General features: G+C 40.2%; 2 protein-coding genes across 2 annotated transcripts; one reads left to right on the top strand and one right to left on the bottom strand.

Annotated features, from left to right (window-relative positions):
• Nucleotides 1-998: 998 nt before the first annotated feature.
• On the top strand, nt 999-112,722 carry stab1 (stabilin 1; the record flags this gene model as incomplete). The annotated part of the gene is made up of 70 exons (XM_079241976.1): nt 999-1,115; nt 1,781-1,908; nt 2,026-2,141; nt 3,421-3,506; nt 4,121-4,190; nt 4,756-4,851; nt 10,099-10,212; nt 10,455-10,645; nt 10,743-10,879; nt 19,676-19,803; nt 20,356-20,432; nt 21,328-21,450; nt 28,181-28,318; nt 28,944-29,015; nt 29,883-29,996; nt 30,535-30,588; nt 31,999-32,079; nt 32,344-32,502; nt 33,298-33,360; nt 35,050-35,142; nt 35,858-35,944; nt 36,018-36,129; nt 37,413-37,599; nt 39,831-39,924; nt 42,058-42,216; nt 42,441-42,536; nt 43,237-43,332; nt 44,390-44,437; nt 44,690-44,823; nt 45,034-45,145; nt 45,740-45,817; nt 46,113-46,214; nt 46,958-47,062; nt 47,178-47,312; nt 47,645-47,773; nt 50,446-50,499; nt 51,176-51,289; nt 52,364-52,559; nt 53,656-53,751; nt 54,059-54,104; nt 56,177-56,256; nt 56,341-56,466; nt 56,730-56,803; nt 59,684-59,755; nt 59,936-60,055; nt 60,141-60,188; nt 62,960-63,040; nt 63,138-63,284; nt 65,799-65,933; nt 66,017-66,076; nt 67,142-67,318; nt 68,762-68,848; nt 70,382-70,528; nt 71,122-71,178; nt 71,261-71,429; nt 71,557-71,706; nt 75,052-75,153; nt 76,151-76,267; nt 83,704-83,836; nt 83,932-83,992; nt 84,177-84,321; nt 85,094-85,227; nt 86,279-86,444; nt 87,008-87,114; nt 98,672-98,791; nt 99,225-99,359; nt 101,590-101,694; nt 106,815-106,955; nt 107,309-107,413; nt 112,552-112,722. The coding sequence occupies 70 exons, from the start codon at nt 999-1,001 to the stop codon at nt 112,615-112,617; spliced, it is 7,704 nt and encodes a 2,567-aa protein (XP_079098102.1). The 3' UTR covers nt 112,618-112,722.
• Nucleotides 24,351-25,763, bottom strand: LOC306757706 (E3 ubiquitin-protein ligase TRIM35-like; the record flags this gene model as incomplete). The annotated part of the gene is made up of 1 exon (XM_079242832.1): nt 24,351-25,763. One exon carries the CDS (start codon nt 25,761-25,763, stop codon nt 24,351-24,353), a length of 1,413 nt encoding a protein of 470 aa, XP_079098958.1.
• Nucleotides 112,723-144,179: the final 31,457 nt, after the last annotated feature.

Consider the following 144,179-nt stretch of genomic DNA (forward strand, 5'->3'; position numbering starts at 1 on the left):
CCGCTCTGGTTTCAAACACATTTTTCCAAGCTGTCCTTGCTTTCATTTCTTAGGATGGACTGTTGTACTGCACTCTTTACCAGCACCCTACACTCTCAAAAATAGAGGTACAAGATAAGGACATTTCTGTACCTATAGGTACATTTTAAAGAAATATTCTCTCAAAAGTACAATACTGGTCTTTAAGAGACCAGAAGCACACCTTCAGAGTATGAAAAAGGGTTCAAAGTGACATAAAGTACAAATTTGTACCATTTTGACCATAAGGGTACCTGCAGCATTGAAAAATGTAATGTTAATGGTTGTAATGCTACAAACTAGAGCAGAGTTGAGTGATGACAGTAGTACTACTTAACAGTCATTTACTACACCAGACAATGAAGGTCAGATGCTGCAAACTAAGTGTATGTCTGGTCAGTATTTTGAGTTTTTGAAGATTATTTCTAGATTAAAGATAAGATAATATTGCTAAGTGGAATGGACCAGGCCTAATGCTGTGGAAAACATAAAAAACACAACTTGAAAAGGTGAGGTTGAACTTGATAAGGTACAAAAATAGACCAGAACTGAAGGGTACAGAAATGTCTCTCAAAAGAGTACACCCCCAGCGACAAGCATTTGTACCTTTTTAGGTACAAGCTGGTTCCTCTATTTTTGAGTGTGTAATATGTTTACAACTTAGTCAAAGCTTCTCTCTGATCACCAACTTCAAGTCAAATACAGTATTGAATCTAAGGGATGCAGTGCGTTATATTTATAGCCATTATTGTTAGAAATTAAAGCTCCATTTAGTCACATTTAAAATACCAGTAAATATTAACATGAGGCATCCTTGAGGACCCAGAAATTCAGCCACACAAAGCAATGAAGGGCTTAATAGAGTAAGATTTATTAAAAATGGTGGAGGGAGTTTAGCAAGGGGTTCAATAGGAGTCCTGTCCAGCAGGAAGTGGTGGTCGGTGCACCTGAAAAGCTGTTGGAATCCAGAACACGAAGACATGGTAGCTAGGAAGGCATGGGTCACTAGAGGCAGAGTTCAGGCTACTTCTCCAGCTGAAGAAGGCAAGGATCCGCAGCCGTTCAGAACAGGGGTAGAAGTCCAGGCAAAGCACACGGTGAGAAGGATCCGACAAGGACAAGACAAGATTTATCCAGGAAAAATAGACATGGTCAATGACAGGAATCTGGAGACAAGACAGACTGCTAAATCCCAACACAAGAAACTCTGCTGACCATCTGACAGAGAAACAGGAACAGTAGAAGATCTAAGTAGAGCAGGAAGCAGGTGAAAATGATGAACAATCGGGTGGAGTAGATGAGCTTTATGAGATGTTGGAAACTTCAGCAGAGAAGAGATTACGACAGAACATTTAATAGAAGAAAAGGAAATAAGAAGCAGTGTCATAGCAAATAAAATAAGATACTGTTATAAGAATAGTTTCTAGCCGATAAAAACGTTGTAAAGGTGAGAGGTCTCCATTACAGTGAATGAAAGCAATTTTTTTAAAAACTGAAGACTACTCTATTTTTCATTTTTGAATTTGTGTATGCCAGTTTAATTTATTAAAAAAAAAAAAATACATAAATGGTTTTTATTAGACTTTATGACGATAACAGGCCAAGAAGCCTGAAGGTGTCAGACAGGAAACATTATCGTTTTCTTATGAATGTCTCTTTTTTTTCACTTCTTTTCTTCCATTATATTTTACATTGCTTTCAAATAGAAAATGTTCTCCATGATGTGAGCATGTTCAGTCATGCAGCTCTGCTTCTTCTTCAGTATGTTAATGGTGGACGCTGTGATGTCCCAGCAACCAAGACGGTACACACCGCATGCACCTCCGCCGCCGCAGTCACCACAGCCAGCTGTCCTCCCCACTTCTCTAAGCTCCGCACCACCAACTGCAGGTACAAACCGACTCCTCCAAGCACCTGCACATACGATAACCTTAGATCTGTCATTAAGAGTTTCCTTGTTGGGTTGCAGTGAGCCTCATGGTTGCTCTGTTGTTTTCCTGACTGCAGTTACACGGTGCAGATCGGCGGCAGGGAAGTGGAGTTGAATGGACGTCAGCTCATCTGTACCAGGCTTTACATGAATCGTCAGTGCTGTCCGGGATACTGGGGTCCACTGTGTTTACGTGAGATTATGAGCTCAAACACACAAAAGCAGCATGAAAAATGTAGTAGCTGTATTCATTTTAGTGTTGCAGCAGTTTGGATGCAATTCTGGCGACTTTAATCATTAAAAAGTTATTAGAAAATGATCCACTTTTGATGCAACATGCCAACAAAAAACATGTGAAGATGGAGGAAATGGTCCTGAGAGAGATGGAGCTGACAGATTTACTAAGATGACTGGCAGGTAGATGTTCATGTGCTCCAAAAAGGAAAGAAACGGTGACAGTGGTGTTCATTGTAGGATTCTGTTAGTGATGCAGGATGTGCTGATGGTGGAAGAACGGTTGGTTTGGATTTCCATGCCTGGAGCTAACAGAGCTCACAGCATGAAACGACAGGAGCAGGAAGCCTCTTTAGCATGGAGGCTACTCAGCACTGAGTCTTGGGCACAGTAGCATGTCCCAGCTGAATATATTTATTTCAAATCTTTTAATCCCCTGATGCATTAATCGGTATAAAATGATGGCACATTTTTTTCTGTATGCAATGTTTTACTTCTACAGAGACAATTTTATTTGTCTTTAATATTATTTGACTTTTTTATTTAGTTTATTTGATCTATTCTGTAGAAATATTTATTAAATAGTATATTGTTATATTTATGTAATAGAAATATTCTGTAAAAATTGACAGGTATCATCTTCTAGTCCCGAGGAAAAGCTGGTAATTACATGTACATGTATATTTAAAGTTTTATACTATATTTGTTTATTTTTCAGTGAGCCGCCATGTGTCGGGTCACTCTCCTATACCATGGTTACTGATGAATATGTTAGAAAAAATACTTTAAATAGGTGTCCACTGTAGTGGATGCAATGCATCAAAGGGATAAATTCAAATTATTTTGCTTTTGGATGGAGCCTTTACCTACGACATGTTGAAAGCCTGCCTGACACTGAATGGAAAGAAGTGTTGTCAGGTTCAAACTATAAATTTGGTTTTACAGAAAAAACAACCCATGTTTGTGTCATTTGCTTTTCAGATTAGTTTTTCTCTCCCATCACCCAATACAGACACATCAAGGCTCTTAACAACAAAACTAACAACCAATAGCGTTGTCTTTTTTTTCCGATAAAAAAGAATATACGTCTAAAAGCTACTTTTGGACTTAACCACTTGACAATTGTTATCTCTTTCTAGGGGAATTATTATATTATTATATCATTGCCACACCATTCACCTCTCCACAAACACCCATGATTTCTAATCACGTGTCTTCCTTCCTGTTTGTGTGCACAGCCTGTCCCAGGTGGAAAGGGAAGGACTGTAACAACCGCGGCATCTGTATGGAAGGAGACGTTGGCAACGGCACCTGCGTCTGCGATGTCAGTTTACTTTCTCTCTTATTTTTATGCTTTAATCATGGTTGCTCTTCGTTCCTGCAGCTGACATTACTGGAAGTTACAGATGGAGATTTTAAGGAAGTGAAAGAAATCAGATGTTGGTGCAGCAGAAGATCTTGTGTATGATCAAGTGTTGAACCGAGCCGAGACCCACCACATGAACCAACGCCGCATCATGAGATCTTAAGCAAGAAAACTTTCTCATGATTTTCACCTCGGAATAATTAAAACAATATTTTTAACAACTGAGACAGTTAAACTCGTTTAGAAAGAAATGCAATAAAAACAACAATGAGCTGCAGGTGATAATGGGCGCAGCCATCTGTCATCCTGGATCCTGCATCATTATGAGTTTTCCATTCAGACAAATGAGAACAGTCGGTCATATCCTGTAAAAGTTCCTATGCGAAGACAGCTGGATCTCAGAACTAGTCCACCCCCAAGCCCTGTATTGCTGCCTGTATTGAAATGCTTAAAATTACATTTTATAATAAGATAAAAATAGATTTTATTTAAAAAAAAAACAATCACACAGAGAAGCTGCGATGTTACTAGTTTAAATCCCTTGAAAAAAAACATGATTTCTCTTTCTTCAGGAGGGTTTCTCTGGCTTTGCATGTCAGGAGTGTAAGAATCCAAATGTCTATGGATCAAAATGTGAGAAAGGTAGGCTTGATTGACTTTCTGGCCTCTGAGCTGTTACAATGATGTCTTATATGGACAACAGCATCTCTACAACCTGCAGGAGAGCTGAGATATGAAAGCTCTTTTCTCACCTCTACGAACGTTTTCAGTTTCAGTGTGTTACATGGTTTGAATAAAATAACTTTATTAATCACATTCATGCCTAGAATTGTTATTTAATGGATTTAGCATCCAGTTAAAATTGGAAATATGTTCTTTATCTTTAGCACTGTAAATATAAGTCGAGCTGCATCAATATGCACATTTCATTATACATTGATTTGATGCGCTTATCATAGATAAAACACTAGTCTGTGATAATATACCACTGTCGTTGTACACTATCTCAGAATGGACAAAAAGATTACTTCCTTTTAAGCAATTTTTTCACAGCAAATTACAGCTTTACCAACACATTTGTTTCATGTCCTATTTTTCTGTTTCGCATATTTCTTTGTCGGATAAATAAGTCGAACAACAGGAACTAAAGCATGTAACAAACTGAAAGACTATGTTCATAAAGATACCTTCTCTTTGTATGTAACAGTGTGTGACTGTGAGCATGGGGTGTGTGATAAGGGTCCAGATGGATTTGGACAGTGTTTCTGTCAGCCACCGTACACTGGGAAACGATGTGACCAAGGTAAGACCCTGGTATCGCTTTGTGACATAAACCACAATGGGTCCTATCCGGTGAAAAGTGAAGCCTATGCGGAAGTGCATAAAACGGCAGTTCCCCCCTCATCCACTCGGGGCTGGCTCCAGAACAGAGCAAATCCCCATAGACTCCCATGTTAAAAAGACCAACTTCACAGCAGACATAAACATGTTTACATGTTACAGCCTTGTACAAAAATCCCTTTTTAGTTTAAAAGGTCAGGTTTAGCTTCATTATAACTATGAATTTTTTTCTCACTCCTCAATTTAAAAGTAATTTTTTTTTTTAAATTTGGCACATTTAGGGGCATGTCCTTTTGATTGACAAGTAGCCAATCTCTCGCTTCAAAAAGATTAAGTAAGAAAAATGTAGACAAACCGCAGTTTTTAGCCGGTTAACGATCATAGACAGTATATAAAAAGTTGGACGTAGCCTCCGTGACGTCACTCATAGGTTTCTGAAGAGCTGAATTGAAGCTCAGTGGGCGGTTCCTATCATCACCATCTTGGCAGGGGCATGCCTGTTGTCTCACTCAGAACATACAAATATGGTCAAAGAGGTGGAGCTGAGAGGGGGGCTGTGAGCGTCATGGTGGATGATTGACATCGAGCGAACTCTGAGCTGAATAGTAGCTAAGAGCTTACCGAGTGTAACACTCGTCCCATGTAAAGCCTGTTACATACTCCACAAGAAGCGAGAACTTTTTTCTTGTTCTCGAGGCTCCGAGAAGAAAATGACGTCATTTTGTTCTCGCAGACGTGTTTGAGGACAGTTCTTGACACACCGGGCTGGCAGAACTTTTTTCCTGCGGGGCTGCGAGAAGTATTGTGTGATTGGTCGGACATTTGAGGTGGGCGTCATTAACACGAAGAAAGCATGAAGCGGAGTTGCTGCTTCCGTGTGTTTGCTATTTGCAAAATGGATTGTTTTGATAAAACAGCTGATTGAGGTGGTGAGAAAGTACAAACATTTTTACATGTAGCATTAAAACACTCAGACCCAGCCACGTGCACAACCCGCCCTGCCGCGGGCGAAGTTGCTCGTTAAATATGAAACTAGAAAAACACGCAGAGAGCGGAAACCTCCGCCAAGCACAATGTTAAAGAACTCTTTTAAAACATTCCTGGATCCAAACGGTGATCTGGATCACCACCAAAATTTAATCAGTTTTTCGTTCTTACATTTGCAACAACTCTTGAAATTTTTATAAAAATTAACCTTTTAAGTTATCTTGAGCAAAAAGACGCTGGGAAAAACATAACCTTGCGGAGGTAACAACCGGGTTCATTGCACATGAAAGCAGACTTTGCCCCCCCGCAGTGACCCCTCCCCGCTGCAGACGTGCTTCTCGTGTAGTATGTATGGACCTGACGAACAAGACGTTTTTTTCTTGTTCTTGCAGCCTCGAGAACAAGAACTCAGTTCTTGCTTCTTGTGGAGTATGTAACAAGCTTAACTCTTAGCTAAACAGATGTTATGATACTTTGGGCGGGAGCCTGGATTCTTTTTTAGCAAATAACTAGGTATTCTGGGTCCTTTCTTTTTTTTGTCTAGTAACACCTGTGTGCCTTACCAGTTTCAATAAACCAAGTCGGTGCCTCCACTTTAATAAAATGTAGTTAAAACCTGACAAATGCTAACAACTTAAGAAGGATGACACGTTATTAAAAGGTTTACATTAACTTTAGTGAAACAAATAAAAGATCAGGGGTATTTTACTCTCCAACAAAAAAATATTAAAAATGAGAATAAATCACATCTCACAGATGTTGTGTATGTATAGTCCAGTTAGCAAATAAAGTAACACCAGCCTTTAACCTCTTAACAGTCAACCCCCAAAATGCCAAATATGCCTGAAAAAGACATACCCAAATTAAATTAGATGCTGTTCTTGAACCCTTTTGAGTATATTCAAAAGCATGGTCTCTTGATAAAGATAACACTCTAAAGTTTTACCCTGATGTTTCAAATGTATTGTAACTGAAACCAGCATAAAGTTACTGAAGTTGGAACACAAGGAAATTTCAGTTTTTTTCCCTCATCTGAATTTTTCTTCTACTTTGTCAACGTGTTGCTCATGGAGAGATGGAGATATGGACTGGAAAATCAGATGTAGCTGTAGCATGAAGCCTTTCCTAATTTAGTGACAATAGCAGCCACAATTATTATTATATGAGGGCTTTACTGTAAGTATGTTCACGCGCTCCCCAAAGTGGCCATTTGGAGTCTCCAAATGGCCACTTTGGATACTCCAACTTAAATAAGCTATAACTCCAGAACACTTCAACATACAGTCATCAATGAGACCTCTAATGAAAGGTGGTATCAAAAGGCATCTTGTTGTATATTTATATTTACTATCAGTATTATTTAAATTCACCAGGTGATGCACACTAAAAGCTTATTTTTTCTATTGTGCATTATAATAAAAGAGTCAGGATAAGTTTTACGGTCATCATTTATATATACATCTATATATATATCTATATATATATATATAGATATATAGATATATATATATACATATATATATATATATATATATATATATATATATACATATATATATATATATATATACATATATATATATATATATATATATATATACATATATATATATATATATATATATATATATACATATATATATATATATATACATACATATATATATATATACATATATATATATACATATATATATATATATATATGTATATATATATATATATATGTATATATATATATACATATATATAAAAACAATAATAAAAACATCATAACATAATACAATTTACAACTATTGTCAATTTATTGTATTGAACTATTGTCTGATAAAGAGTGTTTGTAAAAGTAAAGTAAAAAAGCAGGAGAGCAGAATATGTAGCTGTTATGATGAGCAGGGGTCCCGGTGGTCTGAAGGACAGGAATGTAGGCTTCCTCTGGAAAGAACTGGTCCTTCTTCTTCTGAAGAGCTTCTGGGTTTCCACTCAGAATCGGATGATAGAATAATGAAGACAAGAAGTTTTTATCCCACATTAGTACTACGACTGTAATTGTATGTTCTAACAGACACGCATCGCTGCACGCATGCGCACACAGAGTACGAAAGCGGCCCACACACACGCAGATAAATCAGCAGCAACGTATTTTTTTCTTTCTATGATTCTGTATTTATGAACAAATATTTACAACTGGAAGGAAATAGAGGTGACGAACCGCTGCGTCACTTTCATCTCTGCTCTTGTTGCTTTCACGCAAACTCGGACTGAACGACACCCACCTAAACGGTTCCCCCGGTCCGGGATCTTACGTTTTAGAGCCGAGACCCCAAGTTTTCTAACAAACCAGGTCTCACGTCTTTAGCAGACCAAACAGAACCACTGAAATGCGGCAACAGTAAGAAACGACGGAAATAAAACAACGAGGGTGCCCCCACCCCCTCCTCCCCCCATCCCGGCGCACAAAGTAAACAAGCACCCCCTCCCCCAGCCCCATAAACAACAGAGTTACTTATCTAAGCAGTTTATAGACACCGTAGCTGCATATAAAGCTTTGTGCTTACTTTTCATGCTCTTTTCCTTCAGGAACCGCATCTTCTTCTGCAGTCAGAGACGTCTTCCTCTGTAAAAATCACCGTCACTCTAAATGACTCCACCATCTCCTCGCGGGTGTATTTCTGTTTTTTTGGCGTGTTTTGTAAAAGTTCATACAGAGAAAAAGCGGACAAAAAAGGCTTCCTCTGCGTTTGCACACGGACGCACACTAGTACGCATGTTGTCACAAATGTTTACTCATGGACCCCCTGAAGCCATTTTACATCCCACACACAGAGGCTGCACTTCGCTGTGACAGGAATTTAATTGGCTTTATGGCGGTGGGGTCAGAACACAGTCTCTGGGAGCTGCGGGCCTCCAGGTGGTGTGCTGTAAGCCGGAACTCGTTTTTTCTATGCCCCACACAAAGTCCAAGGAAAATCTCCTGGGCCTTTCCCTTTGGGAGCATTCAAATATTCTTAGTCAATTTACTTGACCATATTTATATATTTAAATCAAGAGCTCACCACTAGGTGGCTTACATAAATTACAAAAATGCTTCACACATACAATAATACATCGCACTGTGCTAATATGCTAACAGTAAATCAGCTAACCACCTTTAGCTTATACATAATCACTCTGTCCCATGCTAAGAAAGGTCAAAACATCCTGTTCAACATAACCAAGTTAGATTGTGTTCAAACGTCGCACGATTTTCTTATACATAAACAAATTAATGACTGATTTTAACATTGTAAAGATATACAAACTGCAGATAAACATATGAACTGCTGGTAAACTTTGCAAATTAACAATGACGAACAATTTTAGACAACTTAACCTCTTTTTTATTTTTAAAAACTATTTACTAAGTTCTAATATTTTAAACTTACACCCCACCCCACCCCAAGAGCACTGTATCGGGGCTACAAGAGCTAACCTGGAGGTAAGCGGGCTAAAGCTAAGTCACGTTGTTAACCGGCTCAAAACCGCAGTTGTTCTTCGTTCTTCTTACTTGAAGCGGGAGATCGGGTACCTGTCGTTCAAAAGGACACGCCCATAAATATGCAAAATTTGAGATTAAATTACTTTAAAACAAGGAAGTTAGAAAACCAGGCAGTAAACATGTTTATTTATGCTGTGAAATTGGCTGTTTTAACATGGGAGTCGATGGGGATTTGCTCTGTTTTGCAGCCAGCCCATAGCAGATGAGGGGGGAACTGAAGTTTATGCACTGCCGCATAGGCTTCAATTTTAACCGTCGGATGTTGCTGCTTGTTGACAACGCGACGTAACCTTGGCCCACTTACCTCCGTTAGCTGGTCAGCTCCTGTTATCTACAGGTTAGCTCTTAGCTACAGGCAGCTCAGAATTCGCTCAATGTCAATCATCCACCATGATGCTCACAGCCCCCCTTCTCAGCTCCACCTCTTTGCCCATATTTGAATTTTCTTGGCGAGAAGAAGCGCATGCCCCTGCCAAGATGTCGATGGTAGGAACCGCCCACCGAGCTTCAATTCAGCTCTTCAGAAATCTATGGGGGACGTCACAGAGGCTGCGTCCATACAGCCTATGGTCCTATCAGATTATATTACACCTTATTATGAACCAAAATTAAAGAAAAATAATCTATAGCTTCATTAAAGAGGTTTTTGCTGCGCAGATGTGAGCTTCTGTTTGTTTTTGACAGTGAACACCAAGTGCAGAAATTGCGGACCCCACTCATACTGCACGGGTATCACAGAGAAACCTAGTTGTCAATGCCTGCCCGGATTCGCGACGACAAAGTCTGGCATATGTGAAGGTAAACACTGATTTTATTCCATCTACTATTTGTTTTAGCCTGTTTTCACACCTTGAGTTTGGTTGTGTTTGTTGACAGCAAAGGAGTGAAGCTTCATAAGAGAAATACAAATGTTTTGTTATGGAGATATAAGTTACAGAAGTTTGAAATTGGCATAAAACTTTGTGTGTATTCAATTGTGCATCAGTAGGATAGTTAATCTGATCTGAATTCAGGTGTTCTGGGGTTTTTTTTCTCCTCAGATTTTTGCGTAGACAAAGTTCACTGTGACAGAAATGCAAAGTGTGTCCCTCGGGGGTCAACGTACGTTTGCTCCTGTAAGGATGGCTACGAGGGTGATGGGAAGATTTGCGTACCCATAAATCCCTGCTTGAAGGACAATGGAGGATGTCCCTTCAACTCCACAGTTTGTGTCTTTGGAGGGCCCAACATGGTGAGGAGGCCTTCCTGTACCTGGTTAAACACCAAAAGTAAAATTGTAAATGTGTGTAATATTGTTCTGTATTTGTTTGTGTTGGTCTATTTTCCAGTCCAGCTGTAAGTGTATGTCTGGCATGTCACCTATAAGAGCCAGCCCTGAGTTTGGTTGCCAGCTTGTCTCTGCCTGCTCACCTGATACCTGTCACCCCACTGCTACTTGTCACACAGAACTGGATGGGCAGCCGAGGTCTGTAGAGCTGATTGTCTTAATCCCAAGAACTGAAATTTCATTCATGAACATACACACACACACACACACACACACACACACACACACACACACACACAAAACATCCTCCAAACCTCCACACTCCATCCAGACTCAAGCCACGCACCCCAAACCCCTACTCCTCCCTCGCCAACCCCCACACTCCTCCACCCACACAAGGGGATGGAGGTGATCACAGGGGACCATGGGAGTGGAATTCAGCTAATTGATTTTTTGAGCAGACAGATATTGTTTCGGTACTGATGTAATCAAATAAGAGATTTCTGAACTGCTGAATGCACACGTTTTGTTTAGTTTTCCAATTCACAAGGTTAGTTTTTTGCAGTTCATAAGATGGTGTCATCCAGTAGGAACAGTGTTGGGTTTGCAGGAATATTACTTTTAAATCATTTTGAGAGGTCTTTATATACCTGAAGCCAGAATCTCTGGACAGGTTGGCAAAGCGTGAAAGTAGCTGTCTATCGTCTATTCAGTGCAATGTGAACGGATATTTGATTGTGACAGACCCATCCTGAGCATCTTTTGTGCTTTATGAGTTCTATGCAGAATTTTGAATTGCATTGGTTGGATATTTGAATTGATAGCCAGGTGTTTAAACATATGTGTGACCATTCATTTTGATTAATGTTACTGGATAAATCTGCTTCCCATTTTGATGTTGAGAGAGAGATGAAACCTTCTAGCCTTGATAATTATATATATATATATATATATATATATACTATTGATAACAACTCTGGGACATTGAAATTCAAGAATACTGCTATCCTGATAGGTAACTGCAAGTCTAATTGATTAGGGATGTATTTCTTATCTATAACACACATACACACACAGACACACACACACACACACATGCCCCTATATATACATACACTACGTGGCTCCTTCTCTCAATTTTAATTGTACCTAATACACACTTCACAATCATTTATAAGCGGAGGGAGGCAGGGGCGATATGGTCCTCTCATATTGTCGTTCTCCGCAGGGATATGAATCTAGAGTCGGCTTGTGTGGGTGTATGTATGTGTGTACGTGTGTATATATATGTATGTATATGTGTGTGTGTGTATATATATACATACATACATGCACACATACATACACCCACACAAGCCGACTCTAGATTCATATCCCTGCGGAGAACGACAATATGAGAGGACCATATCACCCCTGCCTCCCTCCGCTTATAAATGATTGTGAAGTGTGTATTAGGTACAATTAAAATTGAGAGAAGGAGCCACGTAGTGTTGGGAGAGGGACCACCTAAGCAGCCCCACCCACTGAACACTGCATACCCTTCCCCCTAATCTTGTGAGTTGTCAGTTTTTTGGTGTTTGATGACTTATGTGTAATTAAAACTGGGAGGTTGAGCCGAAGCTCGGTGCAACAACCAAAGACCACCTTGATGGCCTTTCTCACCACCCAACACCAAGTGCACACCTCCCAATACCCTGCCAGTGTGTGATGGAGAGCGGGGAGGAAGAGGGGTCGAGGGATTTAAGTCCGGAGGAAAGTGAATTTTCCACCAGAAGGTGAGCTGTCAGTGGCACTAGGCATGCTCCCCACTCCTGGGGCTTCCCGAGGACCAGGGGCAGCCATCCCCGCAACCAGAGCCTTCGGCGACTCTAACTAGAGAGCCATCACCGAACCCAGAGGGCACCAACTCACCACATGCAAAAGGGGGGCATGAGGACAGAGAAGAGGGGCGGCAAAAGGGGAATCCCAGACCGATGGTCCACCGCCCCCTCACTCACCCCTCCACCCACACACACATTCAGCCCACCCTCAAAACCAACCTCCTGACCCCCTGATCGCATCCAAACCGCCACCACCCCCCCACCCCCACCCCTCCCCATACCCCAACACATCCTCCATCTCCATCCCAGCCCCTCCATCCATTGCATCTACACCCATCCACCAACCCATCACACACATGCACCGCTCACTCCCCCATACATACACCCCTGCCCCCCACACATACACCACCACCACACTCCTTCACACACACACCCACCACCCACACACCACCAGTCCTCGACACACACCCCATACACACACTCCTCCACACACATATGCAGACCAGCAGATAAAAACAACTGGCAAAATAAAAAAAAAAACAAAAAGCCAAAACTTGAAAGACTTTTTTGCAAAAGAGAAAAGATCTTGGTCACTGTTGATCTGTGTTTAATTTTCATAAAATACTGTTCTTCTGTGAGTTCTGTTGTTCTGGCTTACCTATGAGTGGAAAGGTTAAGCTTTTACATGCATTTTATATAAAAAAAAAATCACCAAAAAATAATTAATTAAAGAATGTCTTGAAGTTATTTTTCCCCATTCAAACCAACATCTTTTTGTATGATCTTCAAACTTGGTGTCTGAGTTAAAAACTGTTTTTATTTTATAGCTAAAACAAGCTATTATAACTGGCTGCATGTAGGTTGAGACCATAAACTGTATATAAAAAGATGGACGTAGCCTCCGTGACGTCACCCGTAGGTTTCTGAAGAGCTGAATTGAAGCTTGGTGGGTGGTTCCAACCATCGCCCTCTTGGCAGGGGCATGCGTGTCGTCTCGTCCGGAAAATACAAATATGGGCAGAGAGGTGGAGCAGAGTTGGGGGCTGTGAGCATCATGGTAGATGTTTGACATCGAGCAAACTCCGAGCTTTCTGTAGTTAAGAGCTAATTGAGCTAACCCGGAGATAACAGGAGATAACCAGCTAACAGGGGTAAGCAGGCTAAAGCTAGGTCATGTCGTTACCGGCTAAAAACTGCGGTTGTTCTACGTTCTTCTGACTTGAAGCGGGAGATCGGGTACCTGTCAATCAAAAGGCCCTAAATATGGCGAACTTCAAGATTAAATTCATTTCAAACGGTCGAGTTAGAAAGAAATCACTCCCCCCACAGTTGTCAAGAAGGTAAACATGACCTATTAAACAGAAAAAGGATTTTTGAACCAGGCTGTAAACATGTTTATTTCTGCTGTGAAGTTGGCTTTTTTAACATGAGAGTGTATGGGGATTTGTTCTGGTTTGCAGCCAGCCCCTTGTGGATGAAGGGGGGGAACTGCAGTTTATGCACTTCCGCATCGGCTTCACTTTTAAACGCCGGATGGTCAATCCATCTTTCATACATGGTCTATGGCTGAGACTGAGTTGCAGCTGTTGCCAGGCAACATACAAACAAGTCTTGTAATCTTTGATAGAATCATCTGAAAGCAGGAGAACAATTTGGTGTTGCTTAGCAACAGTCATAGAATGTTCAGTTGAAGGGCGGAGCTTAGTTTGCTTTGATGACTTTAAGATTCTTTGTGACAAGAGCATTCCTATAAATACCCCCTGCTTTTATCAAGTCAGAACACTTTGAGAACACACCTCAGTACGCATCCCGATTTCAGTCTTTGAAGAAAGGAAACAGATCAGTTTGTTTTAACAATGGAAAATAAATGGAAAACTGTGCAAGATATGAAGTTCTTCATTGAAGAACCAAATGCATGTGGATATGAACAGCAAAAGAAACGACGCAAGAAAAAGAAGCGTTCATCTACAGGGCCTGTCTGGGATCTGCACCTAGACTCGATGGGCAAAACCTATGATGACTATCTTGACGAGTTTCCTCAGCTACCAAAACTATCTAAAGGTCCATCAACTCTTCAGGAAAAAGGTGAGTCCAGCTCTGGTGTTTTGCTGAATAATGAAGACTTTCCTGCACTGCCAACAAAAACATCTGAAGCCCATAAGAGAAATACAGACAACACCAAGACTGATGTTTGCAAGGACTCTTGTGCAAACACAAATCAGTCTCTAGCAGAGAAACCTTGTGATATAAAAGAACTGCATATTCCCACCATGAAGGCAAGTGTAAATGAAGACCAAGGTAAAATCCAACAGTACAAGAAAGTCAAGGAACATACATCATTGGTACCTCTCTGTGAGGTGCCGCTTAAAGCCACAGATGAGTCTCTTCTGGGATCAAACTCTGTGGAGAATCCCTCAAAGGTTAAAAACCTGAAGAACCACCCAACAACATTTGGAGGCCCAGAATCCAAAATCCCAGTAGAACCTTTTGCAAATGCAAACCAGCCCCTTTGTCAGGACAACAAACAAACATCTAAACATCCCAAAGAGGAGGTTCAGAGGGACAAGACAGAGGTTTCCAATAAATCTCAACCCCTGAAGAATCCCCAGAAAATAACATTTGGAGGCCCAGGCTCAGAAATCCCTGCTGAACTCCTGACAAACACAAAGCAGCCAAGGAAAGCAGAGGAACATTGTAAGAGCAAAGGACAGCTTAAAAGAGATCAGACAAAAATCAAGCATGGTAAGAAAGATAAGAGACGTAAACCATTGGTACCTATCTTTGAGATACCCTCTCCTCAAGCACCAAACTTTGCTAAAAGTTCATCAGTGAAATCTGGAAACCTGGACCCCCCAATAACATTCGGAAGCCCAGGATGTGAAATTCCAGTGGAACTTCTAGCAGAACCTTTTGTTCTTACAAAACCAAGTTCACATGTTCAGCATGAAGAAACTTCTAGTCATCCATCTTCAGAGACTAAAGGTGCTGATGTTCTGCCTACTCCAGAAAACCCAAATCAGTCCTGTCTTCAGACAGAGAGTCCAATAGACCAGCAACAAAAAGACAACACAAAGGCTGAACTGGACAGTCCTGGGAATGATTTACCTGCACAGCCTTCGGTCCGAGAACCTGATCAATGTCCATCTGTGACTGCAGCTGACAGTATCGTCAGTACATCTGTTGCAAACCACATTCCCCAACCTGCAGCAATCCTTTCTGAACAAGCATTTGCAGAGCAGTCTGTACAGACTACCATTAAACCAACATCAGAAAGTAAAACACCTGGATCACAAGAAGTCAAGCTAATCAAGGAACAAAGTGGAACAGAACATCAAACCAAAAAAAATTGGTGCGAGAAATCCAGGAAAAATAGACCTATGGTGCCTGTCTGGGATCTGCAATTGAAATCCACGGACAAAACCTATGATGACTCTCTTGAGGAATTTCCTCAGTTACCAAAGCTGGTTAAAGATACATCAAATGTCCAGAACAATGGTAAGTCCTACTCTGCTACGTTGTTGAACACTCTCCAGACAAAAAAACGTGAAGATCACAACAACCATGTTCAGAGAGACAACAACATCACTGATGTTTGCAAGGAACCTGGAAACCTGGAGACTTCTTCAGTAACACTTGGATCAGGTATACCAGTGGAAGTCACTGCAGAACCTTTGGTTCTTAGTAAAGCTGAAAAATCCAGTCTTCTATCACCAGAGACTAAAGTTGCTGATGCTCGGCCTAGAAACCTAAATCAGTCCTGTCATCAGGGAGAAAGTCAAAAACCAAAAAATCATATCAGCAGGACTCAGAAAGACCTCTGCAAAATGTCTGAAAAGCCGGAGAATCACCCAATAACATCAGGAAACCCAGGATCATACACCCCTTGTAGTGTCCGCCCAAAGAAACCACGGTCTGAACTGATCCCTTCGTTGTCTGGACCCCCAGCTGCAGAGCCACATCCAATGCTGAAGCTTCTGCAGGCCAACAACTCAAGTCAGCAATCTATCAACATGAACCATGTTTATGAACAGAACATGACTCACAGCCCAGGTCTACTGATGATCCCAGAACAGCTGTTTCATCAAACCTTGGCTGCCAAAGACGAGAAAATCTTGGCACTGCGAAAATATCATGGGGACGAGCTGAATCGGCTGAAGTCACAAGCATCTAAGCAGGTGCAGCGACTAGAGGCAGAACTCTACCAGGAAAGACAGAAAAGAAAATCGGCCGAGACTTCTCTGTCTGAGCTGCAAATTCAGCTCCAGGTTCAACAACAGAATTTCACCAAGGAGAAAATGGCTCCCGTGACTGAGGTAGAGAAGATGAAGCAACAAATAAAATCTCAGAAATCTCTGTTTGATAAGGAGAAAGCCATTCTGTATGCAGAACTGAGGAAGAAAAATTGCATCCAAGCAGACGTCTCTAACAGAGTTATCCAGCTGGAATCAGCTCTAGCCGCTGAGAGGACGAGGGCATCGAGAGCTGAGACCTGCTTAGCCCAGGAGGTGGAGAAAACTTCCAGAATAAAGTCTGCTCTGGAGAAAAGTCGGGAAGACCTCAGGAAGCAGAAGCAACAATGCGAGCAGCATAAGAACCTACTCCCGGTTGAGGAAGAAACTAAAGCCTCCATAGAAATATGTGTGATGGAGTCTGAGAAAGAACCAGAAGATCAGGAGAAGCAAGAGCAAAATGAAGAGTCAGAGCTTCTGCAGGAAATATCCAATCTGATGAAGGCTCGAGAAAAGAATAAAGAAGCGAGTAAAAGATTTAGAGAAGATGTGCTGAGCAGAGTTCAGAATCTCGAAGCTCTGATGTTTATGGAAGAACAAGCCCAAAGTACTTCTGTGATGAAGTCTGAGAAAAAACCAGCAGACCAGGAGAAGCAACAGCAAATAGGAGAACAGTCAGAGCTTGTGGAGAAAATATCCAATCTAAAGAGGGCTCAAGAAAAGAATAAAGAAGAGCGTAAAAGTGTCAGAGAAGATATGCTCAGGAGAGTGCAGAATCTACAAACTCTGATGTACATCAAAGAACAGCCCAAATGACATCTGTGAGACAAAAATCCCACCGCATTTCTTCCTCAAACTAATGTAGAAAGAAAAACATCTGAAGCCCATAAGAGAAATACAGACAACACCAAGACTGATGTTTGCAAGGACTCTTGTGCAAACACAAATCAGTCTCTAGCAGAGAAACATTGTGATATAAAAGAACTGCATATTCCCACCATGAAGACAAGTGTAAATGAAGACCAAGGTAAAATCCAACAGTACAAGAAAGTCAAGGAACATACATCATTGGTACCTCTCTGTGAGGTGCTGCTTAAAAGCCACAGATGAGTCTCTTCTGGGATCAAACTCTGTGGAGAATCCCTCAAAGGTTAAAAACCTGAAGAACCACCCAACAACATTTGGAGGCCCAGAATCCAAAATCCCAGTAGAAGCTTTTGCAAATGCAAACCAGCCCCTTTGTCAGGACAACAAACAAACATCTAAACATCCCAAAGAGGAGGTTCAGAGGGACAAGACAGAGGTTTCCAAGAAATCTCAACCCCTGAAGAATCCCCAGAAAATATCATTTGGAGGCCCAGGCTTGTAAGAATTAAAAGACAGCTTAATGGAGATCAGACAAATGGAAAACTTCAAGTCCACAGTGGACGACCTGAGAAGGTCACAACACCTTCATCTCTGGAGTCTGTCTGGAATGTTAAACGTCTCCAGGAGTCTCCTAGCTCACAAAATGTTGGAGAAAATACAACAAGTCTCCAAAATGAATGCGAGATACCTACTCTGGACATATTGTTAAGTGCTGAAAATTTTCCCACACTGGAGAAAATAACACCTGAACACAAAAGACAACAGAAAGCTAAAATGTGCAAAGTTTCCAAGAAACACACAGCACAGCAAATTTTCTGTTTTGTAATGTCATCCAAAAAACAAACAACAAAAAAAAACAAAAGTACATTTTTAAGACTGGCACCTCAGAACATTCTGGAAATACATAGAAAAAATCTTCCACTTAAAAGCATGTATGAATATTGGACTCTGTAGCTATGGAGGAAGGTCGCGGGGGGTTGGGGGGTTGGTGGGGGGGGGGGGGGGGGGGGGGGGGGGGGGGTCTTTTTTGTCCCAGATTGAAACCTTTTCTTCATTTTTATAAACTAGCTCCTTCCTTTTTGTTTGCATACGATGCACCAGAGCACACTGCAGCACAATACTGTCGATGTAACTCATCTCAGATTATATAAAGACAGTTTGAATGGCATATAACCCATTTTATTTCCTTTTAAATCGGACCCAGGATACTTTTATACACAGTCCTAAATCGAATACATATCAGATCTATGTCGAAGCGACCTCAATCTGAACATCCATGTTGCATTTAATTTGAATTTCATTTGTCACAGAAGTTCAACCAGGCAGTAAAATCATGGCTGATAACAGTGATTCATTCAGTTCAATCATTTATTTGAAAGAGACCATACATACGTGCAGTATTTCCAATAAATATGCCAAGGTTGACAAACAAGGGGAGGCGCTGCAGAAGGAGACCCCATCTCACTCACATCCACTCAGAACCCCCCCCCCCCCCCCCCCCCCCCCCAAGCACACATGCACACACGCACACACACACACACACACACACACACACACACACACATGCACACACACCAACAGAACATATAATACAACAGCTCAATGCAATAAACAAAAAGAAGCAAACAAAAAATTGCTTTTTATTTATATTTATTTACAAAACAATGTCTCTTATAAGACACCTCAGTATTATCTATACTTTCAGCACATCTGTTGTTGAAACAAAAGAGAAGTTTTAGTTTCTTTTGAAAACATTTTCTATTGTTTTCTATTAAGAGAAATCATGGCAACTCACACTTCATTCCATACACCAAAAAACAACGGCTCATCAGCTGATCTTACTTTTCTTTTTGTACCTCAAGCCAAGAAGTTGTTCAGAGATGAAGCTAACTACCTGTGACCTGCTGAGTTAAATGTTTGCGATTTGTTGCCATGCGTACAGTAATGTGTGTGTAGACTGGCCAATCAGACTGATCTCTTGTGCTGACAAATGTGATAAAACATATGCTGATGCATAATGTGTTGTTAGTATAACTGGGTGATTCTTCAGCTGCTCTGCTTATATCCCCTTCTTTTAGTTGTATTTGTGAGGCAGGTCAGATTGGTGATGGCCATCGTTGCTATGGAAACCTGATGGAGCGCCTCATAGAGATGGACTCCAGTGGCAGCCAGAGAGAAAATCTGACCGGAACCGTCGCCCTGTTTGGTACAAACAAACAAAAAACTTGAAAATTGCTGTAGTCTTCAGGGTTTACTCTCGGTTATAGTTCTTAAATTGTGGCACGTGTACCACCAGTCGTACACACAACTTTCAGAATGCACAACACAATAACACACTGCAAATTATCCAAAACGTTATTTTTATAGATTACAAGACATGTGTTTATGTTAGCCTATATGTTATTCATGTGAGTGAAGAACTACGTGTAGCACTAAAATTACATGGTCGTTTGGAAAACTTTTTCTTTTTTTGTCCTCTTCGTTTTGCTCATGCGGCGTATCCCAGATTGCACCTGGAGTGCTTGCTCACCTTTTCCACGGTGAACACCTTGTTTGTTTCACTGGAAAGCAGATTAGGTCAAGTTGGTAGATTTTAATTTGAATTTGTTGACTCAAAACTAATCAGTTTTGAGTCAACAGAAATTCATTTCCTAGCTTTATTTTATTTTGTTTTAAAGAAAAAAGACATGAAATTGTTTTGAATTGGCTGTTTTTGACTAAACTTTAAGATGTGACCTTTGACCTGTGTGTTATACAGAGACGGGCTGTTTACAGCTGCTGAGTCATAACGGACCTTTCACAGCTTTCTTCCCCCTGCTGAAAGCACCTCTGACTGTAAGTTTTCTGAATATTATGATCTTAAGTTTTAATTTTGGATGCAGAAAGCAACTTCTGGTTGTTCATAGCTTTTCAAGCCTGCAGCTTACAACTTTAGTTATTCCGTTTTAATGAAATTATTTGATCTAAATCATCATCAATAGAAGATTCTGACAGCTTGTATTGTTTGTTTTTCTGCTTCTTATGGTTACTTCCTGTTTTACCAGCCCCTATTGTTATTCATGGGTAAAAAGCTTGGGGCAATAAAAGTGAGCACACACTGAGATCCTGGACCAGGTTGGGTCCACTTGGATGAATGCAAATACCACCTTAAGTCTTCATATCCAAGGGCTTCTTGTCTCACCGCGGTGCACACAACCTGTAGGATTTCTGCTCCTTTGATGAGCCACAAAGATCAGTTCATACTGCCCGCACAGCATGATGGAAAACTTTAAGTGGTTTTAGTACTGTGAATTTTTAACATCATGGTACACGTTCACCTAGAAATAAGTAGAGAGGACTAACGTGTCAGACTTACCAGCTGTTGCTGTACAAGGCCAGCTTTTCTTTGCATCACATATTCTAAGTCAGCATGTTGTCTTCTTTAGGTGTATTTAACTCGCTAGAAAGAAACTATTGTTGAAGTTAAAGAGGACATTACTGTTACATAAGTCTTTTTTGTAAGAAGTTATTTGCATTAGTATTAATCCGTTTTTTTGGGCTTTGTTTATTCCAATGCATGTAGTCACATGAGCTACAATTACATGAGCTACAAACAGAACGTAGAGTGGACTTTAAAAGCACAAATTTTCCCGTTTTCCTTGAAGTAAAATGTCAAGAAGAATATTGAGCATCACTAGTGGGATGATCTGGTCTGGTCAGTGAGTGTATTCTGGATTACTGATCTCTGCAGGGTGTCGATAAGGAGTCGGTGTGTAAAAACCACCTGATCCTGGGTCAGCACCTCTATGAAGAGCTGCAGGGACAAGACTTCAACCTCTACGGGGGAGGGAAGCTGAGGGTCAAAACAAACAAGGTAATGCGTCGTGTACAAGCTGTTTACTTAACCAGAAGATAAATAATAGGTTGCAAACCTGGGACTTTCCTCAGGTGTGATTAAGGTTATTCACTCGCTGATTGTTTCCTCGTAGACAAATATGGTGATGATTTAGAAGCTATAAAAGTCCATAAAATCGTCTTAATAAATAGTTTTTCAGTTTTCTGTGTGGCCTTTGTCAGTCCATTGTACCTGATCACGTTTGGAGGAATATGATGGTTACTTGACAGTAATCTAAAACAAATGCACTAACTCAATGGATGAACCGATTGCTGGATTTTATCTGAAGGAGCGTTGACTTTGTGAAATGCAGACGGGGGTCAGGAAGGAAATGCAGCAGCACAGACCCTGTTTTTCTCTGTTGACCTGGTGTCAAAATGGCTAAATTATCTGCTGTGTACAGTTATTGCAGTCGCTTTAATTGGGTTTAAGATTTTTTTGTGTGTGTTTCACAAGAGAGTTAATAAAAAAAATCTTACAAATAAAAAGAAAGAAGGTATCAAAAATCTCCTGCTAAAAACGGGAGAAGAAATTATTAAATCGTCCAGACCACATAAAAAGTTTGGTTTATTTAAACTGTATGGGTAATATCCTAAATTTACTAGTTTTTTTTTTTTTTTGCCATAGTGCGTTTGTGCCAGCCCATTAAATCCCTCAACGTACTCGCTGTCTTCTGTAAAGCTGTGTTTTCAGATGGACAAAAACATTTCCTGGCCCCTATTTGAATTTTGCGTGTTTTCCAGATCACGTGAGTGAAACCCAGCCATGTTGTGTTAAAAAAACAGAACAGATAATTTAGCAAAGAACCAGTTTAAAACTGGGTGTTTATTTTTTACTGGTCTGAAACAACAATTCTTGATCCAAATGGAGCTGTTTGTGAAATACAGCTATAAAACAATCATTTGGGTCGTGAATACTGCTTTGTAAAGATGACACATGCAGTAAAATGTTCTTTATGCTTGAGGTTTATTGTTAGCAAGATCAGAAAAACATCCAAGTAAGAAAATAATTGTAACTTTTCATGCCACTATGTTTTCAAATTGAGCACATTTTCTGCGTTTTTAAGTTCTCATCAGCTACTTTTGCTCTGATCTGTCACAGCTTGCCATATTCTGTTTCCTAAGCCATTTCCATCCCGCACAGACAGTAAAAAGACAACAGTGTATTTAAACATCATTATGGACTTGTAAAAAACCTATTCCTACAAATCGCTGTTTCCTCTTCATCCACCACCTTTCACGTCAACACATCAGTTGTTCTTCATGAAGATTGAAATATAAATTATTGAATGATGTTCATCAGTATTTGTTTTGACCCCAAACCGTCAATGCCACAATTATTCACACCCAGTATTTTACTTATATAAACATGTACAAATAATGCCTTGCTTAATTTTTTTTTTTTTTTTTTAAAATCCCATTTGGCTTTTATTCATTTTTATCTTGTAAACTATATTTTAAATTCTAAAACAATAGTCATATTTATATAGCATGCAAATATTCTATTAAAACACCTTTTTATCACCAAAGCAAACTTGGATATTGCAATTTGTATATACATATGTGTATATATATATATATATATATATATATATATATATATATATATATATATATATATATATATATATATATATATATATATATACATACATATATTTGTAGGCATTTGTATCAAATCCAAACAGTGTGTAGTCGTATGAACATGTTGGTTTTATGTAGACATGAATGGGTGAATGTCATGAGATGTCTCATTCCATGTTGTTAATCAGTTGTTCTCATCATGTGGTGGCTGCATTGTTTTTAACTTTCTCACTGAAGAATATTCAGGTAAACCTTTACATTTTCAGAGTTTCATGCCTCAAGACCACAGTTTCTTTCATTCAACCAGCAGTTTCTAAAAGTGGGTTTATTAAGCACATTTCAGTCTCATTTATTTTAATGTGCAAGTCCAGAATGGCAAGAAATGATCAAGCATTTTTCACAAACCCCTTCATTCATCTTGTGTTGATCCTCTCAAATCAGAGGCTTCAGGAAGGCAGCCTTTGGGAATGACGCATTAAACCTTTTTATTAGCCTGCTTTCTCATTTGGTAGAATCAACTTTCCCCCTCCGTCTTTTTTTTTTTTTAACCTATTGCAGTCCTACTTGTTTGATTTCAGCAGAAAAAGAGGTATAAAGTTACCCAACGTGAAAAACTGGGGGAGAGCACGCCACAGCCAATGAAAACTGTGATTTTAAATTGGGATTATTTTCACCAAAAAACTGATTTCTGAATGTGTTTTGGTCTTAAAACATTTACATGAGCAGGGAATTGATCATGTTTTAATAGAATTTAAATTCCCTGTAATTAAAAGAAACATAATCAGAAGTTTACAGATAATTAAAGCTGTTCAGTTCACCAGTATTATATTATAGAGAAACTGGTCATTTCCAGTGGTGTCTCAGGTTTTTTTTCCATAGCGGTATGTCCAGTCCTTAAGTTTTCTTCCCAGGAGAAAACCTTTTAAGCGACAACAAGAAGACGTTCTGGCATTACACTGTTTCCTGCAATCTGAACCGGGTCACAGAAAAGCTCAGTTTATATCTTTCTGATAAGCAGGACTTCCTGAGATAATTATACATTTGATCCGTAGATGAAAAGAGCCGAGTCTGGCCAGCCATTTTTTAATTTTTTCTCAAGTCAGTACGGAAATGAAGTGAAATGAAAGTTATGTTTCTTCACCATAAACAATAATAAACATTACTGCTTATCTTCACGGTTGGTGTAATCTGGATTTTAAAGACCTTTTTACTGGTAAAAAAAAATGTGTTTTACCACTAAAAACAAGAGGAATATTTCGAAAAGAGCACTTTACCTCTGTTAAATCCTTCTCAGTATTAGTGATGACAACTATTATTCTCCACAGTCACAGAGACCTTTACTGGTAAAATTTTCAGTAGCTGTGGTTTCTCAGTGTACATGTAAGGGTACAGGGTATTAGTGAATTTGTGTTCGAAGGTGTGTATGTGTGTGTTGTCATCATAATCATGGAAAGACAACTTCCCCTCATCAAAGTCCAGATGAACTCTGATCCTCTGGACCGTTGTCGTCAGCTGCAGTTCTTTCTCCGGACCTGAAGCACAGAACGCTGTGAATTTTCCATCGGAGAACAAAATCCTCCACAGCTGAGACTGCAGCCGTCCGTTCACCTCGATGTCCTCTCCCAGTAAGCCCAGCTCCCAGTCGGTGTTGGTACCAACGTCCACGCCCCAGCTATGCGCTCCTGACTTGAAGCCTTTAGAGCCGAGGACAGAGCAGGGGAACTGTGTCCTCTCTGGGTTCTTGGGAAGCAGTCGTTTCCCCCCGGACCTCACGCTGCTCAGATCATCAGACAAGATGAGCTCTGGATCAGCCGTGTTGGGATCCAGAACCACAGGACTGTAGGGCACCATATGTTTTATCATGTTCCAGATGTTGAAGGCCAGGTTGCCCAGATGCTTGACCACATCTATCAGAGCTCCTGAGACTGGTTCTGGACCATCCAGAAGAGGGCGCTGCTGGACTCTCCGCGCTGCAGCCTTGTGGTTGAGCAGGAATGAGATGTCTTCGGCTCTCAGATCCTTCTCTGTGGCTCTGATTGTGTCTGAAAGAGCTGCTATATCTGAGCTCAGAGCCTCAATCTTCTCCTTCAGTATCTGGCTCTTCTGCTCCTCTTCCTTCCTCAGAGCTGCAAGCCTGGCCTTCTCCTCCAGATGCAGGAACAGATGAAGCTTCTTAAACTGCTCATTGATCTGCTTCTCTGTCTCACGGGCCTGGACTTTGATGTACTTTATGGTTTGAACATAGTTATTTTTAACCTGCTCAAAGAGCTTCAGTCGCTCCTGTATGGGCTTCAGGGCTTTCTGCACCTCTTCTCTAAGGTCCTGAGCAGCCTCGTCGACAGGCCTGAATCTGTGGTTGTTGTGTGTTTTCGAGTCTCGACAGATGACACACACTGGCTGCTTATGGTCCAGACAGAAGATTTTTAACTTCTCAGAGTGCAGACTGCAGATGTTCTCAGGCCCTGCTGCAGCTCTCTTCTCCTTCTCCAGTAAGAAGGCCTCAGACAGGTTCTTTAAAGCCAGGTTACGAGGAGGATCGCTCTTTGATGATTTCCTCTTACAGAAGGGACACTCGAATGTTCTCTTCCCCCGCCACCATCTCTGCAGACACGCTTTGCAGAAGCTGTGGCTGCATGACAGGACCACAGGGTCTCTGAAGATGTCTTGACAGACAGGACAACAAAGATCTTCCTCTGATCTTGAGGACATTTTGTCCTTTTGATACTGAATGTATCGCAAGGGAAGCCTGTGAGTCCAGAGAGTTCTTTGACGACTACTTTCACTTTTGATTTTGCAGTTTTTTTCAGATCAGATTGTTGAGTCTTGCTGCAGCTTTAAGGCAGGTATTCCACTATTCAAGCAATCCCAGTCTTCCCAGTGCCCTCACCTTCAGAGTCCTCCTTCAGTGGACGTTGTGTTTTCGGATATGAACCTCTCAGCTGTTCTGAATGCGTGTCTCAAGACGAGAATGAGGAGTGATAATCTGCTTTCTGTTTTTCTGCAACTCAGAGTGGGTGGGGCTTTGTAAAAACATTCCTCCTCACTGTGCATGTTTTACAACACCTGGTGTGCCTGGGTGTGGGAGTTTTGTTTTGTCTTTTGTTGACCCATTTTCTTAATTTGATAAAATAGATCAAATAATTGATTCTAAAGCACAAGATTCAGCAGTTTAATGCTGACAGCTCTGTCACACAACGCCTGTTCTTCTCTCTGTGAGGAACCTGTTCTTTCACAAAACACTGTCTCCTGTTTCGTCTGCAGGACTGAGACGTCTGTTCACAGACTGCAGTACAAACAGAGCTTTGCATTTAATACTGTGCTCTGTTTTAATGTGAAAAAGATAAATAATTCATTTCATATTTAGTTAGAAATTATAAGGTACAGCTTGAATTTAGTGCACTTGTATGAGTTGTAATAGGTTCCTGTTTCTTGCATTTTTTTTAATGATCTGAAAAAAATCCAGAGAAAAGATCAAATGATAATGTGTGTTATCATATAAACCTCTGCATCACAACTGCCTCAAGCCTCCAGCATATGATATACGTGCTGCACAGACTACAGTACATGGGTAATAGCAGATTTGTTTAGAGTTTGATTTCTTATGAAGTCTTGATGTGTGTCAAGTGTGTTGTAGCAAACTCCCAAAACTTGCAGGACTGCAGCTCTCGAGGACTGGAGTTGGCCATGTCTGCTTTTGTCACTTTAGATCAGGGGTGGGGAACCCTAGTCCTCGAGAGGAGCCAAAATCTGCAGGTTTTCCATGTATCCCTGGTTCAGCACATCTGATTCAAAACAAATGGATCCAACAACTCATCAGGATCTGCTCAGTGATTCCCCACCCCAACCCTGCTTTAGAGCCTTTGTTAAGTTCCTCACTTGTAGCAAACCACACACAAAAAAGACACATGATCATAAATCATGTCTTTTGTTGTTTTGTGGTCAAACCATAGACCGTATATGAAAGATGGACGGAGCCTCCGGCGGTAAAAAGTGAAGCCTATGCGGAAATTGCAGTTCCCCCTTCATCCACTAGGGGCTGCAAAACAGAGCAAATCTCCATAGATTCCCATGTTAAAAAGGCCAACTTTACGGCAGAAATAAACATGTTTATAGCCTGGTTCAAAAATCCATTTTTGGTTTATAGGTCAGGTTTACCTTCATGACAACTGTGGGGGGAGTGAATTTTTTTCTAACTCGAACGTTTAAAAGTAATTTAATTTCAAAATTCAGCATATTTAGGGGCGTGTCCTTTTGATTGACAGGTATCAATCAAATCAAGTCAAAACGTAAAACAACCGCGGTTTTTAGCCGGTTAACAACATGACTTAGCTTTAGCCTGTTTGCCTCCGTTAGCTGGTTAACTCCCGCTATCTCCGAGTTAGCTCGGTTAGCTCTTAGCTACAGAAAGCTCGGAGTTCGCTTGATGTCAATCATGGCCACCCTCTCAGTTCCACGTCTTTGCCCAAATATGGTAGGAACCGCCCACCGAGCTTCAATTCAGCTTTTTAGAAACCTATGGGTGACGTCACGGAGGCTTCGTCAATCTCTTTATATACAGTCTATGTGTCAAGATTTTATTCCAGCTCCAAAAAGCTTTGCTTGTGTCTTCTGTGACTCGGTCTTTGTTATCCCTCAACTCTCTTGACTATCTATAGAGGTGTCCATCATCAACATCAGCTGATGGGCTCCTCTGATATTTACCTGTGTAGCACCTGTTAAACATGTTTTACTTTTGCCCACTTCCTCATCGGATGTGACTTCACTAATTCCTTGATGAATTGTGCTGATAACTTCTAGTTTTCACTGAAACTAATGGAGTTTACTTTTAAGACAAAATGAGCATTTCCATGTTCTTCTGTGTTCCGGTTGACTTTACTCTGACACAGTAACACATATGTTGATTCTGACACTTCTGTAGTAGTTGCACGGGTTTCAGCTTTCCTTTCAGATTAGGATTATACATACAGCTCGTGTAGTTGTGAAGGTAGACCTCATTCATTTTGGGCTTGTAATTTTGGACAGTAAGCAGCAACAAAAGGCGTGGTCAAGATGAGTGTTAATAGCAGGAAGTTTGAAACGGGTGTCTGAAATGCACATAAACACACTCATCCTGTTGATATTTACAGAGGTTCATCTTGTTGGACAACCCCAGAAAACTGTACACTGTTATCCAGTCAGACATCCCAGCAGCCAATGGGATCATCCACATCATTGACCAGCCAATCATGATCACGCTCTCTAACAGACCACTTCGTGATGAGCAGGTAAGTCACACGGACCAGTTACACAAAGCAGCTTTAAGTTCAACATTTAAAGCTGAAATTTCTCCAACTGAGGAATTTATTTCAGGATGCAGCAAAAAAAAAAATCTCATTTCATTTTTTCATTCTTGGCGGAACGGTTTTATTTTTGCTAAAGCTTGTTTAGACTGAAATCCGCTGCAGTATTTAACAGAAATGTGAGTTGCAGTCATGAGATCCCTCCCTAACAACTGAGTGGAAAACATAAGGCTACAAAATGCTGAAGAATTGGCTGAAAGGTTAAAGCTGTGAAATCAGTCCCTCTAAAAACAACTGAACAAACAATAAATGGTAAAATTTATGAAAAAAAAAAAAATTGCCGATTGTTCAACTATTGAACTGAATATAAAGAATTTCTTGACTTATAAACTCAAAACAGGGAGAATACATTAAATACTTTTACAAAAATATGTTGATTTTAGTTATTGTAATCTAACAACCTGTTCTTTGTACAACTGGCCTGAGTGTGAAATATAGAAACACAACCTTAAACATCACTACAAACTGACGTTTCCTTCCATCTTTAACTCGGCTCATTTCTTCAGTGCTCTGCAAAATGTCATTTAATCATTTCTTATGTTTTGTCAAGTTTGCTGACAAGACTATCAAGGAGATTCTGACCAAGGATGACAAATACAACCGCTTCCTGTCTTTGATTGATGTGAGTATTTAATCCATAGTGTGCAGAAGTTAGCCGTCAGCCAAAGCAAAGATTCTGCTCTGTCAGTGTATTTATTCCACAACATGTTGAAGCAGTGTGCATGAGAGAAAGTCAACATCCAGACACACAAAAGTGGTGTTTAACAAATAACTTAAAGAGTGTCTGTGCACTATGATGTGCGATGGCAGCGTGAACATAGCTACATTAACTCAGTGCAGTTGTGATGTTATAAGGCTGTTTTTCTCCACTCAAGATGATTTAAGGTAAGAAAATGAGTGTTTTGTGGATTATTTGTTTGATGTAAAACACATCTTGACAATAAATATTTAAAGGCAAGAAGACCTGGTTATTTCCCTTTTATATTTTGTTTTAGTGCCCCATTTACAGGGAAAATGCATTTCAACCAAGAATCAGCGACAGAATCAGCTGTTTGCACTGGGATGGAAGATTTTACAGTTTTTCATTGGTGCAACCCACATAATTACCTCTGCTGCTCACCCTGCAAATCGATTTCCCTGCAAATGTGGCTCCATCTAAAAACAAATAAACAGGCTGATGTATGATTTATTACCATGACTCATTTCTAAGACAAGAAAAAAAAAATCCACCAAACACTAATTTCTTACTTTTCATGCTAAGTTGGATCATTGGTGAAACTGTTTTCGTTTGGTTATCCCTTTTTTTTTTTCCTGCTTTGTTTTTTTAATAGTGAAATGACTTCCTTAAAATTTGACTCGTCCTAACATGCACTTATAGCCAGCGACAGTAATTAATTCAAACATTAGTAAAGTAGACATTTAGAACAAGCTCTAATCAGGTATTAGTATTGAATCAGCCGCTCTAATCAGATGTGCATTACTGTAACAGAACTGTGGGTCGCCGCCTCCCCTTCATGGATTCGGACCCCTTACTGTGTTCATCCCCACCAACGAGGCTGTGGACAGAGGCAGAGATGGCAGCATCCTCTACATGCTGAATGATGTAAGGACACGTGGTCTGTATTCTTTGGGGAAGGTGAAGGGATTGCTTCTGTTTTATGTAGCATTCATGCCGCAGCAGATTCCTTCAGCTCCTCCAAGCCCAGCAGCAGCCTGCAGATTTAACCAGCTGACCTGTAAGGAGAGACTGAGTAGTTTCACATGTTTCAGCTTTCCTTTGTGTAGAGACTTTGTAATGCAAAAAAAAACAAAACAAAAAAGAGACCTGGAAAGGCTCTTGTGTTAAGTCAGCGTCTGTACTTAAATTTCAGATCTTGTGGCCTTGAGTTGACTTAAGTTTTCTGTTTAAAACATGATAAACATGATGAACATAATGAACATCACACGATGCATGATGCTCAGCTTTCTGTGGGTTTTTTTTTTATCATATCTGCTTCAGCTTGTAATGTTATTGGGTTCCTTCAGGACAACACACAGCCTGAAGTTAAAGCACATGTCTTTATTCTGCCTAAAAACTTGACACAAAAACTTCAGGTGAAATATTATTCATGAAATATACGTTTTTTTGTTTTTTTTTACAGGCCAAATATAAACTTCAGGAAATGCTGAGGCACCATGTTTTCTCCCAGGCTGCGGTAAGGCTCCAGGCTCATAAGAGATTCACAGTTTTCTGTCGCTTCCCTTCAATAGTAATATTTCATATTTAATGTCATTTCAACTCATTTCTAAAGCAACACAGCTCAGACCAAAAACTCTGTTTTTCCTGTTTGTTTTGACACCGCGCCAACATTCACTCCAGGAGCTGTTGCTGCCATGCAGCATCCTGAGGCTGACAAGAGACATTTTACAACTTTTTCTCTGTCTCTGTGCTATAAATTTTAGCCGCATCTTGTTTTGCGGCACAATGTCACACACAAGCGAATGGATACCCACACACAGACCATTTTAAACACTAGGGGTGGGAAAATCAAATTGAAAACTAGAAAATCTGGATTTTTTTGTTTCACAATTTTAAAATTTATCTTTTTTGTTAAAAAAAAAAAAATTGTTTTTTTTTTCAATTCAATAAAATTAATCCACTATCAAATTTTTGTCATTTTTATTGGTTTTATTGATCTTTTTACTTGTCTTCTTTAGCATTATAGCAGCAGAATGATAGTCTGGCTTATTGTGTTGTTTTCTCCTAACTGAAATCAAGAAAAATTACTGGGAAAAAGAAGTTTTATAAATTTTATTTAGTTTTAATCTACAAAAATCATCAATATTGAAGAATTTTGAGAATCGCAATTTAAACCGAATCGGCACCCAAAAAAATCGGAATCGGAATCGAACCGGGACAAAAGCATATCTTCACAGCCCTATTAAAAACGCACCATTGCTGATTCAGCAAAAGGAACTTTTGAGGACATTATCGGAGTAAGAAAGAAATTGACAGAGCATGTGAAAAGAGTCAACATCAGACTGGCTTTTACCTGTTGGAGAGAGTTCAGAGAAGACAGGATGAGGTTCTTCTGTCACTTCTATTTAGATTCAAATGGTTTCTTGTAGTGCTGCAGTCTATGATACTGTAGTGAGTAAAACATAGCAACTTACCATCAGAATATAATCCTGCAAAATCTGCACAACCTTCACTGCTGCATATATGTGTAGCTGCAGCCCGAGCCTTAAGTGCCCCCCAATACTTCTGCCTCCCCAACCAATGAGAAAACAGCAACACTGACATAACATTTCCTTTACCAATCCCAGGTTGTAAATTAAGCAGCATAGTTTCCACTACAAGAATGTTTTACACTGTACATAACAAGATATGATAACACAAAACGGTTCATAAAAATTAACAGGACACAAATGTAGAACATAAACAGTATGAAATCCTAAAGAAAAACTAAAGGTAGGCTAGGCTAAACAACACATTTCCAGGGGGCAACATCCCGTTTGCATCCATTCCCACCAGCCTTTTTTCTACTGATGAGTTTCTGGCGGTTTTGTAAAAGACATTTGAAAGATGTGAAATATTTGATCCAGGTGACTTTTCCTGTCTGCAGCTGACAACCGATGAGCTGGCTGTTCTACCTTATATTCGGACAATGGCCAATCAGTTGATCACCATCACTACGTCTGATGATGTAAGTGTCTGTCATTTGTTCTTTAGAGGAGGGATCTTTAATTCTGGGCCTCGACAGCTACCATACTTTTAGTGTTTCCCTGGCACAACACAAATGAAAAGGTTCTCTAACAGCTTGTTGTCGTCTTCTGCATCTGCCTGTTGATGAGTTATTGATTTGAGTCAGGTGTGCTGCAGTGAGGAAACACTAAAACCTGCAGGACAGTAGCTGTTGAGTTAGTGATGCCTGCTTTAGAACTTGCTGTGGCTTGTCTTCATGCTGCAGGGAGAGATCCTTTTGGATAAGAAGGGCATCCGTCTGTCAAGCCCCAACATCGTGGCGTCCAATGGGATCATACATATGATTGACGGGCTGCTGTACCCACCCTCCATCCTTCCCATCCTGCCTCACCGCTGTGATGTCAATCAAAGCGAGATTGTTCAGGTGAAAAGACAAACAGGAGAAGAGTCAAAGTGAAGTTAGGATAAAGAACAAAAAATGAACGAAGATGAAAAAGATTAAAAGCAAAAGTATTTGTAGTTCCTGTTCTTACAACACCAGGCTGTTTTCTTCTAGTAAATCCGTGCCTCCCCCATCCACTTACTGTATGTAGAAGGAACACTGTGCTGTTTCTGGGTAATATTGCCTAAAAATGCAACTTCAGATACTTTTTTTTTGTTTTGTCAAACACCACTTAACCCAGTTCCTGATTTTCTTTCCATCTGTCTATAAATCAATAACCAACAGATCATTAAAAAAAAAAGGTTGAGCTGCTCTATTCACAATAAAATGCATACAAACAAAAATTTAGCCCCTTGTGAGATTAAAAAACCAAAAAAAAAACCAAAAAAAAAAACCCCCCAGAAACATATATATATATATATATATATATATATATATATATATATATATATACACACACACATATATATATATATATATATATATATATATATATATATATATATATATATATATATATATATATATATATATATATATAAATATATATATATATATATATATATATATATATATATATATATATATATATATATATAAATATATATATATATATATATATATATATATATATATATATATATATATATATATATATATATATATATATATATATATATATACACATTTTTTTTTTTTTTTTTTTAAATTTGAATGTGCAACCATTTTGTGACCTCAGCATGTACTGGTAAAAGTATGGATGTTGTGTGTTTTCAGGGGGACTGTGTTCACTGCAACTTTCTCCGTATAACTGACTGTCCAGAAGGCAGCACTGAAATGGTAAAAACTGTTTTTAATGATTCACCTTTATTCTGATGACACATTATGCACATTCATGGTGCAAACCGATGCTCTACGAACCAAGATAACTGTTTTACTTATATTTAAGCCAATGTGATTAAAAAAAGAAAATCATTGTTTCACATAAAACAGAAAATGTCTCACCGCAGCTATACGGAATCTGATCGTTCAATCAATTATTTAAATATAATATCTGTTCTCTGTCCGTCCATCCGTCTGTAGGGGTGAACTATTCTGACCCAGCTTTCCGCCTGCACCTCAATGCAACGTTTAGCGCTAAGCTTTGAGGCTCCTGGAAGCATGAGAAGCGTCTTAAAACCTTTCAAGCAATCGTGAACTGATCTCTCTAATTGCAACTTTTTCTGTGCATATCAGGAGATTTATAAACATGTTTTTAACAATTTATGTACTTCAGAGCCGTTTTGAGCATCCGACTATTAAATCTGTAAGACAAAGGTAAAAAGTTTGTGTAAAAATAAATTTTTATGCTTTTTTTTTTGTTGTCATTTTTGCACAATGTTTTTTTGTGTGTGTCATTCCTAGATATTTATGTGTGCATAAAAAAAACTCAAAATAGCTTACACAGTTTACAAACTTCTTAATCCACATACAACTACCCAAAGTTACAAATTAGTTTACAAAGTTTGCAAATAATTTTTTTACACACATACAATAGTATTGAGTAGATTTTCACTTTGTAAAAAAATAACAAAATCTGTGTGAGTCCGTCACATTCTCTCTCGAACTCTGAGAGGAGAAAATCATATATCACATGCCAGCCTGATACTATTAGCATGTTTTCATATCTGGAATTATTTAAAGTATTTTGATACCAGAACCTGGTGCTAATATGCAAAAAGCAGGGCTGTCAAATTTAATACATTAGTACAAAGAGATTAATCTGTGGAATGAATTTATTTTTGGAATAGATAAATAAAGTCAGTACGCTTGTCATATTTCAAATTTGAATTTAGTCTTATCTCAGTGAGAAAATCTTCATTTGGGCACGTTGGGTCTCTGTTGCTGTGACAAAGTTATGGATGTTATTTTATATAAATAAAATTTAGATCAATGTTGAGCATAGAGGTGTAACATAATGCACCAAAAACTAAATTATCCTCCTTATTGATGAAGTTTCTGACAGTTTAAGCCTTATATTCAGAGGATGGCTTCAGGATGACAGTTAACCACTCAGTCATTGCATCCAACATTCTGGTCGACTCTCCTTACAGATGAACTGTAATGGGATTTTTTAGTACTCATTACATTACTCAATACTGACAACTACTTAAATGCAAGTACTTATTTTTGTGCATATATTTTGGTATCAGTTCATCCCTACAAGTTCGGGCACAGAAATCCATTTCATGCTCCAAGTGATGTGTTTACCGAAACATATGACAAAATATATACACTATCAGTCAGAAGTTTAGACACCCTTTCCCATTAAATCCACTGGTAAAGGGTGTCCAAACATTTGACTGGCAGTGTATATATATATATATATATATATATATATATATATATATATATATATATATATATATATATATATATATATATATATCTTCAGTATTTTTTCTTCTCATTATTTTTGTGGCTCTGTTATTGTGACTAAAAGTAAAATATATGACTTAAAACTGAACAGATGTGTTTGGGTTTCCTCAGGACAGTCATCTGATTGGTTGTGAGTACCATACACGTCCTTTCATGAAAGCGTTCAGTAACGGCTGCGCCAAGCACTGCATCGCCACCAAACAGGTGAGAACAGGAACTTTTACTTTAATTAAAGGGAGACTGTTTAACTTTTGGCTACACAACAACTGTTGCATAATTAAACATCTCCATCCATTATTGTTATAAAATATTAACCCTTAGTTTATGGGACATTATAGCAGCACTGCTTCCTATTGAGCAGCGTATGAAAACCATATTGCTAAATGAAATGAATGAATGAAAAATACTTTATTTTTCATATAATATATATATATAAATATAACATATCGTTAAATCAGGCCAGTTGCTAATTGTTCTGTTACTTCTTTGGGATTTTAAGGAATTATAGGAAACCCATTTACTGTATGCAAACAAGCCCAACTTGTGCAAAATGTTTTGCTCCCTCAAAGTTACAGTGTGTGGTTTGTTATTTTAGCACACCTGTATGAAATAAAGGACTTGTTACCAAGCTGCAAAGAACATGATGAGGAAGTTCCATAATCTGACTCAGAAGTTTTGGAGGAGGAACACGACTAAAACGTGCAGGGCAGTGTTCCTTCAGAACTTAGGAAATGTACATGTGGTTCCAACAATGCTCATAAGGCAATAAATCTTATGATGTTAGAAAGTCTGTTTATTTCCCGTTAAAATGGAGCCACATTTTTAAGGAAAATGCTTTTGTGAGATGAGCAAAGCTAAGCATGTGAGTTGCACTCCTGAAGCTCTTTTGTGTCTCTGATGTATGATGTGTGTTAAACAGGTGGCAAAGTGTTGTGCAGGTTTTTACGGTCCGGACTGTAAACCATGTATTGGAGGTTTCCAACATCCCTGCTACGACAAAGGAACGGTGAGAATTCCTCATGTTGAACAGGACCAATCTACTGCCATGTTTTAAATCGAATCCTTCTTCTTTTGTGCAGTGCTTTGATGGTATCCATGGTAACGGGTCATGCAGTTGTAACCCAGGCTTTAAGGGAATCGCCTGCCACATTTGTTCAGATCCGACGAAGCACGGAGAAAACTGCGATGAGGGTAATGGCTCCTCTTCATCACCACTGAAGGAGCAGCTTAATGTCCGACGCCAACGATACTCTGAACTAAATAATGTCTTATCAGTCCCGTTACTCAAACTCATCCTAAGGGGAAATTTGGATTTTTTTTAAATCTATTTATATGGTAGTTTCTCTATTTCTAGTAAGGATTAAGCTCCCAGGACTATGTTTTTGTCTTAGATGTCTTAGATAAGGGCTACTCAATTAGATATTCAGGTGGGCCAGATTTTCAAATCAAAAATTATCAGAGCCAATAAGTAACGTAAGTGAAAATAAATCTGTAAAAATAAATAAATAAATAAATAAATAATAAAAAGACACATTTTCATTTTGAAAAATAATTAGTTTATTAATTTTTCTATTTTAGATTTAGTCCCACATGACAAGGGCAAATGCACAAAATAAAATAATGAAAATTCCAGTCAGAGCCTGTATTTTTCCTAACTTTTAAAATAAAAAGGTCATATCAAACTAAACTTCTTGATGTGGTGCCTCCTCACATTATAATCTTTACACACCGCCACACACTCATTGCATGTTAAACACATCGGTTTGGTGCTCGAATGTGCGGCAAAATAAACAAATACTTATCAGTCCAGTTGGGGTTAAAACTGCAATTTTTGTTGTTAACTTTGTGTTTTTGGACAGAGAGCCAAATGCTAGCTAGCGCTACTCTTACAACTTCAAAACACAACAACCTGCACTGGGAGGTTGCTAGGCAACCAAGTGTTGTGTTCATGTTCTGCATAGCTGTAGGATTGTAGGCTACTTAATCAGCGTAGGAATGACTGAAGGTTTTTGATTAATATCTTTATTCTTTTACATGAGCTGGGCCACATAGAAGTTGTTTCTGAGCCGCATTTGACCCGTGGGTCGGCATTTGAAGAGGCCTGCTCTAGATACTACCTACTTCCGTTCTCCCCTTGTATGCAATAGTTCTCTCCGGGTTCTCCGGCTTCCTCCCACCATCCAAAGACATGCATGTTACGTAAATTGATTACTTCCCGGGAATGAATTTAAGAGTAAATGGTTGTTCGTCCTTCTGTGTTGGTCCTGTGACTGGCAACCTGTCCAGGGTGTACCCTGCCTCCCGCCCAGTGATTGCTGGGCTAGGCTCCAGCTTCCCATGTGACTCTGAATTGGACTAAGTGGTTAAGAAAACGAATGAATGAAGTTTAACCTTAAAGTACAGAAGAATTACTGAAGTCTAAATTATTTAGTTTCACTAAAATCCTCACATGATGAGTTTGTGTGCATCATCAGAGTGTCACTGCGTCCACGGGGTGTGTGATAACCGTCCAGGCAGCGGTGGTGTGTGTCGGAGAGGTTCTTGTGTGGATGGATACTCTGGAGAAAAATGTGACAAGCAGGCCATGATGTGCAACTCCGATGGCCAGATGGCGCACTGTCACATCCACGCATACTGTACGCAGACGGGACTGGACACCAAGTAAGATATTATCTCTACTGCAACATTTAACAACATAAACCAACTTTTCACAGTAACCTGATTTACGTACTTATGTTTTCATTTAGTTTATCGGCAGGTATCACACATACTGATTACATTGCTGTAAGAATGATAATGGACATAGTTTTATTTTACGTGTATAAATGGGATTTGAAGACACTTACTGTTTATCTCAAGCTACTAAAAGATGTTGCTTTTAGATTGCAGTCATTTAACTCTGCTGCAGGCCCTTTTTTTTTAATTTCATATCAGGTAAGACAGGTGTCATAGGGATTCAGAAAGAACATTAGTCAGATTCGCATTAAAAAGATCGTCCAGAAAATTTCACAAGACTGGTGGTTTGATCCACATTGGCTTCATATGTTGCTATCCAAAGAGAAGATACTTTTGGCTCAAAAATGTTTTGCCCAGAAACATACTTCCTGTTTACCTGTAGGTTCATGGAGGCGGCCGCCTCTGTTGTGAGTGCACTTGTTTACATGCTTGCTTTTTTTAAAAATTTTTTATCATGCTTGTTACCAGATGATTTCACATATTGGAGATTCAAAGAACTGGACAGAGCTGTTGACTTTGTAGGGTGTAAACTCAACTTTGTACAGGGTGACAGTAAAAGAAGTTAGTGTTTGGTTAATTCAGAGGACATGTCAAAAAACCCACACAAACAGCAGCTGGATCATAGATGACACAGTATGTAGTGTCCTTAAACCAAGCATGCCATGATTTGTGCCCATACTGGTTGCTTGCATTTTGCAGTTTGTGAATGCACAGCATTCATTTCTGAGGACGTGCAGAAAAGATGCTTCAAACAACTGCAAACCATGCAACGCAGCCACGATAAACACGTGTGATTAAAGGCAATCATACTTTTGGCCTTAGATGATGATGGCAAAAAATTGACAGTGGAAAATATATATATAATATGTATATAATAATATACATTACTAGTCAAAATTCTGGGAATACTTTCCCACTTGGAATAATGGAAAAATTAGTCCAAATCTTTCATATATAGTCTAAGGTGCTGTATGACGTGTTTATAAATGATTGAATAGTAAAACTAATTGTGCTCTGCAGATCCCCCATCCCATTATGAGGGGCTTTTAATTTCAGCATCTTTTAAGCATTAATAATTATTGGCAAACACAAAATTTCACAGATTGAACCTGAAAACGGGTGCAACACTACGCGTCTATGTAGATCAGGGGTGGCCAACCTGGTCCTCGAGAGCCGCAGTCCTGCATGTGTTAGTAGTTTCAGTGCCACAACACACCTGACTCAAATCAGTGAGTAAATAGCAGATTGCACAAGTCTGCTAATTAAGTCTGATGTGCGTCAGATACGTTGCACCAGGGAAACTCATAAACACGTGCAGGACTGCAGCTCTCGAGGACCGGAGTTGGCCACCCCTGATGTAGATGTTCAATATGGAGCTCAAAGGACTCAGAGCTTATGAATCTGCGATGACCTTCTTAGTGACATGACAGCTGCAGCTCTGCATCAGCAGGTTTCATCTCCTTCATGTCAAGTGCTCCTCATTTCCCTCCTGCATCATCCTCTCTACTTTGAAACCTGCAGAACTATGTGGAACAAATTGTTTCACATGCTATAGCATTATGAAACAGCTACTGATGACTTTATTGCTTTTATCTTTTTGTTTTTTGATTAAATGATCATTTTTGTTGCGTTTTTATCTTTTTTTTTAGTGTTTTATCTTGAGATATTTTTGTGTTTTGTTTCCTGTTTTGTTTCATTTTAGTGGTTTTATTCACTCAATGTTTTCTTGTTTGTAGTTTCTATGGACAATCACTTTTGCATGTGACTGGATTTTATTGTTGGATGTTATGATTTTGTTAGAACCTGTTTGTACACTAAGTTTCCAATGAGGGACAATAAAATTATGGGATTTAACTTGACGCGTGCTCTAGCTACCACCTTTCCACCTTTTGTAGTGACTGACACTACTGATAGATTGACCTACCTTACATTCAATGTACAGCAACAGCTGAGTCCAGCTGTCAGTCTGCTGGCTGCAGATTACTGCCTCAGTTGTGTCTGGAAATAAAATAAATATGTCTTTTTTGCAATTTAAGAGCATTCATCCCTTTATTTCTGACACAGTGCAAAATATTCTGTATGGGTTAGTTTTTCCTGAGTTTACCGTCTGAGTTAGTTCAACTGTGTGGTGTGTGTGTGTGTGTGTGTTGCAATAGGTGTATGTGTAAAGATGGATATGATGGGGATGGCCACTCCTGTACACCCATCAACCTCTGTCTGAAGAGTAACCGAGGAGGGTGCGACACTAACGTAAGACTTATTTATGTACATGTGTTTATTATTATTATTATTATTATTATTATTATTATTATTATTATTATTATTATTATTATTATTATTATTATTATTATTATTATTATTATTATTATTATTGTAGTAGTAGTAGTAGTAGTAGTAGTAATAGTAGTAGTAGTAGTAGTAGTCGTGCTATAAATGTTTTTGCTCCATCCCACAATCAGTAATTTACCATTTTGAAATAATCTGCAAAATCCTCTCTCAAATATTTTAGGTTAATAAATGATTTTGTTAATATCATGTTTAGAAAACTGTTTTTCTCATAACAATTTTGACTTTGTTAATCCCAAATGGAAAGCGAGGCTTTGCATTTTACCCATCTCTGGATTCAGTAGAGAGCAACGGGCTGCCATGTTGTGGCACCCTGGTTAACAGCTTTGCTCAGGGGCCCACAAAGATAATTACACTATAATTAATTGAATTGTACCTAAATAATCTAAATCTGAATAATAGCAGGAAAATACAATACCACCAAAACTTGACATCCCTTTACATTTTATCTTACTGCCTTAATATTTGTCACAAATTTTAATCATGTTTTTTCTTGCTTTGTTTTTGACCTCCTTCATGATTGGCACAGCTCTTGTGTGTAGGGTCTTTCCACACACTCTAATAAAACAGCAGCTATCAAGCCAAGACTATAAAAGAGCAAATTGGACACTTTATCAATAAGTGATCACAGGATATTAAATCTTTTTATGGAAAATTGTGGCTGCAGAGCTCCACTGTGGGGACAGATCCAGTGCAGGGTCTACTCTCTGGTCCCCTCTCCCACAGAGCAGAAAGAAACAAAGTTTCCCGCACCAAAGACTCTCACACGCAGCTCAACCCGCGAGGGGATCAGATGAAGGTTTGCTAACCACCAATAAAACGCAAGCAGAAAAAGAAGAAAAGACAAAGATAAAGTTAAACAGTTGAAACTGAATACAATGAAAACTAAACTGCAATAAGCAGACCCAACAATAAGGTAACTAAAACCAAACAACTGGTGTGTTGTCTTACACATCTAAAGATCTTAAGTCTTGCTATTAAAGTACACATACTTATTTGGCTTATCACGGCAGTTATCAGTATTTCCCTTGTTGAAATCAACACTCTGCCAATACATTCAACAAGATGTTTAATTGAAAAGTATGTTGTTTTTCTTATGAGAACAGGAGAACGTGCGCTTGTTTGATCAGTGTGTCTCATCTTATTTATCCCGTGATCCAGATGGAGACACGCAGTGGTTTTAACACACCTTCTGCTGGTTTGTCTGTGCATTTTATTTAGAAAAACCTTCTATGCAGTTACTGAATGCAACTTATTTTGAAAAGTCTTCATTGCTTCCTGCCCTGTGGCAGAGGCAGCCTGAGAGTGGAGCCTGCACTGGAACTGTCCTCACAGCAGCGCTCTGCAGCCAGACTGTCTTGGAAAAATCTGCATCAGGGCCTCTTTTATTCACCATTTATGTTTCTATTTGATCTAATGATGCAAAACAACAAAATACTTTCTTATGAACAAAAACAGCATACTTCTTTTTGGGAATTGTCGACAAAAACCTAGATTACAACATTCAAATCAAGAAGGTATGATTTTTTTTTATTAAAAAGCTGCTCAATGTTTTGTTCTTTAGGAGACTTGGTTACCATGACAGTGCCTTTACCAGTCTGCCTACTGGTTTCATGTGACAGCTGCTGCTGATGAAGAAAAAAAAAAAAAAAAATCATATCATTTTGCTTTTGAGGTTCTGCACTAGCTTCCTGCTTACAAACGAGTTGACTTTATTAAAATCTTGTTGTTGGTTCTTAAACCGCTTAATTTTGAGCCAAAATACTTTTTAGGTCTTCTGGTAAGTTACGGACCTTTAAAGTATGTTTTCTGTGTCCAGAACTTAAACACAGACAAGCTGCTTTCAGTTTTATGCATTATGCGTGTGAATCAACTTTTAAGTTAAACTTTCATCAGCGACGCTTTACTTTCTCATTTTACGTCTTTTTTTCTATCAACTTTACCATCTGAACATTGTTTAAATCATTATGGTTTATGTCAAGCCCTTTGAATCATCTTGTTAAATGATGATTCATAAAACCTCCCGTCTCTCTTCAGGCTGAGTGTCTGTATGCCGGACCCGGTAATGTATCATGTGTATGCGCTGAGGGCTGGACAGGTGACGGCAAAATGTGTGTGGAGCTCAACAACTGTCAGCAGGAGAGTCGAGGAGGCTGCAGCCCCAACGCTGACTGCAACCACATTGGACCTGGACAGGTCAGCTGTGGTCCAGCAGTCCTCCATGATGTGGATATTGTTTATATTTAACAAGAATTTTGCCATTTTTTCCTCTATTTTGACTTAAGTCACACATATTTCACGTCATATTTATTGAGACAGTTTCACTTTACAGCATCTTATTTATCACCTGCTATCTGTGCTGCTGTCTAAACCTACGGGATCAATGGAGACCAATGAGAAGTTTGTTTCTCTGTCTTCAGAGTGAATGCATCTGTAAAACTGGTTATATGGGCGACGGGAAAGTGTGTGAGCTCCTCAACCCCTGCTTCATAATGAACGGTGGCTGCCATGATCTGGTAGGAATAAACTGATTACAGTAGGATTACTAATGGTTGGCTGATGATACTAGTAACAAGATACACTGTTACTACGGTTACCATACTGTGCTCATGTGACAGCTGCCTTTGAAATGCTGGGCTCTGGAGACCAAGCTGAAGCATAGCAGAGAGGGACCAGGACTATCTGTTCCAGGCTCCTAAGTTCTGATAGACATGTACAATGTTGCAGCCGGTGGTGTTGGTGGTCAGGCTGTAACCTCACAGGAGGGAGGTTCCTGATTCAGATCACGGCTTGGAGCCTGCGGAGTTTGCATGTGTTTTCTCCTGAGTTTCTGTTCAGGTTTCCTGCTGCATGTTAGATAAATCCTCCCTAGAGCTAAGCATGCATGATTGTTTGTCTTGTATGTCTCTGCCTGTTCAGGGTGCTCGTTACATCTCTTTTGGTAACTGATCAATACTGCACATCAGATATGGAAAAATGATTGAGTATTTTTAAGTGATTAATCCAGTTTTCTCCTGAATATTTCTCTCTGAGTTGAAGTAAAATAGTTTCTGCTAAAACGTTTGGAGAAAACTATTTTTAAACTCCTACCTCTGATTTTGCTTTAGTAACGAAAACATTATTACTCCTTTCTTTACCTGCATGTTAAAAAAAGAAAGAAAGATCTGATTCGTAGAGCATAATGCTCTCTTTGACAAACATCTCTCTGTCTCTCAGGCGAAGTGTGAGCTGAAAGAGAGTGGAGTTCATACCTGCACCTGTCCCGAGGGCTACGCTGGAGATGGAAAACTCTGCTATGGATCATTACTGGAGGTAAGTCTTCAGATCAGAGATCAATGAATCTCTGAAAACATGATGGCAGCCAACTTCAGTTATGTAGTAACTATGTAGTAATTATGTAGTAATACCATACCAACTTTATTTAGCGGTCACACAACCACGGCTGTAGTCCTAGCAACTTGCACTTACTGCAGCAGAGATGGGAAAATTAACCCAGCCCTTTAATGAAGGGGTGTTTGTGAAAAAGTGCATGATCGGAGTTTGTTAATAAATGTGTCCAGACCAGAAACACAGCAGCTGATCACACAAATGATTTAGTCAATAACAGATTAGGTTTGTTTTCATATCTGGAAGATTTTTTTTCAATAAATGTCAATGTTGGCCGGTGAAGTTGTCCAATTTCATGTTCTGGCCCACTGTATGTTTGAGTCAGACGAAGCTTTTCAGGGAAGACTCAGTGTTTCAGGTGTAATAAGGGAGATTTGATGAAAGATAAGTTTGGATGTGGACACAGATAATGATGTGTTCACAAACAAAAGATCTGATTCTCTGTAGAAAAAAAAACCAGATGATGTCTCTCTCTCTCAGTTTTGATGGGCACATCATGTGGCCATCACACAGAAGGAAAGACCAGGATCATACCATTATATATAAAAAAGGAAGGGGGGTAGGAATTGGTGTTGTCCGAGCTAGGTAAGCAGTGACACATCGATTTGAACACAAGTACATTGGAGGAGAAGTTGAGAAACTAGTGAATGAAAAGTGTCATAATGTTAAGACTCTGATTTGTATTTTATTGGTTTGTTGTGGTTCAGTGTTTACTTGTTCATTTAAAGGAGCAGTTTGTAACAAAACAACAGTAAAGAAACATTTTATATATGATTTAAAAATGTGTTTCTATTGATTCAGTTCAGTTCAAATGAATTTATACAGCACATTTGTTACAACTCCATGTGCCTAAATTGCAGAGCAATAAAACAATAAAATCAGTAAAAATATCTCATGTTTATTTAATAAGCTGTTTTCCTCCTGCATTGCATTATTTATTTTCTGGCTTTGAGTAACTCTGTTTGTGTTTGTGTGTTTGTAGGAGCTGGACATGAACCCAAAGCTGTATAGTTTTTACCGTCTCGCCCAGGTGTGTAAGATCCAGGGACTTTTTGCTCAAATGTTCAGGTTTTCCATTTCCAAACTTGTTTGTGGATTTGCTTATCACTGTGCTGCAGTCACACTGCTTCCCATAGATTTAAGCTTTTTATGAAGGTGTCTGATTAATTTTGGATCTCATGAAGTTCCTCAGCCTGATCTGTCACATCTGTACAAGTTTCAAAGGAGTGCTCTTTAAGTTTTACTGAACACGACACATTTTGTACTTTGTGTATGACTTCAGCAGTACCTTCACTCCTCTAATGATCTGAGTGGGAACCTCACCGTCCTGATTCCATCTAGAGAAGCTCTGAGGAACATGAGCACAACAGAGAACAGGTTCTGGACCAGCCGACACCACCTGCCTCACTTCCTGCGGTCAGTGATCACAACTTTGTGGGCAAAGGCATACACAGATTCAGATTAACTAGTAAGTTTAGGGAATCTAGTTTGACCCTGTAGGGGCATTTTGACTCACAAATTAAAAAAATTATAGATACAATACTTCTTCTACGGTTCAGATTGACTTGTTCTGAGGTTTTTTCCTGGTAAGATATTTGTAAAACTTTCTGTTCTTCCTGGATGCAGGGCTCACTTCTTGCAGGGGATTTACTCTGTGGAAGATCTGGACACTCTGGTGGGTAGTAAGCTACCCACGCTGAACCCCCCCACGCAGTGGGAGATCAGGAACATCAGTGGGGTAAGAATGGGATGCCAGGGAGGGGTCTCCACCCTCCCTTGCACTGACAGACATGCCCCAGCCAATCCTGGTTGGAAGAGTGTAATTCATGCTTCTGATGAGATCATGCCCAGAGCGTTCCTATAGTGAGACACTCAATCATGCTACTCAGAGAACCGGGGTTACGCAAGTAATGTAAAGGTTTACGCTGTTTTCCTCTGAGAAACAAAACATGTATTTCCAGTTGCACTGTTCACAAAAAATCAGAGAGAATAATCCCAACCTTTCTGTGTGAAGTTTGCGTGTTCTCCCAGTGTATGTGTGGGTTTTCTCCGGGTACTCCTGCAGTCCAAAGACACGCATGTTAATCGGTTTCTTGAAATTCTCCGTAGGAGTGAGTGTGAATGGGTGTTTCTCTGAGGTGGCCATGAGATACGCTGGTAGCCTGTTCAGATTTTACTCAGTCTTTTGCCTGCTCACTGTTAGGATGGGCTCCAACCTCTCCCCATGACCCTGCATTGGAATCAGCTGCATAGAAAATAAAAAATACAATAATTAAGAGGGAAGCATGCACAAAAACTTTGCACATCCATGTAATTTTTTGCTCCCTTCCAGGTGATCCACATTGGAAATGCGTCCATCGTTACTCACAACCTTCCTGCAACCAACGGTTACATCCACATCATAAACAAGGTACAAGCTGATCTTTCACAACAAACTTGTAATTTAACTGCTCATTTGAACGTAAAGTATATGTTGACTTAATGATGCAGATGTTGATGGAAAATCTGTGTCCTTGTTTTATTCTTTTGCCACTAAGTGGTAACATTATGCATTCGTTATCATTAAGCCCACCAGCTGTTCCACATTATAAGGTTTTTAAAAACATTTTTCAGGATAACACAAGTTGGACTTCTCCCCCTCGGTTTAGAAACTGTTTTAGTTCTTTGCTGGACAACATATACATACTATTCCTCTCTGTGTGCAGATTCTGACACCCTCTACTTCAGACATCCCACCAGAGCCTCCCACTCTAATGGCCTTCCTGAACTCCACCTCCAACTTCACTCTGTTTAGACAATATGCTCTGGTAAGAATCCCACCACACCTCATTTTCTTGGGTATTTCTTTCATTGTGTTTTTGCATGTATATTTGGATTTGAATGATCTACTGATTATTTCTGTCATTGAGAATCATATTGCAAATGTATCCAGCAAATTCCTCCTCATGTGCGTCTGACAGTCAGTTTATGCCACTCTTACTAGTGCTCCCTCCAAAACACACCCTACTGTAGACAAGTGTAGGCAACTACACACTGAAATAACATCTACAGCAGTTTTAGGGTGCAGGATTTCCTCAGGAAGTACTTCCTCATCTACGTCCTTCCTGCAGAGATGGTCACAGAGTGATTTAATCACAAGTCTGCAGTCTTCATGCTAAATGCTCGGCTGCATTTGTAATCTCCTACTAAGATTCCCACGATTTCACCCACCCCCTAAACTGCTGCCTTCTCTCTCCCAATTATGCTTTATATACAATGAGTTTTTCATTTTGACGTGACTGTAGGAATTTAAAAAAAAAAAAAAAAATAAAATCACTATTGTCTACTATACATACCTACAGGCCCTTGCCATGCTACGGTACGCCATACACTTATTTCAAATTGCACAGCATTTCCTTATTGAACAAAACAAAAAACATGAAGGACATTAAGCGAACAGGCTCCTGTTCTTAAAACTTGAATCAATGCAATTTCAGGTATAATTAGAATTGCATGAACGGATGTTTATATTTTACCACATATTTATCTTGTGACTGCATGTTTTTCACAGATGTACAACCTGTCAGATCAACTAAGTAGTCTGGATTTTACTGTCCTGCTGCTGACAGATGAAGCCATCAAGCAGCACCTCAACAGAACAAACTCATCCCTACTGGTAGGTCCATGAACTTTTCTTTAGTGAAATGTTGAATTTTGCCACATATGCACATGCAGTGATGTAAAATTTGTCTTGTAAATGCAATTTTCATTATTTTCTTTGGTGTGTCCAGAGCTCCAGTGTGTTTCAGTACCACGTGATTCCCAGTGTGCTCCTCTTCCCCAACGACCTGTACGACGGCATGGTTAAAAGCACTCTCCTGGGCAGCGATTACCAGGTCCAGTTCCATTTAAATGACAAGAACCAGGTAAGGACAACCAGCAAAGGCTTCACACTCATGTGACCTACCTTTTAGTGGCTTTTCTGTAACCATCCATCCATCCATCCATTTTTTTAACCGCTTGTTCCAAATAAGGGGTGCGGGAAGTTGTAGCCTATCTCAGCAATCATTGGACGAGATAAAGGGTACACCCTGGACAGGTCACCAGTCCATCACAGGACCTTTCCAGAGCCTTGATAATGTTCAGTTTTTTCCTCCATAATCAAATCAACTTGTTCCAGTATGTTCTTCGTGTAAAACTATTTTGGACTTTTTATTTGCCTTCGTAGTAACTCATTTTTCCTCTTCTTGTCCTGCAGACGGTTGTAAATGACATCCTGCTTGACGGCAGGTATACCGAGACACAGCATGGCGTCATCATGGTCGTCCAGCAGGTCCTCCAAGTCCATCGTAACAGATGCAGCAGACAGATCTATCTGCATATGAATGTAAGCAAGGAGGATATGAAAGCATAATTGATAAAAACAAGAAAGATACATCTAATTCAATTCAGCTTTATTTGTATAGCGCCACTTCACGACAATGGCATCTCAGGTCACTTTACAGTCACATCAGTAGAACTCAAGTCATGCTAATTAGCCTACATAAAGAAAACAAACAGGTTGCAATAAATTTTAACTGCAACTTTTATCCAGGAAGACCTGCGGAAAGAGGAGAAATATGCTACTGATGCGAATACTGTCACATGTTTAAGGAGCAGGAAGATGAAAACGAAGTGCTCAGTGCTTCATAGGATGTCCCTCAGCAGTCAAAAGCCTGAAGCAGCATGACTAAGGGATGGCTAAAAGTGAGGGTGTCTGCCCTCCGAGGCCAAACTGGGAGCTGGTTCCATAAGAGAGGAGCCTGGTAGCGGAAGTCTCTTCCTCCCATCATCCAGACTCTAGAAACCACAAGTTAATCTGCAGTCTGAGAGCAAAGTGCTCTGTTTGGAATATATGTAACTATGAGATCTTTGATATAAACAAAGCTTTGTTATGGAGAGCTTTATATGTGAGGAGAAGAATTTGAAATTCTAAGATTTAACAAGGAGCTATGGGGGGGACACGGTAAAACTGGACCTGCTCTAGTCTCATCAGAGAGAACATTGAGAGACTGGGAGATGAAATTATGATGAATAAGTGAATGAACGGAGATGTGCAGATTTGAATTAATTATGATTTTACACATCACAACATAATAACTCACTTGGGCCTCACCTGGACTTGTGGCATGAATAAGCCTGAAAATATCTAAGTTATTTTCTGCTTATCAGGTTAAACCCTAAGGATGGATATGTTAGTAAGTGGTACGACCGACCTGCTAATCACTCAACAACACAGTTTTAAAGATACGGTCCATTTTAACCCATTTATTGAAAAATTAAATCCATTTCACTGAAATCAGATACATTAATATAATTTATATTATAACATTCAGACATAACCGACATTAGTCAAATACATTTTATTTGTAATGCTAGAAAATAACCCAATAGGTCATCAGATTTTCTGTGTGGTTCTGTCCCTTGTCCTTAGCTGACATGGATCAGTGTGTACAGGCTCTTGCTCATGGAAGAGCCAATTAAACATCATGTTAAATCATATCTTTCACTGACGAAGATTTAAGACAAATGTAGAAACAGTGTGTGTAAAACTGCAGAGCAGTTTTGACCACTATAAGTGACAGCTGGATTGAGACTTTTGTGCCAATAGGCACAGACCACACTGGTCTGGTCTGAACAGAACATTGTTCCAGCAGTCTTGTCGTTTGTTCAGCTGTGCTTCCATGTTCTTTTCAGAGAGAAGAATCTTTCTCCTACAACCCTTCCAAACAAGCCATACTTCTTCAGTCTTTTTAAATTTAGATGCTAACTGAGGCCTGGAGAGTCTGAGATGTAGCTCTTTGGTTTGTTACAGTTTCTCTGAGCATTGTTTGCTGTGAACTCATGTCATATTTTCAGACCGTATGGCAGACTGATTATGTGGGATTACTTTAATGACTGTACATTCTGATTTCTCATGTGTTCCTGTTGCTGTGATGGAAAGAAATTCTCTTCATAACATCAGAGCAGGAGAATTCATTCAGCTGCTCCTTACAAGAGAGCCAGTGTTTCCCGTGTACACCTGCCTGTATCCTAGAGTTTAACACGCATATTTTTGTCTGCGTTTCAGATGGATGACGAGACATAATTTCTAAGGAGCACCTGTCTGCTGGTGGGAGTGTGGTCATGTTTGTGTGTGCACATCAGGCCAGAACTCCACTGTGCTAGATACAGACAGCATGTAAAGACAGAAATGACATGCTGTTGCGGAGGATTAAACAACGAAGAGCCGTGCGTTACGCGGTTTCACTACGTGGAGTCCAGGACACCACAACGAGCAGTGGAGTGGTGTTCCAGACTCCGCATGTGCATTAAAACCGTTTAATGCACAAGTCTGGGTTGTTTAATCCACTTATACTGTGGTCCCACACAGCAAACATTTTTTAACAAATGTTTGTTTCTTTTTTTTTACAAAACTAAATTAAATTGTATAGGAACGATTTTATGTTGGCTTTGATGTAGTTTTTATGCTTAACAACCGTTGTCAAGCTACAGCGTGTTTGTCTCATTCACCTATCAAAAGCCTACTAAATAATCTGTTGCTATGGTGACACCCATAACGGAGTGATATAACAATTAACTTGCCGAGATCCGTGAGAATTACAATGCCAATTGGCGTGCATTGTTTTCGTATATACACACACACACACACACACACGCGTAGTTCGGCAAGTTAAATCACCGTTATATACCCTGCTGCTCATCATGTTGTTCTAAACTCTGAAACATGCAATAAAACTGTGTAATACACAACTCTCCGTGCTTTAATCCATATAAATGACATCAAACTTCTTTTAATAAAATGCCAATTAAACCTTTTGTAGGAACAAATTACTTCTGTTGTCATGACGTGTGTGTGCAGCTTTTGCACCAAAAGTAATTTAAAGAATAAAACAAATTATTAGGCTGTTACAAACTAAAAAGTAAACGATAAGGATGAATAGACAGATAGAAAACCATGTGCATGGATGAATATTTGTGCCAGTGATTTTTAACCTGTTTATCTTTGTACATCTCCAGGGTAGGTGCTCAGACTGCAGTGGACCTCCTCGATGCATCTTCAGCTACAAACCAGTAAGAAAGCAGAGAACAAAACAAAAACAACACATCTGCTTAAATAATCAAAGAAACGTTTAATGAAAAATGACCTCACAAATGTAATCATGATTCATTTTAGGGCTGAATGATTTGAATAGAATTAATTTAATATTGATTTCTTTTCCTACGAAAGTTTAAAGTGATCATTTTTAAGTTTTTTCCAAACATTAACAATGAATACTTTTCTATCCTGTGAGGATCAGAATAGTTTAATAGATCATTCAAATAACTTTAAATTTTCTAGTTGCTTTGCAGATCAAACTGCCAAAAAGTTGGAACGCTGTGTAAAATGTAAAAAAATGCAGTGATTTATAAGATGTCATCAACTCATACTTTATTCCCAGTAGAACATAAACTACATATCAGATGTTAAACCTGAGATATTTCACCATTTCATGGAAAATATATAAGCTCATTTTTAATTTAATAGCAGCAACACAGTAGACTTTACAACAGTATTTATTTTATTGCCAATAAGCTTTTTTTTTAACTGAGAAATGATGAACCAAAATCTCGTTTCTTCTACTTCTGTATTTCTTTGTAGTGATATTTCAGTTGTAACTTTTAATTTGTATTGCTCATGAACAGAAGCAGCTGTGTTGATGCTTTGTTTGGTTTGGGTTGTTTACGGTTTCTTTGTGTTCTGCTGCAGATTAGACCAGAGTTTCCTTCCAACATGAAGCCCAACTGTATGTACAGGAAGCGGATTGGTGATAAGAGGAAGTCAGTGCCAGGCTGTGTCATCAAATGTCTTCGGTTAACGACGGTCAGTGACACCAACAGCGTTGCTCTGCATAGTACCTGCTGCTGTACACTACACAGCTGTCCTGTAGTTCACTTCCAGTTCTGAGACTTTCATCACTGATGATTTACTCTTTAATTTGCATGAGTTTATTTATTAAATGTAGTGGAAAAATACTCCTCGTGGTTGCAGTTTTGATACTAATGGTACACTGAAACCCTGTGTTAAGTATTTTATACTAAGGAGTTTTCAGCAGGTGCTTTTGGGAGTCCAATGGGTCTGGATTTTAGAGACAGACTGTGTAAAGTTATCATTTTTATTTAACTATTTAGCATCATCTTGTGCTTCAAACAATTACTGTAACCCATGGGTGTCAAACTCCAGTCCTCGAGGGCCGGTATCCAACAGGTTTTTGTTGTTTTCCTGCAGCAACACACCTGATTTAAATCAAATGTATCCAACAGCTTCTTGTCAGGCTCTTCATTCATTTCGGTCAGGTGTGTTAGAGCATGGAGACAACTAAAACATGCAGGATTCTGGCCTTCGAGGACTGGAGTTTGATACCTGTGCACAAAGCACTAAGAAAGCAAGTAAGACGTAAAGTCATGGTAAAGGGTTACAAGTATCTTGAAATGCAAAAAACCTTTACAGGTTGGGGTTTTCTTGCTTTGATGTTAAATTTCAAATATGTTAAAAATGTTTTGTTTTTTTTTTAAAAAAAAGGACAAGTGTCTTAAAGTTCATGGCTTTTGGAGCTTGAGTATCCGGCTCCTTCATTATTAACAGTAACAGGATCTAAAGGGTAGGCGAGTTTAGTATGCCTGTATGCTGATTGGTGAAAGTATATTTCTAATGCAGCAGAGCACATCTGTTCTTTTGTATATAGATCCATATTTTATGAATGTGTGAAAGAATTAAAGATTTAGTTTAGCCGTCTGTCTCTCTGAACCGGCTGACTAACATGTCTGGCTCATTGCTCTTTCTGGTAATGATCTAAAGAAGTCTGACCGAAGGGTTATAAATGCTGGTGAAACACCAACACATTTGTGAAAAGGCTTTGTTAATGACAATAGCAGTTCTAATGTGTGTGTCACACAGGATCACTCATGTTGCCCTGGTTACTATGGTCACGAGTGCTTCAAATGCCCCGGAGACGTCGGCAGCTGGTGCTCCAATCATGGGGAATGTCAAGATGGTATCCATGGCAATGGAGAGTGCCATTGCTATGAAGGTTTCCACGGCACTGCTTGTGAGGACTGTGAGCCGGGACGTTACGGCACCAACTGCTCTTCCAGTAAGCAACACACGATGCACGTGCACGTTTATTAATCCCACGACACGGTTCCTCCTGTCACCCACGATGTGCTTCGGTCACAAGGGGAATGCATGAAAAAAACAGCACCAAAAGATCATGTTAGCATTTTTTCATCAGGTTTAGAAACTTCACAAAACTCCACCAATAATCATTTATGTTGAATTAACACATAATCTATTTTTTGTGATCTGAAATGCTGATAAGTAATCAGCATTAATAGTTAGGCTCAGGTACTGAGGACAAAGTTTGGCCTACTTGTTACAGCTGAGTTCATAAAGGAGAGAAATTTTGTTGAAACCGTATTTTTAAATGTACTAATTTAACCGTCCTGGATTTTTGTAGATTTTTTTCTTCACAATTTCTTTATTTAATGATCACTTTGGCTGTTTTACAGCTAGTGTCATGATTTATTTGCAAGAACTCTAATCAATCATTTTAATCTTTTTCATTTTCCCTTTCATATTCTGTTGACCCATTTTGCACCCATACTGGAATTCATGTGCAAAGATTAACATGTTACTAGTTATTTACCAGTTATTTATCATTACCAGTTATATTACCAGTTATTTTATGGAGCTGTGTGACTGCAGGGGCCCCAAGATTTCCCACAAGAGTGTGGGAGGCATAATTTCTTAATCAACATTTAATCAGCGTTTTAATAATTGGAAATAATTTCACACACACACATATACACACACAAAAGCCCTCTTGGGCCATATAGTTAAACTGGCATTTAAAATGTTCTGAAAACGACAGAATTTTTGGTAGTTTTGATGGGATCCAAAGTTTCACCTGAGACCACCAGATTCACTCCCAGATGAACACATGTTTATGCTGGGAAGAGTTTTGTTCACCGTCCATTGGCCTCTTGGTACGCCCCTCTTCACCACACTTTATTCTGTGTACATTTTTTACACAAAGATCACCAGAGAGAGTACTCCTGAAGGGTTAATAATGTAATCTTTTGTATCTCTCTAATAACTGGAAAACTTCACTGAAGTGAGGAGTTATTCACTTGTGACTTTGCCATGTACATAGGATGATGGTGAGGGGAGTAATTTTCTGTATGTTGCAGAGTGTGTGTGCTACCACGGCAAATGTGCCGATGGTTTGGCAGGAAGCGGCAGATGTGCGTGCTACAAAGGCTGGAAAGGAGATTCCTGCTCTATAGGTAAGAGACACACACATCTATGTAGATCATCTAAACCAAGGGTGCTCGATCCTGGTCCTGGAGTGCTATCACCCTGCTTGTTTTCCAAATCTCCCTACTGATCTGCCCTACCTACTCCTGTTTATCTGGATCAAGTGTGCTCAGCCAATTAGCAGCTGGAACACACCTGGTCCAGCTAATCAACAGTGGGTAGGGCAGGGTGAGTTGGAAAACAAGCAGGGTGGTAGCACTCGAGGACCAGGATTGAGCACCCCTGAACTGTAATCACACTCCATATTTTCTTCTAACCTGTTGTCATCTGAAACAGAGATCAAAGACGACGCCTGTGGAGGTATTTGTGATGAAAATGCCAAGTAAGTCGTCACGTTCTTGTGTACAATTCAAAGTAGTCTTGTTTTTGTGATGAATGCAGTTCAACACAACTTCAGAAAACCTGTGTTTGACGCGTACTTCATCCTTCATACACATACAAACACAGTCTTAAGCCACTGAAGACAAGTGTGTGAAAACACCACCAACAGTGTAGTCTTTCCTGTGTGTGGTGTTTTTAGCTTATGGCATTAAAAAGTGTGCAGCCCTGTGAAAGTATGTATGAGTGAAGGACGATTTTTATTAAATAGCTGTTTGTGTAGACGGAGCCTCATAGCAGCACCGCATAAGTCTGCTTCCATCCGTTCATTTTGTATTCAGCTTATTCCAATGCAGGGTTGTGGAGGGCTGGAGTCTAGCTGCAAGGTGAGGCAGGTACACCCTGGACAGGTTGCCAGTCCATTGCAGGGCCAACACAGAGGAACACAATCAGATGCTCACACAGCAAACGCTACACGGAAGGGCCTGCTTAGAAACCGTATGAGCTCGGATCATCAGGTGTTTTGGAGACAATGTCAGATAGGCCAGATTAAGATGTTTTAGGCATGTGCAGAGGATATATTGGTAGGATGCTGAGGCAAGAGCTACCAGGCAGGAAATGAAGGAAGATCAAGGAAAACCTTAATGGATGTAAAAGTGTTGAAATTAGTTGGTGTAAAAGACAAGGAAGCCGAGGATAGAGTTAGCCAGATGATTCCCTGTGATGACCTCTGAAGTGAAGAGGTGAAAAAGTAAAAGAAGAAGAAGAATCAGCTTGGAAAACATGAACGCGTTAATGCAAACATCCATCCGTTGATATTAATGCAGCGGACATTTGTCACAACTGTGAATATGATCCACCAAAAATAACTTTATGAGGATCCTGACAAATTTCCAGGATGAGGAGGATGACCCATTTGATCATCACACAGTTAATGGTAATTAATAATCATTCAGTTGTCTGTCGTGGGGCGGGAGGCAAAGGGTTTAGGGTGGGGTCACAAAAACTAGCTGATGTTATCTTTGGGATCATGGCTCAAAAAGATGAGGAGTAACTGTAATAGCTAAGTAGCTAGCCAACCTCTGGCTTTGGCTTCACTTGTTCCAAATGCTCAAAGCCTCTGAGCGCACGATCCGTGGAAAAAGAGGGGCACGTGCCGAAGGGGCTGAAGGGGGAGGGACAAATGGCAGTTGAGTTTGATAGACATGTCACCTTTCAATTTTTTAGAAACGACCTGTTAAAATGTTTGGATGGAATTTTTTTTAATTCCTTTTTTTTCCACAGGGGACTAAATATTTTTACTTTTGTGTTGAAGTATTTAATTAATTGGCTGCAATCAGGGTGTGAAAGGGATTTTAAGCATTATAGTAAGAAGTGCTCCAGGAAAATTGGACTTTAATGGGACTTGTACAATCTTCCAACTTCTGGTCTCTAAGAAGAGTTTCTAGTTATGTTTAGAGAAGAACAATACATGAGTCCAGTGGGCAGAAGGGTTCGTCAGCATGTGTTGAAGGGAGGGTGGGGTTAAGATGGAGGACAGACAGGTGGAAATGGCAGAATCGCATCAAATGTAAAAAGCACTGGTGTGTGGCTTTGCAACTGGCATGGCAGGTAAATGATCTTGTCTGATTTCTAGGAACCTGAAATAGAAGCATTGCTAAAAAGATGTGTCCAAACACATCTAAAAGATGTGCCGAGTTAAATCCTAAACACCTACCAAGATAGTTTCTCAGGTTTCATGATTTTCTTCTTGGGTTGGCTTTGTTTACCAATTTCCTTTGTTGTTGCAACAGAACAGACATACCTTTAGAAAAATAGCTTCCTTCACTGAAAAAATAAGCATCAGTGTGCTCAACTTGAGTTGATATCCGAGCTCCCTCTGCTGGATCATAAGGTAAACTACCTGCAACACTCCGCACCATGCAGCCCATGGGGCTGTGCACTTAGAGACCTTGATCTTTTTTTTTTTTTTATTATAACACGGTTGCAAATATGTAAGAAAACATATTGCAAATATAAAATATAAAAGATAAAGGTTAAAGATCATAAGGTCTGAACAGTGTCCCTCTGTTGCAGTTGTATAACGGGGCCAAAGGGATCAGCTCCTGCTTGTGTTTGTGTGGCTGGATATAAAGGAAATGGAACCTACTGCAAAGGTAAAAACCCACACACTCACACACATCCACCGTGTGTGAGATTCATCCAGTGACCCTCTCCTTGTCTCCTTCGCAATCCCTCAGAGCTGGATTTGTGCAGCATTTCTAACGGTGGTTGTTCAGAATTCGCCTTTTGTACGAAGGTCTCAGCTGTGGAGAGGACCTGCACCTGCAAGGAGGGGTACACTGGAGACGGGGTCATCTGCCTGGGTAACTTACTGATGCTTCCAAGAATTGACAAATTCAGAATATGTCAAGGTTTTTTGAATAAGAGCACTGAGGTTAAAGTAGTTAAACTTGCTAAAGCATTGACATAAAGCCTTACTTTTGCCTTTCAGGTTATTTATACACAGTCAGAAACATATAAACATTCAGCCAGAGTCCTAAAACGTGGCCATCAACCAGGAGCTCTTAGCAAAACAAATACTTTCTGAATTGTGTATTAAAATGAATCCCTGATTTGTCCTTCACAGAGATTGACGGCTGTTTGGTTAACAATGGAGGCTGTCACTCTGAAGCAGACTGCATCAGAACGGGCCCCAATGTGGTAACTAAACTCTGCTGCATGGATGTAACTATGGCGATGCTATTGTGCCCCATTCCTGATCTTAGAGGGACATCTGAGTGCAGAAGACAGATTTTTGCAGACACATTATATATATTTAACAGAAAATATTGTTGCACAAAGAATAACTTAATCCGAGCAAACAGAAATTTATTCTGTCAACACAAAAGGAATTTGCATATTTACTCTTATCTGTGAAGATGTACGACAATAAAACTTTCCCTCAGTTCTTCACACTGCCACATACCTGTGCATGAGATCTGTGAACCGTCTGATCAGTTCTGTCAACATGCTCAACCCAGTGCAGCGCTATAGATTTACCACTTTTCCAACCAATCACAGGCTCAGACAAAATCCCTCTGATTGGCTGCTTCACTGCATCATGATAACAGTGGAAGATGTCATTTCTAAGTCAAAAGAAGTTTCTTAATTTAAACTTCATTAAAAGTTTTTTAAAAATTCATTAAAGATTTTGTAATGAATTAATCTTGATTAACTACATTGAATTGCAGAATATATTTTTTTCCCAGAAAGCAACATTTTATAACTTGACTTGAATTTAGTATATAACTAAGTTAAATAAGAAACACAGACATTAATGTTGTAAAATCATGCTCTAGAAATGCCTGGATGCTTTTAAATGCAATTTAATTCAGAATAACATAAAACTAAAAAATTTTAAAAAACCCTGGCCATGAACAGACAAAGGTGGCATTTAAGTACATTACCGGCTCTATAAGTTCTTTAATTAAAAGTGTACGACATGTTACGGTACTTATACCACACACACACACACACACACACACACACACACGTGTAAACATACACTCTCATATATTATGAATAGTGTGGATGGTATAAGTACTGTAACATGTAACATGTCGTACACACACATACAGTGGGGCTCCAAAGTTTGGGCACCCCTGGTAAAAATTTATTTTAATGTGCCAAAAAGAAGCTAACAAAAGATGGAACATCTCCAAAAGGCGTCAAATTACAGATTAGACATTCTTATAACGTGTCAAAAGAAGTTTGATCTTATTTCCATCATTTTAACTTTTAAAATAACAGAAAACAAAAAATGGCCTCTGCAAAAGTTTGGGCACCCTGCATAGTTAGTACCTTCTATTCCCCCGTTTGGCAAGTATGACAGCTTGTAAACACTTTTCATAGCCAGCCAATAGTCTTTTGAATCTTGTTTGAGGTATCTTCACCCATTCTTCCTTGCAAAAGTCTTCCAGAACTTTGAGATTTCTGGGCCATCTGTGACGCACTGCTCTTTTAAGGTCTGTCCATAGACTAACTAACTAACTAACTAACTGAAAAATTATGTTGAGGTCAGGAGATCGTGAAGGCCATGGCAAAACCTTCAGTTCATGCCTCTTGATGTAATCCACCCTGGATTTTGAGGTGCTTTTAGGATCATTATCCATTTGTAGACGCCATCCTCTCTTTAACTGTAGCTTTTTCACAGATGACATTAGGTTAGCATCCAAAATTTGCTCAAATCCCATTGAATCCATTTTTCCTTCTACTCGTGACATGTTCCCTGTGCCACTGGCTGCAATACAACCCCAAAGCACAATTGATCCACCCCCATACTTAACAGTTAGATAGAGATTCTTTTCATTAAATTATGTGCCCTTTCTTCTCCAAATGTACCTGTGCTGCTTCCGGCCAAAAAGTTAAATTTTAACCTCATCAGTCCACAGAACTTGTTTCCAAAATGCATCAGGCTTGTCTATATGTTCCTTTGCAAACTTCAAATGCAGAGTTTTGTGGTAAGGACGTAAAAGAAGTTTCCTTCTGATGACTCTTCCATGAATGCCATATTTGTACATGTACCTCTTTATAGTGGAAAAGTGCACCACGACTCCAGTATCAGCCAGATCTTCCTGGAGGGATTGTGCAGTCAAACTTGGGTTTTGACTTGCTTTTCTTACAATCTTGCGAGCTGTTCGGATATTTTTCTTGGTCTTCCAGATCTCACTTTAACTTCCACTGTTCCCAATGACTGCCATTTCTTGATTACATTCTGAACAGAGGATATTAGCATCTGAAAACACTTTGCTATTTTCTTACATCCTTCTGCTTTGTGAGCATCAACTATATTCAGTTTCAGTGTTCTTGACAGCTGCTTAGAGGGAACCTATGGTGCCGATTGTTGAAGCAAATTCAGATGAGTCTGGGCATTTAAAACCTTTGAGATTGACATCACCTGGTCTTTCCAGACACTAACTGTAAACAATCCAGGACACTGTCAGGTCTCTGTTGTCAAATTGGGGGCGTACAAGGTACAACTCTGTAGGGTGCCCAAACTTTTACAGACGCCATATTTTGTTTTCTGTTATTTTGAAGGTTTAAATGATGGAAATAGGATGTAACTTTTTTTGACATGTTATAAGAATGTCTAAACTGTACTTTGATACCTTTTCGAGATTTTCCATCTTTTTAAAGCTCCTTATTTGCACATTAAAATATATATATATATATATATATATATATATATATATATATATATATATAGATATATAGATATATATATATAGATATATAGATATATAGATATATAGATATAGATATATAGATATATAGATATAGATATATAGATATATAGATATATATATATAGATATATAGATATATAGATATATATATATAGATATATAGATATATATATATATATATATATATATATATATATATATATATATATATATATATATATATATATTATATATATATATATATATATAGATAGATATATATATAGATATATATAATATAATACAATATAATATAAAAGTGGATTGGAAAGGCTGTTTTACTGGCTGATAACTTTCTGTTTTGTTGTGGTGTGCAGACGGCCTGCAGATGTCGGAGGGGCTTTCAAGGGTCTGGAAGGTTCTGTTACCCCGTCAACCCCTGCAGAACCGTATGTCTATGTCATCTGCTTTACTCTGACATTGCTAGAAAGTCACATCAGCTTTCTAAAGAGACTTAGAATTAAATTAGCAGCTTGAATTAATGAAGCCATCATTAATTCACAAGATCATATAAATAATAAGTTTTAATAAACTGATGTGCAGAGTTGATGATGCTGTTTTTTCTGCAGAACAACGGTGACTGTAGCAAGTACGCTACCTGTGAATACTTCGGTATGGGCCAGAGGACCTGCACTTGCTTTAGAGGCTACGTGGGTGATGGCTTCGATTGTCGGGGAAATATGAACAGTGTGAGTCGCATCATCTATGACTTCTCGTCGAACCCCCTCTGCTGCTGTCCTGCCCCCTTTCAGGACACTGTTTTCTGTCTCACAGGAGTTGCACAGGAGGCCAGAAAACAGCTACTTTAAGCTAATGATGTTGGTGAGTTGCTGATAGTCAGTTAAAAACATTATTTTTGGTATTCTCTATGATTTTATCTGTAAATTTGAGTTTAAGTTACCTGACACATCACTGCCACATACAATCGCTGGCCAATCAGAAGAATAAAAGTAGTGCACCATTATGAGAGGTGTACCTGTGCATCTGCGAGGGTTATACGGAGGTATAATTGCTCATTTATTTATATATTATTTATACATCTTTGTTTTCTGGATAATATGAATGACATTTATTTGATTTACAGAGACAAAAATAAGAAATACCAAGTTAGGAGACCAGGAATTAATAGTAGTTACTTCTACTGCTCCTTTTTGGACTTGAAAATAGTTGATATAATTATAATCAACTAATCTTCATTTTTGCTTTATTTTTGTTACTTTTTTTTAAAGATGCACAACAGAACTTTGCAGTTTTTCCAACGACATGCTCATTGATGATGATCATGCATTCTACTTTTTCTCTTCTTCCGTACTTTGCTGAGTCAATCACGATGCTCTTTGAAAATGGCTGCTATGTACATACACTGCAAAAACTCAGCCTTAAAAAACAAGAAAATACCAAAATACCAAAATTAGGTAAATGTTGCTTAAAATAAGATATATTATCTGCCAACAGAACAAGAAAATTTGGCTTGTCAAGACTTCCCAAAACAAGTAAAAATACTCTTAAATCAAGAGGAATTCTCTGGCATAAAAACTAAGAATTAATTTACATTTTTAAAAAAAAAGAAGCATATGTGTACTCAATTTACGATTTTTAATCTTACTTAGTTTTCAGTTTTTGCGGTGTATCTGTTTGTTAAGGTGTGAAGCCAAACTCCTGTTCAACGTCACACAGCATCCCAAATGCAAAGTTGTAGTGTGGTTCCTCAGCCTCAGGACACTGCTGAAAGTTGTGTAACACATTTTTAATAATGCGTTTGTTTTGGTTCATGTTTTTGTTTACATGTATGAAATCAATATAAAAATTCCAAAAATGTTTAATGTTGAATCTAAATATAAGTGTTATATGTTAAATCTGAAATCTAAATCTAAATGGGTTCAGATTTAAACTTTTATATATGTAGATTTATATTTAATGCTATTTTGACCTGAATATGTGTGATTTACAGTTATTTAAACAAGGTTTTAAGTTTCTTTCCATCACAAATGATGATGAACGTGTCAAACATAAGGAAAGTGAGATAGTTAAAATGAAACACCTGGAGGAAAACCTTCTCGCATCCAACAGTTTCAAGACAAGAAACATCCCACTGTATTAGTATTATCATAATTATTAATTCATTCGTTCATTTTATTTACTTCAAATAAAAAAAAGTAAAATAATAACACAAATAATCAGACAGTTGTGCTTATCCCCTTTCATTAAAGAAAAGGCAAAATTTACAAGTCACTCAAATAACGTAAAAAAAAAAAAAAAAAAAAAAACAATGAGTAAAAATTTGCAAAAATATAATTTAGTCATATAAGACACTGCTTTTTCATTTAATTGAGTTGAAAAAAGAAAAAAAAGAAAAACCCAAACAAACAGGTCCTGGACAAATCAGACCACTTTTGAACAGTGGGACAAAATACCTGTCAACAGGTGCAGAAGTGTTATGGTGGCAGTGGAGATGTGGACCCAAACACAGAGATGAGGGGGAAAACAGGACGAAGGTCGAAAATAGATTTATTCTCAAAACGAGACGAGGGCAAAACTAACAAAATGAACCAGCACACACAACTGAAACAGAGGGGTATAAATACACTGGAAAACCAAACAAGAAACAGGTGAAACAAATTAACTAAATGAACCCAGGTGAAACCAATGAACAGGAAATCAATGAAGCTAAACAAGAACCAAGAGAACTGACAGGAAAAAACTACAAAATAAAACAGGAAACCAGAAATTAAGGCACTGAATGAAACCACATCATGACAAGAAGTCTGACTGAGAGGAACAGAAAATACCCGACTGTAGCAGAAACATTAAAGGATTGTTCAACAAAATATTAGTTTATGAGTGATGTAATATGTAATAAATTATCTTATTTGTTTGTTTATAAACAAAATTTTTCTATTGAACTAGAATTATAAAATAATGTAATGATTTTCATAAAATATTTATTCATTATTCAGCTTATTATTTCAGCTTATTTTACAGGCAGTAGTTGTTTTCCTTCTTTAATGAAAGGGTAGGAATGAATATGAGCACGACTGTATGTCTTGAATAAAAGAGGAAAGAGGAATAATTCTATATAGTAAGGCAGCTATTTACATCAAGTTCTAACAACATATACCCATCATCTACAGGAAATGTCACAAAATTTATATACTGCCAAATAATAATAATAATAATAATGATGATAATAATAATAATAATAATAATAATAATAATAATAATAATAATAATAATAATAATAATAATAATAATAATAAGTACATAATTTATTAAATAATAATAATATTTTTTCTGGGTTGTTACACAGTAAAATCAAAATCTTGCAGCATGGCATGGTGAAAGTTTTGCATGAGCACTTAGTGTAACCCTGTGACACATCTCAACTCGGGGCACAACCTTTTGTCTGTGGAAGGTGAACCAAGACAAGCAACAGACATTTGAATCAGTTGTTTACCAAGTTATTTTAAATCAGAAATTTATAACTTAAAAGCTTATGAGGCAGGACTTTTCAAACAAACAGCAGAACTTATTCCAGGAGACATTTCCCTCATCAATCATCCCCAGATTTTCACTTTGTTTTATGTGTTTCAAAGGGATCGGTATTTCCTGGTCTACATAGTGATGGGCCATTCACTGTCTTTGTCCCTCTGACGGAAACCAACAATGTGACAACTGTGAGGCCAACAACTGTTGCTTGTTGATTACAGCATTGATCTATAATCTGCAATCCTTCTGCAGTTAGGTTGCTAATCTTTGCTTGTTGGACTACAGATTGATAAATGGAGGTCAATGGGTCGTTTGGAGGATCTGGTTGGCTACCATGTTGTTACCTGTGAGAGTTTGACCGAAAGTGATCTTAAAACCACTGAGCGTGCAGTCTCGGTGTCGGGATACACCCTTCACTTCAGCCTGCAGCAGGTAAAACACACACCTACCATGAAGTCTACTACAATCATTTAGCAGACACTTTTTCCCAAAGCGACTGAACTACAACAAAAGCAAGAAATCAAACAGTTGGAGACATCACAGACTGCTGCGAGTCCAGTTGGACACAGACAGACATGTATAAAGTACTAGGAATCAAGACTTAAGTAAAAGTACAAGTACTCTATGAATGAAGTTACTTGAATAGAAGCTGAAGTGTTCTTGAAGTGCCCCACTTAAGTAGAAGTACTAAAGTATTCAACATTTTTTGTACTTAAGTATTACAAGTAGTTTATTTAAAAAATTTTACTCAAGTACTGAAAGTAAAAGTAGTTCATTGTGTTGTGTAGTTTTTTTTAAGACAACATTTAACTTTGTATATCCCAGGTGTCCCACTCTTTTTATTTTTTAACTGGCATGAAACTGAAACTTACGCACTTGCGTAGAGAGATTGTCTATAGCGACATACATCACACTCTAACAAGTATAATGGATTTAAACAAATTACAATCGTGTTTCTTTTCTTTTTTGCTGTTGTAACGAATAACGACGCAAGACAACGAAAAACGTATCGGGGTAAAAGTATCCTAGTAATCCAAAATATGTGGTGGAGTAAAAGTGGAAGTAGGAGAGAAAAAGTAATACTTCAATTAAGTGAAGATACCACATTTTACTACTTGAGTACAGTAGTGAAGTAGTTCTACGTTGTTACTATATATCTATGGACACAGATGGTGCCATGTCGTAATAAAGTCAGTGTATTTTTTTCTGTTCACTGACCCGACCCAGGCTTGATTATTGCCAGACCAGTTCAATTAAGAAATCACTTAAATGGAACCTGTCTGAGGAAGTGAAGCAGGATGAGCCACAGCCAAAACCATTATCCAAACATGGAGAAAACTGGGAACAGTGGCAAACCTTCCTGAGAGTGGTCGACCTTCCCAAATTACTCCAAGAGCACAGGGGGTCATAAAGAACCCGTAACAACACCTAAAGACCTGTTCATGATTCAACAATCAGAGAGAGAGACTGGGCAGAAACTGCATCCATGGGAAAGTTCCACAGCCAAAACCTCCACTGACCAAAAAGAACACAAAGACTCACCTCATATTTGCCAAGAAACATCGTGAAAAGCCCCAAGACTTTTGGAAAAACATTCTTTCAAGACAAAAGTCAAACTTTTTGGAAAGTGTGTGTCCCGTCACAGTTTGCATAAAAATAAACCAGCATTGGACGAAACTCATACCAACAGTCAAACATGGTGGTGGTAGTGTGATGGTCTAAGGTTACTTTGCTGCTTCAGGACGACTTGCTGTGATTGATGGAAACATGAATTCCGCTGTCTACCAGAAAATGTTGCTTGTGTTATACAACAGGACCTGAAACACACCAACAAGTCCACCGCTGAATGCCCTCAAAAAACCAAATGAATGTTTTGGAGTGGCCGAGTCAAAGTCCAGACTTGAATCCTATTTAGATGCAATGATGTGATCTTAAATGGGCACTTCATACTGGAAAACTCTCCTATGTGGGTGAGTTAAAGCAGTTCTGAGGAGAAAAGTTGGCCAAAATTCCTCCTCAACATTATGAAAGACTCACTACCAGACTCACTACCAGCGAGAGCAGCAACCAGCTTTCGCTGCTGCAGGTGGCTCAGCCAGTTAATACGTTCAAGGGGCAAATACTTATTATAAAGGCCAAGAGAACTTTTATGCTTTAAAACAATAAAATCACTGTTTAAAATCTGCATTTTGTGTTTATTCAGGTTATGTTTGTCTAATATAAAAATTTTAGTGATGATCTGATACATTTAAATGCGACAAATTTGCAAAATAGTAACGAATCACAGCACTGTAGGTGGATGAATAAAGTTTTAGTCAAATGTTCACTATAAAAAGTTGATTGATTTTTCAACAGGAGTATTGAAATAAGCTTGTGAACAGTTTTAACTTGTGCTTAGCTTCAGTAAAAGCTCAGTTAGCTTAACCTGTTAAGCCCTAGCCATTTTTCCAGAAAACAAATCCCAACATCTTTACAGTAAACGAAGATCTCTTTTTAATAACATGTGATTGTAATTCTTTCAGTCCTTTTTGAGAATGGATAAGCCTGTAAGGGTTACATGCATGAGGAATATATACATATAATAAAATGTATCATTGCTATTTTATATGTAGGAAGCACAATGTCTTTACCGAGCCGACTGAGGGGAATCTAAGATAGGAAAATATCACATTTAGTGAGCTGTGATGCTCCACAAACTCTTTTTGGTGCCACTTATTCTCATTCAAAAGTTTAAAGTTGCAGACAGCTTTACTGTTTAATGCCATTTGTTGAAATATTACAAAAAATTGCCCTTAAATCTCAGCCAACTTTTTTTCCCCCCACATTATCACCTCCTGCATATCTATTGTGATTCTTTACAGCGGACATTTAGATTTTTCTAAAGGTTGGTGCAATGTTTTCCTGAATGGAACTAATTCTTTCCCCGCCTGTCTCTGCTCTCCACAGGGTTCTGTCTGGATCAACAACAGATCCAGGATTGTGAATAGTGATTACACCACAAAAAATGGAGTTATACACCACATTGACACAGTGCTGATACCGTTCGAGCTGGAGGACAGACCCCTTCTTCAGCATAAAACGGTGTGTATTTTATTCAAAATCAATTCAGTGACGAATCTGAACAAACAAACAAAAAACGGATTTCTCTGTTTCTATGTGTGTAGATGAACTTAAGTACAGCAGCTGAGGTTTATGGCTACACTGAGTTCTACAAACTTATTAAGGTAAAACTGAGAATGAAACTACAACTTCATTTGGCAATTCGCTGAATGAATATTCTTCTTTTATGTAACACTTCATGTTTTCTCTTGTTCACTTTTTTTTCCTCTGATAAATTCAGAAGTAGAAATACTCATGTTTATTTTGCAGAACAGCCAAAGAAGTGGACTGACTGACCATGAATAGAGATTTAAAAATTAAGCTTGAAATTTAATTGATATGTTTTATGGAATTTTGTCTTCTCACATATAAACCCAATTTAAAAAAAAGTCAGGATGCTGTGTTCCTCAAAATAAAATGGTGAAGACTTTAAATATCCCACCATCTACAGCTTATGATATCATCCAATGATTCATAGAATCTACAGAAATATCTGTGCATAGATGGACAAAGACGAAGGTCAAAACTGGAATCTCTTTAGGTCTTCCGGCTGCACTAAATGAAAAACAGACACGATTCTCTACTGGAAATCCCAACATGTGGTCAGCAAGACTTCCAGAAATGTCTGTCTGACAGCACAGTTCACCCTGAAATCCACAAAAGCAGGTTGAAGTTTTGTCATGCAAAAAAGAAGTCAACAGGATCCAGAATTGCTGCCATCTCCACCGGACCAAAGCTTGTTGGAAATGATGGGAAGCACGTGGAAGTGGAAAACTGTTCAGTGTGGGCTGGGTCAGAATCTGAAAGTCTTTTTGGAAACCATGGACATTGTGTCCTACAGACCAGAGAGGAAAAAGACCATTCAGATGAAAGATTTTACTTTCATTTGTAGGATGCAATATGCTAGAAAACTTGTCTCTGCTGACTAACACAGATGCATATTTCATTCACTCTCACTGCACAGACTGCCTGCTTGTGACATTGAAGCATAAACTGTCACCACAGCTTCTGCTAAAACTTGTTGATTCACATCTCTGGTAGCTCCTGTATCTTTGGATAATTGTAATGTTTTTTTTCTTCCTTTTTCCTGTTAAAGATGTTATCTGATGGTCTTGTCACAAAACTTAGCAACTAAATGTTTTTTGAAGGAGTTTGTGCCGCTACATTCTCAGTTTCTGTCTTTTTGAAAGGATGTAGGGTTGCTGCCTGTTCTCGAGATGTCCATTCACCAGCCCTTCACCATGTTTTGGCCCACCAACAAGGTCCTCAACTCCCTGCCAGCTGAAAGGAAGCACTGGCTCTCCAACCCGGACCATCAGGATCAAGTTGCTGCCACGATCAAGGCTCACATTGTTCGCAACTCCAGGGTAAGAGAAAGGGAGACAAATTAAAAGTATGTTTGTCTTTAACAGAAGCCTTTTGAGAAAGGTTGAAAAAGCATGTAATGTTTCAACTTGTGATTATTTTCATACAAGTTTTCTTAATTTTTTACAGTTCACACCAGAATCTTCAAGAATCTAGCTTTAAACTTACTGAGTTGTGTTGTTTTGGTTACAGAGAATATCTGTTAGTTTGCACTCCAGAAACAACCAGCATGGTTTTCTTCATGTGACTTGGAGCTGCGTCAGTCATATTAAACCACGTTGTATGTTTGTGCAGTTTAAATATTATTCCCCGAGGTCGCGTCTGCCATTGTGAATAGCTGTACAAACTCTTGACACTGATCTGTGTTGATGACTTTCAGTCAGGATTTGGACCACATCACAGAACTACCTTCATCCAACTTTTGAATGACATCCATCTAAAAGCAGATAGTTGCAGATGCAGTTTGGGATCTTTTAGATTGCATTGCTGGATTTGACACATAACATCCTATTTAACCAGTTAGAAAACTGGGAGAGAGTCTCTGATGGAGTTTTAGGTTTGACGCGTACTTTAATAAGGATGACATGAATAGTTCTCCAAGGCTTCATCTTGGGTCCCAAATTAAATATCTGAAAATTATGCTGGCGACCATATCTATATATTACTGCCTTACCAGGGGACTCTGGCATCATACAAAGCTTAATTGTGTGCCTCAATCAAAATAATACTTCAATTGGACAGAATTTTATCAATCTAAAACTTGATTTGAAATCCAAATTTAATTTTTGTAGCTGAAGATTAAAGGAAAGGAGTGGGAAAATTGAATAAAAAAAAATCAACTATCGAGATTTTTTGCTTCACAATTTAAATTTTTTTCTTTTTAACTAAATATCTACTTTTTTCAAATAAGAAAAATAATCCAGGATAAAATTTTTGTCATTTTTATTGTTTTTTCAGCAGAATGATGGTCTGGCTACTGTATTGATTTTTCCTAACTGAAATAAAAAAAAAAAAAAAGATGAGCAAAAACATTTTTTTTTCTAATCTACAAAAATCAGCAATATCAAAAAATTGAAAGAATCACAATTTAAATCGAATCGGCATCCTAAAAATCAGAATCTGATCAAATCGGGACAAAAGCATATTGTCACAGCCCTAATATATTCCCTTGCATATGTGCGTTTTTGTTTTGATCTCATGTTAATTCCTGTGCTACCTCATCGCTTTCTTCTGATCATGTGCACCACGCTGTGCCCTTTGTATTAATATGTGTTTCGAATTTGCCTGTAAATCATAACATTTCACAGTCTAAGTGAGTTAAATGTTTGGTTAAGTTTTGGTCTTAGACATTTTCTAGATATTTTGAGACATATTGGCAGGAAAGAAATTTAAATGTAGATAACATCCCATGCAGGAAGGAAACATGACTCTGTGTTTGTTTGTAGCTCATATCTGTTGCTCTACCGATGAAGTCTTCATACCGGACCATGCATGGATCCACCATCAAGTTCAGCTGTGACAAAACACTGGTGGTGAGTAAAACAAGACCATATATGCCTGGCTGCTTAGTGTTGCCATGGTAACGGATGTGGTCACATGCCATGAAAAACGTTTTCTAATATCCAGACGAAAGGAGGAAGTTTGTTTTAGTTGTTCTTATTACATGATCAGAATCCTACAAGACACGACAGGGACATAAAACCTGGTTGGACTCTCAGAGGACAATCTAATATTGGTCACTGAAGTCATGATAACAGACAGAGCTAGACAATATATCGTTTGAGCACCATAGTTGCAACATACACATGTGCAACACTCCCATCGCTGGTCCTGTAACATTTCATTTTAATTTCATTTATTAATTTAGCACACATATCAATGTACAACATACAATGGTGCAAGGAGAGAGAGCGAAGCCAAAAGGCTTGTTCAGCAGCTCCACACCTTTTACTAATAAAAACAAGAAAATTTATATGGCTAACTAATAAGCAGAAAAACAGCAAGAAATAAAGAAATGTGCATAAAAAATTTGCATTTCATAAGAAAATATGGACAGAAAATCTGATGAAGACAAGAGCAATCAGTAACTCATATAAAGAAATAATGGCATAATTACAAAAGAAAATAGGATAATGGGGAAAAATCCATCAGATAAGCACATGAAGGGATGGGAAATAAAAATAATTTTTTAAAAAAAAGGTAAGATATAATTTTGCTGCTTTTTAGAAAGTGTATGGAAGGATATGAATCTCAGTGAAGGAGGTAGTTCATTCCACATTGTAGGACCTCTATAGGACAAGTCAAACTGATGGTGTCACGTACGGAAAACGGTAAATACACAGCTACATTATTACCAGGCAAATGAACTCAACATGCTCATTTGTGCAATTGTCCATCTGTCCATCTGTCCATCTACACCTTGCAGGCGGAGATGGTGAGCCCATCCATTTTTCTTTACAACTGCTCCAGCGTGGGCAGTCGTAAATGAAACTTGTTTGAATGAAACATTTGCTCAGGATGAAGCACAATAAAGGCAAACAGTAAAAGAAAAACTTCAACACGGAAAAAACTGTACTCATGTCTAGAAAGAGGTAAAATCATTGGTGCATCCTGGACAGGTAACCAGTCCATCACAGGCCCAACACAGAGAGACAAACAACCACACACACACACACACACACACACACACACACACACACACACACACTCCTAGGGACAATTTTAGTGACAGCTTAACCTAACATGAATTTTTGCACATTGGGAGGAAGTCGGAGTACCCGGAGAGAACCCACACATATACAGGGAGAACATGCAAACTCCACACAGAAAGGCCATTGACCAAACCTTCCAGCCATTCAAACAATCTATTAAAATTTCCTTTTTTTTCATCTTGCAATATGTATTGCAGAAAAAAATGACTACGTACATTTTTTTCCAATGTTTTGCAGCCCTAATGACACATTCACTTTTACTTCACATAGAAACAGCACACTCCACTGTCTATAATGAATGTCTATGTGGTTGTACTACTGAAAATGTACTGATTTTTTTGTTTGTGTGTTCAGGGAGAAATATTGATGAATGATAATTCCGCCAGGCTGGTGGATCGCTACATGAAATTCAAAGAGGGCTTGGCGTTTGGCATCGACCAGTTGCTGGAGCCACCTGACCTTGGATCGTTTTGCGACAGTTTGGAGAACAAAACCACCCGTGTAAATACTGCTAATGCACATCATATTAACACAGCTGCTAAATTCACTGTCTGCATGTTCATATTGTCATAGCTGTGTGATTTATTTCCTGAAATCTCTGCAACAATGCTGAAGAGTGCAAAGTTACAAATGAGAAATACACGAACAGTCAAACATTTGGAAGCACTTTCCCATTGGATTTAACAGTAAAGTGTGTCCAAACTATTGACAGGTAGGGCAAACCAGGCTGAAATAAATCAGAATTATCCTTTAATTTCACAGGAATCGCTGCAGTTGCTGGATTGGAAGTAAAAACCCACTCAAAAATGTTGGAATACTGTGTAAAATGTACACAAAAACAGAATTATATGATTCATAAATCTCTTTAACCCATATTTTATCACCAGCAGAACATAAACAATCCATCAGATGTTCAAACTGAGACATTTTATCATTTCATGGAAATTATTAGCTCAATATGAATTTGATGGCAGCGAACATGATGAGGATGAACGGTCTTCCATCGCAGCTTCTTTACAAAGTGTAATGTTTGTTAAATGAAGGCATTTTTTTAGTGTTTGAAACTGGTCTCAACGCTCCTTTAAATGTTTCAGGGGCGTTGTGGAAGCTGTATTATAACTCCCTCCTGTCCCCTAAAACATGAAGACATGGTAAGACCTGCTTCTGAACTTAAATGAGAAATATGGGCGCTGTAGATAAAATGTTATGAATTTCATTTCTGCTTTCATGCAGGGAAGGAAAGAGCTTTGCTCAAAATTTCGCTCCAGGTTTCGAGGCAGCCACAGAGGGTGGATTGATAACATGGAGAGTTCCTTCAGCCGGAGCAGCTGTCAGAGGGTTTGCCTGTTTCCTACATGGGTGCCAAAGTGCTGCAAAAACCATTACGGCAGAGATTGTCAGGGTAAGAAATTAACATGTCTGGTTAGATCGTCTCTCCATGTGAGAGTCTCTCAAGAATGTGTGTTTTCTTGGAGTTATGTGTTAGTCTGCATTGTGTTCCGACTCCATCCTTTCTTTGTGTGTTTCAGTGTGTCCAGGTGGTGTTAAGGACCCCTGTGGCGAACACGGTACTTGTGATGATGGTATGCGTGGTTCAGGTTTGTGTCGGTGCAACAAAGGATTCAAAGGAAAAGCCTGCGAATTGTGCGCCAGTGGTTACTACGGCAGCAACTGTACAGGTACATCATAGACAAGCACACTAAAGGCACAAACGGAATTAAAACGGAATAAAAAAAATAAATGAATGCAACAGAGAAAAATCCTGCCAATGCAGCAACTGCTTGCCGAGATACTTACTCTGATAGACACCTGAAAACACAGAGAAACTTGTTTTTAGAAAACAGCATGTTTTTGTTCAGAGGCTGCGACAACGAAGGGAGGCAGACAAAGTGGTTTTACTATGAAAATAGTACAGAACCAGGTGATCGTGGCAGAGCACACCAGGTCCAGGTGTGACTCATGCCACTGAGTCACACAGGCACCTGCATAGACTTGAGCAGAAAGTCAGGAAGTATTGGCATTTTTTAAAAATCAATAATAACAGAGATGATCTGCAGGGTCGAACTGTGGCTCAGAGTTCAACCTCTGCAGTCTGGAGGATTGTAAGACTTGTACGCATGTTTATGTCCACAAAGGTTCTTTAATCTGTTTATAATACTCATCAGACTGGTGCTGTTTACACACTTACTACTTATATTTACATGTTTAACAAGTTTGAACAGAATAAATTATCCAACTGCCTGGATTAAAATAACATTTTCATCTGAACGATTGATCAGATCAGAAACTTCTGATGTTTATTTAAAGTATTTTCAAAAAATGTAATTAATTTAAAAGGACAATGAATGTAAATAAACATTTTAATGTAAATAAACTAGAATTGGGGAAAAAAAAAAGCTACATGACATCTTTAGTCCCTGACAAGTCAATCAACAAATAAGAAAAACAACAAGACATAAATAACAACAAAATTGTTTAACAAAGAGAAAAACAAGTTCCCATCACAAGAAGCCAGGATGCACTAAAAGAGAACAGAAAATATAAAAACATACAGAATTATACTGTGTTTTATTAAAAAAAATCTTTGATATAATTGATTATCACAGATCCAATTCCAAGTTCTCACAACTATTATCTGAGAGTAGCTGTTTACTGTATGCTGCGTGTCTGAAATAGTTTTACAGGCTCTACCCCTTTTTCCACTAATTCTGGACTCAATGAACTCATTGAAGGAGCAAGTCATTGTAAAATATTATATATGGAGAAAGCTGCCTTAAATTGTTTTTATTGCAATCAGGCTTTTAATCCAAAAGCTATAAACATGGCTAATGACTAAAATTGGTAACAGTTGATATTTTGATGTGAATTTTGCATTAAACATAAGGAAACTAGTGTTTTCATGGATTACCTCTGTATTATACAGTTGTGCTCATATTTATTCATACCCTTTCATTAAAGGTGGAGTATGTAAGATTTTCAATATTTAAAAAAATTAACTAATAAAATAACTACAATCACAAAGATAGTTTTTTGAACAGTCTGCCCATATTTGATGCGTTATTAAATTACAAGTTTAATCAATGACTAATGACAAAAAGCACTTTTTTTACTGGTTGGCAAACATTTAAGAAGGGTCTTTTTATGGGTCTAATTATGATTGTAGTTGTTTTTTTAGTTAATTTTTTTTTAAATATTGAAAATCTTACATACTCCACCTTTAAAGAAGGAAAAAAACAGCTGCCTGCAAAATAAATTAAAACTGACTAAAGTAATAATAAAAATTTCATGAACATCATTACATTATCATATAATTCTGGTTCAATAGAAATTTTTTTTTTTTAAAAAAAGCAAACAGATAAGATAATTTATTACATATTACATCACTCACAAACTAATATTTTGTTGAACAATCCTTTAATGTTTCCGCTACAGTCAGGTGTTTTCAGCTCTAATTTGTCCTGGACCAATTTGTTTGTTTGTAATTTCTTTCTTTCTTCAATTCAATTAAATGAAATAACAGTGTCTTATTTTACTAAACTATATTTTTGCAAAATTTTAGTTATTGTTCCTTTTTTAAGTCTCCAGTTATTTGAGTGACTGTTGTAAATTCATCATTTTCTTTAGTGAAAGGGTATGAATACATATGAGCACTACTGTAAGATTTTTAGTAATAAATCTTATATTGTCGGAAAACCTGTTTCATTTTCTTTTAAACCGAGCCACGTTTGTTAGGAAAATACATTCGTGGGATGATCAGAAGATTTTAAATGTGGGTTGGATGAAAAAAAAAAAAATGCTCATATATCTCTGCTAATACCAACCAGCTTATTCTGCTAATGACTTCCTTCGTTTTTGTTTTTTTTTTAACTAACCTGCTTTACATGTCCTGATCCTTCACCATTTCTTCTTTGTTCTTTTGGTAAATCTGATGTTTTCCCTCCATATACAATACCAGTAAAATATTTGGACACACGTTTCTATTAAATCCAGTAGGAAAGTGTGTCTATACTTCTGACCAGAGGTCACTGTAGATAACATATAGTCCTAACAGCACAGTTTTAGATGTGAGATATGGTCCATTAGGTGTTAGCTCTACCTGTACAAGGTGGGCTTTGGAGGCCGGGTGCTAAAATCAGCTCATCTGGCTCCAGATGTTCAGGCATGAAACTTCTTTTACTGCCAAGAGTTTTCAACCACAAGTAATGATAGGTGTGTTTGTTGTTTTTGAATCGCCACAACGTGTTTGCTTCACTGCAGATCCAGCTCCAGAAAGTTTGTTAGAGCACACACACACATCAGCTCCATCTTATTATGTCAAAAAGGATTTCAGAAGCTAAATCACAATCAGGGAATTCAGATCCATTAAATCACGCAGGGAGGTTAGCTTGGTAACAAAACAAAGAGGAAGCGAGCGAAGTGAGGTGGACACAAGCAGCAGTTTGGAATGAAACGTGAACATGTTACCAACCTTCGCCTCCACCAAAAATCTGGTTAATTCTTAATCCCTGAACACTGAACCTCCCCATAGAAAACCCAACCTAAAACCAAAGAATCTCACCCCATCAGCTCTCCAGCAGTCTGTCACCATAGCAACCCTGCACACTCGCCATGCTTGGATGTGCTCGGAGCTTTTGACAAACCCGCCAGCTGTCTTCACTCAGCCGACAGAGTTAAAAACACGAAACAGCTGCAGATTGTCTGTTTTTGTTTCACAGTTTCCTTTGAGACGAATCCCTCTGTCTTTCTCAGTGGGGGAGCGCAGGTGTCTCTGCTGTTGTACAAGCAAAACACGCCGTCATGCTTGCTTTGAACCACTGAACTGTACTTTGGGAGTGGTAATTACCTCCACTTTTTTAGGTCTCCTGGATGTTCCTCACAGTGATAATATAAAGGGTCCAGATCATGTCACCACAGACTGCAGAGCCCAACCGTATCTGCAGAAATCCTGGATGTCTGAAATAACTTGTAATCTCACACCTTTGCAAGATTGTGAAAATGTGTGAAATCATGTTTCTGTCTCTTAGCCTGCAGCTGTGCGAGGAAGGGGAAATGTGACGAAGGTATTGAAGGAACTGGATGTGTCTGTGAGCCAGGATGGGAAGGTGATCGCTGCGAGAGAAAGATGGGTGAGTGTTCCTCCTGAAGGCAGGTGACGAATGACTTCCTGATCTCAGGACCAGTAAATAATGGCTTCGCTTTGCCTTATGCCAGCATGTCTGTGGCAAGCAGAATAAAACTTGTGGTATAATTTAGATATGATTCTTATAATGAACTCAACTTTATTTATAGAGTACAACTAAAAAAGATACAAAAAAAACAACAATAAAACAATTGGTTTTATTATATAAATATTAGGAATAGTTACTTTCTACTCCATTCCAGTTAGTGATATATATTTTGGCCTCATGTCAATATGGTAACATGAAAATTAATTGTAGAACATAAAAAGCTGGTTTTGGGGGTGTCTTTATTTCAGTAGCGCTGTCCATTATAAGAACTCTAGTCCGCTTACGAATGTAGCTGTCTGTTCACTTAAAGTGAACCGAATATAAGTAGACTACAGTCCAAAGGGCGTTGTTGGTAAAGACAACGAAAACAGAGTTTCAGACGCTGAAGTAACCAGGTAAAAGTTCCAAAGTTTAGTTTTCAATCTGATGGCAGCGACGCATCTCTAAAATGTTGGAACAGTGTGATGTCAATCAAATCAATCAAATCAAAGATACTTTATTTATGCCAAAGGAGAAATTCAAGAACATATTTTGACATTTCTTCTTTAAAAGTCCTGAAAATGAGGAGACCAGTTGCTGGAGTTTTAGTGAGGAGTGTTTTCTTGTCCGATGCAGGATTGTAGCTGCTCAACAGTCCTGAACCTTTGTTGTCGGATTTTTTCTAAGAAAACTGTTTGTTTATGTGACACACATATATGCAAAGACTTTAACAGCAGCACATTCATTTAAAGTGTAATTATGACAACTTTGAAGCGTGTGTTGTCATCAAATTGCAAGTTAAACTAAATGTTCCGAAGGTGATATCGACTTAATAGGTTATTACGAGTATTTCTTTTTGAAAAACTGCTTCTCGTTATAAAAAGATGTTGCTGACCATCGTTTCATGTTTGTCCAGGCTCAATCCCTAAGGAGTGCCGTCAGTGCCACGTGCAGGCCCGCTGCGTCCCAGGTATTGGTTGTCTGTGTGCAGCTGGATTTGAAGGCAACGGCACGTTCTGCAGTCCAGCTCCACGTGAGTGTTGTTCAGCCAGAAATGCTGAATCACTGCATCCTCATTGGGATTCTTAAAGGAACTGAAGCAGCAGAGTTATAAACAAGCCAACCAGAGTCTGGTAACTTCAGTGCAACAGACAAATAGCCTTTAAAAACAAATCACACATTGATCTGTCAGCACAGAGAAGCAGGAAGAGGAATATCGAGCTCGAACCTTCTACTGATAACATTTTTTTAGCTGATAGCTAGCTGCATACTGATAGATCACTCTGATGCAGCTGTGGCTCAGATACACAACTCCACGCTTTCAGAGGAGAAAAACTGCAGTGATGGTGTTTGAGTCTGCACCTTGGTAGGTTCTGCGTCCACATCACTGATCCACAGAGAGACCTTTCATGGTCCTGGCTTTGGTAATTATAAGCATGATGTAAGTATGATAGCTAAAATGCAGTAATCCCGTGTGACAATGCGACTCATATGAGGGCAGTGAGGGATGATGTGGAATCTCAAGCTTCGGTTGTTTTGCTCAGAAGCTGCAGCTTGTTGAGCATGACGGGCTTATTTCACAGTGCAGCTTTCACTAATGCACAGCAGAAATGAGCCCTCTGAGCCCATACTGCACACCACACACACAACCAGCAACATATTGTCAGACTAACTAGCGTTCCCTTTTATCACACACCCTCTTTCCTTTTCAGCACTTTGTCCTGAAACGTAAACATAATAAAGCAGTTGGCAATGCTAAATTAATGCTAAACTGCTAAACTACCTTTGTTTCTAGGAAGACTTTGAAACAGCAAGACGTCGTCCTTAAATTACTTTAGAAGTTTTTTGTTTTTTTTTTTCTAGAAATTATTTGGAAAACATTGAAACTGGATTTATTTTTGTTTAAATCAGGGGTGCCCAAGTCTGGTCCTCGAGATCTCTCATCCTGTAACTATTAGATGCATCTCTTCTCCAACACACCTGGATAAAATAGCTGAATTCCCTCTTCTGCACGTCATCCAGTTCTGCAGGGGCTCAGTATTGAGTCATGCATTTAATTCAGGTGTGCTGGAGAAGGGTCACATCTAACAGTTGCAGGACGGTAGATCTCGAGGGCTGAACCTGAGCACGTCTAAAATACAGCAGCTGCAATAATGATGGTAATCACACGAATGTTTACAAAAACTGATCGGGTATTTAAAAATATTGTTGGCAGATTTCCACAGAATGAGACCAGAGCCCCAAAAAAGTGGATCAGTACACCTCATCCCAATCATATATGTCATTTTTGTGTCTGTGTTGTTTACAATTCTCCGCTGCCCTTGTCAGCATAGACGGACATAGCTGAGCAAATTCTGAGTAGCTGCATCTTCCAATCAAGACACTTTTCAAGCCCCGTTTAACTTCTTGTTGGTTATTAATGTGTGGCTGTGCTGCTCTATTACCACTGGGAGGTGAACTTATGGAGGGACAAGCAAAAAGTTTTTGTTTGACAGTATTCACATGTATGGGCCCATTATGAAGCTCTAAATATGAAGAGATTACAAAAATTCTTGACCAGCATTTGACATCTGTTGTAAATATCAAGTTTATTGGGCCATTGATGAGATCCTATGACATCCCTTTGAAGTTGCTGCAGCGGATGTAACATATAAAGATGTATGGATGGAAAGTTGCATCCATCAGGCCCCTGTTGAAGAGAAGCATCCTGCTACAGTTTACAGGCTTTTCTTTGGGATGACACCACTTTTATTATGAATAAAATTATAATAGCCTTTCCTTGTGGACAGAACGTAAAAAAATAAATTCCCAACCAACCTCTGTGGTTGTTAACTGGTGGCACGTGGGCCAAAGCTGGCCCATCAATAACAACATCTGGCGCGCCAGATTATATGAATGATTATATGAAACTATTATGTAAGAGTTATTTGTCACTGCGCTGACACGGTGCTGCTTATAGCGCTGTGTTAAAACAACAGCATGGCCTTTTAAAAATGGTCAAGCTAGAGAGGAGAGAGAGAGACGCACAGCACGTCAGCTGCGTCGGGAGCAGAGGATGTTAGCTGTGAGAAACTGCCTGTGTAGCGGTAACTGTTCTGCAACATGGGCATGGGATGTGCCTGCCCATGAGGGTGGTCACTGCTGACTAATCACTGAGCTCTCCCCCTCTATGGGGTGGAGAGTTTCTAAAAATGCAGATGAGGTTTTTAAAGATGCACTAAATTTTATACCTTAAAATGTTGCATTTTTAAAACTATATCATGCAACTTTCTCGAGCCCTCGTTGTCCAGCAGCCTTCTAAGTCTGAAAAACCACACTTCACAGCTTTTTCTTCTGGGACACTGCAGGACATTGCAGCTGAGTTTATTTTTACACACCATGTCACATGCTTGTAAACGGTTATCAACGCACTGGCCATTTTGAACAGTGGCTGATACCAAAGAAATGCAAAAAGACGTTATCACAGGAAGAGAAGAAAGAAAGGAACAGAGCAAGAGATAAGACAAGAGTCAGGATAAGACTGGCTGGTGAGAGTTCACAGTACAGGTCACAGTACAGATATAATGCAAAATGATGCTGGATTAATTATTGAAATCGAGTGTCTCTCTGAGAAACTCTGCAAAGGTTATGTTGTGCTTCAGTAAGACATGGTTAGATTTGCAGATCAGAAAATTAATGTTGACCATAATGAATGAAGTTGTATAACAAACAGTGTCATGGCCAGCCAATCCCTGAACACCAGCAATTGCATGGGAATAAAATTAGTCTCAGCCTGGATTCGGACACGCACATCATAGGGGCTGGACTTTAACACGTTAATTCCGATTAATTAATAAAAGAAACTTTAACGTGTTAAAAAAACTGCATTTAATCGCAGAACCTTTGTTAGAGCACAGTTTCCTGGTACACCAATTACACTGATGCACATGATACTTCAGATACTAACTTTGCCACATTGGCGCCATATTTAGCGATGTTTCAGGTCTTCTGTGAGTCTAAGACAACATGAACATCAACAAGTCTTCTGTATTTTTCTGGTGGTATCAGGGACTTTTGGTGAGTAACACTGAAAGAACATGTAGTTTTCTCTTCTCCGTTATTAACACCTCCCTCTTCCCCCCTCCCATCCCGCATCCTAAAGAACACACATGTTGCTCGGTCCTCATGTAGCTCCACGCTGCTGTCAGAGCAGAGGTTGATCACCTCTGCTGCATGGTCAGAATGAATTTCCCTCTAAGTGATCCTGTTGTGGTTTACTGTCAGATATGAATGTCTATCGATTTGGATGAAAACTTATATTGTAGACTCTTAATCAGAGAATAACTGGACCTACAGCTGTAAGTTAATTTAAAACGACACTTCAACTTTGGATCTGTTCATTTTTGGCCATGGATGTTTTCTATTTCTTTTTTTTTTTTTTTTTAACTGTTTTAAATTTTAAATGTATTTTTCCAGACATTAATAGAGTTTAAATTTATAATATTAACCTCTTTTACTATTATTTGATTGAATAATACCTTCAATTATTCTATTTATTTCTATTATTCTATTAAATACCTTCTAAAAAATCTATTTAAATTAAAAAAAAAAAAAGTTGCTTTTTGGTGAAAATTTTGTGATACGATCAAAATGCAAATAATCAAGATTAATTAGTTACAAAGACTGTAATTAATCTTAATTAATTTTTTTAATTGAGTCCCACCCCCAATTTTTAGTGTTGGTTCAATAAATACACCGTGCTTGCACATCGCTGCCTTAAGTCAGTTTTTGACTGCAGACTTTTCCGCTCGTTGTTTTTCAGCTACAATTTCACGTTTAGCCTGACAAACAGCGCGACATCCAGACATAGCATCAAGCGTTGACAAAACACAGTAAACTCAATTGATCCACGTGTGGTGATTGCCCACATTAATGCAGACATCAACAAGTTATTAAGTTAGTATTTATTTATTTTATCCCCCACTGTGGAAACGTGGCAGAGATGACAGACAGTGCCAGAATCCTGTAATTTGTGCAGAATGTGGTTCTTGTTAAAAATGGCATTAATGTCCCTGGAAAATGTGAGAATGTGGCTGTAAAATGCTACTAATGCTGAGGAACAGTGATCCATCACACAACTCTGATCCAACCCCATATCGTCTCTGAGTGATCAGAGGTCACGTTTTCCAGCTTAGACTTGTTCCCTTGTCCTTTAAACTCTGAAATTCATGCAGATTGAATGAAGGCTTTAATGGTTATCTGACCGTAGGAGAAAATCCTTCAAACTTTTGAATAGTTTGAATAGTTTTTTTTAAAAAACTATTTAACAATTTTCTCACATTTGGAGACAAACCTTAGATCCTCACAAACCTTCATGAATGTTGCATTTGGGCCAAACTATGATCACAATCCCCTGATTTGATTTTTTTTTATTTTTTTATTTTTTTTTATCAAACCATATTAGCACTAAATTTCCCATCTCAACTATCTAATAATCTTTTGCAGCCTCAAATGTAAAAATTTGTAATAAGAGTTAAATAAAGTAGATAAGACAAAACATATATTGGTTCATACAATTTGCAGTTAAATAATATTTAAAAGCAAATGTATTGATCACCATTCATTTTAATGACAGCTTTTCGGTGCCGACACTTTAACCACTTTTCTAGAAATGTGGTGGTAAAGAAAAAAAGGGAAATATATTTAACAAAATATACTTTCACATTATCCAACAATAACAAAGCATTACTGAATACGTGTTGTGTGAGTGTGTTGAAGTGTGTTTTCAGAGCTGGTTGCTTTAATGGCAGTCTTGAAAAACAGAAACTGGTCAGCCTGAGGTTATGAGACGTGTGGGAAGAATGTGTTTTGACCGTGGAGGTTTTTCATACTCTCCAACGTCACAACAGGGTGCTCTGCCAGCCCTGTTGCAGGACACCACTGTTTCCTGGAGGTACATGTCCCCTTTGGGGTACTTGGAAAACACTCCAGAAAGTACATGACAAAACAAAAAATCTATATATAACAAAAGTTGATTCCATCTAAAATTAATGATAATCATGTAATATCAATAAAATACTAATGTAAGTGTATAAACTAAAATGTTAGTTAGTATTCAGTGTAATTCATTCTAGCACACCTGGGCCACCTACATACAAGGGTTTTTGACATGTTCTGGGTCCTACCAAAAGCTGCCACCTGTCAATCCTTTATCACATCTTAAACCTTAAACTTGGTTTAAATGCATTAGTTGCTGATAAGAACAATCATTAACAATATAAGGTGAAAATACAGCACCCAAACTGGCAAAAATTATCCTTAAATGTTTTATTTTGTGTCTTTATTTTTTCCTTCTTTCTTTCACAAATCAATTTAAATACAAACTCAACACAACACAATACATTTTGTAAAAATGGGACTCCCCAGAAAGCTATCTATAGCTCATAAACAGCGACCCAGACACCAAATGTTTTCCATAAATCACTGATTACTATAACTTGAGACATTATGTTTCTGATGTGGGTATAAACTAGCAGCATGAAGCCAGAATGATGTGCAGAAAAAACTACTAACAAGATATTCACTCACAAGATTAATAGAAAGAGACTAATGCTCACAAATTGTTCAATAATTTTTTTTAATGCACATTGGGCGCGGGTGTCCCATAGACATATATACATATATCTTTATTAAGGCAATGGTCATGCTAAAGTTAACACCTTCTGGCTAACTGCACCAGTATAGCATCAGTTCCCTTAGCTGAACTGCTGGTTGACATACATTAATGGGGACGTTGCAAACTGTAAAACTATGCATCACGGGGGGTTTAGAAGTGGGTATACTCAATGCTGACTGAACAATAAGTGGGTATACAGACAATGCCTACATATATCCTGGAATACACCTCTACTTGTGAGCAATTGTCATGGAATCAAGCAGAACATCTTAAGCAGCATCTTAGCTCACCTGTCATCACCTGTCACCTGTTTTTAGTAAATATTTGCTGAATTCAGGTTAACACAAGCTCCATCACTTCATCTAAAGCCCTTAAGGCACCAAAAACTCCACCCCCTGTGAAGATCTTGTCCTGCTGCTGATGATGTCTGGCAGAAATGGTAATGGACAAAAACACAGCATTCATTAATTTTCTGAACCGTTGAGTCCGGTTAAAGATCGCGGGGAATCTGGAGCCTATCCCAGAAATCATTGTGTGAGAGGCAGGGTACACCCTGCACAGATCGCTGGTCCTACACAGACAGACAATCAACCATTCACACTCACACACACTCCTATTAACCAATTAACTAACTGATTAATTAATGCGTGTCTTTGGATGGTCGGAGGAAGCCGGAGAATCCACACATAGACGGCAAGAACATGCAATCTCCACACAAACACAAACTTCCCCCAGCCAAGGATTGAACCACCAACCTTCTTGCTGTGCTAACCACTACGCCACCGTGCAGCCATGAACCTAAAATCTGTTTTTGACGTCGCAGCTGCAGGATAGATATAACGAAAAAGATGTTGTTGAGCAAGTTGTTCGAAAACTTGGAGAGTGATTTTAACCCCAGCTGGTTGAATCTCCATAGAGATGGACATGAGATGATCTCAAAACTTTTTTTTTTTTTTTAATTTTTTTTTTTTTTTTATTAAAAATGAAACAAGCTTTTAGTGATCAGAAAGGTTTGCACTGAATATAGTCATGAATTATTTCCATTCAATGTGTTAAAAAGACTGTTTTAAAATATTTTAAATTTGACAGTGTCTCATGTGAAGGCCAAGAGTCAAACACCTTGAATGAACTCAAAAACAAAACCCTAACACAGTAGTTTGTTCGCATTTTGTTTTAATTTGCAGCGCGTTTTTCTTCTTTTGCATTACGTTTTTGGATTTGCAGCACTCTTCTTTACATGCGTTTCCCGCTTGCATTTCTATTCCTTAATGCAGCTGTTTTTCTATATGAAGCGCGTTTGAAGGTATATGCGTCTGTTTTTCTATGTGAAGCGCGTTTGCACCCGTCGGCCACAATATTTATCACTACAGAATAGCATTGTTTCCCTTCATGTTCAAGTTACAAGAAGCAGAAAATAAAGATAAAAACAGATTACTTTTATTTACAGTCCTCAATCTATAAATCAAGTAATTAAATCAATCTAAATAAAGAGAAGGAACACCACATAATATTCACAGCTATGTTTGAACAATATAGAAGAGCATAAAGCCACACTGTTCTTTGTTACTTTTAAGCAGTCTATGTTAAAAAGTGCAGCTGGTTGCCTCCCTTTTCCTTCAACTATTAGACTGCTGTGTTACTCCAGTAGCCCAGAAAAGACTAACTAAACAAAGGCTGTAAGTTCATTTCCCACACGTCAGCATGAATTATGATTTCAGTTTGTGTGATGAGATATCTATTTTTCTATCAACCCAGACTTTTTAAGATATCTGAAATCTGCCTAATAGATGACTGTTTCATTAAAAATTCTCCAGCTGTGGACCTCTGCTCTGAATACAACGGAGGCTGCCACCTGAACGCAGACTGCAACCAGACAGGACTGGTTGTCAACTGTACCTGCACCAGTGGTTACCAAGGAGATGGATTTTCCTGTGAGCCCATCAACAGGTGTGTGGCTGGTCACGCCCTTTGACTTTATTTCTCCAAAGATCCCCATTCATGTTTGTCTTGTTTATTTTAGTCATTGTTGTATTTCTGTGCAGATGTGTTCAAGAGCAGAACGGAGGCTGCAGTGACTTTGCTTCATGCAAGTTTACTGGTCCAGTGAGTAAAAACTTTCCAATCGCTTAAATTGAGCCCAAGCAAAATGAAACTGGGTTCTTTTTAAAGAAATATATTCATAAAGCATATAATTTTGCTTCGTATAAAAGAAATAAAGCAGGATCACAAAGCAATAACACAAATATACTGTAATTAGCTTAATTACTCTTTTATGTCATTTCTTCAGAATGAGCGAGAGTGCGAGTGCTTGCCAGGGTACGTGGGTAATGGCGTCCAATGTCTGGAGAAAGTGGTTCCCCCTGTTGACCGCTGCCTGGAAGACAATGGAGGCTGTGACCCTGTAGCCTCCTGCAAGGACCTGCATTACCATGGTAACAACATTAACTTAGTAACACGTTTTCATTGGATTCCAGTGTAATGGCTTCTTGTTACTATGGTGACCAAACACATCTGTTTCTCATCGCCATCCACAATGATTGCTATGGTAGCATCTCAGAAACATTCAGAGTTACCAAACAGGGAATCTCCACATGTTTACTAATAAAATTACTATTACCATGGAAACACATCAAGACGTCTGTTATTGTGATTGCGGTTATATTATGTTACCATGGGAATATGTTTGAAGCAGTGAATGAGCAGCTGTTGCAGCTTTAACACGTGCTGTCTAGGCTGAACAGGAGACATGTGGGTTCCACACTCTCCCTGCATTGCTGTTTCCATGGTAACTACTGAATCCACAGCTTTTGACCTTTATAGCATCATTGTTACCATGGAGATAGTTGAAAACAGTGTTCAGTAGTTCTGGATATGAATACTGCATTTTTGGGGAATAATTGTAAAAATATAATCACTGAACTGAACTTTTTGCCCAAAAACCCGTTAAAAATTAATCTTTTTTAAACCCAAAGATTTTTCTTATCTGGTGCTTATTCTTTGGGGTATAACAATAAAGTAAAACGATCTTTAAATGATGCGGTTTGTGGGAGACTCTTACTGCGCTGCTAATCAGCGCACAGGTACTGTTAAACTGAGGTTTCAGTCAGAATTGATTCATGTCTCACAGGCAAAGGTTGAAGAAGTTGTGAAGAGACATAAATGATGAGTAATCTGAGGTAAAGGAAACACATTTTTGTTTCTCAGCCAACACAGCAGGTGTGTTTCATCTGCGCTCCCCTGAGGGAAAATACAAGATGAACTTCAGTCAGGCAGACGCCGCATGCCAGGCCGAGGGCGCCACACTGGCCACCTTTAAACAGCTGGGAGATGCACAGCAGGTAAACACACACACAACAGGGGTTTCCACAAAGACACCAGATCTGTCTATTAATCTCCATATTAGTGCACGAGGAATAACTTGGTCCTTTTTAATATTTTTGTTTGTCTCAACTCAGTGTTATCATCCCAATTTGCCTGATTGACTATTTCAATGGGGCATCTTTAGCTTTTACTGTCACCTCAGGGTTAGAGAGTCAAATAAATGTCAAATGAAACAAGTAAATAAAATTATTTATTAAAATTATTAGAAAATGAGCAACTGAACGCTGTGACAGGTCTAAGATCTGCTGAAATAAAGCACATCAACTGACTAAACTGTCTACGTTGGTAAATTGTGATGCATTCTCTGTTGTTGAGGGCCCTCTGTGTCCTGCAGATCCTACATGGATCCTCAGGGGCCATGTTGTCACCCATAGCTAATGGGTTTCTGTGGGAGGTACCAGATTAAGCACGGCTCAAAAACCCTCTGGGATGCAGAACAACATCGGTTCAGGGTTTTCCTTACCTGGATGCCTGTTGCTGGGGTCTCCCTGTGAAGCCAGGCCTGGAAGCGGGACATGGGCCTGGTGGGCCTGGTGGGCCTGGTGCGCCAGGTGTTTTGCTTATGGGTCCTGGTCAGGCTCAGCCTGAAAGGGTAACATTGCCCCCTCTCCTGAGTTATAGATCTCAACCCCGCAAGAGTGGAGCTGGGCAGCAGTCGAATGAGGTGACCCTGGCGGTTCGACCCTCAGCTGCAGAAGCTAGCTCAAGGGAACGCCACCTCTCTGGTGGGGAAGGACCTAAGCTGGTGTGCGAGACTGAACAGTTCCAGACATAGTTGGACTCACCTCGATGCATGGCTTGGGCTCTGGACTTTGTGGTATTTCACCTCAGATCCAACCCATGAGTCATATATGCAGCCTGATGTCCATTTCGACGAGCCTGGGGAATGAGTGAAAGAAGTCTAATCACAAGTCAACTGTGTCTGTAGATTCAACCTAATTATGAAAAGATGTTTATGGTCTTCTGGTATTTGTGATCAGTCTTTTTGTTCTTCTCCTGTCCCGACAGATGGGGATGCATCTGTGTGTTGCTGGATGGATGGACGGGGGGAAGGTGGGATATCCAACCCGCTACCCTTCAGTCAACTGTGGAGACTACCACGTGGGCCTGGTTATCTACAAAGAGCCGGTGGACCAGAGCAGCAACTACGATGCCTACTGCTACAGGCTCAGAGGTAATACAGCAGTAGATTGTGTTCAGTCAGAGGTGGCGCCACCTTGATCTGTCCCCTGCATTGTTCTCCCTTATAGATGTATTTTGGGTTTATTTTAACATGCTGTGCTTGTTGTCTTTCCTTCAAGCAAACTTTTAATTTCTTGCTTCTGTACAGAAAAATGAAGCTGAACTGAACAGTTTGTCAAAAAGCTGGTATGGATTTGTAAAATCTGAGGTATCTGATTATTCAGAAGGATTTGAGTACTTTCTTTATGTCTGCTGCTGTTTTAGCACATTAACTTTGTTTCACAAAATAGACTTGAAAGGTTTCCGTAATCATCTGTAAGTGTTGCTCAGTTTGTGTCAGTTGTTTAATAAATTTCATAATTTAATTTAAACATATGGAATATGCTTTGCAGATAAATTCATTTAAATTTTATGAAGTGGTTAACTATTTAAACCTACAATTGAAATGTTGACATGACAGAATGAGAGGTGGCGAGAGCTGCTAACTGTCCTGATTACATAAATACATAAATCTATGTAAAATATTCCTGCTGATACAAGAATATATGTGTGTAGATGTGACATGCAGCTGTCCTGCTGATTACGTTGGAGACGGAGACTTCTGCAACGGCGTCCTGACCAGTGTCCTTGCAACATACAGCAACTTCTCCATTTTCTATAAGGTGAGCGTGCCAGCTTCACAGCTCAGTTTAATAAATAACACTGCATCAGTTACAGTAACACACACTGTATTTTAAGTGCATCTCAACTTTTCCATGAGCTCATCAGATGTTTAGCTCCCAGCTGATTAAAGATAAGTTATGTTCATGCAGGTCGATAGCGGTGCTCTAATAAATCTTAACCAGGTTCTTCTCCTTACGTTCAGAGTTGTTTTCTGATTTATTGGCAGAAATGTAAAATATTAATGTTTTCTCAAGTGTTGCGCTGCATAAAAATAAGAATTTAGGAGTTGCATTTAGAAATGCTGCAAGTTGTATTCCTCACTCCCCCATCTTGCAGCATCATGTTGCTATAGCAACGCAAAGTAGTGTCCAGTTCAGCAGTCACAAAAACATTGTGTATTCTTTCTACATATGACAACTAAAAGTTAATAAATATTTTTTAAAACATTTAAAATATTGTTTATTATGGTGTTTATTTTTTTGTACAGTTTATTTAAAAGTGATGCGTGGAAATGTGAGGAAGCATTCAGCATTATGTTGGCTGTTTTATGGGAACATCTACACTTGATCATGTATGCATTTGTTCTGTAGCAGGATGCTTACTGCCACTTGTTTTCTTGATGACTTTGTCAAAAAGCATGTTGATACCTGTGTTTGATGTTTTTTAACAGAATATCTAGAGGATTTGTACATGTTGATCACTATTCTCTGTGAGCAGGATTTCAGTGCTTCCTTTAACAGCAGCGGTGCTCCTTATTTTGAATCAGCGCCTCCCTGTCCACTATCGAGGTCCCCTACAACACCCCCAACCATGTGTTCACATTGTAGGTCTTGATGTTTAAGTCTTATTTTTTGCTTGTTGGGTGTTTGCATTATAATATAAAACTAATGTGTATGACCCTGAAGTGATCCAGGAGAAGACGTGTCACTTGGCACGCTGGGTTTTACAGGAGTAGATATGGGTGCTACACATGTTGATGTGTGTGTAGAAATTTTGAAGTTGTTGTGAAATCAGATCCGAACAGACGACTGATATGATGTTGTTTATTCCATTGTTTAAATTTGATCTCACTGCGTCCAGTCTCTGATGCAGATTGTAATGTCTGTCTCACTTCAATGACATAAAAGTCAGATGAAATTAGGCTTAATCGCTCAGACTGAGGTGACTTTGAAAACAGATATGATGGAATTTAGTAACATATATGAAAGTAGAATGGGTTTGATTAAAAAAAGTAAAAAGATAGCGTCATACTGTATAGGGACAAGAAGTCCAATTTGCCTGCAGTGTGAACATGGTTTAAGGGTCTTCCCTAAATATCAAGCCTGATGTTGATAATTATGTTTTTAAAAAAAATTATGGTGTGAAACAGGCCTGCTCGATTATGACAAAAATTATAATCACAATTATTTTGACTGAAATTGAGATCTCGATTATTTAACACAATTATCCAGTATTTTAAAAAACACTGCACGTCGTGGAGTTCTCGACTCTGTGTTGCACATAATAACCGTCTAATGCACGGTTCCGCGTCATTTAATCCGCTTTTGCCGCTTGTATAGGAACTATTTCATGTTGGCCTCGATGTATGTTTCATGCCAAACAACCGCTGTCAGGCTACAGCACGTCTCTCTCATTCACCTGTTAAAAGACAGCTGATCTGAGCCAGCTGATTAATGTGTTGCTGTGGTAACGCCCCGTTACGGAGGGATATTACAGTGTTTAACTCGCCGAACTATGTGTGTGAAAATAATGCAGCCAGTTCTCACTGACAATGGTATAAACTATGTTGTTGTGAACTTCCACAACCATCCATCCATCTTCTGCCGCTTATCCGGGGTCGGGTCGCGGGGGCAGCAGCCTAAGCAGGGAAGCCCAGACTTCCCTCTCCCCAGCCACATTTGCCAACTCTGCGGGGGGGATCCCGAGGCGTTCCCAGGCCAGCCGAGAGATGTAATGCATGTCCTGGGTCTTCCCCGGGGTCTCCTCCCAGAGGGACGTGCCTGGAACACCTCACCAGGGAGGCGTCCAGGAGGCATCCTGACCAGATGCCCGAGCCACCTCAACTGGTTCCTCTCGATGCGGAGGAGCAGTGGCTCTACTCTGAGCCCCTCCCGGATGACCGAGCTCCTCACCCTATCTCTAAGGGAGAGCCCGGCCACCCTGCGGAGGAAACTCATTTCAGCCGCCTGTATACGAGATCTCGTTCTTTCGGTCACGACCCACAGCTCATGACCATAGGTGAGGGTAGGAACGTAGATCGACTGGTAAATCGAGAGCTTCACCTTCTGGCTCAGCTCCTTATTCACCACGACAGACCGGCGCAGAGTCCGCATTACTGCAGACGCCGCACCGATCCGTCTGTTGATCTCGCGCTCCATCCTTCCCTCACTGGTGAACAAGACCCCGAGATATTTAAACTCCTCCACTTGAGGCAGGACCTGACCCCCGACCCGGAGAGGGAAATCCACCCTATTCCGGCTGAGGACCATGGTCTCAGATTTTGAGGTGCTGATTCTCATCCCAGCCGCTTCACACTCGGCCGCGAATCGCTCAAGCGAGAGCTGGAGATCACGACCAGATGAAGCCAATAGGACCACGTCATCCGCAAAAAGCAGGGACCCAATCCTGAGGCCACCAAGTCGGATCCCCTCAACACCTCGGCTGCGCCTAGAAATTCTGTCCATATAAGTTATGAACAGAATCGGTGATAAAGGGCAGCCTTGGCGGAGTCCAACCCTCACCGGAAACGAATCCGACTTACTACCGGCAATGCGGACCAAGCTCTGACACCTGTCGTACAGGGACCGGACAGCTCGTACAAGGGGGTCCGGTACCCCATACTCCCGGAGTACCCCCCACAGGAGCCCCCGGGGGACACGGTCGAATGCCTTCTCCAGGTCCACAAAGCACATGTAGACTGGTTGGGCAAACTCCCATGCCCCCCCCAGGACCCCAGAGAGGGTATAGAGCTGGTCCACTGTTCCGCGACCAGGACGAAAACCACACTGCTCCTCCTCAATCCGGGATTCGACTATCCGGCGGACCCTCCTCTCCAGGACCCCTGAATAGACCTTACCAGGGAGGCTGAGGAGTGTGATTCCCCTGTAATTGGAACACACCCTCCGGTCCCCCTTCTTAAAAAGGGGGACCACCACCCCAGTCTGCCAATCCAGTGGTACTGCCCCCGATGTCCACGCGATGCTGCAGAGGCGTGTCAGCCAGGACAGCCCCACAGCATCCAGAGCCTTAAGGAACTCCGGGCGGATCTCATCCACCCCCGGGGCCTTGCCGCCAAGGAGCTTTTTGACCACCTCAGTGACTTCAGCCCCAGAGATAGGAGAGTCCACCCCTGAGTCCACCAGCTCTGCTCCCTCATGGGAAGACGTGTTGGTAGGATTGAGGAGGTCTTCGAAGTATTCCCTCCACCGACCCACAACGTCCCGAGTTGAGGTCAGCAGCTCCCCATCTCCACTGTACACAGTATTGATGGAGCACTGCTTCCCCCTCCTGAGCCGCCGGATGGTGGACCAGAATCTCCTCGAAGCCGTCCGGAAGTCTTTCTCCATGGCCTCGCCGAACTCCTCCCATGCCCGAATTTTTGCCTCGGCAACAGCCGAGGCAATAGAGGCACGGAACACAGCCCATTCGGACTCAATGTCCCCCGCCTCACTCGGGACATGTTCGAAGCTCTGCTGAAGGTGGCAGTTGAAGCTCGCTCTGACAGGGGACTCAGCCAGACGTTCCCAGCAGACCCTCACAACACGTTTGGGCCTGCCATATCTCCCCCATCATCTGAGCCAACTCACCACCAGGTGGTGATCAGTTGACAGCTCCGCCCCCCTCTTCACCCGAGTGTCCAAGGCATGTGGCCGCAGGTCCGACGATACGACTACAAAGTCGATCTTTGAACTGTGGCCCAGGGAATCCTGATGCCAGGTGTACATATGGACACTCTTATGCTGGAACATGGTGTTCATTATAGACAATCCATGACGAGCACAGAAGTCCAATAACAAAACACCATTTGGGTTCAGAGGGGGGGGACCATGCCTCCCAATCACTCCCCTCCAGGTCTCACTGTCATTGCCCACGTGAGCATTGAAGTCCCCCAGCAGAACAATGGAGTCCCCAGAAGGAGCACCCTCCAACACTCCCTCCAAGGACTCCAGAAAGGGTGGGTACTCTGAACTGCTGTTCGGTGCATAAGCACAGACAACAGTCAGGACCCGTCCCCCCACCCGGAGGCGGAGGGAAACTACCCTTTCATCCACCGGGGTAAACCCCAACGTGCAGGCACCAAGCTGGGGGCTGATGAGAATGCCCACACCTGCTCGGCGCCTCTCACCATGAGCAACTCCAGAGTGGAAGAAGGTCCAGCCCCTCTCGAGGGTACTGGTTCCAGAGCCCAAGCCATGCGTCGAGGTGAGTCCAACTATATCTAGTCGGAACCGCTCAACCTCGCGCACAAGCTCAGGCTCCTTCCCCACCAGAGAGGTGACGTTCCACGTCCCTAGAGCCAGCTTCTGCAGCCGGGGATCGGACCGCCAGGGTCCCCGCCCCTTGCTGCCGCCCAGCTCACATTGCACCCGACCCCTACGGCTCCTCCCGCAGATGGTGAGCCCACGGGAGGTGGGGCCCATGTAACCCTTTCGGGCTGAGCCCGACCGGGCCCCATGGGCGAAGGCCCGGCCACCAGACGCTCGCTCTCGTACCCCGCCTCCAGGCCTGGCTCCAGAGGGGGGTCCCGGTAACCCGCGTCCGGGCAAGGGAACATTCATGCCCAGGTTAGTCATCATCATAGGGGTCTATGAGCCGTGCTTGGTCTGGTCCCTCCCCTAGACACCTGTTTGCCATGGGTGACCCTACCAGGGGCATAAAGCCCCCGACAACATAGCTGCTAGGATCTTCGGGACGCACAAACCCCTCCACCACGATAAGGTGACTGCTCAGGGAGAGGAACTTCCACAACCTACTGCCGTTATTCTACATTGACCTGCAGCCGGAGCCGACGGAGACTGGCCGCCTGGGAGTGCTTTAGGATGGGAGAGACTCCTGCTGATACTTCCTTACAGTAACTGCAGAACGATATGTGCCTTCAAGTCAGTCGCTAAAACACCAGAAAAGTCTCTAATAACTCTGGTAAAAGTCGCTAGATTTGTCGCTAGTCGCTTTTAACAAAAAAGTCTCCAGATTTACAGAGAAAGTCGCCAAGTTGGCAACAGTGTCTGAATAAAACCAAAGAGGCTGTGGGAGGAGTTTACAGCACAGTGCTGCAATGCCAGAGATGCTCGATTAGCAGCTGAAGACAGCAGGAGAGGAAACTGCAAAGAGAAAAATAATCACACCCTTTTATTTTTATGATTGTTGAAAACTTTAAATCCTATTAATCGCCCAGCCCTAGCGTGAAACTAAAATGACGTGAAAAGAAAATACTTGTTTATTACTTACAGTCAAAAATTTGCACACACTTTCCCATTGGATTTATGTAGTGTATGAAAATCAAGTGTTATATAGTTATGAATTACAAATAGCATCTGACAGTATCCAATAAAAACCAGGGATGCTGCTCAACACTACGGCCCAGATCTACTGAAGGTTTGCAAGTACTAGAACGTGTGCAAACTCACTGCACACAAAAAGAAGCACAAACTGATTTACTAACAGTGTGTACTGTGGGTTGCATCTTTCAAAGGCACAAAATCACTGCATGCTGTTCATAAATCAGTGTGTACTTTTTAGCGCATGTGCTGGTTTAGCACATGCAAACCTTTTGTAGATCTAGACAACTGTCTCTCTCATACCACTTCTGACCTCACCTTGAGCTAGAAACTAGATCTTCTGGTGAAAGGTTGCTGCATGTAGAATGATCAGGATGCCTCTGCTTTTCATGATGGAGCTGCTTTAGAGGAGGAGAGCTGCCTGAATCAACTGCATGTTACGGTGGTAACTCAGTTCACATCATGAGAAGATAATAGCATTAAAGCTAAACAGTCTGTGTAAAAGACCTATTTCTGCCTCTAAAGCGTAACGTTACGTCTGCGTCAGGTCCTCAAACTACACGTGCGTGCTGTAATCATGCATCAAAACTAGAGCTGTAAAAAGGATTTGCATTAATGCGTCATTAATGTTTTCACTTTGACAGCCCGAAATATATGTACATTACATGCCTGGTCCATTATTGGACCTTCAGATTTTTGTGTGAACAACAGCCGTGACCTACAGTAAATAATGAGCTTCAGGAGGCGCTTAATGAAGCGTAATGAGATGATGCTGATCACTCGAGGGTCTATACTTAATAAACAAGAAATAACGGCTTCAGTTCAGCTCTGAGAGAAAAAAAAAAGATCAAACTTGATATGTTCAGATCTTACAGAGAGAATGTCAAATAATCAAAGCCACAGATCATCAGAAAGCTGTTTTATTTCCCGCTGGTTTCTGCTCTGCACATGAAACCAGTGCAGTTCCAGTTTCACTGCTTTCATTCAGTCTTCTGTTCAGAGCGATGAGTCTGTGAAGTTTTGACAGTGTCAGTCACCAGGAATCTGTTTCCTGCTGAACCAAAAGTGAGAGCATCTCCGTTTAGACAAGCACTTCCTGTATGTTTCACCATATTATCTTCAGCTGAGATGATACAAACCCCATCAAAGACTCTCTTCAGAGAAAATCCAGTCTTCAATCTTGTTAATGTCCATGTGCTTTTATTATTTATTTATTTTTTTGTTTGTTTGTTTTGTTTTGTCCTTTTGTTTGACACCACACAATGATTGTTTCCAGCTTTGGTCTGACTGGCTTCCTTCTAATAGAATGGCATGGGAAGGGAGTTTGTTTTTCCCTAAAGAGCATTGAGCTGAGTTTTATATGAAATGTGGTCTCCAATGATCCAAAGTCAAGCCAACAAACCTATTTTGTAGTAGGAGTGACACACACACACACACACACACACACACACACACACACACACACACACACACACACACACACACACACAAAAACCCAGTTCAGCATATTCCTCCATTTCTCCTTCACTAACCGTGCTTCAGGAGTGCTGAAACCGAGTCGAACCTCCTGAAAACATTCTTGTAACAATCACAAGACAGGATACTGGTAAAGACAGAAATTAGATCAATATGCAAGTAACAATGTTCTGGAAAATCTCCCAATCTCTGTCTTAACTGGTGACAGATGAGGATGTTAGAATTGGGTATAAAAAGGAGCAGCGACTAAGTGCTGGAGAAATCTCAGTAAGTTATGTCAGGCCAAAGGCAAAAATCACTGTAGGATGAGCTCTGAGCCTTCAGGCACTGCTGTATGAGAAATTATTTGCTCAGCATGACGGGTGTAACAACTAGGGATGATGCTGTAGTTAGTTTCCTATTTCCCAGATGCATAAAGGGAAATTTCCAAACTTATTTGGCGACCTTGACCACATTAGATCAGGTCCTGCTAAAGAAAACCAGATTTAGATTTAAAATCTGGAGCATGTAAATCTGCAATTAGTAAATAAGGTTCTTTTCAGCCCAAAGCCAACAAAACCTAAAAATAACAGCACTTCGACTCCTCAGATCATGACTGAAATAGGCTCGACAGCATTCAACACAGCACAGACTCTGGTTTGTGAAACATGAAACCAATCAAACTGTTTTGATTCATTTACATGAGGGATGTGAATCTCCGCCACTGAGGTTGATTCTACATCTCAATAAGCTGCCAGGAATATAATAAATCTAATGATGGTGGAATCTAATGATGCTGTTTTTGAGCAAAACCTAATGTGGTCCAGGTCCCAAAGAGCAGTGAAATCCCCCTTTGCATACCTTGTAATTAAACCAAAGTTAACTTCAAACTTTTCCCCTGGGGCTGGAATATAAATCTGTTTTATTCCTTTTATTGTTAATATATTCATATTTGTGATTTAGAAACGGTGTGTGTGTGTGTGGTGGTTTGGGGTGGGTTTTTTTTTTTTTTTTGCTGTTGTTGTTGGTTTTTTTTTTTTTTTTTTTTTTTAAGGAAAACCAGTTGTATATGTAATTTCACTTTTTCTGCTTCCTCTGGGCTTCCATAGTTCACTTTGCACATACACATGGGACATGTGTCATTGTTAATGGCCAACAATATTAGTCAAACTTGTTTCCCCAATCAAGCTGAATCAGCCTATATTGTATGAAGGTTTCCAACTCCACAAATCCCCTTCATAGGTATGAGGTTGGTATAACGCTTGTATCAAAGTTTTTGTTTGTAGCCATAGATTATTTTTCACACGTTTACTTAACAGCTTGTTGACATCCAACATCCATGTCTTTTCTCTGAGCACTCTGCTCAAATCAAAATCAGTAAAATATCAGTTTAATATTGACTTGTCTATCTATCTATCTATCTATCTATTGCTCTGTCACTTCCTCTCTTCTTTTTCTTTTGCTCTGATCATTTCTTCTTTGGTTTCTTTAATGACTCAGGCACAATGCACATTCCTAACAAGCAATATGTTATTATCCAGTTGTTGGCATGTGACGCTGTGCTGTAAAGCGAAATGCAGCTGTAAAGTGATGTTCTGTGAATGATTATGAAAAGCACTTTGTCACCCTCAAGATGCTGCAGGACAATGATGCCTCCAGTACTGTACATAATAAATGTCGGTGTGCAATCAAATGAGTCAGAAGCATGTACTTGTAAAGCTGTATTATCTTACTTTAGAGAAAGTGAGGTCTGATGTGGTATAGATAATGTCCTTTTGCATTTCTTTGATGAATTAGCAATCGATCATGTTAATAAAGACCAGTGTGTCGTTACTGTGAGATGGTGCCGCAAAGCAAAATGGAGCTGTCAAGTAATGATTTAAGCTAGGGAGGAAAAACGCTGTGTGGTTTTTCAGCATCAAGACACTGCAGCGAAACATCAGTTGCAGAAATGTACATAATGAATGCCAGTATACCATCAAACTGAGTCAGAAACACAGTTAGAAACTCATATAGTGCTGCTGTAAGTTTAAAAATGTTCAGTTGAATATATTAATCCCACATAGAAAAATCCTCCACATTGTCATTAAAAAATTATATGAATTTGGGATGGGACTTTAACGTGTTAATTACGATTAATTATTTACAGAAAATATGTGTTAAAAAAAAAAAAAGCACACACACACACACTTTAATAGCGAAACCTTTGTCAGAGCATGATTTCCTAGTACGCAGATTACACTGATGCATACCTCCGCTACTAACTTAGCCACATTGGCGCTATATTTAGGGATGTTTTAGACCCATCAGTGATTCTATTTAAAGATAAAGTGAACATCAAAACATTGAGTCTTTTTCTAGTGGTATCGACACTTTTGGTGAGTAACAATAAAAAAAATGTGTAATTTCTCCTTTTCTGATAGTAACACCCCCCTCCCTCCCAGCCCCATCCCTATTATGAATATAATCAAATGAAGAAAAAAGTTTTAACTTTCAATTTTTAAATTTAAGTTTAGAGGGAAAACATTTGAGATTCAATTATTTTTGGTAATTTCACTAAGCTGTCATTACCGTATAAACTCAGGAGTACCTTGGAAAACCATTTTCTCTTCATAGTCTGCAATGGATTGACAATCTGTCAAGTTGCATCCTGCCTCTAGTCACAACTGGGATATGCTCCATGATGCTGCATTGGAATTACCTGTGATAGATGGATGGATGGATGGATGGGTGGAAGGATATGGATGGATGGTAGATGGATGGATGGGTGGGTGGATGGATGGATGGATGGATGGATGGATGGATGGATGGATGGTAGATGGATGGATGGTAGATGGATGGATGGGTGGGTGGATGGATGGATGGTAGATGGATGGATGGGTGGGTGGATGGATGGATGGTAGATGGATGGATGGGTGGGTGGATGGATGGATGGATGGATGGATGGATGGATGGATGGATGGGTGGATATGGATGGATGGATGGATGGATTGATGGACGGATGGATGGAGGATTGGTCCAAAAGAGAAATATTAATCAGAATAGCATTTTTCTAACTTGTATTTTAAGAGAAAATCAATGTAGAAAAGCTCATCAAAGTGAAGATCTAAAGTCTCATTGACCCTGAGCAGATAATTTAAATAATTTAACCAAAATCTGTCTGTTTAACACAGGAAGATAAATGATAGTAAAGCTGTCCAGTACAACGCCCATAACACTCACATAAATCCTGATCCTCATGTTTTCAAGCCTTCTGATGAGAGATGCATTCCAAACGTCACCTTCAACCTTTTTTTTTCTTCCTTAAGCACAAACTTGTCTGTATTACTACACCTCTAGATTGTGTACTTTTTCTTTACACTAAAACTACATGGAGGAACATTGTTTTATAGGGTTTGTAATTGGTTGATGCCTCTTCCATGGGCTAAAATGGTGATCCTCCGCACTGGGGGCTATGCCTACTGAGTCTGCAGGGTCGTTGCCATGGCAATGTTGTGGATCGTAGCCGGGTGTGAGTCAGAGTCGTTTCATTGTGGTCATGGGTGGGCTGGCTTCTGGTGTGAATGGATCCCCAGGGGTATCCTTTCCTCCCAATGGCACCAAGCCAGATGTTTGTTTGTTCTTATGATTACTGGTTGGTTAAGGAAACAGATGGTTGGTTAAGGATGTCTGTCTTTATGTTTGTGTACATTTATTGTTTTTTCTTTTAATTTTATTTGTTTTTTTTTAAATGTAAAACAGTTTGTGCTGCTTAATGTATGAAAGGTGTTATATAAATAAAATTTCATTTGATCAAATTCCCAAAAGATGAAAAAAACTTAAATTTCAGATTAACTTGTAAGATTACAGATTGTTATGATGCCTTTTTACATCTGTTAGTGATGGTAAAACACCTTGTTACTCACATACATAATGTTGAAAATGAAACCTTCACTGGGCCGTGTTTTATGCTCGACTTTGATAGGCTATGCGTTAAGTTTTGTTTTAAAAATAATAAAAAATAAAGTTTTGTTTTACTTTTTCATTCATCTATTTCTGCTTGAATGAATGATAATGAATGAAAAGATCTCCATTTAACTGAAAAAGGAAGATTCATTTGTCAGGTTTAAAATATTAATTTGTCTGTTTTCTCCAAATCAGCTATTGTGGCGTTGGGCACTTTTATTTATCCATTTGCTGAGTTTTGCTTTTTTTTTTAGGTTATATTTTTTATGTATTTTGACTTATGATTTGCAAAGTTTCACTCTTCCAAAATGTAATTTTATTTTAAGGGTGCATGAATGGAATTTGGTAAAAGGCATTTATCTATTGACTCCCTGCAAGACATCACAAGTTTAAAAATCCTCCTTACATCATATAAAGCACTAAATGACATTGCCTCCCATTATCTTAAAGATCTTCTGCACAGACCTGAAATAGAAACACTTTTTGATCCATCTCTGTCTCTACGTTTGGTTATTTGTGTTCTGATGATCAGCAGTTAAAACCTCTGAATAAGTCATTTCATGTAGTGGTTTGTGTCTTTATGATTTTATAACACTTCACAGATGCACCTTTTGGTCTTTGAATACGAACTCATTGTGTTGTCTTGTTGTCTTTGTAGCTGTTGTTGGACTACAGTGGCTCGTCCTTGGAAGGCAAACAGCTCGTTGAAGTTCTGTCTCACAGGATGTCTGAAATGACATTGTTTGTTCCCCATAATGCCGGCTTTGCACAAAATCAGGTGATGAGCAATAATTACTGCACTTTTGTTATTAATACAATATAAAACCAGTGACATTATTGCTCAGAAATTCTTTTATGTACTACTTGACTATTTGTGAAATGATTAAATCACTATTTTTGTACAGCTGTGCAAACAACTTGTGATACTTGCATTCAATTCCAATTTTCTACTTTTATATTCCAAATAACTTTCATATTCTTTATGATCTTTGAGTTTGATTTAGAAAGTTATTTTTTATATTTACAGATATTAGACAGTTGATGTTATCTGAGAACTGTTGATGTGCAAACCAGAATTGTTGCCACCATCTAGAATATAAAGCATGAATTAAACAAAAAGATCTTTAGAAACATATATATTTTTTTAAAATCTGAGTATGTTCATAAAATATCTTTAGACTCCACATGTTTTCTCTTGTTTGGGTGATTAGACTTTGACTGAAAGAGATCTGGAGTATCACTTCTCAACCAATCACAGCAGACGTCCATTTAAAGATCTGAGACACCAGGGAGTCATTACCTCGAGGCTGGGGTTGAACCTGACTGTTACCCATGGCAACAATGAGGTCAGTGCACACACCCACACACTCAGGGTCTGTTCTTAATACTACTAATGAGACACATTTTACATTTTTTACCCCAAAGGTTTCGACAATTCCTAAGGTCTTAATTAAATGTCTTTAAGATGCTTAAGTCTAAATGCCAGAGAGACAATACAACCATGAATTTACACGTAACCTCAGATGTGAGTGGTCCACCCACTTTACTTCTTCATCTCCATCTGTATTAAACAGATAGTACTCAATCTTTGAGGCACATTATTATTAGATAACAGAGCATTAAATGTTTTCAGAGTACCCCACATTATGCTGCTCATTTTTTATATTCTCAAAAATGAGCATATACTTTGCTTGCAGTTTAGGCACAGAGAGCTGCTACTGATCGTTCTTTTTGGTTTAATTCTGTCTCTACACAATAAACATTATACAATTCCTCCACCACACAAGCTCCATGCACCATGGAGCCTGGGTCCATTTCCCTTTTTAAACCAACACATGACTTTCCAACCTTAATACTCTGCATAACTGCCTCATTTTGGTGGCGCACTGACATTCATTATGTATGTTCCTGGAGCTGTCATTGCCCAGCAGCGTTCTGAGGCTGAGAAATCTCACTTCACAACTTTTTTCTTTTTCTCAGGCCAGGGTGTCACAAGATGGCCGTGTTTTCTTTACAGAATCACAGTGGCTTGTTGAATGCTTTGTTGATTCAACAAAAAAACAAGGAAACCTTGAGGAAACCCATCTGATGTGCTGAGAAAGTTCATTCTACAGCTTAGGACCCAGAATAGAAAAGCACAATCACCTCTTAGTTTCCTTTGTTGCCTTGGAACCGCTAACAATTGTCTGATCAACCCACCTGATGGCGCGAGAAGGGATGTATGGCTGCAGTAGGTCAGACAAATAAGGAAGAGCATGGGCATTGCCCATCCATCCATCCATCCATCCATCCATCCATCCATCCATCCATCCATCCATCCATCCATCCATCCATCAATTTTCTTGACCGCTTAGTCCAATTCAGGGTCAACTGGAGACTATCCCAGCAATCATTGGCTGAGTGGCAGGGTACACCCTGGACAGGACACCAGTGCACGGGCATTAAAGGATTTTAAAGCTAAATAATTTTAAATTTATTTACAAATGAACAAGAAGTCAGTGAGATTAGGCTAACACTGTCACAATGCGCTCTCCCTTCTTTAAACCAGTTTAAAATCGAGCCACTGCGTTTTGCTGCAAGTCTTGCTGTGCAGGTTTGGTGAACTCCTGCTAAGAGTGAATTCTAATAATCTATATGGGATGTAATAAAAGAATGAAGAGCAGTTTCAAGGTTACACTTGGATAGAGGTGGTATTACTTTTAACAGACACCCATGATGGAAAAAAAAAAGGATTTAACTACATTTACATGTTTATCCACCTAAATCTGTGATAACAGGATTTCTACAGAGACAAGAGAAGAAAGATCAACACTGCAAGTTTTGCAGCTGCTACTGGGTCTTAAGAAAACTAATTTGGTCTTTTTTTTTTAATCAAAATTCTAGAAATCTTTTGATAATTGCTTTCCAGTATGTATGGTAGTCAGGTGTTTGTTCTGTACGTGTTCCTGCCACGCTTCCACAGTGTGTCAAGTATATATGAACAAAAGAATGTTGAAATGATCACTGTCCTGAAGAAGCCATTCACATTTTCATGATTTATCACTCTACATAATATATAACAAAAGTAAAACCAGGATTTTATTAAAATAATTTAAACTTCTCATCAGTTTCGGTGCCGAGTCTTGTAATGACAGGAAGAACCCGAGGGCTTTTTCACAAAAGCAGAACTCCAACAATCCTGGATAGAAGAGGAGGCACAGCTTGACCCAGTTTAGTCAGTTCATTTTTGCTTTAACGTTTCACACATGCCACACCAGGCTGGGATAAAGGAGGATTCACAGCTTTTTTTCTTCTTCTCATGAGGCCAACAGGTCAATCACTGATTTGATGTTTTGTTCTTTGAACACCCAAAAAACACAAACAGACAGAAAGATTATGTCTTTGTTGCAATGCTTCCCTTTGAAACAACTTTTACGGGTATAAAGCCTGTTTATTTCCCTTTAAAATGGCACCACCTTTATGTGGAGAATACATACAGTTCAGAGCCGTTATCTGCGCAGTTACATTGTTAAACTGTGGTGTTACAGCTTCAGCTCCTTCCAGCACACTGTTTCCTTCTGTCTCGTTTCCCTTCAGAGCTATAAGATGGTGAACCAGCGGCTGCTGGTGGAGTGGGACATTCCTGCAGTGAACGGGATCATTCACGTCATTGAGGCCCCACTGACAGCTCCGCCCCCACCGGTGAGTGAACGTGACTTAATCCCCAGCTGATGACGACTGCGGTGGCGTTCACCTGTTTTTAGTCTTCAAACACAAGCACAACTTCTGCACTTATAGATCCATGACCACAGTGAAACCAGAACCCTCTGCAGAGCCACACTGCTTTAAAAATAAAAAACGGGTCGAAAACTGACGAAAATATTGATTTCAAATTTTCACTCTACTGCATGTTAGTTTAGAGCAGGATACATTAGTACAGTCCATTTGTAAGCATTTGTGCCAGTATTAAAAGAGAAAAAGGACCTGCTAAATATGAGTACAACAAACAATTCTTGCATCTATGAACGCAAAATGCACGGTATATCTAACATACTAAAAAAGCCTGTATTGGTCATCTTTATGTGGTAACAGTTTAAAAATGTTTCAATTATTTATGCAACCTTTTTGTTCATCTTGGACCTGAAACATTCAGATGTAGCTCCTGTCTCTTTAAGGTTCAGGCATTCCTGATGAACCCACTGTTTTTATTGGCTTTTAATTTAGTTTCTTACAGCATGTTAATTATATTTTATTTATATTTGACATTTTATTAAATCTTTTATTGTATTTATTTGCTATATTTTATTTTCTTATTTTTTATCCTGTTTTCATCTTTTTCTTTTATGTATTTATTTTTTATTTCCTTCATTTCTAGTTTTTTCCTCACCGATAGCAATTCCTCAGTTCAGTTTAGGACTGTGGACTCAATTAGTGAAGTGACACTTTCTTGCCCTAAAAGACTAAACTTTATCCTGAACCATTTTACTTGCCATCTTTGAAAAAAAAAGGGGTTTTTTTAGGGTGCAGTGTGTCTGAGTTCAGCCACCAGGGTGCACTGTGTTGACTCGTCCTGTCTGCTCTGCAGCTCCTCCTGATAGGCTGAAGTATCTGTTGTTGCTGGGTGGTTTGTGCTGGAGAGCAGATGGTTGTGCTTAGCTTCTTGGAACAGTTTCCAGGAAATGAAGATTTCAATCTGCCTCATTTCCAAAACATCAGAACTCTGATCAATATACATGATGAAAGAGGAAAACGATGAAGATCATGGCAGAAAGCTCAGATTTTCTCTTTAAAATGACCAGTGATTTGGTGTTGGATGTGCACCTTTAAAACCAGTGAAAGAGGAAAATTTAACTGGAGTTTGATGGTACTTAATATTTATCACATCACACTCCTAGTAGCCGTGATCAGATTTTTTACGATTGGTTTGATGGAGAGTGATCTCATTTGTGGTCCTATTGAATGCAATTTATCACAAAAGTAAGTCCCAATGTAAAAATCCCAGTTCACAGCAGCTTTTTACATTCGTGTTTTTGTCCAACTGGACTTGCAGTCTGAAATCTTTGGAATTGGACAATTGTTGATCAAAGGTCCCAACATCTATACAGTGTAATAACAGAGAGGAAAGGTGGTGAAGTAGAGGTCTTAATCATGTCTTACAGTATTTTGAGGAGGATCTTTACCGAGACAGGGCTTTTTCATTTTCACATGTTAGGAGATGTTTAATTAAAGTAGTGAAATGTAGTGATCAGGGTTTGTGGGAGAAATGTAACTAACTTGTTGCTGTCATCTTTCAAAATGTTGGTTTGAATGGTGTTTTACTTTGCACAAACATTGTTACTCTAGCTGCTCTCTGGTCCTCTTTGTGTCAGTTCAGCATGGATGCCTCTTTCTACTCTCCTGTTGTTCCATGAATCATTTCACCAGTTGTCTGTGATCAGCGGATTGGGTTTTTAGGTTTTTCTGTTGCAAAGCTTGTCTCTTATGTTGCGTTTATTGTTCATCTGAGAAGGAGGAAACTAGTGGTTTTCGGTTTGCACAGGCGCATATTAAGCCCAGAGTATTAGTTATTGTGCAAAAATAAGCTGAATTTATCAGTCTCGTGTCAATCACAACCATCACCTTCACCTGAAGCTGTGGAATCAAAACCGCTTAGGAGCAATGAAGGTTGTGTGAGAAATTATGGACAGGTTCTATGATATAAATCAGAGCAGGAACCTTCTCTAACAAAGTAGTAGATAGGTGATAAAAAGGATTTACATGTCTACCATACAGGGGCGGGTATAGTAATGTTTTGATGGGGGGCAAAGTGGGGGCTCCAGTCAATAGGACAGCAAAAATCTTTTTTTTAAGGTCTCTAAGAAACCTCTGACAGTACACCACATCTAAACTCTGAAGCAAGGTCAGACATTTTGTTTCCAGGAGTTACTAAGGCCTGATGATTCTTACACCAGGCAGAGCTCCCAGCTTTTGTGCGGTTAGACCTGTCCTTTCTGACTGGCCACGGTCTGAAACATACTCTCCTGCCTGTCTACCTTTTCTCTGCACCATAAGCCATGTTTCCAGCATGCTGTTTCTCATCTGCACACCCAGGTTCTGTCAGTGGCCTCTGCTACGTCTTTGCCTGTTCATGTTGCAGCTTTTCCTTTCCACTTCCAGTCACTGGTAAAGGCTCTACTTTCCCTTGCTGCCAGTTGGTTGTGCTGTCAATTTCCTGTCACTGATTTGTCTGACTGTTTTCAGTCACTTCATCACAGGTGCAGGAAATGTATTTAGTCAACACTAGTCAGCAGACTCAAAGTAATGAAAACCAATTAAATATAATCAAACTGTATTTATAAAGCACTTTCTACGCATTAATGCAACACAAAGGAATAATAAAATACTGTTTCTACATCTTAAAAACAAAAGTAGTCACACGTCAAAGTTTATCACAAAAACAAATCAAACCACACACACAAACATATTCTCACATACATCTTACTTGCAATACATGTAATTGCAATCATTATAATTAATTCAAACCAAAAAATGTATATAAAGAAATACAAAAATGAAAACGTGAAATAAAAACCATATTGATCACTTTAGTCCTGTGACATTTCACTGTGAGAGTTTTTCTTATGGTGCTTTTACACTGCTGCTGTTTGGTCCATGTTAAACAGACCATAGTCCATGTATACATTAATAAATATATGTCCACATCTACCTGTGATATGTAATCTATGTAATTTTCAAGAGCAACACAGCATTTTTTGGGTTACCCATCAGTAACCTTGCAGGACTCATCCCTAAAAGGCATCCTGTGGCTCCTAGGAGCTAGCAGAAGTGGAAAGATTTCTTCTTTTGTTCCTGGCCAATCAAAGAATACAGTTTTCTTCATCCTGCATTTTTCATTGTTGATCAATAATCATTGATCAATTAAGCCAGAAGAAAAATGTGTAAAGAGGCATAACTTCAACAGTTTCTATGCTACGCCAAAGCCTTTAAACTGGCAGCCATCTTTGCTTCCTTCCCTTCTGGTCATTAAAAATAAAATGGCTGCCAGGATCTGGAGGGCTCATTTCCACGTGTTTCCTGACTAGACTTGGCACAGAGTCACATCTCCATGGCAACCATGGATTACTGCAGTGTCCGTTTAGTTCAGCTGGTTTCAGTATATAAGCATGTGTATTTGTTGCCAGTTAGAGAGCCTGAGGAGCAGAGTAAACACACACACACACACACACACACACACACACAACATCACATGCACAATTTATGATTGTTATAAAAGGAGAAATGTTTTAAGGAGTGAATTTAGATCCGTATTTAAGTGATGATTCAGTAAACGGACATTCATGTGATACATCATAAAAAACACTTGTAAATATTAAAGATGAGCAGGGACGTAGCAACAGAGGTGTGCCGGGTGGCACTGGCCCTCTCTGACGTCTGACTCGCCCACCCCAGATGCCACCTCAGGTGATTGACTTTTGGGAGCAGGCATGCAGAAATGTCTTTTCAGGCAAGCATTGACCACTGGGATTACTAAAATGTCAAGTTATTTTTAAAGTAGCTTCTTGATTATTCGTCCTTTAAAAATATTGTCATTTGGCTGGGCATTTCGAAAGAAGATCTAGTCCCTGTGCAAGTATGACTTCTAATGTTATGTAAGGCGACCTGATGTTAGCCAGAAACCATGGAACAGTGCTAATCTAGTTATATGGAAGCACTAGGTTAGTTTGAAGACATTGTGGAAAAAAACATGGAGTATATTCAGGGACTACACCTCAAATCAGTTAATCATGATTTTCAGTTGGAGCTGAAAATAAATATGAAGATATAATATAAAGATAACGTGTACCTCATTATCTATCTTTCTAATCCTAACCCTGACTTAATTAGACCAGTGTAATCCAGTTTTATTTAAACAGGAGGCTAGCAAAGTTGTTAGTTGATTTTGAAGTATGTGAAGAAATGGTCTGTAGCCAAACAGATTTTTTCATAGGAAGATACAAGAATGAAAAGAAATGGTGAGTTTTTCTTTTTAGAGCAGAGGTAGGCAACTCCAGTCCTCAAGTCCCACAGTCCTGCAAATGTTAGGAGTTTCCCTGCTGTAACACACCTGATTCAAATCAGTGGCTAATAAGCAGACTTGTGCAGATGTCAAGATCTGTGCAAGTCTGCTAATTAAGCCTGATGTGTGCCAGGTGTGTTGCAGCAGAGAAACTCCTAACATTTGAAGGACTGTGGGACTTGAGGACTGGAGTTGCCTACCTCTGGTTTAGAGGAAGGACAGTTCAAGCTGTCCAGTGTCAGATGCTTCAACAGTTACTAACATGTTGCTTGCCATATGAGTCACTGTTGTTAGATACGAGAGTCCAGTCTACCACCAACAGTAGACAGTAAAAGAGAGCTGCTGGAGGCTGAAGTAAGTGATTCCCCTACTACCAGTCTGCTGCATGAACTTCCCTTCATGTACCCTCTGTTCCACTAATGCTTCCTCTTGATCATTCCCAGGACAAAACATCAAAACTGTAAGGCAGGGATCCTCAGTCCTGGTCCTAGAGGGCCAGTGTCCTGCAGGCTTTCCAAATTCCCTCATTGCAACACACCTGACTCAAATCAGTGTTTACAGTATCAATACAATACTGTACTAAATCAATAAATAAGCAGTAAACATTCTGTGTCTTGTTTTGTAATTTTTCCTCCACAGTATATAAAATGGTCCAGAATATTTTAATTCCTTGTTATTGATACTGAGCTTAAAAGTATAGTTATGATTGCTGTAATATGGGTGTGGGTAATGATTGTTATGTGTTTATTGTACCTGTTGTCTCCAGACGATCTCTCGAGTCCCTGCACACTCAAGCACTGTAGCATCAGCCATCTTGTTGACGTTGCTTCTGGCATGTGTGTTGGCTGCACTTGGCTATTACATCTTCAAACACAAGATAGATGCTTTCCGCTTCCATTACTTCAAGGTGAGACACACACACACACACACACACACACACACACACACACACACACACACACACACACACACACACACACACACACACACACATTATCTGTGTAACATGAGCTCCGTTACATTGTTTAAAATACAAATATTTGCCCTCAGAATAAATTATCATTCTGGTAATACCTTTAGCTTTTCTTTTTTTTAATATTGAAAATATTAAACTTGACCAGAATCACACATGAAATATGAACTTTCGGCTTTTGCCATTGTTAGTTTGGTGACCTGACACTGTTTGTAGGTTAGCATGAGCATCAGGGTCATGTCATAAACACATTTTTCAGAGAGTTGCTGTTGTTTCCTCTTTGACAGAATGAGGATGAGGATGGTGTGACCAGCAACAAGACCAAACCCACACTGGTGTCCATCCCCAACCCGCTGTACAACGGCTCCAGAGCCTTTGCTGAGCCATTCGGGGTAAGTCAACCAATCTGGGTGTATATATTCGGGCAATGTCCACACAGGTTAAAAGGTCTAATAAACTGAATGTTTCCCAGCTACCAATACACTACCAGTTTGTCCGTCCCCATGACCACTTTAAATACTAAAAATGTTGGGTTCGGGGGACAATATTAAAAAAATGTTCACTTGAAACTTTGTCAGTCTCTTGAAAAGCAAAAACACACCAAACTAAAAACCTATTTTAATTCATAATGCACAATGAATAGTATTCATTTTAAAGTAATTAAACAGAAACTGTTATTAAAAGCAACTTACAGCTAAGGAACAACATAAACACTTTCAATACAGTAAGAAACCCTGGTGTTACCCTTACCTAAATCTAGAAAAGTGGTACAGGTAAAGAAGTAAAAAGTCATTTTGAGGAGTAAATTATTAAAATCTGAATTCATGATAGTTGTAGGTAATCTCAAAATATTGATTTAAGATAATCCATTGGGGGAATTTTTACATTTTTATGGGAAGTCATGACCTCATCTGTTAGCCTTTATTGAGCATCTGTGGATTGATGACAGAAAATGCCAGGGAGATGTTTGTGAAGAAATTTGAAGCCAAGCATGAAATTCATACTTGGCTTTGACTGAAACTATGGGCGATAGTCACTCAGACAAGGCTTCCGGTGAGTCACAACTCTGAAAGATGGTTAAAGACTCAGGTTACTCACGTGAAATCTCACACAACCTTAATCAAAAATGAACAAGCTCTTCTGGACTGCAAAAAAAACATCCTCAACATTCATACAAAGATGAAATCAATATAATTTTATAACTGTTTAACAGCATTATTTCTGGAAATGTGTGCATTCATACTAAACTACTGAAAACCCTGTGGTACATTGGCCAAATGTGGCTGTAATATAACCACAGAGAAGACATGAAGCATGTTCAATAGGAAAAAACATACAAAGAAAAGATGGCAAAGGGTCATGCTAAAATGCCGACATCCATGTGTATTTTACATTTTACAGAGAATTTGGTATAAAAGCCATGTCATGGTTAGAAGCTTCTGCAGCAGTAATGATTCAAATTGAATTGAATCATTCTCCATTGCTGTAGCTGTTTATAGGGTTTGCAGATATGGGTTAGGGAGATGAGAAATATGAGGTCACTCGCTCAGGAAAGATGCATATGACTTATAAACAAGGAAATAAAAGTGATTTCTTCACTTTTGGACCCATTTTAAAAACACTAGCATTTTCATTTGAGACTAAAATGAAAATAAATAGTTTTCAGTTTCCAAACCACACATCCTTTTTGCTCTCAACACTTTGTGTACATGATTTTCTAAATAACAGGAAACATTGAACAATTTATGCATTTGTTTATTCATTCAATCATTTTCTCTACTTCTTTACTGCTTAGAGTCGCTGAAAACAGCTGTTATCACGCCTCTGCTAAAAGGGACAATCTAGACATGACAAAAAAAAAGCTACAGGCCTATCTCAAATCATCCATTTTTGAGTAAGATAATTGAAAAAGCAGTTTTTTAATCAGCTAAATGATTTTCTTTTAACACAAAACAACAGTTAAGATGTCTTCCAGTCAGGTTTTAGACAGCACCACAGCACTGAGACTGCTCTGACCAAAGTTATTAATTATATATGTTTGTATACAGACAATGGAAAAATGTCTTAATTTTACTGGACCTCAGTGCTGCATTTGATACGACTGGAGAGCTGGGTGGGTCTCTCTGGCACTGTCCTAAACTGGTTCAAAACATACTTAGGGAACAGGAAATACTTTGCGTCAATAGGCAATTTTACATCTGAGCAGACAAGAATTACATGTGGAGTTCCCCAAGGTTCCATCCTGGGGCATCTTCTGTTTAACATCTACATGCTCCCACTGGCACATGTCATACAGAATAACAACATTAGTTACCACAACTACGCAGATGATGCACAGTTTTATATTACAATGTCATCAGGAGACGGAGGACCTGTTCAGGACCTTGGTAAATGCATTGAGGAGATTAATGACCGGACGTGTCTGAACTTTCTTCAGTTAAACAAAAACAAAACTGAGGTGATTGTCTTTTGAGTCAAAGAGAAATGACTCCAGGTCACCACAGAGCTTCATTCTATACACCTAAAAACCACCAACCAGGCCAGAAATCTGGGTGTAGTGATGGACTCAGACTTAAATTTTGAAAAACCCATCAAGGGAATAACAAAATCAGCTTACTATCACCTTAAGAATATATCAACGGTAAAATATCTGATGTCACAGCAGGACCTGGAAAAACTAGTCCATGCTTTCATCTTTAGTCGACTTGATTACTGTTACAGTGTTTTTACAGTTCTTCCTCAAAAATCGATTAGACATCTGCAGCTAATTCAGAACTCTGCTGCTCGCGTCCTCACTAAAACCAAGAAAGTGGACCACATCATTCCAGTTCTGGGGTCTTCACGCTCGCTGCCTGTCTGTCAGAGGATAGATGTTAAAGTTTCTGCTGCTGGTCTATAAAGCTCTGAATGGTTTAGGACCAAAGTACATCAAAGACCTCCTGTCCCATTATGAACCTACCAGACCCCTCAGGTCATCTAAAGGCCGTGTTTTGTTTTTTGTTTTTTGTTTGTTTGGTTTTCTTTTACTTAATGTTATTTATTTTCCCTTGCTTTCTTGTTTTTACTTTTAAATTATGCTTCTTATTTTCTAATGTTTTATTGTCTCTGTAAAGCACTGAACTTGCCTTGCCTTTGTCTAGTTCATGGGGAAGATGGAGCCTATTTATGGAATTAGCAGACAAGAGGCAGGATACACCCTAGATGGGTCGCCATCCATTGCATTTGCCTAATAACCAGTTATAAGTCAGATTATCAGTGTGCTTTAGCTGATAATGTGCAGAAGAGACAGCTCGATCATACCACAGCTTCACTAATATCTCGTCTCACATGAGGACATAGTAGCACACCCTCTGCCTCCCCCTGTCTGTTTCCTGTAGTCATGTGCAGAAGCAACCTGGACAGACTGCCTCAGAACAAGGCTGTGGGTCTTGATGGTGTCAGTCCAGCTTTCAGCTCTTTTGCTTGAGTCAGAAGACTTCTCCAGGGCTGTGGAAGTCATCCTGCCATCTTCTGGCACCTCTAATTTGTACTCAGTACCTACAGTCTAGTTGCTCTCTCTCACATCCTGAAAGTCCTGGAGGTGCTGTCAGGGCCCAATTTCCTTGTACACTGATTACAGCAATGCATATGGTAGACCTCTGCATCAACTTAGCGGATTTGATGCTATATTTAGCAGTTTTGAGATTCCTCTTCTAACTCTATTTAAAGAAAAAGCAACAAACAAGTCCAGCTACTTGTTCTGGTAAAATTAAAGACTTGGTAAGTCACATGAAAGAATGTGTGTTTGATCTCTAAGGGAGAGCACGACTACCCTTCGGAGGAAACTTATTTTTCCACCTGTACAATCTCGTTCTTTTGGTCACTACTCACATCATATGACAATTGCCCCAAATGATTTACTGTTAGATATCAATGTCTATTTATGGAGAGTGTGGATGAAAACATTTTTAAAGATAAAATTACTGCAACATGTAACATGACTCAAAATTAGAGAACAGCTGGAGCTGTTAGGTAAAGTATTTAAAATTACACTTTTACTTGGCCAGGGATGTTTTCTATTTCTTTTTCACTTTTTCAAATTGAATGCATTTTCATAGAGCTTGAGTTTACAATATTCAGTAATCAATTAAAATCTTTTTTATTGAAAAAAGTAGCTCTGGGGGGAAAATATTGTTATGCAATTAAAATGGGACTAAGCAAAATTAAATAATTACAAAGCTTTTCATGTATTAAATTGTTTTTTTAAATCAAGTCGCACCCCTAATTTTTACATTTAAAAAAACTACACAAGCAGCCCGAAAGCAGAAAAAAAGGCTTGGAATTTTAAGGGTTGATGGGAATCATTTTATATCATTTTAAAAAAAAAAAAATCCTTTAGTTAGTGTATATCCAAAAATTGTTTTTCTAGATATTTTATGTTACATGCCAATGGAGACATGTTTTTGTAAAATGATCTTTACATTTACTAAACCTCCTTACAAGGTAGTATTTCTAAGTCTGTGTGCATTGTCATGTTCCCACGTTTCAGTATTGTTTCTTTGGCCATTGAAATGACCTCTCTGTGGCCTGTTTTCATTTCTCCTTGCTGCTGGTTTATAACTATATGGCTATGGGCCTTCAGTATTAGATATATATCCAATTTTGTATTCATAATCTATGGTTTTCTGCTGACGTGACTCCATTGTTTTCCGTATAAGAGTAAATAACAATTGCCTACCCACACGTCACTTCTGGTCCATTGCTGCAGGTGCCATATTTAGGCAAAGTGAAGAGGAAAGCCACGTAGGGACAGTGGTAGAACCCCTTATTGTGTAATATGACCCATTTTTGTATCATAAATGTTCATTTCAAACTTATTACAATACAAAGGCTTCTACATGTGTTTAAAATGAAAGATGCACTTTAAGGTGGGTAAACAAATCACCAGAGACTCAACATAAGTATAGTGTTATTTCTTCTTGTGTATCAAATTTTAATCATTTAGTGCCTTTTATGCTCATAGCAACATATGGTGCTTTGCATTATAGAAAAATTTATATATATTAAAAAAAAAAGTATATAACAACAATTTTAAAACACACCCCTCATTATAAACTCATGCAGAATCAGATACGTGCATTTACACACAAAAACAAATTGAATGTATAGTCCCCAACTTACCCTTACCCCATTCTGCACACACATGAACTCATATCTGTAGTTGTTTTTTCACTGATTGTAGTTATAAAAATATCAGTAAAATTAAATCGTTTGGATTGATGTGTAAATGATGCAGAGGTCATTAAAGGCTGCATTAAATTAGACTAGAGACATTCCACCAATCAGTAAATCATATAAAATGCATTTAAATAATCATTAACATTGTTGAATCTGTACTGTAGTTGTAAGTCATTGGTGATGAGTGATTTTTTTTTTTTTTTTTTTAATCACAGCTCTGCAAGGTTTTCCAAAATGCCAGTTTCTTTTTACGCTGTGGCCTCAGTATGTAGATGACTTTTTACACAGTTTTTAAAGTGTCTTCTCCTTACAGGATACCTGTCAGGGGGAAGAGCTACCGCAGCCTGAGGAGCCTCCAAACATTCTGGACTTGGAGTAGTAAAATCAATAAATCCACCATACATAACTGAAGCTGTCGATTAACAAACGCTGGAAGTCAATCAGTTCACTGGGTTTCTGCTTTTACAATGTTTACATGTATCCAAACACCCAATAAAGTTCCCAAATTATGAAACAGAAGTTGTCTGAGGAGAATGGTTCAATGGATGATTTGTACGTTTATTCTGTAAAACATTTAAGCACTTTTAGTTTTAAGCAATTTTAAGTTTAATGTTATAGAACTCTACTATTGATATTGTAAACTGCAATATAGACATACTACACTGAAATGAAAGCTGTTCAAAACATATTTGACAAAGAAGCATTGTTTGTATGTATTCCTAATGTGTTCCTAAAAGGAAACCACAAAAGTAAAACAAATCAGTCTGATGACACTCAACAACCTGTTCTCATAAAATGTTAGGACTGAAAATAAGCAAAAATTGAGTCCACAAAAAGTTGCAGAATCAACCCCTTTCCCTTTATAAAGGATGTTCCAGTGTTTTCAGTACTGCAGAAAACACTAAAGGAAGTACTCAAGCTCCTTTCCTTAGTATTTAGAAGGATTTGACCAAATGTTATCATGAATGCTATTTGGGGCACATTCACACAGGCACTGTTTGGTCGGCTTCCATGGATAGTATAGTTTACATTGATTCAGACCATTCATTTATCTTTCTTAACTGCTTAGTCCAATTTAGGGCTGCAAGAACCTGGCCCTAACTATACTTCAATGTTCACATGGGCAATGACAGTGACACCAGCCCCTATATCCCTTATTTCTTCTATATCCTCTATAGCCAGGGCTTAGGTAGCTGAGTTGGTTAAAGTTCTTTGGTGGGAAGGCCGTGGGGGTGAGTGAGATCTGCCCAGAGTTCCTTAAGGCTCTGGATGCTGTGGGGCTGCCCTGGCTGACATGCCTCATCAGCATTGTATGGACATTGTGGACAGTGGGTCAGGCCTGACAGACTGGGATGGTGTCCCCCACCAGAGGGTGGGCTCCAACTATAAGGAGAACACACTCCTCAAACTCTCTGGTAATATCTCTTCAGGGGTCGTGGAGAGGAGGGTACGTCAGATAGTCAAACCTTAAAATGAGTAGTAGCCATGAGGTTTGCCCAACCAGTCAACATGTGTTTTGTGGAAGGCTTTGGATAATGGCTCCTGGATGCCTCCCTGGTGATGTGTTCTGACATTCCCAGATGAGCTGGTGAATGTGGCTGGGAAAAGGGAAGTCTGGGCTTCCATTTTAGGCAGCTGCCCCATATTTGGGTAAGCAGTAGAAAATGGATGGATGGATGACCTTTTCCACCTCAAATTGAACAAAAGAAAAAAAATCTCCTTCACTTTAGTTTTTTAGGTTTAGGTTCATGTTTGCTGACATGAACCTAAACTCTGTACTGCCCTCTGGAATGTATGGGCTTAAAACTGCCAATGTAAAGGTGTGTGAAAAAAATGAGGACATTGATCTTTGAAATGGACATAGCTTTTCACGTACGTAAAGGGGACATAAACAGATTGTTAGATGCTTCTAGGTGACCTTCACAGATGCCTTCAAGGCAATGCACTTTGAGGCTTGTAAACTGCCATTTACACTTGAGATTAATAAATGGCAAAAATATGTCTGTGACAAAATAGTCTTGTCACAGACACCAGCTGCAGGCACTGAGCACATACTCACCTGGTTAGTCTACATGTCTACGCAACAGCATGTCTGGTCTTCAACCAGCCTAAGAGAGCTCATGTTACTCTACTGCTGACCATGTTTCACTGGCTTCCAGTTGCAGCGCACATCAAATTCAAAGCTTTGCTTCTGGCTTACAAAACAGTAACTCGGCTCCTGTCTACCTTCACTCCCTAATCCAGACATACACTCCCTCTCCCAGTCAAAGACACCTAGCGTTACCATCATTATATGGGACTGATTCAGTAGCCAGACTCTTTTCCTCTGTTGTTGCACAGTGGTGGAATGTCAAACTCTGTCCGAACTGCAGAGTCCTGATCTACTTTTGGAAGCAAGCTAAAGACTCAGCTCTTCAAGGAGCATTTCTGCACTTAGTTCAACTATTCTATTTGTCAGATGAGTTAAGAGAACTTGGTCCAGTTCTTTGTGACAAAAAAGCATTGAATAAATTGCGCCCAAGACGATGTGGGATCTAGTGTTTCTCGTATTTTAACAAAGAGACTATTGCGCAGGGCAAGGGGAAATTTTCACTGCTCAGCACTATATGGCAACGCCTGTGTCCAGTTAAACTCACTGGAGTCTAAGTAGCGCTTGTCGATGATGTCCTTTATTGTTTGATTTCTTGCTTGTTCAAACTCGGATGTAGGTTGCTTTGGATAAAAGCATCCTACATCCGAGAACAGGCTCCTACAAGAACAATTTTAAATGTTCCAGTCAGGTTTTAAATTATTATGACTAATAAGCTACATGTCAGTCAATTAAGCTTTAATCAATAAAGGGGGAAAAATCAAGTGGAATCAAACTAGACCCCAGTTCTTACATAATAGTAGTTCATTACACCTCATACACCAAGCCAACAAGAAGAACAATGAGACACCCCTGTTGTGTCTCATCAGGTCTCCAATGTTTGAACAAACAAAACTCCCCATGAATATATTACAAACATGACTTTCAACTAGTGTATGCTTCCATAAGATAACACAGCTTTCCAGTGCTTAGGGAATTGTAGTGGCAGTAGTAACAAGAGAAAACAGAAGACTGCCAACACAAAGTAAACAGCAATGTGTGCTTTCAGTTATGTCTCACAAAGCTGGTCTCCTGAGTCACCATTTCATCTCGAGTTTCTTCACTTTGTGTGGTTAGAATTTACAAATGAAAAGAGGTGATGTTTTACATGTCATTACACGTCTGCCATAACTGCTGCCTCCCTTCCTGTGCACTTTTTGCACAACTATACTCTGACAGAGAGACACCAGGTCAATTCTGCAGGTTAAATTGTCTTAGAAAAAATTAAATGAATGACCAACGTCTTGCTTAAATGTCTTCCTCGATCTATCCATATGCTGAGTATGTAATCCTGTAGCCGGATGAAGAAGAAACTTGGATAATTTATCCACTTATGTTGTCTCAGTTTGTGGTTAGGCCTACAATAGTCATTCAGAATGATACTTGTAGGGTGAGATGTTTCTGTATTGGGGCAACATTTAGTCTGCAAGCCAATTTTAACTTATAAAGGACCATTTATGCTCAATACTGAAGACAAATATACTTGTTGAGTAGTAGTTTGGCCTGTTTTCAGAAGGCTTAGCTATCCATCACTTGACGCATAAAACTGAGCAATACCACTAGAAATCACAGGGGCAATATTGAGTTCTATAGCTGATATGCAAACACAAGGAACAAACCAGAGAAGAAGAAGAGGAACATACATAGGAACTGACAAATGAAAAGTGCCCTAAGAAGACAAAATTTCAGGAAAACAGCAAAAACAACCAAAAAAAAAAACTTTGGGATGTTATTTTTCTAACCTTCAAATGATTTTGGGTGGTTGTAAACAATATAACTCGGAACTAAGGCCGGATACCGGCCCTCGGGGACTAGAATTTGACACCCCTGAACATTGCGTCAGGTGCTAACAAAGCTAGCGGACTAATGAGCTTTGGACTAATTGGTTTTTATCCTAGTTGTTTCCCACAGTGTCATTATAAAACAGTTCAAGAGAATTAGGAAAGGATTTATAAACCAGGTTTAGCTAAATGTGATGGGCTGTTTACAAAGTAGTCCTATATAAAAAGAAGACTATCACTGTTCATTGTTACACCAATCATGTTCATGTTGTGGTTCCTGCTCTGCCAGGCCTCTTACATAATCAAGTTCATTGGTTCCACCTGAACTTCCCTGATTGCTCCCTGTCCTCACCTGTGCCTTGCCCTACTTAAACCCTCTCCAGTCTCTGTTTCCCTGCCAGTTGGTCACCAGCACTTATCTTCTTGAGATCCAGTCGTTTCCATGTTCCAGTTCTCAAGTCATCGACCAAGTCACGTCCCCATATTACGCTTAAAAAATAACAGAGTAAATATCAATTTAAAAAGAAATTCATTACACTATTAATAACTTGCATTGAGTGGTTACTGTAGATCCCATTGATGTGGAACAGACATGCTACTTAATGTGCTGCAAAATTAATAAACACAATAGTGAACAGGGGCGGACTTACCATTAGGCAAAACTAGGTGGTTACCTAGGGCCCCCAGTTCTTTAGGGCCCCATAAAACTTGTCATACACTTATGGTTATTTATTACTTAGTTACTTATTACAAACATAAATGATGTTTTTGATTAAAATGCATTTCCTAAACTGCCAGCAGAATGTTTATTATATTGTCCTTATGTGTGTCTTGGGGCCCCCTCTTCAGTCACCACTATATTTGATCAGTCCATCATACTGCACATGTGCAGAAAGGATCCAGGAAGATCACAAACCATATGAAAACAAATGCCGCGAAGAGGCAAGGAAAAATAAGAAAAGAAGATGAAATGAAAAGGAGCTATCCCACAGCAATGCTATAAGTGAACAAAGAAGGATTAAAGCAGAAAGCTACCCTCAAAGTTACATGAAGTGACAAAACCGTCTTTGCTGCAAGTCAACTAACAATGTCGACATCTGTTGGGGAGGGCCCATCATGTGGAGGGGAATGATGAGTGTGAAAAGTATCTCTTTTATATAACAAATATTTCTTTATTCCGTTAAAGACAGAAAGCCTATTGGATATGAAATCAGAGGATATGAAATCAATTATATAGTCATATTTTTTTTATACATTGAATTCCCTGGAAAACTTCAGAGTTCAGGGCTCTTTCTAAAATCACACATATGTACACATATTTCTGCATTAATTATTCATTCATTCATTCATTTTCTGAACCGCTTATTCCAATTCAGGGTTGCGGGGAAGCTGGAGCCTATCCCAGCTGGCTTTGGGCGACAGGCAGGGTACACCCTGGACAGCTTGCCAGTCCATTGCAGGGCCACACACAGAGACGAACAACCACACTCATGCTCACACTCACACTCACTCCTAGGGGCAATTTAGAGTGACCAATTAACCTATCATGCATGTCTTTGGATGGTGGGAGGAAGCCGTAGTACCCAGAGAGAACCCATGCATACACGGGGAGAACATGCAAACTCCACACAGAAAGGCCACTGACCAAACCAGCCAAGGATTGAACCAGTGGCCTTCTTGCTGTGAGGCCACAGTGCTAACCCCTGCGCCACCGTGCAGCCCTGCATTGATTATTTTATTTAAAATTAATGTTTCGATTAAATAAACTCAAAATATTTTTATGCCAAATATAATTGACATCAGCCTCAAAAAAATCCATCTCAGTTGGGCCACATTATTAACACCTCCACATTCTTGATTCCTATCTGTCTTATAGCTTTGTATTAATGTTGTTTTATTGTGTATTATCATTTACTGCTGTAGATGTTTATTGTTGAGTTAATTTGAAATGAATTACTTTACTGTTGGACAGTTTAAGTATTTCTTATATTTGCATCACTAGTATTTCCTGTAACATGCAATCTGTTTAATGTTGCATTTTCCAGCAGGGCCTAGATGATATTCAGAGTTTTGGCTTAAGAATTCACCCCTCAAAGGAGGACTCTTGCAGTTTATCACAAATATTACCTCATATTATCATTATTTTGGGGGCACTTAGTTTCCACTGAGCAGGAAGGGCTTGAAATATGTAACCACAGCAAATAATGTACATTAGTGAAGTAGAAAGTGCAATATTTAAAATAGGGCCCCATGCCTTCCTTTGCCTGGGGCCCCAAATCTTCTAAATCGGCCACTGATGGTGAAAGCAAAACTTTTTGAAGAAAAACAAATACACAAAGAACTGAACTACATAACACATAATATGCCACACTTTTCTTCCAATCCATTTCTCCTGGCATGATTTACAGTTTTCAGCCAATCAGAGCCGTCGACATATCCAGAGTTGCAACGTTGATTCACTTTGCTGGCTAGAGCAGTCACCTGGGTCTTGGAGCCTTGAATAGTTAATTTTTTCCTGCATTAAAGCAAGCAGAATGATGGTCTGGCTGTTGTGTTCTTCTGAGGAAATCTGCTTTGCCAAGAGGAGTTTTAAAGATATAATGATCCCCTTGATAATCAAAATGCTTTTTTAACTGTTTATTTTGAATAAGTGTTTGTATTACAGAGTTTGTATAGTACTGCAGGACCTAGCCAGAGGGGACAGAGAAAGGATGGAAAGAGAACAGTAAAAAAAAAAAAAAAAAAATGGTGGGGCGTAGACAGAGAACAGGGAGGAGACAGAAATACACCACAAAGAGAACAATGCAATCCAACCACAGATTCTGGACCATGTGCTACACCTGTACTAAAACCCAACAGAGGCCGTCTTATGACCCCCCACCCCCCCGCAGGAAGACAGTCCCCAACTGACCGAAGTACCACAGATGAACAAGCTAAATATGAACCCTGTAGTTCAGCTAAAACCAGAAACACACTAAGAAAACTAACAGCTATTAGTGAATAAACATACATACATCTTGTAATCTGACTGTGTCAGCATGCAGAATTCATGGAGTGAAGAGTGTTAGAAGAAGAAGTATCCTGTCAATGTGACTGGGGTTTCCACCCGTCCCGTAAAATACAGAATCGTCCTTTAACTGACAGACAAATGTGGTCTTGGTTCTATCTGGGAGGCACTTTGTTCCGTATTTCCATAACTTTCCAGCAGCCTACACATGTCGGCCACACACATCCACACTCAATCTAAAAATAATTAACAAATTTGAATACAGAAAATACAATAGTCAGCAAAAATGTTTTTTAGGACAAAATCTGCACCGGTCCCGCCGACTCCCCTCTTTGCCTGTGCTTTTGGATGTCACGGCAGATTTTACTCATCTGTGCTCCTCAGAAGACCTGCACCTTTTGAAGTGTCTACAGTAGGCTACCTGGTAGGCCTAGTCTACTTTACCTGCTTCTCTACGTCCTCAAAATCAAAGCGCTGCTGAACAGATGTGGCCGAGAAGAGTTGCATTCTTGGCTGCAGCGTCGGTGAAGATGTTTACAAGGCAAAGTGTAAAACGTCTCACTGACTGTTCAGTCACGTTCATGGTGGACTGTCCGACTTCTAACAGCACTTATCAGGAGAGTGTGATCATTCATTTATATGCTGTATTAGTCAATATAAATGGCCATTAAAAATGTATTTTTAATTAATGAAAAGTTAATAAATACACACATAGAGCTTTATGTGTTTTGTATGTAATTTTTTTTAAAGGAATCTGTGTTAAATGATCATTTATCAAACTATTCTATTTGTATTCTAATTGCTTAGTGTTTTAAAGGAGTCTCCTCCAAAGACCCACAAATAAGAAGCAGAGAACAGCAGAGTAGAAAACATCATACACTTTATTTATAGCAATTAATAGGAATAGTTATCGCCTGAGAGCCCACCATCCTAGGAATATGGGGGGCCCTACAGTCAAATACGCATCAGCCTGCTTACAAGTGCAGTGCAACCCACAGAGTATCACACCCCACACCAATAAGTCAAGCAACAGCACTGAAACAAACCCAATTAAGATTCTATCAGAACGGGAAGAATCTAAACACACACTTGTAAAATAAGACCTGCAATGCACATCCCGGACCTGACACCCCCACTTTTGTCAAGCTCCACTCTCCAGGACACACTCTCCACTCTCACTGCTCCTTTTCATACCTCACCTCCGTACCAGGTGATCCTATTCAGGTAATCAAAGCTGAATGTCACACTCCTTCAGTTTTCACACACACCACCCTCTCTCCCTCCAGCCCTACTCATTACACTATGGTTAAACTGATTGCATGACTTCATTTCAATTCTCAAGACAGGCAAAGAAATACAGTTCAATATGTATATTAAACAACGAGGGGTCATGTATTTCATGGCATGACACTATGACAATGCGTTGCTTTGGAAACACCCAACGGAATGAGTAACAGTATTTTAATTTGTCGAATTATTAGTGACCATGATATAAATTATATGAACCATTTGCCATCTCACTCCCCCCCTCTATGTTACCGCAGGTGAAGTGACACGTGTTATTTATTTTTAACCTTTTCATGCATGAATTAATAAAAAACAAAGCAACATTTTTTAAATACAATATTATACCTCTACAGATATATCCAATTATACTTTTTTGTTTATCTGTTATAATTAGAATTTACTTAATTTATTTTAATGTATTCATTAATTATTTATAAAATAGAATACAATTGTAATTACGTACATTATGTAAACCTTCTATAAAATGCAGCTGTATCATTTTCTTTTCCTATTTGTCACAAAGGCAAACTTGCATAATTACATTATGTTCAATTATATCATATATTTATTTATTCTCCACTAAGTGGAAACATATTGGAAACGACTCACTAACATCCACTGAAGTGGTTTATTTACACAAATACCATCCTCATTCATGAATGTCCAAGAAAAAGCTTGTAAATAGGTGTCCACTACAGGGCCACTATGCATGAAAGGGTTAAAGTTCAATGTTACACACTCTACACACAGAAATCTTCCTTTAAGTGCCACTAGTGCTGTTGCCTTGTGATTCTTTACACAGTATCAACTAGTTTAATTAATTACACAATCGCTGAATATTGTGCAAATGGCCCTTTATTATATCTTTGCTTATATGTTAGTAGAGATCCACGTAATCACAGCTTTGTGAAGCCTAACTAGCATCACTTTAGATCCAACAATGTTACACAAGAATGTATTTATTAAAGCATTTCAATCTTTAAGTTTGATTAATTGATTACTTGATGATTTCTTTACTTAAGACTCTACACAAAACATAACTGGTGCACCACTAGATGTGGACTGGGGCTGTGGGGGGCATCCTTTATTTTAATTTGTGAAAGGTGGCAACCCTAAATGTGACCCTGCCTACACAATGGTCAGAAGCCAGGATGACCCCAAGATCAGGGCGATCATCAGCAGCCCTCGAGGACAGATCCCAGCCACCGGATCCAACACCACAACTATGCATCTACCCAAGAAGTATCAGCAGGAGGTCCCAGTTAAAGTCTTCCGTAGTCAGGGGTAACAGGCACCAGCCAGGCAACAGCCAGGCACCAGCCAGGCAACCGACAGGCACCAGCCAGGCACCAGCCAGGCAACAGCCAGGCAACAGCCAGACACCAGCCAGGCATCAGCCAGGCAACCGACAGGCACCAGCCAGACAACAGCCAGGCAACAGCCAGGCAACAGCCAGACACCAGCCAGGCATCAGCCAGGCAACCGACAGGCACCAGCCAGGCACCAGCCAGGCAACAGCCAGACACCAGCCAGGCACCAGCCAGGCAACAGCCAGACACCAGCCAGACACCAGCCAGGCAACAGCCAGGCAACAGCCAGACACCAGCCAGACACCAGCCAGGCACCAGCCAGGCAACAGCCAGGCACTGGTCAACTAGGGCAGATGTTTTTCCTCAAAAGAAAAGCATGAAAATTGTTTTAGTCTCTCTAGCGGGATCATCCTACCAGTAAACCCATCAGCTAATTAGAGAGCAAAGCATCAATTCACTAATTCTCTGAGAATGTACGTAGACCGTTGACATAGTACAGAAATATAAAACAGCAGCAGAGCGCTCTGCCTTTTATGTAAATGATTCTTATATGGGGAAATTGACTGGGCATGTGCGAACACACATCACTGCAATGATTTGATAGGAAAAGTCAGAACAGTACTGTTCCTTATATAGAGGGTGTGGCTTTGATCATAATGCCACGCACGTGTGAGTTACTTGTGCCGCTTCTCTACCAGGAGGAGATGGTGTATTTTCAAAAAACTATCAAAAACACTAAATGCTATCAGTGGGGCAGCAGGGGCCTGTGGAGGAGGAGCGACCTCCTTGTCGGGCACTGGGAAAACAGGGGACAGTGGAGGAGGGGCGACCATGTTTTGGACCCCCTCGGGAACAGGAGTCAGAGGAGGAGTGTCCATTTCTTGGACCCCCTCAGAGACAGGGATCTGCAGTGTCGGATGGGATCTGAGCACTGGCATGGGAGCCTGCAGTGACAGATGGGATCTGGGTGCCGGTGTGGGGGCCTGCTGTCCCTGACGGGATCTGGGCTGGGACGTAGGCGGCGTCACTGGAGACGTGGACACTGGAACTGGTGACTGGGATCCTTCTGGGTCTGTAGCTAGCTGGATCATTCTGTTACGATTGTTGGTGGAGGTGTGGATCCAAATGCAGGAGAAGGGAGCCAAAGATACAGAACTAAGAAGTTTTATTCACAGAATAAACTGAAGGCGGAACTCATTAGGGAAACATGGTCTAATGCACACAAACAGAACAAAACATGAGTGGAATGACTTAACTAATGAGTCCAGGTGAGCTAAGGAACGGGAAAGCAAAACAGGAAACTAGACATCAGGGAACAAAACCAGGAAAACGACACACTAAAACAGGAAACCAGGAAGTAAAGAGAACATGAAACATCACATCCTGATGAGAGCAGATAGTCTTTCAGCTTTGGCAGAAGATCAGACCAGCATGGGTTTCAATTTTTAATAACGGTGTTTATCAGGTTACAGATATTTCTGCTTCTTCATTCTTTCATCGTGGAATGTCTGATTTTTACATCTGTGAACACATCAGTAAGTAATATGTTGTTGAAACCATGAGCAGTGATGCACAAGTAAAAACACTTATCAGTTTTTGTAAACAGGATGAAATGAGATGAAATAACAAAAATATTTGTGTTCATTGCAATTTGTGACTGCCTGCCTGTAGATGGGACCACCATGCTGAATCTTAATTCCATTGAGAAAACTTTTAAAGATATGTGTACCTTCCACTGGTAATTGCTAACCAATTTTTGGATCAGTATGATAAGAGACTGTAGATGAGTTTATTAAACTGCAATGAAAGGAATGGGGCAAAATTACCTAAAAAATGGGAATTTTTACAAAATGGCTGACTTAATCAACAAGTCCAAACAGCTTTTTCATAGGTTCTGAAATGTTCTATCAGTGTGCCTAATTAAGTTAGAAAATGTAAATATATTTCTTTAGTACCCACAATGTGATCTATCAAACCCGAGAGCAAATGTGTGAATATTTTTTGTGTGAACAAGGAAACAATCATCAAAACATATCGCTCATTCAGCATTTCCATCCAGCTGTGGCAGGAACTCAAGATAGATTTGGAGAAGAGTCACACATACCTGCAAATGACAGATATTGTTCCTCACTGTTGAGATCTCCAGTCAATAACTGAGGCAAAACAAGTTTGCTTTTTTCTTTGTTTTATTCAGAAGCTGGATTTCTTGGAATAGTAGGTGCAAATGATTACGGCCATGTGCAAACTGTCTGGGGTCAGTGCATGATTCTTTAATTATCGAAAAACAGTATTTTACTTTCTAGATTGCATGCTGGCGAGTTTTTAAATGGCTGGCTCATAGATGGGTCAATTTAACAAATCCTTAGTAATAATAAATAAGGCCTACACTTGAAACAAGAGACTGTGTCATATTCATTCATATTAATAGTTGTTTTGTTTTTCTTTTATTTGCAGACATTTTATTATGCTGATTTTTTTTCTCCTCACCTTCTGATGTCTTTATACCGTCTTTTTACTTCATCCGTTTGCATCAGTTTACTTTTTCATCATTTCCATGCTATGTTTATTTGTGTGTCAGTCAGATTTCTTTGCTGTAGTTCATACTTTCTCTCCGAACTCGACATGTTACAAACCGAGTCTTGAGCAAAACTCTCAGGGAGTCTCAAACAAATTTGCACCTGCCGCCATGGTTCAGCCCCATGCGCAAAATTCTAGACTGTACCAATTACTACTTGCAAATTGGAATCTAACTAGATCTGGCACTAAACTGTCACATAGATCTTTCTAAGGTCAGACACTGATTTATTACTGTAAATTACATGATAGTCAGGATTCCATTTTGAGAGATACATATTGAACTATTATGTCAAGGGCTCACATGAAAGTCCGCCATGCTGCCACCATGGGCACAACCTGCAGCATACAGTTAAAGTTTTCATCAGAAACCATCACCAATGTTGGACGTCGTTGTGACCAAAAGGTTAGAGACATGGATATTTAAGCAAAAGAAAGGTTTTTCTTGTCCCCAGAAAACAGGCCTAAATTATATTCCCATTCTTGACATGTAGATGTGTTAAGGGTCAGATTAGCATAATAGCTAGGCATAAAATTTGGTGCAGATAAAATGCTTTTAGTGTAAATTGATTACTGAGGATTTTGAACAGCAGGTGCAAACGCACTTTATGTACAAAAACTGCATACACACTGCATACAAAAAGAAATGCTAGTGGAAATAGCTGCATGTTCAGAGGAGTGCTGCAAAAACAGGTACTTGACGCAAAAAACAGGAAAGTGCTGCATAAGCAAAAACAACTTAAAAGAGAAAGCACTGCATGTTTACTTTCACAATGGAAGATCTTTGACCTAATGTAAGTTTCTACTGCACTTATGCCAATCATTTAAATCAGCTAATCTTATAATACTATAAAGGATTAAAGGTGTCATAACCCGGTCTTTTCATGTGCCCACTGTCCTCTAACTGTTTTTAAATAACTGTTTAAAAACCTATTTAACCAAAAAATTTAAAAAAGTGCTTTTGCTGACCCTTTATTCATAACAAAACTTTTCTCCTGAGAATTCATGTGAGATTTTTATCAACCTAGATATCGATTAAAATAATGTTAATGAGTTGCTCACTGATTTCACTGAAGTCCAGAGTTGGAATTGGGACGAGGCCAGTAGTCTCGATGCTAAAAGCATTAGCGGCTAGTGATGGCAAGCTAACCTGATAAGCAGCAGCTTTCTGAATTCAGCATTAAAGTCTGAACCGCACTCTGAGCCTGAGAGAGAAGATACCGAGATGGTGGAAGGAAGTTAATGTAAATAGCTTCCCGGGATTACGACATCCCGGGGAGAAAATAAAAGAAAAAAAAAGCGACTTCAGCCTTGTGGGCAGTTTTCCTGCAAACAAAGCACCCAGACTGAAAAACCCCGCTGTCTTCAACAGAAAGGCTTCTGGGGATGTTAGCACTTCTGACCAACACTAATACACGTTTTAACTCGAAAAAGTGCAATTTCCGGGTGATGACTCCGTTAAGGTCAAATGTTGTAAAAAAAAAAAAATAAAAAAAAATTTATAGGTTTACTTTTTTTTTTATTTTATTTTTTTTTTTAACCTGTCCTGTCCAGCATCTCAGCATACAGAACAGCAATCTGCGTGCCATATTTTTGCCAGACAGATTTGCTCTGTCTAGGGAGACATCTCATGTAAATAGCTGCCCTTGATAATCTGAATATTTTTATTATTTTGATAATTATTTTATTTTATTTATTTATTCATTTATTTATTTATTTATTTTCCTTTTATCATTTTGCAATCATCGTCAGTCTTGATATGGCCGAGCTGGACCTGGCAGGGAAAGAGGAAAAAAAAAAAAGAGGAAATGAAAGGAGGAAAAAGAGAGACAGAAAAGAAAGGCGTGTCTAAGCTGCTAAAGTTACAGTATTTGCAAAGCAATATAAATTACTGAAAAAATACAACAAGACATAATTAGGATAGTGACAATATTCAAAAACAGACAAAAAAATGAAAAATAAAAGTAAAAAAAGAAAATGAATAAATAAAATAACAATTACAATACCAACCGTTATTAAACATACCTACAGAGTCATCAGCAACATTTAGTAGGAAGCAGATGGGAAGATGAGTGCTTTGTGGGCGTGCACGTGTGAGTGTTCAACCTGTGATCATGCAATCAAAGATCAGCTGAGTGCTTGTAGGGGAGCACGACCACGACCCGAGGTGTAGAGGAGGAAGCCAAGGCCCCCAGGGCCCGGCAAGCCCACCGCGCACAGAGCCCGGGCAGGCAAAGCAGAGAGAGCCTCCGTCCCCCGAGCCCAGAGCAGTGGAAGCCTCCAGGCAGGCGCCACATGGCGCAACGAGGCAGGGGCACCGGGTAGCACAGGGCGACGGCAAGCCGGCTCGGCGGGTGCCGGGCACTGAAGCGCGGGCCGCACAGAGAGCCGGCAGCCCACAGGCCCCAGGACCACCCGTTCCCCCTGGCAGAGCCCCGGCCAAGACCCAGCGGGCCCCGCCCACCCAGAGCAAAACCATCGCGGGCCGGCGCCACCACGATACCAGGGGCGGGATCCCCAAGGACAAGGACACGTCCGTAGACCATCCCCCCAACAACCCCTCCCCACAACCCTCCTCCCCCCCGTTCCCCCCAGCAGAGCTGCGGCCAAGACTCAGCGGGCCCCGCCCACCCAGAGCAAAACCATCGCAGGCCGGCGCCACCACGATACCAGGGGTGGGATCCCCAAGGACAAGGACACGTCTGTAGACCATCCCCCCAACAACCCCTCCCCACAACGCTGCTTCCTATCCAGCACCCTCCCCATCCCTCTCCCTCCCAAGCCCTACCGTCCCAAACACTCCCCCTCCCCGCCCCACCCCTCCCTCCAATTCCACACACCCCCCCCCCACCCTCCCACACACCTCCTCCCATTCAATCCTCCCTCTCCCTCCCAATCCCCCCCCCCAGCGACAGCCGGAGCCGGAGGACTGCAGGCCCCAGACCTGAACTCCCCACATTCACACACCCACACACACACACACACTTATGCAGCCAACCAGAGACCCTGCCGGCCCCCTCATGCGCCCCAGGCATCGCCCAGGACAGAGGGCCCCCCACAGCGCCCCGTCCCCAACCCCCAGGCCAGCACCAAGCCCGCCCCCCGTACCCCGAGTGCTCCCCATGAAGAGGGGACATAGGAAGACCCCTGCCCCCCCCACCCGCCCGCGTCTGTGGTGTGTGCATGGGTGGGTCGTGGTTGTAGTGCAAGTAAAAAAAGGGGTGGCCGTGGGGGGGTTGGACCAGCTGCTGCCAGACAGCCAGACCCACCCTCCCCAGCATTCCCTTGTTTATTTGAATGTCTGTGTGTGTGTGTGTTAAGTGTGTGTGCTGCTTGTGTAAATGTAATAGTGTCTAAGTTGTGAGTAAAATCGAGGGGAGAAAGACCCCAATGGGAGGGGATGGGCAAGGGCCACCGCTGTAGCTCTTGTCCACCCCCCATGGCCAAGGCGCCTGTCCCCTCGAAACTCTAAATGTATATTGGTGTCTATGTTGCAATTAAAATTTAGTGGGGCAGGTGGTCGCCGGGGTCCATCGGAAAATGCCCCTTAGGGTTCCCAGGACCACCGACTTCACCCGCCCCACCGTGCCCTATATGCTGTATGTATGATGTCGGGTGGCGGAATAGGAGGGGGGCATGGGGAGGGGCACAACCAGGGGAGAAGGACTTCTCCCCTGGGCGACCAACTCCTCAGCTGGCCGCAGTAGGTGCCCCCACCTCACCGGGACAGCCCCAGGGCAGAAGGGCAAGCTCCGGCCCGCCAAGTGGAGCAGGAGGCAGCACCCCGGTTGTCCCCCCATCCCCGGCGGCCCAGCGCCAACACTCCAGGGGCCGGAGAGTCCCCGGCTCCAACCCAGATATCCATCCAGGTCCGGGGCCCGGTGCCACCAGCAACGCCAAGACTGTCGCCGACGGGAGGAGACAGAGCCAGAGGGAGGATCCCCTCCGCCATGGACCCTATTCCTACCCCACCCATTCCCAACCATCCCCCTCCCTCCCACGCCCCCGTCCACCCCCCCGTCCACCCCCTCCTACGCCCCCCAGCCCCTCCCTCTACCAACCCGCACCAAACCCCATCCCTCTACAGACACATCACAATCATCAGGGAACCTGGCAGGTACCATAGCAGCGCAACCCCGAGGGCATGCCCCAGGCGACCAAGGCCCCCCAGGTCCAGGCCAGGCCACCCCATCCCGGAGGCAGCCCCAAAACCCGGGGGCCCCGGCCCCCCACGCAGCCCGCACAACAGCAACCCGGCCACCCAGCCCATGGCCAGCCCCCGACCGCCCCGAACTCCCGGCCGCCCTCCCGGCCCGCCCCCAAGTGACCCCAGCCTCCGGGCCACCAGAGCTCCAAGCCGGCCAGGCGAGCAGCGCCCAAAGCAATGACCTGCCCAGACCCCCAGCCCGAGAGCCGCCCCGCCCCAAGGACCCCAAGCCCCCCCAATCCACCCCCCAGATCTCTGAGTGATTTAGACCCATCTTGAACATTCTTTGTCCTGTGTAATGTGTTCTATGAAGAATTTTGTATTGGATAAGTTGTAGATTTGAACTGTCTGTCATATTAAAAGCATTTAGACATATTTGCAGCCAAGAAGGTTGACTGAGACTGATAGATAGGTCTGCCTCCCATTTGGAAGTTGGCAAGGAATTTGAATCATCTATTTTTGACATCGACCTGTATATTTTTTAAAGTAACTTTGGGCTACAAAGTTCCATAAATTCTGCTACTATGGGAGGAAGTTCCAAGTCTATTTGATGAGGGGGGAATTTCGTAAGTATAATGGATTTGAGTTGCTGATATTCTAGAAATCTGCTACTATTAATTCCATATTGTGATGATAGAGTGTCAAAAGATAAAATTCTTCTGTTATGGATAATATGCTCTAAATAATTAATTCCTTTATTAATCCATTGTTTAAAGTTGATCATATTTTTGTTTAGAAGAATGTCAGGGTTGTTCCAGATAGGTGTGAGTTTACATGGGATTATTGATGAATTGTTTTTTTTAAGAAATTCCCACCAAGCTGTCAGAGAGGTGCTAATGTTGACGCTTTTGAAGCACTTTAACTTTTTTACACTGAAGCTGAAGAATGGAAGATTAGAGATTTCCACATTGTCACAGAATGTTTGTTCTAAGTCTATCCATGGTTCATCTAATGGACTCGGTTTAAGCCATTTTAAGATATATTGCAGCCTATTTGCTAAGAAATAATGTTGAAAGTTAGGCAAGTCTAAACCTCCCTGATCTTTAGGTTTTTGTAAAGTTTTTAAACTAATCCGGGGTGGTTTATTCTTCCAGAGAAATTGGGAAGTGTATGATTCTAGTGATTTGAACCAGGTGGAGGGAGGTTTCATAGGAATCATGGAGAACAGATAATTGATTTTGGGTAGAACCATCATTTTTATCGTAGCAACTCTCCCCAAAAGTGAAATGGGGAGTGACTTCCAGCCAGTGAGATCATCTTCTATTGTCTTAAGAAGGTTAGTGTAATTACATTTTATCAGTTCTGAGAGCCTGGGGGGAATATTTATGCCTAAGTATCTAATGTTACCTGATTGTAAATTAATGTTGGATGGATTTTGAAACCTACAGTTAATTAGTAGGACTGTGCTCTTGGACCAATTAATAGAGTAGTCAGATAGTGATGAGAATTTATTAATTAGTGAGATTGTTTCAGATAATGATGTTTGTGAGTTTTGGAGGAATAGTAAAATATCATCGGCATAAAGGCTTATTTTATGAATTATATTTTTGGACTGGATGCCCTTTATAATTTGATTCTGTCAAATTGCAGCAGCTAGTGGTTCAATAAATACAGCAAAAAGTGAGGGAGAGAGTGGACAACCTTGTCTGGTGCCCCTTTGATGATTAAAACTTGGAGAGGTTTGATCGTTCGTCCTGACTCTCGCATTAGGGGAGCTGTTTAAGATTTTGATCCAGTCAAGAAAGGAAGGTCCAAAGCCAAATCTATTTAAAGTAGCTAGTAAGAATTTCCAATTCACTCTATCAAAAGCCTTCTCTGCATCCAGAGAAACTATAGTTGTTTCCAGGTTATTGATGGTAGAGTAATCTATTATATTGATTAGCCTGCGCATGTTAACAGAGGAATATCTGCCTTTTATAAAGCCTGTTTGATCAGCGTGTATAATAAGTGGAGTTACTTTCTCTAACCTTGCAGCTAAAGCTTTGCAGATTATTTTAAGGTCTGCATTTATCAGTGATATGGGTCTGTAGCTAGATGGAAGTGTGGAGTCTTTGCCTGGTTTTAACAGTACAATTATGCTGGCAGAATTCATGTTTTGGGGTAAGTAGCCATTTTCCTTTATTTGTGTCACCATTTTGAAAAACGTAGGGGCCAGTGTTGTCCAGAATACTTGATAGAACTCTGCTGGGAAGCCATCCGGTCCTGGGGCTTTTTTACATGGCATATGTTTGAGGGCTTCATGTAGTTCCTCTGCTGTAAGGGGGGAATCTAAGGCTGTAACGTGTTCCTGCTGTAGTCCTGGGAGGTCTATGTTATTAAGAAACTGATTTATGTCATTATCTGATGGATCTAATCGGGATGTATACAGATTTTTATAGAAGTCTCTAAAAATGCTATTTATTGTGTCAGGGTCATGTAAGATATTACCTGCTGGATCTTTAACAGATTAAATAGTTGCTCTTTCTTTGTTTGTTTTTAGTTGATTGGCTAAAAATTTTCCAGATTTGTTGCTGTGTTCAAATCTCTCCAAGCGTAACCTTTGCACCAGAAACTCCGTTCTTTTGTTGATTATTTTGTTTAATTCAAGTTTCGCCTTCCTTATTTGATTCAATGTTTGTTCATTTGGTAAAGCACTGTAGGCATCCTCTAATGATTTAATTCTTAATTCTAGTTCTGATATTTTTGAGTTATCCATCTTTTTTTCAAAAGAGATAATTTTTCCTCTCATTACCGCCTTACCTGCTTCCCACAGAACACATGCTGAAACTCCTGGTTTATCATTATTTTCTAGGTAAACAGCCCATTCTTTTGTGAAATAGCTGAAAAGATTTACTTTGATGTAGTATCACACTGCTCAAACTTCACACCATTGCCACTGTTCCTCTCAGCATTTTTTTTCTTTCTGGTGAAAACTGCTGCCCAGAGGACAAGTGTATGGCTGAAAAAACACCACTTCCAGAAAACATCCATCCGAGCTTTACTCCAACACAGGTTGATGAATGTGTTGCTAGAGACTTAAATGCGTATGACACTAGCTAATGCTCCTCTAAAGAAGAAAAGAACCAGTCAGAAGAAGAGGGTCCCGTGGTTTAATTCCCAGCTTCAAGCTTTAAAACAGACATCAAGGCATTTAGAAAGAAAATGGCATTCATCTGTCTTAGAAGAGTGTTGCATAGTCTGGAAATAAAGTTTGACAGTGTCCTAAAAAGCCTTGCGTTTGGCTAGAACAGTTCATCATTATTCATCATTGATAGAGGAGAACAAGAACAACCCCAGGTTTCTTTTCAGCACTGTACCCAGGCTGACTAAGAGCCATAGTGCTGTTGAGCCATTTATTCCTTTGAACCTCAGCTGTGATGACTTTATGAGTTTCTCTGTAAATAAAATAGTTTCTATTAGGAAGGAAATAAGTAATAACTTTTAAAACTACTAATGCTATTTCATCTGCAGCAGCCCTAGAGACATCTTTAGAAGCTGGTTTTCATTTTGACCATTTCTGTCCTGGCCAGCTCTCCGAGTTAACCAACGTAAAATCTTCATCTAAACCTTCAACCTGTATTTTAGATCCCATCCCAACCAGATTGTTCAAGGAAATATGTTTCTTAATTAATACATCTGTACTGGACCTGATCAATTCATCTCTATTAATAGGATATGTACCTCAATATTTTTAGACAGCTGTAATTAAACCGTTTAAAAAAAACAACTCTTGATCCAGGAGTTTTAGCTAATTATAGACCAAGATCTAATCTCCCCTTTCTTGTCTAAAATTCTTGAGAAAATAGTTTCAACACAACTATGCACCTATCTGAGCAGAAACAATCTGTTTGAAGTTTCAGACAGGATTTAGAGCTCATCATAGCACAGAGACAGCACTGGTGAAAGTCACTAATGATCTTCTCATGGCCTCAGATAAAGGACTTCTGTCTGTACTCAATCTTTTAGATCTCAGTGCTGCATTCGACACTATTGATCACAATATTCTGCTACAGAGGCTGGAACATGTTATTGGGGTTAAAGGGACATCATTAGGCTGGTTCCAATGATATTTATCTGAATGATGAGTATTCTTCACACACCAGGGTAAGGTATGGAGTTCCTCAGGGTTCAGTACTTGGACCAATACTTTTCACATTATAAATGCTTCACTTAGGTAATATAACTAATGTAACTGGGAAGTTGGGAGTTCGATTCCAGGCTTCCCCTGACTATGTGCCAAAGTGTCTTTGAGGAAGACAATGAACCCTAAGTTGCCCCCCGATGTGTCTATCGTGGTATTAGCATGTATGTAAGTCGCTTTGGATAAAAGCGTCTGCTAAATGACTGTAGAACAGAATAGAATAGAATAGAATAGAATAGAATAGAATAGAATAGAATAGAATAGAATAGAATATCATCAGGCAGGATGGTATAAATTTTCATTGATATGCGGATGATGTACAGATCTACCTTTCCAAGAAGTAGATGAAACCAATAGGTTTCTTAGATTAAAAAAGATGTCTGACAGACATCAAGACCTGGATGACTTTGAATTGTCAAAAAGAAGTTCTTCGGGCCTGAAAAACCTAGGACAAAATTATCCAGTTATGTAATTAATCTGGATTTCATTAATCTGGCCTCCAGTACCACTGTGAGAAATCTTGAAGTCATTCTTGACCAGGATTTGTCCTTTAGCTCACATTTAAAACAGGTTTCTAGAACCGCCTTCTTCCACCTGCGTAATATTGCAAAAATTAGGGGCATCTTGTCTCAGAAAGATGCAGAAAAATTAGTCCATGTCTTTATTACTTCCAGACTGGATTACTGCAACTCCTTATTTATGGGCTGTCCAAAATATGCCCTGAAAAATCTCCAGCTGATCCAAAATGCTGCAGCAAGAGTTCTGATGAGGACTAGCAGGAGAGATCATATTTCACCAGTTTTAGCCTCTCTACACTGGCTCCCTGTTAAATCCAGGATAAAGTTTAAAATTCTTCTCCTCACATATAAAGCTCTCCATGACCAAGCTCCATTGTTTATAAAAGATCTTATAGTTCCATATATTCCAAATAGAGCACTTTGCTCACAGACTGCAGGTTTACTGGTGGTTCCTAGAGGCTCAAAGAGTACTATGGGAGGAAGGGCCTTTAGCTATCAGGCTCCTCTCTTATGGTACCAGCTCCCACTGTGGGTTCGGGAGGCAGACTAACTTCACACCTTTAAGATCGAACTGAAAACCTTCCTTTTTCTTTTTTTTTTTTTTTTCTTTTTTTGTCTTGTCCAGCATTTAAGCAAGCAGACTGATGTTCTGGATGCTGTCTTCTGCTGAGCAAATTTATTTTGCCAAGGGGAACTTTTATAGATGTAATGATCCCCTTGTATTTTTTTATTCTTATTTTATTTTTCTATTTGTTTTGGAAAATAGTTTGTATTACAGAGTTTATGCTGCTGGACCTGACCGGAAAGGACAGAAAAGGGGCAGAAAGAGAACAGAAAAGAGATAATAAAAAACAAAAGAGATCAATGCATACACGTATATGCACATACATACCCACCTACATATATATGTATACACACTCGCACATACATTATATAAATATATTTATATGTATATATATATGTGTATGTATATATATATATATATATATATATATATATATATATATATATATATATATATATATATATATATATATACACACACACACACATACACATGCATACATACATACATGCATACATACATACATATATATATATATATATATATATATATATATATATATATATACACACACACACACATACACATGCATACATACATACATGCATACATACATACATATATATATATATATATATATATATATATATATATTATATATATATATATATATATATATATATATATATATATATATATATACACATACACACACACACATACACACATATACATACATATGTACATATCCATACACATACATACATACATATACATATATACATATATACACACACATACACACCGCCCACCACTCCCAGCGTCCCCCCCACCACCCCACAGATGCAGCTGACCCAGCCCCCCCCCCCCCCCCCCCCCCCCCCCCCCTACAGCCAGGCCAGCCCAGACTCAGGTCTAATGGATGGCACTCTTCCCCCACCCGTACCCTCCCCCAGTAAAGCCCCGAGAATAGGGGCATGAGAGGACCCTATCGCCCGTGCCTCCCCCCCGCTTATGACTGATTGTGAAGTATGTATTAGTTGCAATTAAAATTGAGGGAAGTGCCACGCGGTGTTGGGAGAGGGACCACCTAAGCAGCCCCTCCCACCATACACTGCATGCCCTTCCCCATAATCATGTGAGTTTGATGTCTAAGTGTAATTAAAACTGGGAGGTGAGCCGAGGCTGGGTGCAGCGATCAAGACCACCGTGATGGCCTTTCTCACCACCCAGCGCCATGTGCACACCTCCCAATACCCTGCCTGTGTGTGATGGGGAGCGGGGAGGAAGAGGGGTCGAGGGATTTAAGTCTGGAGGAAAGCTCACCCTCCTCCAGAAGGCGAGCTGCCAGCAGCACTAGGCATGCCCCCCCTCCCAGGGCCTCCCAAGGACCAGGACAAGCCAGGGGCAGCCATCCCCGTAACCAGAGCCTTCGGCGACTCTAACCAGAGAGTCATCACCGACCCAAGAGGGGACCAACTCACCACACGCAGAAGGGGGGCATGAGGACAAAGAAGAGGAGGGGTGGCAGAAGGGGAATCCCAGACCGATTGTCCACCGCCCCCTCACTCACAGAGGACACCCCCACCTCCTGACCCCCACGTCACATCCAAATCTCCCCCACCCCCATCCATCACATCTACACTTATCCACCAGCCCACCACACACATGCACCACCCACTCCCCCATACATACACCCCTGCCCCATCGCCCCCCCCCCCACACACACACACCCGTATACATGCACTACCCGCCACTCCCCACACACACGCATCACCCCACTCCCCCACACACACAGCACTACCCCCCCCCCACAGACAACACAACACCCCTCCACACACACACACATCCCATCTACACAATCAGACACCCCCACTCAGCCCAGCCCCCCCTCCCCTCCGGCACAAGCCGACCCCCCCACCCCCAAGAGACAAGGGACAACCCCGGGCACCAGAGCCCGGGACCCCGCCCAGCCCACCCCACAGCGGCACAGCGCCTGTTATGGAGTCAAGCCCGCCAACCCATCACCCGCCAGCGACCTCGCCCCGCCGCTGCGCGGCAACTCCAGCCACCGGCCCATCCAGGTCCACAGTAGGGCTAGGAACCTAGCCACCCCAGCAGTGGAGCAGTCAAAATCCCCCCCCCCTAGGAGCCCACCACAGACCAACAGCCTCCAGAGACCCCCAACCGGCCACCAACCCCGAGCGCAATAAGGTCACATTCTCCCCCCATACTAAGTGATGGAGCTGATCACAGGGGACCAGAGGGAATAAAGTTCAGCTGACTGATCTCTTGAGGAGGCAGACATCATCTCGATACTGATGTGATCTAATAAGAGATTTCTGAACTGCTGGATACACAGACTTTGTTTGCTTTTCCAGTTTAGAAGGATAGTTTTCTTTGCGATACATAAACTGGTGAGGATTAAGTTTGCAGAATTAAATTCTATGTTAATTTCACCCAAGTGACCCAGTAGGCCCAGTTTGGGGTTTGTAGGGATGTTACATTTGAAGCAATTTGACAGACCTTTACATACCTGAAACCAGAATTCCTGGACAGGTGGGCAAGACCACAAAGCATGGTAGTAGCTGTCAGTCGTGTTGCCATTGCAGTGTGGACAGATGTTTGATTGTGACAGACCCATCCTGAACATCCTGTGTCCTGTATAATGAGTTCTATACAGAATTTTAAATTGTATTAGTTGCATGTTTGAATTCTTAGTCATTGTAAATGTATTTGAACAGATTTGTGACCATTCATTTTGGTCAAAGTTACTGGATAGGTCTGCTTCCCATTTAGAAGTTGGGAGACATATGGAATCGTCTAGCTTTGATAGTAATCTATATATTTTGGATAAAAGTTTCGGGGCATTGAGATGTAAGAATTCTGCAGTCCTAATAGGTAGCTGCAAGTTTAATTGATCAGGGGTGTATTTCTTACCTATAATAGATTTAAGTTGGTGGTATTCTAAGAATTTTGTGCTGCTGATTTCATATCGTGAAGTAATTATATCAAAAGGGAGAAAGTTCCCATTTTCTATTAAATGTTCTAACTGTTTTACTCCTTTATTCTTCCATTGAGGGAAGTTTATCATTTTCCGGTTTTGCTGGATGTCGGGATTGTTCTAAATAGGTGTAAGTTTGCATGGAACAAGCAAGGACTTGGTTAGTTTAAGAAATTCCCACCAGGCCATTAGTGAGGAGCTAATATTAATGCTTTTAAAGCATTTTTGGCGTTTGACAGCTGTGCTGATAAATGGCAGGTCTGAAATTGCCATATCCTCACACATAGCTTCTTCTATATTAAGCCATGGTTCATCTAGATAGCTAGGTTTAAGCCATTTAGAGATGTATTGTAGTCTGTTGCTTATAAAGTAATTTTGGAAATTAGGCAAGTCTAAGCCAACCTTCCTTTTTCATGATTCTTATAGTTAGGATATGAGCATCTCCTGAGTTGGAGTCTGCATGTACGGGACCAAACTGTCCAGGTTATGCTCTTTGCCCTTATAGTTATGGGTAGTCTAGCCATCCATTACTTATGTAGCAATCGGGACGTCACCTGATGCACTGAGAAGTACTTCACTCTATTTCTCTAATGTATGAATGCATAAATATATGGCAATATTGCCATCTCTAACTTATTTCTCCTTTTTTCCGCAGGTCTTCCTAAATTAGTGCAGTTTTACATGTTGTTCTGTCTTTCTTGTCCTTTCCACCCCAACCAGTCGAGGCAGATGGCTGCCCTCCCTGAGCCGGGTTCTGCCAGAGGTTTTCTTCCATTTAAAAGGGAGTTTTTTCCTTCCCACTGTCACCTCGTGCATGTTCAGGATGGGGGATTGGATCGAAGTCATGACTCGATGCAATCAGTTGGTTTCTATTATAAGCTATGTATGAATAGGCGCGGAAATTATGTGTATGTAAAGTGCCCTGTGAAAACATTGTTGTGAAGCGGCGTTATACAAATAAAGCTGAATTGCATTGAATTGAATTGAACAGGGACAGATTTATTGGGACGGGGGGATGTGGCAGGTCATATTCTGCCAGACCACTCTGACTGCAAATAAGCTATAGCCATCAAATTCACTACATTTATTGAAGGTAATGGTCTGAACATACTTTGAAAGAATCAAAATAATAGGACCAACAAGGACAGGTTTACTGGGAGGGAACCCTAATCTCACCCAAGAAACCAAAGTGACTTGTACCGACTCTGCTGCCATCCCAGAAAAGCTTGAGCCAAAAGAAAATCCTGTTTGCTCATAAATCATTGACAGTGTCGATTATCGGCAGCGAGGCTTGGTGAATGTGCTGAGCCTTCAAGGAAACAGTCTGACACCATCACAGATGGTGGGGAGGAAATCTGCAGGCTTGTCTGACACCAGTGACACCACCAGCGGCCACAAAGCTTACAGACAGATGAGCTCTGGGGGCTTGTTGCTATGCTTTACTCACTTTTACGGATGAACGCTGATGTTTTCCTTGCTTTATTTATCTGATACATCACATCTGTGTTGTGAGTGACTAAAACTTCTCTGATGCTGCTGCTGTTTCAAGTAAAAGCCTGTTTCCTCGCTGAAGGAACTGACTTTAACATCAGACCAGAGTGTGACTCAGTCTGTCTGGTTGTGTCCCACATTGGCCTTCACATCTGTTCCTTTCCTGCGTCTGTTTTTCCTCAAAGCTGTCTAAACAGATGACCTGTGTCTTATTGACACAGCACACATTTTTACACTTATATTTTCTGGCAGAAGCAGCCATGCTGCTGGTGAAAAGGGAACCAGTTAGTTCCCCTTCCTCTCTGTTTCAATCTCCACCCAAAATACCCCCTCTCTCTGCAGACCACCTCGTTAGCTTTTCTTCACTGCAGCCAAAACAAGACATTAAAACATCCCCACATCTTCTCTCTGTTATTGGTCTGACATTGAGGATGCGAACAGTAAATAAAGCTAGGTAATTACACATTCAAGCCATATTTAGATAGGATTATCTGTGATGAGGTAACCTTTCCAAGATGGAGCGCGAGCCGTGGTGGAGGTTACTGTTCCGCTGCTTCTCCGCCTGCTGAGCACCCTTCCCCCAACACACAAAGAGCTGAGCCACAGCGCTGGCTGCAGAGCAGCTTGGAGATGGTTTTGCCTGAAAAGCAACACTGTGGGGGGATAAAAGGGGGCTGAAGATCAGAGACCCTGATTTCACTTGCTGCAGGCTGGCTGTTTGTCGCCACTGGTGACCTCTTTCAAGACCTGCAGAATCTGTTCAAAATGTGTCCTGATTAGATCGGAAGCCTCATTTATGGAACAGGTTTACAAGCTGAAACACAGTGAACAAAGTGAGAAATCTTCCATTGGCTATGATTGATTTTAAATCTAAAGTTTGGACTTACAAGTCATTTTCCTGCTGGTTACACTGGGTGCTGCATACTGATGATAAATGCTGGCTATTTGGTCAATGTGGAGGTCATCTTTTACTAGATACAAGATTTCATGTATGGAAAATCCATATTTCATTCACAGTTTTTGTTACAGTCACAGGTTATGTATTACGTTTAGACCCTTTTACAATTAATCATAGTATTAAATACCACAGTTACCTAAAAGTAAAAGTTTCTCAGTAACGTTACTTTCCATTACTGATTATGGCCGGACTGTATCAGCAGATCAGCGCAGTGAATGACGGATAACCGGTTGTGTTGCTTTGTTTTTGTGTTGTGTGAGTTGCAGAAGAGGCGTGTTGGAGTGGGAAAGTATGGCAGAGGAAGAGTTACTTTCCCCCCAAAAAACAGATTAAGAGATGTTGGATTTCTTTGGTTGTAGAAAAAAAATCACCAAGGTGTCATAGTGGAGGACTGCTCAACATCCTATAAAGCACAGGTGTCAAACTCCAGTCCTCGAGGGCCGGTATCCTGCAGGTTTTTGTTGTCTCCATCCTCCAACACACCTGACCAACATTCATGAATAGGTTGATGAGAAGCTGCTGGATCCATTTGATTTGAATCAGCTGTGTTGGTAGAGAGAAACAACAAAAACCTGCTGGATACCGGCCCTCGAGGACTTTAGTTTGACACCCCTGCTGTAAAGCAACCATAAAAATAGAAAGAGCAAGTATGTTCAATTTGCATCACCATCTGGAAGCAAAATTAAGGTAATCATCCTGTAACTGTGTCAAATTATATAAATGTGCAACATTCATTCTCCATACTACATGGAAGCTGAAGAAGCCTATTCCAGCAATTAGCAGTGTACACCCTGGACAGCTCACATCGGGAGATTTTACAATAACCTGTAAACCTACTATTTATGTCTTTGGACACTGGGAGGAAGTCGGTGTACCCAGAGAGAACCTGTATACATGGGGAGAACATCCAAACTCTGCACAGAAAGGCCACTGTTCAAACCTCCCCCAGCCAAGGCTCAAATCGTTGTGCAGACCACCACTACACCCTACTGCCCAAAAGGTTCAACATAATATTACAATTAGTGGTGGGACATTAATGTGTTAACTATAATTAATTAGTTACCTACACCATACCATACCATACCATATATACCGCGGTCGGCAACCCGCAGCTCTAGAGCCACATGCGACTCTTTAGCGCTGCCCTAGTGGCTCCCTGGAGCTTTTTCAAAAATGTTTTTTTTAAAAATGGAAAAAGATCTATATTTTTGTTTTATTCTGGTTCTGTAGGAGGACAAACATGACACAAACATTCTTAACTGTTGTGGTTCCTGCTCTGACCTGTGCTGCAGTGGGTGTGCCTGTTTCCCTGGCAATCAAGTCCACACCAGGTTCTCATCGGGTAATCAGCAGCAGCAGCAAGATAAAAGGCCAGCTCAGTTCTCCAGTCATCGCCTGATTGTTGTTATCTGTGGTAACAGCTCTCGGCCATTGCAGCATTTCAGCTTAAGAATTTAAACTGCTTGTTTCACAACTGTCTGTTCTGTCACCAGTGCATGATTCTTGCCTGCCTGCCTGCCTGCCCGCCCGCCCGCCCGCCAGCCTGCCTGCCTGCCTGCCCGCCAACCAGCCTGCCTGCCCGCCAACCAGCCTGCCTGCCCGTCAACCAACCAACCAGCCTGCCTGCCCGCCAACCTGCCTGCCTGGCCACCTACCATTCTGCCCAGGAGAACAATAAACCTGTCCTAGTATCCACATCCAATCTGCACTTGGGTCCTTGTTTTTCCTACACTACAACAGAACAATCAGGCCATCAGGTATGGATCCAGCAGATTCTAACCCAGAGAGACAGAGAGCGGCAGACTCGTTCTGAGCTGTATTTTCCCGGCTCCACCATCGGAGCGGTCCGCCCTTCCCTTCCTAGCACAACACAGTCCGAGGAGCCCATGCAGCTGGGCCGAGCTCATCTGTCCACGGAGGAACGACAGAGGAGGAGGGACACCGGCGTTTGTTTTTATTGCGGAAGACCAGGACACCAGAGAGCTGTCTGCACAGAACGGCCAAAAGATCTGGGTCGTCAGTAGCTGTGGGAGTACTGACGACCACCACTCCAAAGGTAATTCCCCACACAAAGACACTCATTCCAGCGGTGCTATATGTCAAGGGTTTCTCTCATCCAGTACAGGCTTTAGTGGATTCTGGAGCTGAAGCAAACTTTATTGACAAGGAATGGGCTGCAAGAATTAATCTAGACCTGGAGTCTCTCTTCCCTCCTGTTTCTGCCCGGGCTCTGGATGGCAGCATTCTTTACTCCATCACCCAAGAGTCTGTTCCGGTTAAACAAATTGTTTCGGGAAATCACCAGGAGTTTATCAGTTTCTTAACTCACCAAATTCACCCCTGGTTTTAGGACACCCCTGGTTATCGTTACACAATCCCCATCTGGATTGGACTACTGGGAGGATTATTAACTGGAGTTCTTATTGTCATGCAACTTGTCTTCACTCTGCCGTCCCATCTGGTATTACCACTACCAGTCATTGTCCCACTTCTAAGGATTTGTCAGACATTCCTCTAGCCTACCATGACCTCGCTGAGGTGTTCAGTAAAGAGAGGGCCCTTTCTCTTCCTCCTCACCGACCATATGACTGCGCCATAGACTTGTTACCTGGGGCTCCGTTGCCAGCCAGTCGTCTGTACAATCTTTCTAAGCCAGAGACTGAGGCCATGGAGAAATATATTTCGGATTCGCTGGCTGCTGGTTTAATTAGACCTTCTTCTTCCCCTGTTGGCGCAGGTTTTTTCTTTGTCTCTAAGAAGGATGGTTCTCTTCGGCCTTGTATTGACTACCGGAGATTAAATGCTATAACCATAAAGAATAAGTATCCTCTGCCACTTCTTGAGTCTGCCTTCAACTCTCTCCATGGCTCAACAATCTTCACAAAGCTAGATCTCCGCAACACATATCATCTGGTCAGGATAAAAGAGGGAGATGAGTGGAAGACAGCCTTCAAGACCCCACTCGGCCATTTTGAGTATCGAGTCATGCCTTTTGGACTTTGTAATGCCCCTGCTGTTTTCCAAGCCTTAGTTAATGATGTGCTGAGAGACTTCCTGAACCGTTTTGTTTTCGTCTATTTAGACGATATCCTCATCTTTTCCCACAACCTCACCGAACATATACAACATGTCCGACAAGTCCTGCAGAGACTTCTGGAGAATCGCCTATTCGTTAAGGCCGAGAAGTGTGATTTTCATAAGAACACTGTTTCTTTTCTCGGATACATTTTTGAGTGGGCAGGTCCGAGCAGATCCTGAGAAGGTCAAAGCTGTTACCGAATGGCCAGTCCCAACTTCTGTCAAGCAGCTGCAACGTTTCTTGGGTTTTGCTAATTTTTATCGCAGATTCATTCGCAATTATAGCCGCATCGCAGCTCCCCTGACAAGACTTACATCGCCTAGTCCCATTTGTCTGGTCTGAGCCGGCGGCTCAGGCTTTTGTCAAGTTAAAGGATCTATTCACCACTGCTCCTGTCCTCCTCCACCCTGATCTCAACCATCAATTTGTGGTGGTTGATGCTTCTGATGTCGGCGTTGGAGCTGTCTTGTCCCAACGATCCCCAGAGTCTCAGAAGTTACATCCTTGTGCCTTTTTCTCTCGACGTCTAACACCAGCTGAGCAGAACTACCATGTCGGTGATAGGGAACTCTTAGCCATCAAACTCGCCCTGGAGCAGTGGCACCATTGGTTGGAGGGATCCAAAGTGCCATTCCTCATCTGGACTGACCATAAGAACCTGGAATACCTACAGTCTGCTAGACAAATGAATCCCCGACAGGCCCGTTGGTCTCTTTTCTTCAATCGATTCCACTTCACGCTGTCATACAGACCTGGGTCCAAAAACCAGAAACCGGACTCTCTCTCTCTCGCCAATTTCCACCCAAGACTGCAGTTTCACCTGATACCATCTTACCTGCAACCTGTGTTGTAGCTGCTGTTTCCTGGGAGGTGGAGGACAGGGTTAGAGAGGCCCAACAGCAATAGCCTGACCCTGGCACAGGTCCCCGTAACCGCCTTTATGTCCCCAATTCTGTACGTTCCCAAGTCCTCCAGTGGGGACATTCCTCCCGCCTAGCATGCCACCCTGGTTCTGTGCGAACACTTTCTTTTCTGAGACGCAGATTCTGGTGGCCCACAATGGATAAAGATGTCCGGGAGTTTGTTGCAGCCTGTACGACGTGTGCACGCAGTAAGTCATCGCATCAGCCACCTGCGGGATTTCTTCGTCCATTACCTGTTCCAAGCAGACCCTGGTCGCACATTGCCCTGGACTTCGTCACTGGTCTTCCAGCCTCAAGAGGTAACACCACCATCCTCACAGTTGTTGATCGCTTTTCCAAAGCTGTTCACTTTATTGCCCTTCCCAAACTTCCTACTGCCAAGGAGACAGCCAACTTACTTGTTCATCATGTCTTTCGGCTCCATGGTCTGCCCACAGACATAGTATCAGACAGAGGACCCCAATTTACATCCCAGGTATGGAAGTCGTTTTGTCACTCACTCGGGGCCACTGTGAGCCTGTCGTCTGGTTTCCATCCCCAGACCAATGGCCAGGCTGAGAGGTCTAATCAGGATCTGGAAACTGCCCTGAGATGTGTGGCTGAGTCCAACCCCTCCTCCTGGTGTGACCATCTGGACTGGGTAGAGTATGCTCACAACTCCCTTACCTCTTCTGCTTCAGGCTTATCACCTTTCGAATGCTCCCTGGGATATCAGCCGCCCCTGTTTCCAGCACAGGAGGTGGAGGTTTCTGTGCCGTCGGTCCAGCTACGCATCCGCCGCTGCCGACGGATTTGGAGGAAGGCTCGAACTGCGCTCCTTCATGCCTCCGTACGTACCCGCCGCATGGCGGATCGTCATTGGACTCCTGGACCCCATTACGCACCTGGCCAAAAGGTTTGGTTATCAGCAAAGAACATTCCATTGCGTACTGATGCCAAGAAGTTGGCCCCCCGCTTTTTGGGTCCTTTTGAGGTTGAGCGGATCATTA

This window comes from Telmatherina bonti (genome assembly GCF_933228915.1).
Source record: "Telmatherina bonti genome assembly, chromosome: 6".
Classification (NCBI taxonomy): domain Eukaryota; kingdom Metazoa; phylum Chordata; class Actinopteri; order Atheriniformes; family Telmatherinidae; genus Telmatherina; species Telmatherina bonti.